At 35.0% G+C, this 103,960-nt stretch overlaps 9 protein-coding genes, 1 long non-coding RNA gene and 2 pseudogenes across 13 annotated transcripts; 9 read left to right on the top strand and 3 right to left on the bottom strand.

Moving 5' to 3' along the window:
- Positions 1-1,874: 1,874 nt before the first annotated feature.
- Positions 1,875-5,809, top strand: LOC122282519 (annotated as a pseudogene).
- A 4,463-nt stretch (positions 5,810-10,272) lies between these two features.
- LOC122282511 (G-type lectin S-receptor-like serine/threonine-protein kinase CES101) lies at positions 10,273-13,990 on the top strand. The gene is made up of 7 exons (XM_043094458.1): positions 10,273-11,516; positions 11,698-11,808; positions 11,911-12,131; positions 12,220-12,430; positions 12,540-12,777; positions 12,864-13,014; positions 13,122-13,990. The coding sequence occupies exons 1-7, from the start codon at positions 10,337-10,339 to the stop codon at positions 13,416-13,418; spliced, it is 2,409 nt and encodes an 802-aa protein (XP_042950392.1). The 5' UTR covers positions 10,273-10,336; the 3' UTR covers positions 13,419-13,990.
- A 6,626-nt stretch (positions 13,991-20,616) lies between these two features.
- On the top strand, positions 20,617-23,954 carry LOC122282499 (mitochondrial arginine transporter BAC2). The gene is made up of 2 exons (XM_043094450.1): positions 20,617-21,387; positions 22,850-23,954. Exons 1-2 carry the CDS (start codon positions 21,154-21,156, stop codon positions 23,540-23,542), a joined length of 927 nt encoding a protein of 308 aa, XP_042950384.1. The 5' UTR covers positions 20,617-21,153; the 3' UTR covers positions 23,543-23,954.
- Positions 23,955-34,631: 10,677 nt separating this feature from the next.
- Positions 34,632-41,500, top strand: LOC122282491 (kinesin-like protein KIN-13B). The gene is made up of 12 exons (XM_043094442.1): positions 34,632-35,307; positions 35,539-35,766; positions 36,376-36,570; positions 36,837-36,938; positions 37,499-37,576; positions 37,717-37,798; positions 38,659-38,818; positions 38,901-39,203; positions 39,772-39,990; positions 40,096-40,447; positions 40,535-40,600; positions 40,961-41,500. The coding sequence occupies exons 1-12, from the start codon at positions 35,143-35,145 to the stop codon at positions 41,138-41,140; spliced, it is 2,130 nt and encodes a 709-aa protein (XP_042950376.1). The 5' UTR covers positions 34,632-35,142; the 3' UTR covers positions 41,141-41,500.
- A 1,054-nt stretch (positions 41,501-42,554) lies between these two features.
- LOC122282507 lies at positions 42,555-44,063 on the top strand. The gene is made up of 2 exons (XR_006230404.1): positions 42,555-43,235; positions 43,499-44,063. It is a non-coding gene; the product is annotated as an uncharacterized LOC122282507 (long non-coding RNA).
- A 389-nt stretch (positions 44,064-44,452) lies between these two features.
- LOC122282478 lies at positions 44,453-45,916 on the bottom strand. The gene has a single exon (XM_043094429.1). The coding sequence runs from the start codon at positions 45,260-45,262 to the stop codon at positions 44,642-44,644; it is 621 nt and encodes a 206-aa protein (XP_042950363.1). The 5' UTR covers positions 45,263-45,916; the 3' UTR covers positions 44,453-44,641.
- Positions 45,917-46,838: 922 nt separating this feature from the next.
- Positions 46,839-52,492, bottom strand: LOC122282461 (ATP-dependent DNA helicase DDX11). Of its 4 annotated transcripts, none has more exons than XM_043094412.1 (9): positions 52,111-52,492; positions 51,141-51,779; positions 50,966-51,054; positions 50,184-50,537; positions 49,406-49,702; positions 49,072-49,311; positions 48,769-48,990; positions 47,896-48,466; positions 46,839-47,321 (listed from the first exon to the last, which is right to left on the bottom strand). In XM_043094412.1, exons 1-9 carry the CDS (start codon positions 52,241-52,243, stop codon positions 47,104-47,106), a joined length of 2,763 nt encoding a protein of 920 aa, XP_042950346.1. In that variant the 5' UTR covers positions 52,244-52,492; the 3' UTR covers positions 46,839-47,103. The 4 variants fall into 4 exon arrangements, with proteins under 4 accessions (XP_042950346.1, XP_042950351.1, XP_042950357.1 ...); XM_043094417.1 differs by having other exon boundaries at positions 51,141-51,773; XM_043094423.1 differs by having other exon boundaries at positions 51,141-51,748; positions 52,111-52,248.
- A 148-nt stretch (positions 52,493-52,640) lies between these two features.
- On the top strand, positions 52,641-53,929 carry LOC122282485 (60S ribosomal protein L37-3-like). Its single transcript, XM_043094436.1, has 4 exons — positions 52,641-52,792; positions 52,893-53,028; positions 53,440-53,541; positions 53,628-53,929. Exons 1-4 carry the CDS (start codon positions 52,790-52,792, stop codon positions 53,672-53,674), a joined length of 288 nt encoding a protein of 95 aa, XP_042950370.1. The 5' UTR covers positions 52,641-52,789; the 3' UTR covers positions 53,675-53,929.
- Positions 53,930-54,809: 880 nt separating this feature from the next.
- On the bottom strand, positions 54,810-65,669 carry LOC122282454. Its single transcript, XM_043094405.1, has 16 exons — positions 65,257-65,669; positions 63,602-63,995; positions 63,303-63,480; positions 63,017-63,156; positions 60,912-62,145; positions 60,704-60,804; positions 60,427-60,571; positions 59,741-59,809; positions 59,579-59,624; positions 59,310-59,480; positions 59,101-59,234; positions 58,897-58,976; positions 58,570-58,705; positions 56,570-56,753; positions 56,356-56,438; positions 54,810-55,150 (listed from the first exon to the last, which is right to left on the bottom strand). The coding sequence occupies exons 1-16, from the start codon at positions 65,363-65,365 to the stop codon at positions 55,016-55,018; spliced, it is 3,339 nt and encodes a 1,112-aa protein (XP_042950339.1). The 5' UTR covers positions 65,366-65,669; the 3' UTR covers positions 54,810-55,015.
- A 12,019-nt stretch (positions 65,670-77,688) lies between these two features.
- LOC122282445 lies at positions 77,689-87,058 on the top strand (annotated as a pseudogene).
- Positions 87,059-88,020: 962 nt separating this feature from the next.
- Positions 88,021-91,740, top strand: LOC122282436 (ras-related protein Rab7-like). Its single transcript, XM_043094392.1, has 7 exons — positions 88,021-88,256; positions 88,578-88,604; positions 88,732-88,831; positions 89,877-90,023; positions 90,107-90,187; positions 90,333-90,478; positions 91,389-91,740. The coding sequence occupies exons 1-7, from the start codon at positions 88,204-88,206 to the stop codon at positions 91,453-91,455; spliced, it is 621 nt and encodes a 206-aa protein (XP_042950326.1). The 5' UTR covers positions 88,021-88,203; the 3' UTR covers positions 91,456-91,740.
- A 4,162-nt stretch (positions 91,741-95,902) lies between these two features.
- Positions 95,903-100,707, top strand: LOC122282429 (sulfite exporter TauE/SafE family protein 3-like). Its single transcript, XM_043094383.1, has 12 exons — positions 95,903-96,724; positions 97,020-97,179; positions 97,738-97,938; positions 98,040-98,104; positions 98,213-98,240; positions 98,370-98,467; positions 98,555-98,641; positions 98,770-98,820; positions 98,932-99,153; positions 99,942-100,035; positions 100,136-100,276; positions 100,445-100,707. The coding sequence occupies exons 1-12, from the start codon at positions 96,515-96,517 to the stop codon at positions 100,522-100,524; spliced, it is 1,437 nt and encodes a 478-aa protein (XP_042950317.1). The 5' UTR covers positions 95,903-96,514; the 3' UTR covers positions 100,525-100,707.
- Positions 100,708-103,960: the final 3,253 nt, after the last annotated feature.

Below are 103,960 nucleotides of genomic sequence, written 5' to 3'. Positions count from 1 at the left end.
TATCTCATAAAACTGGTTCAATAAAAAGGAATTATTCATTATTTATAAATATGTTTAAAATCTTGTCTACAGATGATATAAAATTTATTTTTCAATACACTCCCTTACGTGCAGGTCGGTATTTTTCTTGGTCCTTATTACGTGATAAGTATTGTGAACTCTCATTCGTCATGTGACAAACTCTAATATCATGAAGAAGTTCATAAGCCTAATTCATTTTATAAAATCAGTTCAACGAATGTTACTCATTATTTATAACACATGTCTAATATTTTATCTATAAATAATGTGAAATTTATTCCTCAACAATATCCTCATCAATACTTGGCAAGGAAAATATCTTTTTATTTTTTTCAATACAGGTATACCGTATATATAGGGGTTGAACTTTATTTAACAACTCACAATAATCGTAAAAGCAACGCGGTTTAGCGAGCTGCAATTCGGCTACAAGAAAACCCACTTGGGACGTTGTGTTGTAACTAAACTTTGTGGCAGGAAGGAGGACACCTCTTTCAAACTTCATCAGGCCTCCAAAAAGAACAAGAAATAGAAGAAAGCCCACTTTATAGGATTGGGGTTACCCACCCATTCATCGATTCTAATGCCAGGCCCATTAACTGAATAATTATGTTTGAAAAGTTTTATTTGTAAGCTAGCGTCTCAAAACACAGTATGCGTCTTGTTGATATGAAAAAATTAGATTTGTAAAAGAAGTTTATAATTCAAATATCTTACAAACTAAATCATATCATATCAATGGTTTAAAAGTATGTGTAATGCTAGATATAGTAATGAGTTATCTAAGCATAATATATAACTCTAAATATTATTTATCTTTCCGTTCCACACCTGCTTATAAATAAAAGCCCTCGTTATGTTTTAGATACCATGCCACGTCGTTATATGGTTTACGAATATGTTATCTTATAATCATTTTCTTTGAAGGATGTTGAAGATGTCAGAATTGATCAACTAATACGTATCTGGTCAAAAAAACATTCACCGATTTCCTTGGCAAATAATGTTATAAAAGGTCAGTACCGTGTATGAGCTTGCTCTGTTCTCAAATTTCCTTCAAACCGACTATATTATACCCATCACATAAAAAAGGTTTAGGTCCAATCTGAAACAGATAGGCAGACATATGCTTACTAGTCTTCCTATTTTTTCCAGGAAGAGGATAAGTAGATGCAGGAACAAGCCACAAGGACAGGTCATAATATTAATATATGTTCACTGATGCCTTGTCAAATTTTATTTTCTTTGGACGCCAACAATCTTTGTCTACATTGTTACCAGACGTGTATGTGTATGTGTATATTAATATATATATATATATATTTATATTTCTCGTTGACTTATCTACCTGTTAAGAAAAACGAAATATAGAGTAATCTAAACGGGCCAGAGAGGCCTCTGTTCCTTGATTTTTTTATTGACAGCTGAATTGTCTTCCATTTTTTTAAATAAAATTTCAATAATGATCCGTAGACAACTGGAGAGGGACTCTTTTTACTCGGAATCTCGGATTATGTTATGAGTAATAGATCATAACTGAGATGGTCCGCATCCTTTTCGGCCTACAGCTAGCGTGATTGGGAAAAAACTACAAATTCAGTAACATCTACAACGGATGGCTAGACGGAAGTTAAAATAATTCAGTGACCTTCACCTTCAAAATTTGCGTGTTTGAGCTGCAACATGATGCTTTGACCCGAAGAGAGGAAGAAAAAAAAACAGCTCTATTTTTCAATTTTGGCTGCGAGCTTGATGCCTAGCTTTGTGGATCCGCTGGGTCGTCCAGTCCTCATCATCTATCGTCAAATTATCTTCAAGAGAAAAAAAAAAAAAAAAGAAAAAAAAAAAAAAAAAAGAAAGAAAAAACCAACAGCATTCATGACACTGGTTTTGCCACATTTGGAGAAATGCATGTCTTCAGGTTTTTCTCGGTTTAGCAGTCTAACTGGTACCTGCTTGTCATTTCTTGCACGTATCCAAGGTGCTCGTAAAGTAACACTCATCCCTCCTCGCTAGCAAGGTCTTGCTACTTCAATATGAAACAACTCGTTCTGTACCATAATTGCTGCCCCTTAATGAATTGCAAAGCAAGAATCCTTTTCTTTCCTTGGCTTTTATGTTTCTTTCTCCTCATGATCAGCCCTTCTCGTTCCGACACGGACACATTAGCACAAGGCCAAGAGCTCAAAGACGGGGATAATTTATTTTCAGCTTCCGGTCTTTTCAAGCTAGGATTCTTCAAGCCTGGCCATGCTAATACTTCTTATTTGGGAATATGGTACAACGCAAACAACGAGAAGGCTGTCTGGGTTGCCAACCGAGACACTCCAATCTTCGGCAACTCAGGAACTCTTCGAGTTGATGATCATGGTAACTTGAAACTCTCCTACAGCCAGGGAGATTCTATTGTCCTATATTCAGTTCAAGCAGCAAGTAACACTAGTGCCGTACTGCTAGATACCGGGAATTTTGTGCTACGTGAATTGAACCCAGATGGATCCATAAAGCAGGAACTGTGGCAAAGCTTTGATTCTCCTAGCGACACACTTCTGCCAAAAATGAAGCTGGGAATCAACAAAAAATCTGGGTTGAGTTGGTCTCTAACATCATGGATAAGCGATGAGGTGCCTGCCTTGGGGTCCTTTACCCTTGGCATGGACCCCAACGGCAGGAATCAAATGGCAATCTGGTGGAGAGGGAACATTTACTGGAATAGCGGGCCTTGGGAAAACAGTCTTGTCAAGATGTTCGACAAGTTCTCCGACTACAGATTTAGCTACATTTCCAACGAGAATGAAACGTATTTCACTTATGCTGTTAGTAAAGACATCACCATTTTCCCGAGGCTGACTTTAAATGAAAAAGGTGAGATGTTGGTTTTCCTGCCGGATTCCACGTTTCCACAAGTGTCGTGCAGTACTTCTGCCCCTACCTTGAGAGCTGGTTGTGTTGAACAAAAGCTTCCCAAGTGCAGGAGCCCTCGGGACAAGTTTGTGTCCAAAATGGGTTTGATGTCTGCATATGGATTCACTTTCGGCAAAAGTGACAACCTGAGTCTTTCTGATTGCCGGGTACTGTGCTTGAAGAATTGTTCTTGTGTCGCCTATGCTTCGACAAATGATGATGGTACTGGCTGTGAGATATGGAGCAAAGATTCAAGTTTTACAGAGCAAAACAGGAAGGAACTAAGAAGCATTTTCATCATTGACACCAAAAGTGAGTGTTTATGGTAATTTTCTTTCTCGGCATGTATGGTACGGTACAATGGTCTGTCTTGAAATAACTTTAAAACGGCGTTGATTGATTATTAGGTACCCAATTAAAACTTCTTTATATAATCTATCCCATATTTGAATATCTAATTATTTAAATCTTTCCCATAATAATATTCTACATCGGGTCCGGGAAATGGCTTTACACCTTCTTGAAGGGGCAACTGCAAGTCAATGAATTCATTTTGTGCCGTGGAATATTTAATTAAATAAGATAAAATATAAAATTAGGATTCAATTCAGGACTTTTGATATAATATGAAATTACCACTTATTTTAAAATTTTAAACCGATAGAAAGAAATATATTTTATTATTTATTTTATATATTAACACTTCTTCTCGCGTGTGTGTTAACATGTACAATATTTAATTAAATATGATAAAGTGTAGAGTCAGTATTCAAAGTCAAGACCTCTACTTTAATATCATATGAAATTATCATTTATTCTAAAAGTTTAAGTTAATTGAAAGAGATCAATTTTATTATTTATTTTATATAGTAATAATGCATAATTAGAAGCTTCTTTTATCACGCGGTTCATTTTGCAATTCCAGAATTTTCTACCCCTACCAAACTTGGGGAAAACAAATATGTTTTCAGAACTTAATTTCAATACTAACACAATCTCGTCGTAACTTCTCAATGAATCGCAATTTATCTTATATTATATTTTAATACTTAACAATGATTTTTTCAAAAAAAGAAAAAAAAAAAAAAGAGTGAAGATGAAACATAGAATTTGTTTGCTCTCATGACAGATAAAATTGTTTCTGAATGCAGTAAAAATCTGGTGGATATGGTTGATAATTGTGTGTGGAGGGGCTAGCACTTGTCCCCTGGTGTTCTCTGTGTGCTATGTAATCTGGAGGAAGAAGAAAGAAGAAGCAAACCGCTCAGAAAAGATGAAGTAAGCAATGCTGTTACGTGAACTTGGAGGTAATGCAATGTCTTACACTTTAACTGGCAAATTAAAGAAACGCTGGAGATCAGATCAGAAGGCGGGTCCGGAGTTGCAGATATTCAGCTTTGAGAACATTTCTGATGCAACAGACAATTTCTCCACAGCAAACAAGCTAGGAGAGGGCGGCTTCGGACCAGTTTATAAGGTAAATTCTTGAGAATTAAATTGATGATTGTGTAATTGATTTACTGAAAAACAAATCGTATACGATCTCAGGGAAAACTGCTTGATGGGCAAGAAATAGCAATTAAGAGACTTTCAAGAAGTTCAGGACAAGGGCTGGTGGAATTCAAGAACGAGGCTATACTCATTGCCAAACTCCAGCACACTAATCTTGTGAGGATTTTAGGATTCTGCATTCAAGGAGGAGAAAAAATACTAATCTACGAGTACATGCCTAACAAAAGCTTAGATTTCTTCCTTTTTGGTAGGCTATATTTAAATCTTTTCTCGTTTGCATATGAAGTAGTTATGTCTGCTTTTGTAGTCTTTTGCTTATGCTTCCTGCGTGTTACTTTTTACTCTGCGACAGATTCCTCCAGAAAGAATTTAGTAAACTGGAAGAAACGCTTCAGCATCATTGAAGGGATTGCTCAAGGACTTGTTTATCTCCATAAATATTCCAGATTGAAAGTAATTCACCGAGATCTAAAAGCAAGCAACATTTTACTCGATAAAGAGATGAATCCAAAAATATCTGATTTTGGTATGGCTAGAATATTTGGATTGAATGGATCTGAAGAAAAGACAAATCGAGTTGTTGGAACTCTGTAAGTATAAATTACACCTCTAACCAAGTAAAATCTCAAATTTTTTTTTTTTTTTGGTTAATGTTTTTGTGTGTAAACATGAGAAAGCATTCCATTCTTAAGTACTGAAACCCTCTATTCAATTATCACTTCAGTGGTTATATGTCTCCAGAATATGCCATGAAAGGCATTGTGTCATTCAAAACTGATGTGTTTAGCTTCGGAGTCATCCTACTAGAGATTGTGAGTGGGAAGAAGAATATCAACCGAAGTGTTTCTGAGCACTCACTCCTTATAGAATATGTAAGTTTTATTAGTTTTTTTAATAAATAATTCTGGGTTTTTCCCTAGACGGTCAAAAATTCTGTTGATATATGCAACTGGAGAATGTTATAGGCATGGCAGCTGTGGAATGAAGGCAGAGCTTTGGAGATAGTCGACTCGACAATGGACGAACCATGCCATCCTGATGAAGCACTAAGATGCATTCATGCTGGTCTATTGTGTGTACAAGAACATGCAGCCGATAGGCCAACCATGTCAGACGTTGTTTCCATGCTTTCAAAGGAAAATGTCCGACTACCTGCGCCTAAGCAACCGGCGTTTATTAATGCCGGTGAGGAAGTGCCAAAGTGTACCGACGACAAACTAAATAATTGTTCCATAAATGATGTAACGATTTCTGTGATAGATGCCAGATAAATACACCAATATTGACAGTGTCGGAGCCAGAAATTTATTTTATGGGGTCAAATAAAACTAAAATAATATATGTAAAATATTTTTTGTTTTACTTTTATATAATTTTTTTTACGATATATAATAACCTAATATAAAGATTTGCAATAAAAAAAATATGTTTAATACAACTTATATATTAAAAAAATATTTGATATGTCAAGAACAATATATTATTGAAATAATATAAAGACATTCATACAAATATATTAAACAAAAAAATACAAAGTATCTAAAATTGTAACTTGCATTCTTTTAAACAAACAAAATCAACAAATATTGAATCTAAATCAAAATTCTTAACTATTTCTTTTTCAATATAGAGAATGGAAATATGTTAGAAATACTACTAGTTATAGTTAGAATTTTTTTTATTTATAATAAAAATTATGTATTTTATTTTATATGAGATGTGTTTTATTTATTTTATTTTTATATCAGATGAAATTTTATAGAAGGGCCAAAATAATCTTTAGCAGAGGGGTTAATAAATGATAAATTAATATTATTTTATTAAATCAAAAAAATTAACACATATTTTTTTTTTTCAAATTTGTAGGAGGCCATTGACCCCCCGCCCCAACTCCGCCATTGAATATTGGTATATGTTATTGTATAGTTGGGTGGTTGATTTATTTGAATTACTCATTCTCAGTTTGAAAATGTTGTCAGTGTTGTACATCTAGTCTGTCTAAAAATTATACAAGACGATAGAAAGACAATACTTAAGTGGTTCGACAACTTGCCTACGTCCACTGAAGCAGAAATTCAGTATTTTCAATATATTTGTACAAAATTACAAACACTCATAAGTAAGTTCTCTATATCTCAAAAGCCCTTCTATTTTGGGTTTTTCCAGAACCTATATTTCGCCCTCAACCCTCTGCTTTGATCGCTCACCTTAGTGAAGATTGTTTACACCATTACAAATGATCTCCTTTTATAGAAAAAGTCTACTTAACGTAGCCACCATAGTTGACAAACAAGAAATTTTCAGCAACTATCCTTAACTGTTGAGGGGTTGCTGTAACCATTTAGGACTAATGGGAAGCTTCTTTTGAACGGTGGGAGACTGCATGTTCACATGCACATTTCATACTTGGAGGGTTTCCAACCGTCAATACTTTTTTCTTTTTGGTGTTTATACATTACAATGGGAGATTCAAATATGAGCTTTTTGTCCATAACTATTTCATCCCAATCATTCGATTTATTCTTGAAGAGTTTTGCTACATACAAGCACAGTCATGCACTAATCTGTGTACCAATACTGATTTATTTATACTTAAAATTTAAATTAACACTGTTTTCAATAAAATCTACTTTTTAACCAATCACATTACATTGGTGCACAGATTAATGCACAATTGTGCTTGCAATTATATTTTTCCATTCTTGAAACCATTCTAAATGTGTATAACATTTTGGAATTAATTCAAGCTTGCATTGAAGTTGTCAGAGACGCTAGAGGTTCATTGCTCATGCAGAACAGGGCGATTTTTTTTTTTTAATCATATTGAGCCTGTAAAGGCAGAGATCGATGAATGCAACCCGGATGTTCATTCAAATTATCCGTCGCAGAGAAAGAAGCAAGCTGGTCAGACCATATTTCTTTGATCAATAATGTTGTTAGATCAAGGGAAGGGTCGAGACACCATAAGACCATATTTAAAAAGAATTAATTAATGATATAGTTTTTTTTGAAAATAGATCATTGAATTCATCAATAAACCGAAGTTACAAGTGTGACTTATCAATACAGGAAAACTAGACTATAAGTCAACCTACGCATCTGCTCTGAAGCATCCCCGCACATATAGTAGCGGATATTGTCTTAACTTCTGAATCTCTCTTAAGCGAGAGAAGATAGCGCTCTGTATTAACAAAGAGGAAAGACCCCCTCCATCCTCCCAGGGAGATGGAGTACAGCACGCTGTTACTATGGACACCAAGTCCAATAGCCCAATACCACGATACTAATAACTAAAAAGAAAACTACAATGTAAAGCAACACATAAAACAAAACCCTAAGCACCGGCCTGAACCCCGACAGGACACCTACCACAGGCATCAGCTACACGAGCCCAGAACGGCACGAGCACCCAGCTCACGCATGGACAAACAGCCGCTACTATAGAGACCGATCATACGATCACCAGCCATAACATCGCCCGCCACTCTCGATCAACTCTTACCCCGGATTATGTCCGATCAAGCAGCTCATTACCTCACTCGGGTAAAAACACTAATGGCCCCCACAACAGCAAGCACCCACCACGTGCTGTACGGCACGTAAGTACGACTACAGCATACTCTGAGCAATTTTCAATATCCTTCCACTACACTGTACGTACGACTACGGCACTAACAGCACATGACACCCGTATGCCCCGACAGCGCACCTTCGCATACTCTGAGCAAAACACGTTTTGCCCCACTGTCAACCATTTGCGCAGCTACATACAGCAGCTACTCACAACAAACTTCTGAGCAACTACGTACAGCAAGCATCGAATCGCAAGCTACTGAGCAGCTCTACTTTGAGCAGCTACTAACAGCAAGCATCTGAGCAACACCCACCACGTTTTCATCTCCCGCTGAAAACACTGCTACAGCAGGCTAGGCCATCCTGAACGCCGCGGTGGGTGGCACTCTTCCCTCCTACCCACTGCTGTCGAGGGCCTTATTTTCCATACTATGAAATAAAAGCAAATACAGTACTAACTAATACAAAGAAACAAATACAAAAGAAACACTGGAAACAGCAAAACGAAAACTAAACAGAAATGAACTCAGAAACAGAAAACTAAATAAAGAAACACTGAAAACAGCAAAACGAAACCAGCTGCGTCACCCCCCATTCCGACCACCTTCCACGAGGATCTCCTCCATGCGTACCGCCTGGCTTTACCTCAGAAAGCTCCTTGAAAACTCCCATGCAATCCAGCGAGCCTCCCGAAAACCATCTCTGTTTTTCATGGATAAAACAGAGCCACTAAACCCCGCGGGAAATACCCTAAATCTACATGCATACCGTAGCTGCTGAGCACATAAAACCTTGGCTCTACTCGCATTGAGACCCTTCCCTTCACCACCACGCCCAGCTACGTGGATTTCCATGATGGTCCCTCTTTGAAAACAAAACGCATTCACAGCCAAACAACAACGTCCAAGCCCTCCACTCCATCGTATAAAGACATCTTCATCACGTCCAAGTGAGGTAACAATGATAGAAGGCTCCAGTATCCCTACAACGTCAAAGCCCAGGAGCTTCATCGTATAAACTGCCTTCATCACGTCCGAATGAGAAAAAAGGTAGACGGCTCCAGCATCCTTGACCATGTATTGAGAACTTTCAGGCCACCATGATCACCGCCAACCGACGCTTATTGATGAACGGAAACTAGCAGAAAAAAGCAGAAAAAACTAACAAAGGGATTGGAGGGATTGGAGGGAGGGGGAAGCTTCGGCTCCCCCCCCTCCCCGGACAGTTTACTCCTTTTTTCTTCTAGAGAGAAGGAGGAGCTTCTCTTGTCAAACCTCTCCGGACGGTTTACTCCTTTAATGATATAGTTGGAGTATCATTCAAACCATTATAAAGAATAAAAATTTCTTATTTTCGAGCACGTAAAATCCTATACACACCTACACTTGTCAATCATTATGGGGTATTACAATTAATGCTGTCAAAAATGTATAGGGAATACAAGGTTCAAGTTTGGAGCTAATTGATTAGGAAAAAAATTTAGAGTTGTTTCCAAAATATGCTTTTTCCAAGTTTTTCTCTCATGAAGAGAAGAAAAAAAGTCTAGGTGCGGTTTAGATAGTGAGATAAGATAAAATAATTTTAAATAAAAGTTAAAAGTTGAATAAAATATTATTAAAATATTATTTTTTAATATTATTATTATTTTGCAATTTAAAAAAGATGAATTATTTAATATATTTTTTTATTATATTTTATGTGAAAATTTAAAAAATTATAATAATAAAATGTGACAGAGATAAAATAGTTTAATTATCCAAACGGGTCAACGTTACTCTTTCAATTTGTGAGAAAGTTCAACTATCCAGGTGGGGGCAAAGAAGCATATCTGACCTTTGAATCTACAACGCAACGTCTCCATGTTTTTCTCCCATGCAGACGAGAAAGTCCAAAAGATAAAATTTACGGGATCGTTACTCGTCGAATTTGTTAGAAAGTCCAATTTTCCAAGATAAATTTATAGGGTTAATGGGGACAAAGAAGAATATCTGGTCTTTGAATTTATGAATTAATATTGCAAGGATGAATCCAAGTAGTCTAGTAGACCAGAGCAACCCAAGGAATTTTAGAAAAAAAAAATATTTAAAAAAGATTTATAATATAATTTTTTCTTAGATTTTTCAGTTTCCGGGTTTGACCCTCCTTTCACATACGTAACTGAATTGGCAATCTCAGCTTCTAGTGATTGGCAATTAATATACAAAAAATATTAATTTCATACCTCAACAGCGACGTTAATAAATAAAGCCAGCGGGTTAGCTGTAAACGATTGGCAATCAATTACAATTTTCAACAACTCATTTATCGTCTGAAAAATTCTCCACTGATGCCCACCAAAGGAAGAGACTTTATCATCTTTTTGAGCCTGTTTTATTTCTTCCTAATTAGACACGGTCATTCCGACACAGATGTATTGGCACAAGGCCAGAAGCTTAGAGATGGGGAGCACCTGGTCTCAGCTGATGAGACATTCAGGTTGGAATTTTTCAGTCCAGGCACTTCAAGAAACCGGTATGTGGGAATTCTGTACAACATAGCCGATGACACTGACAGAGTCGAGTTTGTTGCCAACAAAAAGGTGGTGTGGGTTGCTAACCGAGACAACCCAGTTGCTGACAACTCTGGTGTTCTTATGGTTGATGAATCTGGCAGGTTGATCATTTCACACAGTGGAGGCAGTAACATTCTTGTGTCAAATTTTGTTGAAGCAGCAAAGAATGCTAGTGCCATGCTGCTGGATTCAGGCAACTTTGTATTGAGAGAGCTATATTCAGATGGATCATTGAGTGAGCAGATTTTGTGGCAAAGTTTTGATTATCCTACAGATACGATTTTGCCAGGCATGAAACTAGGAGTGAAGATGAAAACTATGGAAATTTGGGCACTAACTTCATGGATAAGCGAAAACAGCCCTGCCAAAGGTTCTTTCACCCTCACTACTGGTTACAACATGGATAATGCAAGTCAGTTGATCATTTGGCGTGAAGGGAACCTCTACTGGACTAGCGGGAATTGGCAAAACGGCCATTTTGAGTTTTTGAGATTCAACAGCAGTATCTACAATTTTAGCTGCATCTCCAATGAAGATGAAAGATATTTCGTATATTCATCCTATAACAATCGTAGTATATCAGGATTTATGATAGATCCCATAGGTGAAATACAGGAGATATCAGGGCAGGCACCTTTTGGTGACGGTGCCGGTGCTTGTTCCTATAAATACAGTCTCGGCTGTATAAAACAACAATTCCCCGACTGCAGGAAGCCTAATAATCGGTTCGAGCGAAGAAAAGGTGCCATGTCTGGTGAAGGATTCCATTTTAATGGAAATTACAACTTGAGTCTCTTCGATTGTCAGGTAGAGTGCTTGAATAATTGTTCTTGCATTGCTTATGCTTACACGGATTACAACCAAACCAGCTGTACAATTTGGATCAAGGGAGTAAATTTCAAAGAAAGCAATTATTCTTATAGCAGGGAGATCTATGTTCTAACACCAGAAAAAGGTAAGTTTACCTCATCTGTGACAATCGTTCAGGATTCACTGTAAACATAGACAAGAAATATGGAAGCCTTCCCTAATAACTTAATTATTATCTAGAAAACAACCCTACTCAAAACGCACACAAGCACACAGATGTATTCTGCATATAGAATAATGGTGGCAACTATTGTTTGTTACTGCAGCAAAGAGGTGGATATGGCTTGTGGGCCTTGTGTCATCCGGGACTGGATTTGTAATTTTAATGGTTCTGTACTTACTATACAATTTCATCCAAAGAAAAAGCAGAGAAAAAGGTAATCTTAAAGAACTAATTACAACTACGTCTGGAGGCGGTTGGTTAGTAATTAGTATATTACTAACCACTTTCTGTTTGAATTTTCCAATTTGATTGATAGGGGAGGGTGAAGCAGAGCAAGAAATCTTGCTATATGAGCTAGAAGCTAGTAGTAGTAGCACAACACAAGCTATCGATCCTAGGAAGAGAAAGAAACTCGCAGTAGGCAGGAAGAAGGGCGGAATGCTACAATTTTTCAGCTTTGAAAGCATATCAACAGCCACAAGCAATTTCGCGACTTCAAGTAAGCTTGGAGAAGGTGGTTATGGACCCGTTTATAAGGTATCCTGCAGAGACCCTTTAGAATAAAATGATTCGAGAACTACTGATAAGTTGTTGTATTATACGTAATTTGTTAGTTGTTTTTCAGGGAATATTACCTGATGGTCAAGAAGTTGCAATAAAGAGGCTCTCTAGAAATTCTAGACAAGGAGTAGAGGAATTCAAGAATGAACTTATGCTAATTGCCAAGCTGCAACACACTAATCTCGTTAGACTTGTTGGGTGCTGCATTCAAAGAGAAGAGAAGATGCTGATATATGAGTACATGTGCAACAAAAGCTTGGATTTCTTTCTCTTCGGTTGACAAATTTTAGTGCTTATATTATTTCACTGATTTTTTTTTTTCACTGAAAAAGGAAAAAAAAAAGGCAATATTCGTCCTAACATTCACAAATTGCTTCTACACAGATCCTATGAAAAAGAATTTATTAGATTGGACAAAACGCTTCAACATCATTCAAGGAATTGCTCAAGGACTTCTTTACCTTCATCAATTTTCAAGATTGAAAATAGTGCATAGAGATCTGAAAGCTAGTAACATCTTGCTTGATGCTGAGATGAACCCAAAGATATCTGATTTTGGCATGGCTAGAATATTTGGAAAAGATGAATCTGAAGCAATGACAAAGAGAGTTGTTGGAACACAGTAAGTACATAATTAAGTATGCTTGTGTATTCATGCATGCATATATCAGTCCCTAAAGACAAAGTTTTTGCTGAACTGTTATACAGTGGCTATATGTCTCCCGAGTATGTATTGAGAGGAACGTTTTCAGCAAAATCTGATGTATTCAGCTTAGGAGTATTACTGCTAGAAATTGTCAGTGGCAAGAGGAATAACAGTTTTTGTCATCCTGAAAAAGGCTCAAGCCTTGTAGGATATGTAAGTTCCAATGTTATGCGATCCTTTTACCTAGCTTTCTATCTATGAGACAACTTCATATGTGCTCAAAATGAAACCTTGACATTTCTTCTTCCTTTTTTTTTCAGGTATTGGAATTGTGGAACGAAGGAAGATGCTTGGAGATTGCAGATCCAGCAATATTGGGCAATTCCCGTGATGCGAAGGAAGTTTTGAGGTGCATTCACGTAGGTCTTCTCTGCGTACAAGACAGTCCAACAGATAGGCCATCCATGTCGGATGTTGCCTCCATGCTCACTAATTATTCTGTTTCTCTACCTCCACCAAAACAATCAGCATTTTACATCAACATGAGTTTGCCAGAGAGCAAGTTGGAGAATTTTAATTCAAATAACGCATCAATTTCAGAGATGGAAGCCAGATGAAATGGCACTGATTCTTCATCAACGCAGCCACAACAAAAGTCTTAAGAAATTTTAGAACCTGATATATAAGTTATGTGGATTTGTGTACGTTGGCAAAGCTTATTTCAAATCATTCTGGGCTTTTGTTATTTTGGATTCAAATGCACGGATGTAAGCTGATGATACATTCAGTCAGGTTGGAATATTTTACTATTTTAGTACAGGCAAAGTTGTAATTAGCAAAATGCAGATGGATGTAAGCTGATGAAACCAGGAGTACTGAACGTGAAAGCTCTGCATGTTTGACCGCTAACTTGGTGGATAAGCGCGAAAGCATCCCGGCCAAAGGTTCTTTTACCTTCATGACCACTGCTTACAGCATGGATGGTACTTCTACACTACTTGCCTGTGATCATTTGGTGGAAAGGGATACGCCTACTGGACTACCAGGAATTGGAAAAATGGAAAATCACGAATTTCTTTTGTGTTCTTCTGTTCTTGCTTGGCTTTTGCTTACACTGATTACAACCAAAATTAGTTGTGAAATTTAGATCGAGGGGTGAATTTTGAAGAAAGTAGTTATTTTTAGACAACGTTCCTTCTAAATTTACGACATTATCACCCGCCCAAAAGCACTAATTTGCCAACATTTCCCTGTCCACAAGGAAATAAATTGCATACAGAGAAAGGACAGAGGAGGTTGTAATAGTCATTCACATTTCAAGAATTTTGCTACGTACAACCACAATCTCGTACTAATCTGTATAATAATACTAATTTATTTATACTTAAAATTTAAATTAATACTATTTTTAATAAAATTTACATTTTTACCAATCACATTATATTAATACACAGATTAATACACAATTATACTTACAACTATATTTTTTCATTCCAAATTCTTACAATAATAAAGGCAAGCGATCACGAACGTAGCACGTGCAAGTCCCACCCGTTCTGTTTATATAATCCTATTCTCTCTTTCTTGATCCGTGGAGTCGTAAATTTTTGCGTCAAAAGTTCAGGGCTCTCTCTTCCCGGCTCCGATTTAGCTGACGCATCCAGAGTCCGGACCAGACCGCAGTCCTTGATCGCAGTCATGTCGTCTAAGCAAGGTGGGGTCCCTCTCTTTGAAACCCTAGATTCGTTAGATTTTGATTCTCAATTTATTTAAGGTCTCCGTGTTTTTCTGTTAGTTAGGAGGAAAAAGCCCTAGATTTTGTTCGGTTCTTTAACTGCTTCGTGTGAAAAATAAATTAGTGGTTTTTTGGGTTTTGTAGGTGGAAAGGCAAAGCCTTTGAAGCAACCCAAGTCCGACAAGAAAGAATACGACGAGGTACTATTTTAAATTTATTGAAATTTCACAGAATTATTTTTCAAAGCTTGTAGCTTTAATCGATAAGTCATCTATCTAGCATGGCAATAATCCAACTTCGCTGAGATAGAGGGGTTTTATTGCTTGAGCCTTGGACCGATGCTGATATTTCGTTTGTTTCGGAGATTTTCTTCTGAAATCCCGGCTGTCTGTTTGGTTACTTAGGAACATATAGAATATAGAAAAGGTGATTTTTCTTAAAAAATTTAAGTGGCGGCAATTAATTTATAATTCTTGAAGTATCTAAATGTCGTATATATTTATGCATACAAACAAAAAATTATAATTTTACAACTAAGAAAAAAGTTAAGCAGAAAAAGAGCCCATAAAGTTTCAAATTTTGTACTAATCATAGGAATTAGGAAAGGGAAATTTTGAATTTGCAAACGTTTTTAAACTGTAAGGGCTTCTAATTTTGAGCTAGAAACTTCACTTTTGCATGAAATAGTACGTATCTATCCACTCCTCTGTTATAACAAACCTCTGCTTATCAAGTGCTTTGATTATTTGATTTCTTTTCTTGATTTGTGCATGTTCGGTGTTTAGCTCATATATTGCAAACCGATAATAGTGTCGCATGTCTATAATTTTTTACACTGGAAAACAGGCCCTTTTTTGGATCTTCTGAATTCCTGCCCTTGATTGTGCTGTTTCTTCATTTGTTTGGTTTATTCGTAGTCTGGATTAATTCTGTCTGTTGGAATTGGAGTTGGATATGTTTTTATAAAATTACTCAGAGTTCCCTAGTGACTTGATGAAGTTAGACTTTATCCAACTTTATATCTGAACTTAGTTATACGTTTCTTTGGAATTTTTATGGTCATGCACTGTACCTTAATAATACCCCGTGTTTCCGTTTACCGGTCCTCTGTGTGCTCTTTGTGTTCCAAGTGTAACCTCACCCAACTTTGGTTTCTTTTGCTGTTGTTACTGAATATTATGAGAATGAGTACATTGTTCCATTTGAAAAGAACACCATATCAACCAGGTTTCTAGTTGTCGGTACACTATCCAAAGTCTATTTTAGAAGGAAAATGGAGCTTATAGAGTTCTTTGCCAGCGATTGTTTCTTAAGCATGTATTAAAACTCTTTTCAATTGCATCTAGGCTGCCTCTATGTTAAGCATGCCTGATTATATGGTTTGGACCTCACTGTTAATTGATTAATTAGACTTTCATTTACTTGGGGGCATTTAGGAACATTTTGTGTTGTTCGATTTTTCTGTGTGATATCATTATCACAATCTGGTTTCTTCTGCTCGCTGCAGGTTGACTTGGCCAATCTTCAGAAGAAGAAGGAAGAGGAAAAGGTAATTTGTTGGTTATATGGCTCAGTATTACCTTCCGTTTTAAGTGTTCTTCGAGTGATTCTTAATTTGATTCAACTTGTATGATGAGTAGGCACTCAAGGAGCTTAGAGCCAAGGCACAGAAGGGACCCGTCGGAGGTGCTGGACTCAAGAAAAGCGGGAAGAAATAAGGGTTTTGAGACCCAAATTATGGATTGTATCAATGCTTCTGCTTGTGACAAAACATTATTATGATGATGTTATGATGCGATGATCTTGCTTCTTTCCAAGTGTGTTGCTAAGCTTATGGAGTCCTTTTTATGTAAGATTATATATTTCCAGGCTGCATGTTTGTGCTATTTGCATGTTTCTAAAATGTCATTGTCTGTGATCCAAATGGTAAAACACATTTCACGAGTCTGCTGATTCCGATGGTTAACTATTGTTAAAATGAATTGAGTTGGCGAACCCTTCCCACTGGGTCGATATCTTCTTCCAAACTGCAATTGTCACAACTCATAAGAGGTAGCTGGCAATTGTCACCAAACTCCTTTAACGAAGCCTTCCTTCATGAGGATCTGCCAGCAATGACGATGGTAGAGGTGTTTTGGTGGAGTTAAAGTTCAGGTATAAATCCGACATTCCCATTCTCATTCCTGCCATGTTTTAGCGAAATACACTGTAATAAAATAAAAAATTATAATGAAATGAAAAATACAAACAAAATCAGATTGGATTGAGATACAGAAATATCGTTCTCTTTAAAGAGATTTAAGCTATTTGCGATGTGTATAGTTTCGATTAAATCGGTGCAGCAGACTCTCTATTGACTTGTCTCTTTTAAGATACAACAGCTTTAATCGTCGTATAATTTAAATAAGCTCTTTCCGAGTTATCGAGCTCAAACTTCTTCAAAAAATAAAACCTCTCTTTTGTCTGGAAATTCTCAATATTTCAAAACACTATCTTGTTTTCACTACACTTCTACTCGAATGAATTTCTTCTACATCTTGCTACGTACAACTCCAGCCACCTATTTATAGAGTTTTAAAAACCAGAAAACTGAACGTCGGTGACTTGGTCTTCTAAAACCATATCTCACATTTGCCTCCTAAAATATAGAAAGCAACCCAACAACCAACGGATTTCAAGAAGTCTGATTCTAGTTTTTATAAAAACCGAAAAGGAATAAGAGAGAGAAAAGACAGACAGTTTCACATAGCCGTTAAAAGCAAATAAAACAAGATTTTATTAGATTAATCAGTTGTTGACTAGGAAATAATGAATGCCGAAAACAACCAAATAAATCTTAAAGGGAATAGAAAAGATTTTGTGGAAACGTTCCTCAACAGATTTTGAAGAGTTCAACGTCAAAACTATATAATTTTTTACTCAAATATAATCTATTAAAAAAACTACCAACACCTTGTATTTCAAATGCACGCATAAACCAACATGGTCATGAGTAAAGAGTAACTGTTTATAAGAAGAGAAATTATATTTATAATTATGAAGTATACAAGAGTGCTTAATTTAGAAAAAAAAAAAAAAGTAAATATGAGATTTATATTAAAAAGAACTAATTTTTAATAATAGGTTTTTTTTTTTTTTTTTTTTTAAAAAAATGTGTAATTGAACACGTATCTAATATTACTCGAATAGCTACCGTCCAATTGAAACAAATCAATAACCCCCTCTCCCCCCTTTCTCTCTCCTCTCTCCTCTCTTGTCATTATGAAGTGCAAGGAATCTACGTTGTTTTAAACGTGACTCACTTTGATTGCCGACAGTATAGAAAGAAGCTGAGCATAATTGACTTCTTAATCATGTGAATAGTGTTTATAGGCATCCATTTTCTTAAGAAAATCGTACTCAAACAGGAAATCATCCCTTCAATTGGATCTGATCTACTGCAATCATGCCATCACATTCTGCCAAAGAATACCACACTCAAATCAAAACACTTTTGTGCTCTTATAGAAGAAAGAAATACCCAGGACAACTCGGAACGAGACTAGAATCGGCGCTTGCGAAGAGGTAGTCTCTGAGAGAGAAATATGATGACAGTCCAAGACTTCAAGAGTAAGAAGAAGATGACGATGAAGAAAGAGTAAGCACAGTCCCGGTGCCAAGTAACAGACGTCAAGACTTTGCAACGCCATAACAGACATTAGATTCCAGTTCAGACCAGTGGCCCATGCCTTTATGGGTAATCGCTAATTAATCTTGGAATTTGGGTCCGTGGAATCTGTAATGATAAGCACGAATAGAAATGCTGATAGACTGGCCCATTATCGTCTTTTCCCCTTTGCTTCTCTTAAGTCGGCCACCTACCTGTAGGCCCGGGTGCTGCACAGATCTTCATCTGTATTTTCTCACAACTGGCAAATTTTCGTACCAAGATTTTTTTTCCAGATTTGAGAGGTTGAAATTATAATAATTTGAGCTTTAATACTTATAACTGTTTAAATAAGTTTTTAAATAGAAAAATTATATTCATCGTCTTTATATATATATTTTTTTATTTTTTTCTCTGATTAAATATGTGCTATATAAAGGATGAATAGAATAATTTAATTAATTTAAAAAGAATAAAATAAATAAATAAATGTGACATATAATGTATATAGATGATAAATAATATATCTGAATTGAGTAAAGATTGGTTCTTTTTCCTTCCTAGCAACTAGCAAGAAAATGACGAGGAGTTGCTCTTATCAGTTATCACTTTCTAATGGTTGTCATGGCCACTATTTAAATACTTTTTAATATTTAAAAGTGGAAAAGAAGAGTGAATCAGCTTTTGGATACACGGGAGGGGAGGTTTGGATATAAAAGATCCCATATCAATTCCATAACCCTATTCTCGATCAGTCTCGAGTCCCGACTTAATGCATTGTAAAACATAATGGAATCCTAATGAGATAGAGGATGTGACACTGACTTTGCTTAACCTAACACCCAATAAAGGAGAAAATAAAATACTCAACAAAATCATTATCCTTCAAACTCCTATTTAAATTATAAGTAACAAAACTCATTTAGTAATTGGCCTTCTCCTTAGAAAAGCAATTTTACAGAGCCAGCAAGGAAGTCACGTTGTGCCGTGTTGTCAAACACTAGTTTCACATTTCTTTATAAAATATTAAAATCTGAAAGGGGTAGGAAGCAATAACCAATGGTTTGATTTGGCGAGTCAATTATTGGAGTTTACACCTAAAGCTTTTTGTTCACGTGGTGTTGCTAACGTGGGGGCTACCTTAGATTGCTGAATGAACACAAACTCTTCTCAGGTGATGTCATTCCTGTACGAGAACAAACGTTTCCAACGCAACCTTTTCTTGGTGTCTTTTTTTAAATCACCAACAAACCCCACTCAACCAGCATGCGCATCAAGACATAGATCTGTGCCCACCACTTTTGTCCCAACTGCTTGTCTCGAATCTCTACAGAGAGCTATCTTTGCCATGAGCTCTCTCATAACCCAAAAAAGCTCGTAAGGCACCCCCATTTCACCATTTTTGCTAGTCTGCAGAAAGAGTATTCCTGCAAAGACAACCCCAAATTTTAGGAAGAAGCACAGAGAAGTCTATTGATTATTATAGGGAAAGTTGGTGTATTTTGTTCTTTATCAGTCACTCAAAGCCACAAAGTGGCAGATCAATACCACTGTTGAAATTTGTCTGCATCTACTCCAAAACTTTCAATAATGAACCTCACCATATGTCTCACACCTTATCAACACAATAGCACATGAGCTTGTCTTAATGACAGCTCACCCTTCCATGATAACAACTCTATTATTCTTAACTCTCTATATTGGATTCGCCATTTGCCATAACTTTTTTTTGCTGCCACATACTGACATACAGAATCTCTAAATCTTATTAATTAGATCTGTTTGATCATATTGATACAATTTCTTACTAAAAATGTATCGATAGAGAATGACATTTTTAACAGTAAAAATGGGAACACTAAAAACTTATATCATTCAATTATTATAATGACAGCAGAGAAATCTAAAATCAAAAAAGGATTTCTAATTGAGAAAACATATGTTCTACTTACCCAATTTTTTTAACAACAATGTGCTTTAACAGAAGTGACAATGACAATGCTCGATATGATCTGTAAAAGTTAACTGAGTTTGGGTTTCATGCCATCATTTCGGGTAGATTAATAAATGGATAAGATTCAGGAGATTCGTATCAAATCCTCCTGTCATATATGTGTTGTTTATGAATTGTGTCTTAAATTTATGCGAAAAAACTGACTAAAAATGAGAAAACTTGTCGAAGGAGCATGAGTCTGCGGTCCGCATCGGAGAGTTTTCCTCAAAACAAATGGCTAACGTGATGTTTTTTCACAACTGAAAATAGATTGGATGAATCATATTTCAGGAAAAAAATGAAAAAAGAAAAGAAAAAGAAACTAGGCTCAAAGCACCACAGACAGAGGAGCGACGTGTGGTGCATCTATTGGTAACGTGGCAGCCTGCTACGTTTACTCTGGAAAATATAATATGGCCCGTCCGTTTTTTTTCCAGGGTATTTCCACCATAATAGTGACCGGTGGCTTTTGTTTCGTCATCTGTCCAAAACTTAATAGAAATAAAACCTCGGAGCCCTGTAAATTCTAGGACTTGGGTTGTTCGTTTGCTCTGTTCTCTTTCTCTCTATTAGCTATAAATGGCGAGATAGATATCGAGAAGGAAACAAGAAAAAAATCAGATTGAATTTTTGGATTTGGCAGGTTTTGAGAAGAATAGAGCGAGGAAATATTTGTTATTTTTACAAGAAATGAAATAAAGGTTTGGTAGGTAGAGAGAGAGAGAGTGAGAGGGAGATAGACGGAAGTGTATTACCGTATCGGCAATCCTTGTAAGCAAAATAATATTGCTGGTACACACACAGAGACAGAGACAAGCGCACCCACACAAACTCAGATCAATAATTTCATCCGTGTAAGCAAAAGGAGCACGAGATTTGATTTCCTTGGCTTGTAGAAAACACAAAAACAGGCAAAAGGAGAACTGGGGTTTCATCGGAAGTGAAAAAAAATTCGCAGTATCTGTCTGTAAGAATATAATGGAGTTGGAGCCAGAGTTTCTTGCAAGCAGTTGGGGTAGAGAATTTGTGGCTGGAGGCTTTGGAGGCATTGCAGGTATAGTCTCCGGTTTTCCGCTCGATACGCTCCGTATCCGGCAACAGCAATCGAATGCCGGCTCTGCCTTTAGCATCCTTCGCAATGTCATGGCCACAGAAGGGCCTGCAGCTCTCTACAGAGGCATGGGTGCACCGTTGGCTTCTGTCACCCTTCAGGTCTTTCCTTTCCTTGTTGATTTGCTCGTTTGATTTATCATATCGATTTTTTTTTGTTTGTTGTTTTTTTTTCGGTTTTGTTTATATATATCTCAAGTCTGGCACGATCTTCCATGCCTTGGCTTTAGATTTCATGGTAACTTGAAGGTAATAGATCACATGGAGGATTGGCTGTAGTCCGCTTAACGTGAGTGTGAGGTATTCGAACCTTACCGAGATTGGCTACCCGTTTTCCCAACCATGTTTAGCTTATCAACCTCGTCTGGTTCTAAAGACTTGTTGGCTTTTAATTTTGGTTGCGGGTGTTTTTTTTTTTTTTTTTTTTTTTTTTTTGCTGATTATAGCATACGAAAAATATTACTGATGTGCAGTCAGAATTTAGTCTTTTTAGATTATGGTTTTTGGTATATACTGTAAATAATAACACTCTCCTTCTAGTCGAGTCCCTATCAGGCTGCCTGGGTAAACCAACCTTCATCATCTCTTATGCGTCACCAGAGGTGTTTTATGTGTCTTTCTTTTCTCTAAATTTGGTTCTTTCGTGAACCAAAGGAGTAAAGGACAAAGGAAGACTACTTTGGTCCCCGGCTCGATTATGTAGTGGTATCCGAGTCTGATTCTGTGGTGGTTCCTCTTTTGGGACCCTATGGCATACAAATCCTGGCCTAGAGTTTTATACCCATGAAGAGAGGCTTCTGGTACCTTTATCGAAAGCTTTTTTGCATATTGGTCTCTGATGCCTAGACTGGGGGCCCAGGTGGGCGTCCATGGACATGGCAATATCAAAGTTACATGATAGGAGCTCTGCTCCCATTAGAAAGTTTAAGTTCAGAAATGAGAGAAGATGGTTTTAGATAAAATATAAAAGTTGAATAAAGTATTATTATTACTATTGTTTTATGATTTGAAAAGGTTGAAATGAGATTTGAAAAAGTTAAATTTTTTATTATATTTTGTGTGGTAATTTGGAAAAGTAATAATGATGAGATAAGATGAGACGCCTTCGGAATCCAAACGAGGCCATTTGCAATGGTTTACACACAATTTCCAACGCTCATAAACAGATATCCAAGTTTTAGTTCAGATGAATTGCTTCAAAAAATGGCTTGTCTTTCAGTAGAAAGATGCTGTCATCTGTATTGTTCAATGAATACAACGCAAATACTAGATGCTTGCACTATAAATATTGGTAAATTAAGTGCATTGACCCAAAAACATTAACCTTCTAAACTTAATACAATTTATGTCCCCCATTTTTGGTCCAGCAAATAGGAAAAAGTAAAATGGAAAAGGCTTCCTTTCCCTGTTCTTAAACGACCATAAGTGAGCTTCATATATGTATACTTTCCAAGCATATATATCTGCAATGTGATGTCACGTTCCTGGTGATGGTTTTTGGTTGATATTACAGTTCTTTCCACAACCGGAGCCATGCTGACTATTATTCTTTTCTACATTGCAGAATGCAATGGTTTTTCAAATCTATGCTGTCCTCTCTAGAGCATTTGACTCATCTCTTTCCGCTAAAGATCCTCCTTCCTACAAAGGTGTTGCTCTAGGAGGATTTTTTACTGGCGCTCTTCAGAGCCTACTGCTCACTCCTGTAGAACTAGTGAAAATCAGACTTCAACTGCAGAATAATGTGTATGCAAAACTCCATCAGGCAGATTCTCATGAAGGTCCTATGAGCGTTATCAAAAGCATATTCAAAACAGAAGGTTTAAGGGGAATGTACCGAGGTCTAACTATAACTGTAATGAGGGATGCACCAGCTCATTGTCTATACTTCTGGACATACGAGTATATGAGAGAGCAGCTTCACCCAGGCTGCAGAAAGAGCAGCCAAGAAAGCCTACAAACAATGATGGTAGCGGGAGGGCTAGCAGGAGTTGCCAGCTGGGTTTGCTGCTACCCCCTGGATGTTGTAAAGACCAGACTTCAAGCTCAATCGCAATCTTCTTTACCAAAATATACTGGCATTGTCGATTGCTTCCGCAAGAGTGTCAAAGAAGAGGGTCACAGGGTGCTCTGGCGAGGATTAGGAACTGCGGTTGCTAGGGCATTTATGGTGAATGGGGCTGTGTTTTCTGCTTATGAGATATCTCTGAGGTGCCTATTTAACAGTGGAAGCATCCAAACAGAGAATGCAATTTAGAAATGCTTCTCTTTCTGGTAAAGATGGTTAACTCAAATGTTGATCACCCTCTTATGTTTATCCACAAAAGCTACAGGAACAATTGCAGAAGTTCGTATAATGTCATTATTGTTGCAGCACTGCTTGACGCATTTTTCAAAGATGTTACATTCGAGTAAAAAAAAATGCTGGCACTGAAGAGTGAAGATTATGGCTCTGTTGTGCTTACTAGGTCTCTGTTTCCTCTGCAGCATTTCAATTGATTGGCAACTTATGGGCCTCCGAAAAATGGCCACCTGGTTTCTATATAGCTATTTTACTTTTCTAACCTTGTAGACCAAAAGCTTCAAAAGTGATTTTGCAGTTCTGCATAATATCCATGTAGAAATATCACCAGTATGATTTGGGCAATTTGATTGACCAGTTTTTCTTATCACAAGTCTCTGAATTCTCATGCAAGCGGCAGTATAAGATTCATCGTTTAGGTAAAACAGTAATATAAAAGCAAACGTACATGCTGCATAATGGATAAGAAAGATTCATTCTTAGATATGCTCACGTTCAAACTACAGATTCCTTCTTACGTATGTTCAGGTTCAAAGTATTCACTACTGCCTTTGTGTTGGCATCACTTAACCCATCCGAGGGTCTCTGCCAACACGGATCAGTACGCAGTGCCTAACAGCCCAATCAATCGCAGAAGCCACATACACGAAACCAAAAGACTTGACAACATGGTCCAATCCGCAAACAAGCCAACTACATCAGGAGGACCGCCTCTGCAGCAGTCACAAACACACCACCACAACTTAACAATTTGCCTGGTTGGAGCAGGCTGCAGCTCCTTCAGTAATCTTCGCTTGTTTTGCACAGTTGACTATTATACTCGTCTCCCTTGAATCATCAAGTCTAGTTCCTTTTCAATGCCAGAATCATTGCCAATCAGTTACAACCCAAAAATGTGACTCCACTTCCACAAATCGAACGCAGACTTAAGCCAGGCCTTTGTGTTAGACCCCCAACCGTAGTATGACTACTAGACCGTCACCACGCTGTCCACACAGGTCTTAAATTACCCAAAGAAATACCATCTATATTGAACTTCACATAACTAGATTTATCCACATCTTAAAACAAGAATATTTGGCTGCGTACAGAGAAATAAGGACACCCGATGGCTGCAACAAAACAGGATCCACACAGTGGTTCTTAACCACTGTGAGTTGAGTAGACTCCTCTCCCAGAAGGACTTAATCCTCCATTTTAAACTAGCCATACTCCAAAATTAATTCTCCGTTATTGCTGCACATCTTCTCAACCAAATACACCAAGAAATGAGAGATGGTAAGAGACCAGCACAAGAGCGAACTGTGAGCTCCCCTTAGCTTTGTGAAGCCTAAGATTCATCCTCTGCATCCAGAGTTGAGCTTTCATGCATCTAATGCCCAGCATACCAGCAAAATACCCCACATCTGGTTTGTCAATGGACTTGCCATTAGGTAGATCACAACACTCACACTTTGAAGCCAAAATCCTACCACATCTTCTTTTTCTTCTCAATTGTGATTGCATTATCAATGTTAGTTCACTTTATTATGATGAAGAATTGACTAGATACAATAACAGATGTTGAAAGCGATTCTAGAAAAAAGAACTTCTCAGGATTTTCCCTTTCTGCATGTCAACATAATCTTTCTGCATGCTAAAAGTTATAACAGGTGACAGAATTTCAAAAAAAGAAACAAATGGACAAGGGAATGTAAGTATTATTATTATTATTATTTTATTGTTTTTTCTGTGACATGCTACAATGAATGGTAGGCTGGTTTTCTAAAATGACTCTTAGGGGTGGAGCTTAACCCATCATTAATAACAAAATTTAAACTTTTTTTTTTTTTTTTTTACCAAATGTTTGATATATGAATAATTAGTAGAATAATTTAATTAGTTTAAGAAAAATAAACTCAAAAAACATTTAAAAAATAGAAAAAAGTATGGTGTGTGGTGTGTGGATTTATGTATAGCAAAGCTCATCATTAATATATATGTGTGTGCGCACCTACGTATCTACCACATTAAATAACATAGTTTTCCTTATATTTTTTTAGCTTGTGTGAAGATAATTCCTCTCTTCAAAATCATAACAATAAAATACGAGGATGGATGATTTTGGGTTCCTCGCGGATCGATTTACTAATGATATCGCAATAAATAAAAAACTGAGGTAATCCTTAAATACGAATGCACGACATATCTTCTCACGCAATGATGTATTCTTAAAAATCAGTATTTATATAAGTATTAAAATGACATTTTATGATAAAATGCGAAGACAACCTTATTGATATTTTTGAAATATTTCAATGCAATGTTAATTTATCAAAGACAAAAGAGCTCAAAATATACTTCTAAAATTATTTTATATTAATTACTCTTTTGATATCCCAATGGAAGTTTTAGGAGAAGTTTAGATAGTGAAGCGAGATAAGATAAAAGTTGAAAAAAATATATTATTAAAATATTATTTTTAGTTTAAAAATTTTATTTTTAAATTGTTTAATATATTTTATATTAAAATTTAAAAAAATTATAATAATTAGATAATATTATATGAGTGGAGAGGTTTCTTGTATCCAAAGTCCAAACAACCTGTGCTTAGGAACAGAACAAGTTAAAAGAAGTTTAAAATTTGAAATTCAAATGGTAGGGGTCCTACTAACGAATAGAAAACGGACAGATCTGTAATAATAGTAATATGTGTTGCTTGGTCACCTTTTCCCCGAAAAATAATATATGCTTTTTTTTTAATTGATGCTAAAATTTCTACCCGAAAGTAGGAACAAAAAAGTTGCAAATGTGAACTTGTGATTTTGGGTGTCTTTGGCATCTTTTGCACTTTGATTTGATTTGATTTAATTTTTAATTTTTTGTCTCGATGCCCTTTGAGATTTATTTTTTTCCTTTAAAGTAAAAATAATTATGAGAATAAATGTCATGTACTCTCATTTCTTGATTTTCTTCTAAATAAACGAAAATATAATTTTTTTTATTCAATTTCCTTTTCAACTATGGGGTGCTACCTACCCATGAAGGGTTGGCATGCGTGGGGTAGAGGTTTTAGCCCCGCACCCTGCCCCCGGGAGGCGAGGGTGGAGCCCTCATCAGCCCCTCTCACTCCAATAGTGCCAAACTGCCAATGACATTGGGCCATAAACTATGAAAAATGCTATATACAACCGCCTCGCGTCCTCGCATCCGACGTGGCAAAAAAATGAAACGGAGTCGTTTTCATTTCAAACCCCACATCCTCACGTCCCACTCATTCTCTTCTCCAAAACGCTTTTCGTCTTCTTCTTTTTCTTCTCCATCCCTAGAAATCGTTTTCTCCATCATCTTCTTCTTCTCCATTCCTAGAAATCGTCGTCTTCTCCATCCAAAGGTCGTACCCAGAAAAAATAGTTGGGTATTCAGACAAGTTCTGGACTTTTTCTCTATTGTCGCCTTCTCCATCGTCTTCTCCATTACTCTACGCAAGTAAAGCTTTTGTACTTAGGGTTAGAGTTCATGCAACAGGCCTATATTCGTGGGTATTCGGGGAAAAAAAAAAAAACTTATTTCTTAAGGTTGATCTAGGGCTTTGGCTGTTGTGGGCTTCCGGGATATTAATCCTAATTTCTAGGTATTCGGCCAAGTTCTGGACTTTTTCTTCACTTCTTAGATGGTTGTACATTTCAGATTTATCTCAGAGGGTATTGATCGAGGAACATGACATTGGGACCATGACCAAAGTATAAGGGTGAACATGACAACTCTACCTTGATCTATTAAGTATTTGTTTTTGTAAATTCATTGATGTTAATATTTTTCCTTTTTTGTTTTATTTAGGATAATTAGCCGTCAAGACCTGTTTTCCATCTTACCTGTTATGTTGGGAATTATAGCGTCTTGCATCAAGGGTTTAAAGATTGTTTAAAATGTATTTATATGAGTGGTTTAAGAAATAATTTTTTCAAGCAGTACCCATGAAGATTCTGTATGTGTGGACTGAGCATGGATAGGATTAGTTGCCAATGAAAAATTCAATCTGTGGCAAGGATTGCCAAATATATGATGCCGATAACTGATTATAGGGATGTTATTTGTGACGCCCCCAAATTCTGTTTGGGATCGGACGGACATTTGAAGCGTCGAGACATGCAACACAAGGTTACCTGCCCCCGTTCATGACATATAAGATGCAATATTCCTAACATGCATCTAACAATATGCAATATTCGCAGCGGATAAATTTTTTCTTTAGCAATACTATGCACCAAATTGAAAATATCCCAAATGCTTAAAACATATTTCATACCTAAAAATCCATTGAACAACTAAGATCACAACACTAGTCCAAAATGGTTATGATCCAAAAAGTACTTAGAGATGCAACTCAATCGTACAAGTAGTAATTTACGTTAATTACTATATTAACATTTATGTCGCACCGTCGCTTAGTCAACTGTGTCTAGTTGATCAGCTCCTGATTCTCCTTCAGGTCCTGTAACAAGATCTACCATTTGGGGGGAATGGTAGTTGGGACTACCAAAGTGAGATTTGATTACAAATCTCAGTAAGTTAACAAAAAAACTTCCACACAAGCTAATAATACATGGATAACAGTAAAAGCATAAATGCATAATCAAATTCATAAGTAATTAAAGCATAACTTGGCGTACAACATAGCATAATTGACATAACTTAAATTGAAACATGAACTGAACTTGACTTGACATGAACTTGATCTGAAACTTGACTTAGCATGAACTTGCTTTGAAACTTGAATTAACATGAAAAATACATACTCCACAGTTGTTGTGGCCCCATGTATTCTACACAAACTTGACTTAACATGAAAAATACATACTCCACAGTTGTTGTGGCCTCATTTATTCTACGTGTAAATACATATTCCACAGTTGTTGTAGCCTCATGTATTCTACACATCACAATGCAGTTAAATACATACTCCACAGTTGTTGTGATCCCATGTATTCTACACAAACTGAATGTATTCAAGATGAAACGTGACTGGAATACGAAAGGACTGGAGTCCTGACGTAACATAACGTGATTTGAACATAACTTGAAATACACGACCAACTTGAGATAGAAACATTTCGTAACATGGCATAACATATAATAGACAACATATTTAACATGACATACTTGTAATGTACAGTAATACATGACAGAATATATTATGTAACAGATAAAAATTGATGACAGAATAAATTCTGTATAATAGACAATTACGTGATAACTTGGCATGGCATGACATATATGATAACATACATACATACACTGTAGTTCCTTTACTTAGCACACATACACAGTAGACTGCTAGTAAGTTAAAAGCTAACTTACCTCGATCTCCGCGTTTCTTATAAAACTTCAAGTGCGATCACGAGGAACTGTAATTAGTGATTCTAAAAGTTAGAACTAAATTACTAATAATTTGAAATATGGAAAATACTAACTTAAAAAGTAAAATTTTCATTTTACTCTCTACATGTGGGAAAATGACCGTTTTACCCATAACTTAAGGATTTTGCATACTAACTCCAAAAGTTTCCAAAATTTACATTCCTCATGTAAATTTTGTCCTAAACTTAAATATCAACTCAGAAAAATTTAAAACAAAACACAACTATGAAGAACACACTATGGCCGAAACATCCATAGGCCATTTACCTTGATTTTTATTGCAATTCCTTCTAACTTCAAAACTCATGCTTAAACCAAAATTTTACAACAAATATCTTCCAATCCTAAGTTCAAAACCATACTTAAAACATCCATTTAGAAAAAACTAATAATTAACACCAAACTTTTTTTTGTAAAAAGATCCAAGCACTTGAATCACAAGTTTTGACCTTAAATCAAAACATCTCCAAGAATTTCAAAAAATCAAATCTTACTTCTAACATATTCATAATATCATCCTAACATCAACCATGCTTTAAATCATCAAACTAAAGTTACCAAAATCACAAAATAACATTTGGAGTTTTTGGTTTTACACTTAGTCCAAAAACAGAAACTTTTTCCTCAACTAGTTTTGATAAATCTCTTGATCTATGACTTATAAATATATGATCTTCAAACCAAACCATCACATGGTTTAAAAAGATGTCCTAAAACATATATAAGCTTCTAATTCAAGATCACATGGTTATAAATTAACCAAAACATAAATTTAGCCAAGAATATCCACACTTTGGCTTATTTGAATATCTCTTTGCATAAAATTTCATATCTTTGAAACTAACACCAAATATTTTCAAAATAATAATATAACATGTATAAAATATGCTTAGGATCCTCCAATAAAATTATCAAAGTCATTGGAATAGGTTTAGACCACTAAAGAGTTAAATTTTCTCAAAACAAAAACTGTTTTTCTTCTTCCAGTTTCTAAGTTTCTAAATTTAAGAAAATCTTTCATCAAAACCTTTAATCATGCAAAAATCATCAACCAATAGTCACATATACATGTTAACAATACTCCATAAAAATTTCAGACCAATATCTATCCATTAGCTTGGTCAAAAACTTCAAATTATAACATATTCTCCAGTTTATCTCCTAGAATGACCTTTCTATAGTTTACACAATATTTTACTGACCAAATGATCTTCAAATGGGGCAAATAAGATATCCATGTAAATTAGACTAAAAAATGAACAACTTATATGAAGGAGATTTTATGATAAAACACTTACAAAAGCTTCGAAATGGGTGTGCAAAAAACCTCCTAAAAACTGTCCGAGAGAGAGTGTTTGATATTCTTTTAAGGGAAAGTGTAAATGAAGATAATTTCGTGGGGAGAGGTGGCTGGAGATACTTATGGATGAGATATGGAAGAGATGAGGCTGGAGTTGAGAGTTGAGTGTAGTTTTCTCCCACCCAAAATATCTATAAAAGATTATCTCATAATATTCTATCCAATAGTATTTACAAAAAATCAACTTAAGATATTTTTATCTAATAATATCTATAAAAATCAACTCAAAATATTTTTACCCAATAATATTCATGAAAATTACCTCAAGATATTTCTTTTTATCTAATAATATCTACAGTTTTGAACAGGCGTTTTGTCCGAAAATATGAAAAAATGTTATTGCGCCATAAGACTTTAAATAACCCTCCGAGTCTAATGGCACAAACCATAATACATTTTGACACTTCTAACTATCTCCAATAATCAAAAACACACTTCTGATACCATAATAAATAATAACACTAACTATGTAGTTAGACAAAAACCTATACGATTAATGGATTCGTGAAAACTTATGGGGTTTTCACGAGGTTCCTAAAATTAATAGAAATTTCACAATTGAATTTATAGCGGGCTGTTACATTATCAGTGTTTTATGCCTACATGAACACCTGGAACATACTTGATATAATATATTCTCCATCGTATGCACTTGTGATATAATATATTTGTTATCAGTGTTTTACTCCTATTTGGTATTTGATATTTGGATTAAACTGTCTTTAATGCAAACGATATTGATCCCAGCCTCCATAACTCAACGAAGGAAACGGTCGACATAGTGAATCGATAAATAATATAAGTGCAACAAACAGACATTTGGTGAAAAAAGAAGCAGATTTTAATGCACATCTCAATAGTAGCGACAACAAATACAAACGATATTGGTATTGGCGAGATTGCAGCTTCCAATTTTGAGCTCCTGCGCGAGTTTCCCTCCTCAGTTCTGCGCGAGTTTTGAGCTTCTGTACTGAAATCAATTTTCCCCCCTCCCGTTTACCTTTCTCCGTTACTTTCCCCTTTTTTTTAAATAATTATTAATTTTTTATTAATATTTTAATTTCCACGTCAGCCCCGGGACCGCGGCGGGGTTATTCCCCGGGGGTACGTAGCAGAACTGATAAACTATTTATGGGTATAAAAGTGACCAAAAACATATTTTTTAACCTAAATTGTAAATTTAATTTTGTAAATATGACCATAATTTAAAAATTAATAACATGGTTTTAAAATTTGTTAGTTTAAAGTATGTGTAAATTAATGTAGCCAAATGTGGCATTTATATAGAAAGCCAAAGCTATACAAGAATCTCATATATGCTTATATGAGATTCTTGTATAGCTTTGGCTTTCTATATAAATGCCACATTTGGCTACATTGTAACTTGCCCAATATATTAAATAAAAGCTATACTTGATACATATTATTATATTTATATATACAATTAATATATATTTATAAGTATGTATAAATATATATATCCCTCACCCCCGCACGGGCGAGCGGGGTTGCCCGCGGGACACCCTATTTCCAGTCTTTTCTCTCAATAATGTCCAATCTCTCTCATAATTCATCTCAAGAGGACATCACCCCCAAATCATGATTCCTACACCGTGGAGCTCTTTCCATAAAATTCAATGAAGTGAACTTTGTCCTAAGACTACTGATTCATTTACGTTGAAGTTTTAGCCAAAACTTTTCATGACAGTATACATTTTGTATTGTTTATATAAGCAATACAATCAACAGTTAAAAATTTGTACTGTTTGTCTGTAGGGTTGTAAAAAAATCCGGGTGTTGATGAACCAGGCATGACCGGTGGGTTTGATTCGGTTATGAACTGATTCGATTTAGTATCGGTTCCTATTCAGTAAAACCGGTTGAAAACCAATCCAATTATGATTTTTCCAGACCAATACACACACATATATATATTATTTTTAATTTTTTATATTATATATCAAATATTTTTATATGGTTTTTTTTATATACTTTTTTATAATATTATATATATTATATGCTAAAATGCTAATTAATATAACATGAAATTTTAATATAACACTTAATATAACATAAAATTAATATAACATTTGATATAACATAAGATTAATCTTATAAATCTTAATATAACATTTTATTATGATATAACATAAATTACACCAGACAAATTATGTCCTTAAAAATATTTAAAACCGGACTAATTACATCCCAATAATACATAAATATAGGCTTTTTTGCAATTGTTTTATTGAACTAGACAATTTAATTATGAAGAGAGATAAATATATTATATTTATAAGAGAAATACTTTAGTCACAAAAAAGTTTAATAAAAATAAACTCACAAACTGACATTATTTGATATGGTACATTAGATTATAATATTACTTTTATTATAAAGTATATTTAATGCATCATATGAATTCAAAGTTATTTTGTATATTTACTTTTACACAACATATTTTTATTATAAATTAACGCAACAAGTTAAATTGTAATATTATCTTTATTATAAAATATATGTAATGCATCATAAAAATGCAACATTAGTGTATATTTATTTTATGAAATGTTGAACGGGTTGTATCACTTCTTGACAAATAATAGAGAAAATTTGATGAAAGTTGTTAAAATAAATTTTGAATTCACCCAAAAGCTCTCTTTTTTTCTCTAGAGTCTCGCCTCTAGTAAAAACTAGGCTAGAGGGGAATGAAGTTTTGGCTCCTCCATTCCTCATCCTATATGTTTAGACCAGATAATATGTAGTGGTCTTTATTTTAGTTTTTTGTTGTGTTTTTCATCTAAAATGTGGCGAAATACTTATCTGCTGTTATATAGAATCCAACAACCATCACACGCCTAACTGCAAGATTCCTAATCCGCCGATCCTTCATATGAGTAACAAATTTCATCGAACAAAACGGAGCATGAGTCATATGCGCGGGTCAAAGTGTGCATGAGTTCCACACGTCGCTACATGGAGAGCTCCTATTATCGTCACACAAGGCATTTTTGGGACTAGGGTCCTCAGGTTTTTCAAACTCGACCATCCACTACATTTTTAGGGTGGCGCGTGTTCCTCACACGCCACCACAGTCTATTTGTTTTTGTATTTTTCCCTACAAGGCTGCAAATGTGAATTTACAGTTTTTTAAGTTGTAGCCATTTTCACCCCTATCTTTTTTTTTTTTATATTATTATTTGCTTTGGTTTAGATAAAATATATATATGTATAGTCTCTTAGACATTTTGTTTATAGAGTGAAAGTTATCTCTTCTTGTGAAGAGTGGGGTTTGGAAGCCCTCTCCTCCTCTCAAGGGTATGTGATGAAATCTCTACCTTAAGTAGAGTGTTGTCTCTCAAACGATTTGTTTGTAAAGAATTATAAAAATTAAGATCATAGTAGTTATAAAATGAATGTATGTATTGTGAGAATTCTGATTATGAGTAATTAGCTTGTAATTATATCAAGTCATAATTGTAATTTTGCTTATATGAATAAATGAAGTCTATTTATCATAAATAAAATAAAAAACAGATAATAGAGTACGTTATTTTGAAACGTGATGACTATGTTTTGAAGACCTTACAATTGGATGGGATGATTAAAATGAGACTTGAATTGAAAGGATAAGAATAATAAGTACAGTTCCAAGAGCATGTGGTTCGATAACACAACACTTACATCTTCAAAACGAAGAATATGGATTTGACTCTCATTCTCAATATATAAAAAAATAAAATAAAATAAAAAAAACAGTGCTATTCTACTGCTTGCGGTTGACCGCTACAAGTTACCATTATGCTAAAATTATTCAATCATTTTTTTTAATTTTTTTATAATTTTAAATATTTTTAAAAAATATAAAAAAATAATGCACTAATAATCATTTACTTAATTATTAAATAAAAAATTTAAAATAACACAAAAAATTTTAAGATGAGGTGTTAAAATAAGATGTCAAAGTAGCATTTTTGAAAATAAAAAGATCAGTCACTATTCATCCATCCCAACACCAAGCGCGGCGCCATCATCCTTCGAACAAGAAAAGCGACTAAAAGTTTGAATTTGAGGGAAGTCCAAGCGCGCAACGTAACGCCATTTAACATTGAATTTTTCATAAACATTATAGTGGTCCCCACCCAACCATGTGGGACGGTGGGGATTGCCGTGCCGACCTCCCCAAAAAAAGTTTCAAATGCCGCAGGGACGGGTCCCAACAAAAACCTACACGTCGTTTTCCTCTGGCACGTGCTAACCTGTCCTCCCAACTCGGTGGTGACTCACTCACTCCAGCAGTTCAAAAATTGAAGCTCCTGTGTCTCTCTCCATCTTTCTATGATTCATCTATCTCATTGGCTCTAAGCCTATGACTCTTTATCACAAGCCAAACAGCACCACAGCTACCTCTTCTGTTTACGTTTTAGCTTCTAATTTTTTTCTTCACGATAATTAATTATTTGATTTCACTCAGTGAGGCTTCTTCTTTTTCCCCTTCCTTCTCTGTCTATCGGAGCTTTGCTTGCATGATTGCATCTTTGCGGTCTCTATTCTCTGATATAGTCTCTGGTAAAGGCTTTTTTTCAAAGAGAGAGAGAGTGTGCGTGTTTTAGACAGAGAATGTGAAGCTCTCGATTCAGTGCTTTAATCAGATTTGACGACGATATAGAGGAAAGTGAATTCTGAGAGGGAAAGCGATAGAGTGTGTTTTGCTGGGTTTAAGCTTAATCGGAAATCAAGAGAGAGGTTCCGAGCCGGCAGCATTTCGACCGAGTTTTGATCTGGTCTTTGAGAGATGAACGGGGCGGGGAGGCAGGGGCAGAGATCTGCTGCGGCCGGGGTGCATCACCAACGTCAGTACTCGGGAAACTTTCTGGATAATTCGTCCAATGATCGCTGGCTTCAATCCACTGGTCTTCAGCACCTCCATTCCTCCAGCTCTTCCATTCCTCATCTTCAGGTTCCCTTCTTTCTTTTTGGTTCCCAATTTGAATCTTCTGAAAACCCTTACAAATCAATACAAATATTCCTCAATCTCACGTTAGACGATAATGTTTATCTCTGTGTGTGTGTGTGTGTGTGTGTGTGTGTGTGTGTGTGTGTGTGTGTTTTTTTTGTGTGGATTTGGTGCTGTAGTCCTAGATCGCAGCCTTATGATTGTGTTCGATTTGTGCTGTTGTGCTAAAAGCAGGACCACGAGTTCTATGGTGGTGGTGGCGGTGTTGGTGGAGGAGGAGGAGGAGGGCGGGGGTCGATGATGTACAGGAATGGGCAAAGTGGATTAAGTGGAGGAAATGAGTTTTACTTGGAGCCATCAACGCCTCCCGGTAACTCTCGGTCGAGGAAGAATGGTGAAGATAATGAGTTCAGTCCGGGACTCTTGGATCTGCATTCTTTCAATACAGAGTTTCTAACCGAGGTGGGCCTCTTGGCATTTTCAACAATGACTTAATTAATTTTAGATGCCATTCCACAATTACAAAGGCCTCATCTTCAATGGCCCTTGCGTTTTATAGGGTGATGTGTATTTGGCATTAAGTGGCACCATTTGCTTTTAATGAACTCATGTTTCGATTCTTTGTATGGAGTCACTGTATGGACTTTTGTGGTAATCCGTTTTCATTTCCATAATTCTATTGGTTGTAACCTTGTTAATTTCTTACGTTGGGGCTCCTGTTATACGATTCATATGTCAATGCATTGATCAGATAGATGCTTTTCATGGTTTTTGTTTATGAAGAATAAGAAACATGTTTCATTCTTAGCCTGAGTAACTTAATTTATAACACAAACTTCAAACGCATCTGTGTTTGAGTCGGGCTTTTTTTTTTGTTTTTTTTGTTTTTTGTTTTTGTTTTTGTTTTTTTTCCTGTCTATCTGCCAGAGAGTAGTTTTTTCTTATTTTTTTTAGTTTAATTTTTTTAAGACAATAGTAACTGAAATAGCTCTGTATGCTTAGCTCTGCTTTTCACCATTATTTTGCTCATACGAAAAGCTCTAATGATGTTGTTATCTGTCTTGTGGGTAGATGCCGGTCTCTGGTCTGTATGATGGTGTTTCTATGTATCATCATATTCGTGGCAGAAGCTTTGATGATGCTGATCCCTACATTTTAAACAACAAACAAACTGGCAGAGCTCGTGGTCTGCCAGAAAACAACCTCATGAAGAGCTTCACAACAGAAAAAGAGAAATCCAGTTCTATAGCAAAGATTAAAGTTGTGGTATGTTCTTTGTTCTTTCTGATCCTTTCACTTCACCTCCAATGCTATTTTTTTTTTTAATTGCTGGGGTTGAATTCCGTTGTCTATCCTAGTGAAATGCAATGCCCAAACAATCAGACACTACGCTTTTGACTGTATCACATTATCGAGGTGACTTGCTTTGCACGAGGAATTATTCTTTCCTTTCAGGATCTGACCTTTTTGACTGACATGGATTCATTATCTTACTCTTATTCTAACAGTTTCTTCCAATGTTCTCAATACAGGTGCGCAAGAGACCACTTAATAAGAAAGAATTAGCAAAGAATGAGGAAGATATTATAGAGACACATTCTAATTCCCTTACAGTTTATGAGACGAAGCTTAAGGTAAGTCACTATGGGTCACATCCAATATATACCATCATTCCGATCTTTTGAGATTTTCTTGCCTCTAATGTGCCCACCTAGGTGGGGCATCAGGGTTGTAATTCAGGTGTTGCTATTCTTTGATCAATAAAATTGTTTATTTATAAATATATATATATATATACCACCATTCCGATCTAGTTTTTTTTTGATAAAAAATTACAGAATACTGAACAAAACACACAAGAACAGAGATTAAAAAAATGCTTCCCACATTCGGGCCTTCTTACGAAATTGTGCCATACATGTACACAATATAATTAACAAATTAGATTTGAAGTAAAAGAATATGCTTGGGTTTGTAAGTGGTAAATGCCAAGCTATTGATACATTTGATAGTAACTTCTTTTTTCGGCTGGGAGATTTTTTGTGAGCAATTTGTGTGGGGCATCAAATTTCTAACAAGAGACCCATCATCACTAGGAATGGGAGGAAAGTGCCATACAAGTTGAGGCTTGTTGGCCACTACAACTTTTTATTTTGATGTGGTATGTTCTTAGAATCATCTGAATGTTCTGTAGGTTGACCTCACAGAATATGTGGAGAAGCATGAATTTGTTTTTGATGCAGTGCTGAATGAGGAGGTCTCAAACGATGAGGTGAGTCTATTACAAACAAAATGAATAGAATGTAAAATAAGTATAGAACATGTACAAATTATGCAATTGAGTTTGCAGAAGAAATACATCCAAACTTGGCTTCAGATTATTTAATCTTCAATTTTCTTTTTCCTTTCTAGGTGTATCGTGAGACGGTAGAGCCCATAGTTCCCATAATTTTTCAACGCACAAAAGCTACTTGCTTTGCATATGGGCAAACAGGTGAATAACTGCCTCCCAAACCTCACTAGATCCTGTTACAGACCTTTTGGAAAACTCAGAGTCAGAATTGTTCCATGCTTATTTAATTACTAAATTTACTCTGATATAGTATGGTCACTTAATCCTGAATTTGTTTTGGAATTATTTTCACTTTGTTATTTAAGTTTTTCATGAGGATGTACATGGTTTGCTTGTATCTTCCATGATTCACCAACTTCTAATACAAGATCATCTTTGTAGCCTGGCAATTATCAACATCATTCAAAACATAGACCACTTATCTTTGTCACGTAATATATACTTCTGAATGTGTTTTGGTTTCAGTATACGGTGATTGGTGAGTCACTATCAGCTTGCTCATGCCAATAAAATGTTGATGTCTTGCCTTTGTGTTGGCTTGAACAGTTGAACCATAATAATCATGATGATCTTTAATAGTCAAAGCTGCTCTAAGGGCTTGTTTGGACACTTGGAATATCTCAAAATTCTATGAATAGTTGTGAAATGGTTTGACTTAAGGTATTTTATTGGGTTTTGGGAAAGGGGAGAGAAAAAATTGAATAAAAATATTATAAAGTTAAAAAAATGTTCGAATATAATTTTTTAATATAATGTTTGTTTTGAAGTTTGAAAAAGTTGTATTGATTTTGTGTTTTGTTTTGAAATTTATAAAAGTTGTATTGGTTTTTGTGTTTGTATAATGATTAGGTAATGATCAGATGAAAAAGTTGAAGATTTGAAATTGAAAAGTGTTTTGTGTTTGAGTGATAATTGGGAATGAAATTATGAGAATTTCATATCCCATCTCTGTGTCCAAAAGTCCCATAAATAAACTTCTACTTGTTTCTTTGCTTTTTCAGGGAGTGGAAAAACTTATACAATGAAGCCTTTACCCCTCAAAGCATCACGTGATATCTTGAGGTTGATGCATCATACTTACCGGAATCAAGGCTTTCAGTTGTTTGTGAGCTTCTTTGAGATATATGGAGGAAAACTATATGATCTCCTCAATGATAGGAAGTAAGTTTCTATAGCCTTCCTCATTGGGTTATTAGCTGCAATCTCAAAGGTTGCGACAAATATAAAAGCTTTCATTTTGTAGAAAACTTTGCATGAGAGAGGATGGGAAGCAGAAAGTTTGCATTGTTGGCTTGCAAGAGTACAAAGTATCAGATGTGGAAACAATTAAGGAGCTCATTGAGAAAGGAAGTTCCACAAGAATAACTGGAACAACCGGTGCAAATGAGGAATCCTCCCGTTCACATGCCATACTTCAGCTTGCTATCAAGAGGTCAGTTGATGGCAGTGAGTCAAAGCCACCTCGTGTTGTTGGAAAGCTCTCCTTTATAGATCTTGCTGGAAGTGAACGTGGTGCAGACACTACGGATAATGACAAACAGACAAGGTATGGTTTGCTTTCAATGCTAGAATAAAGCAAAGGTATGGTTTGATAATATTTCTTGATATGATTTGTACAGAGCTCATTGCGTCACTATTTGGTATGTAAAATGTAGGACACCTGCCACTTGCACCTTTTCATTATCCTAGTCATGGGATCGCTACACTTACAAGGATTTTATAAATAAATGGGTAGAACATTTGCATTGAAATGAAATAATTCAGTGCCAAAATATAATTTGACAAATCTAGTTTAAATTCTGTAATGCAGAAACTTCCAATTGTCTTAATGTTTATGCCATTCTACCATAGGCCATTATTTAGTGCATTCTGATTGTTTATATTGACATGGGGGAGTGCCAAAGGTGGTTTCAAAACTTGCCGATAAAAAAAGGGGTTTCAATACTTAAAAATTATAGTGGCTAAAGATCACATCCAATCCACGGCTTTTGCTTGAATTTATCTTATGTTTGCTCAATGATATGAATCCATTTAAGTGATGCGTGGTGGAATATGCTTGTTGTATCTATTCTTGATTTGTTTGTTAATGAGCCGTTTCAAAATATACAATGCAGATTGGAAGGTGCTGAGATCAATAAGAGCTTACTTGCATTAAAGGAATGCATTAGGGCTCTTGACAATGACCAGGGTCATATTCCTTTCAGAGGCAGCAAATTGACAGAAGTACTGAGGGATTCATTTGTTGGTGACTCACGCACCGTTATGATATCATGCATATCACCAAGCTCCGGGTCATGTGAACATACTCTAAATACATTAAGATATGCTGACAGGTGAAATTGCATATTTTGATCAGAGTAAATCTTAATACTCATTTCTAAGCAACCCCCACCCACTTCCGACAAGTATGCTAATATAAATCATATATTACATTCCAGAGTGAAGAGTCTTTCGAAGGGAACCAATCCTAAGAAGGATATATTATCATCAACATTCAACCTTAAGGAATCAACTACTGTGCCCTTGTCTTCAGTTCCTGCATCCAACTTTGAGGAGGATGCATTTGATTCATCACCTGAACAGACTGAAAGGGATGATTTTGATGCATCTGAAGAGCCCTATCAGGTAGGAAACCCATTTTGGAAGAAGAATTGGAAGATAGAGTCGTACAATCTCTCTACTTCAGAGGACAGAATAAGGAAACCGAATGGTCAGACTAAATGGAAGGACCTGCCAAAATTTGAATCCAAGAACTCTCATTCAGATGATTATCTGTCTGCCCTCTTACAGGTAAACACAGTAAAATTAACGTTTTTCATTGAATATTTAGATAAACCAACCTTACTGACAGCTAGAGCTTGTGCTGTTTGTCTTCAGGAGGAGGAAGATCTTGTAAATGCTCACCGAAAACAAGTAGAGGAGACTATGACTATTGTTAGAGAGGTATGTGATTTGGTTAATTCATTCTTCAAGACTTTTATTTGTACCATGATTGATCATTAAGCCAAAACTTTAGAATATCTGCACTAGGCCAGTATGAAAGAAAATTGTCACGCCCATGTTTAGCATGGCAGAGCCCACACCATCGGATAGAGTTCCTCAGGAACTCTCAAAACCAAATTATGGTATGCTTCTGTTTGTTTTGGTAGCCTGACAAGGTGATATCGATTTTTTCACAAGTTCGCATCCGTTGTCTTGGTTTTCTTGAGCACAGAGATACTGTTCCTTTGATTTGTTACTTGCATGCCTTGTGAGGATGCTATGGTCGATTCAACTTTTGTACATGTTTCCTTGCCTTTGCAGGAGATGGACCTGCTGGTTGAGGCTGACCAACCAGGGAATCATCTGGACGATTATATTTCCAGATTGAATGCTATTCTATCCCAGAAGGCTGCAGGCATCCTGCAACTACAAAATCGTTTGGCTCATTTCCAGAAGAGTTTGAAGGAGCATAACGTTTTCGAATCTACTTGTGGTTACTGATTTCATTTGGAGGGGGAATGCCAGTGAATCAATCGTACAGGGTCATTTTAAGAATAACGGGGTTATGCCCTTTTCGATTCTAATTGGAGCATTATGTGATGCGGCATCTCGTGGCAGCGTGCTGGATTATTCACTACTCAAGTCTGTGTCTTTGGTAATGTTTGCTGGATTTGAGGGTTGGAGTTTTTGCTTTGATTAAGGTTCACGTTCTCTTTCATGGTATATTATAGATATAATTCTTTTTTCCCCCATAAGCAAGCTATGGACAAGATGTTGGATTCATATGCCGAGTGGCATCCTTCTGTAAAGATTTACAGCATTGTAATTTGACAATAAATTGAATGGTTCTTGTTTGAACTACCTTCCTTGTTTTTCAGTGATCAACTCCTGTCTTCTGCTAGTTATAATTAATACGTTCACATGCCATTTGGCATTCCTCTATGGTATTTTGCAGCAGATGCCTCAATGATGACACGAGGAAAGCCCTTGTCGTCCCGTGGAATGATGTTTATTTAATAGAGAACAGCCAACCCACCCATAATCTGACAATATTATGTGAAAATTCATGAGCCTGCTAATATGACGGGACATTATGAATCTCACCCAACAGAGCTTGTCGGAAGTTCGTGAACAGGATTGATTGAAGGGTAATGTTAAAGGCAACTTTACTACTATTCTAGGATTATCTCACTTATTAATGTTTAATAATATCTTATGTTTGTAAACCTATTTATCTAATGATTATTAACTAATGATGAGATAGTAACGTAGTTTCTAACATTTTTATTGAGTGAATGTTTTTGTTAGGCAACGAATGTGGAATGCACTGAAACATGATGAATTATTAGGTATTCTTTTATGTCGTCAATTAAAATTAATGATTGCAATAATGGGCTGATGGGCTAGGCCCCTTGGCTCTTCTTACAACAATCGTAGTGGATTACGGCCCAATATCTTGATCAATCTGACTTCGAGGGCATTCTAATCACATCACAACCTTCCTTCAGCTTCTGTACGAAGTCCAGCCCGAAGTGGCTCCTGCTCACCTGGGTGTTGTCTTCCGCGACAGCTCCATCGAGGTGAATTTCGTTCTTTCTTGTTGGTTTTTTTATGGGTTTTGCCACCAACTTATCTTCATCTTCGTCTTCCTCCTCTCAATCCCTTTCTATCAATTCTAAATCGGCGGTACCAAGCTTTTTGTTCCGTCAGTCTTCACATCCTCGTAACCATCAAGCTTACCAAAGCTAACTATCTTCCTCGGAAAGCCCAAGTTGCCCCTTACGTGAGAGGTTAATAGCTTTACGGATTCGTTGACGAAACTATCACATGTCCTCAGAAGTTCCTTACCGCCACCTCTCCCCCCCCTCCCCCCGAAAATATAGTTACAAATACAATTATGTACTAATTTGTATATTAATATGATGTGATTGATAAAAAATAGATTTTATTAAAAATAGTGTTAATTTAAATTTTAAATATGAATAAATCAGTATTGGTACATAGATTAATATGCGACTGTACTTGTATGTAGTAAAACTCTTACTGCTTCTTAACAAATCCAAAATCCTGGCCATAATAAATGGAAAAAAAGCACAAATGCGCACGAATGTACGCACCAACCATTATGATTGGTCAAAAATTAATTTTTATTAAAAATTATGTTAATTTAAATTTCGAATATAAATGAATAAGTATTACTGCACAGTAGGCGATTTTGCCTTAAGGTAACAAAACCCTTTCTTCTTATAACTTACAGCAGAAATCCTAGTCCAAGAACGTGTCCAACTAGATTTTGGGGTCAGGCTTCTTGTGAAATGTTTTTGGAAGTCGCGTTTGAAAGTGATTGGTTTCTTTGGCATTTAATATGGATTTTGTTGGAAACTTTCATATCTTGATCCATTCGTTGTCATAAGTTTCCAGGTTTGTTGCAAGTGGTGCTCTTGTTCTTTCTTTCTGAAATTAATCTGTGTATTTTGAATTTGAAATTGATGCACGACTGTAAGTCTGTAATGCTTCTGTTCTTTTCGATGCTGCTGAAGGGATTGACTCCAAGAAAGTCTCCTCCCAATGGAACTTCAAAAGGTTGCGACGCGACGTATGTCACGGAGTTGTTTCTTGTGCTGATTTTGTTCTTTAGCTATTTACCACTGTATAATTCAAAATCTGAATGAAGCCAATATCCACATGTGCTGTTGTTGCTCTTCTAAAACGGTCTTTACAACTTCAGCGATACTGTTCAGCGATACTGATGAGCCTGACACACGTGGATATTGGATTCCGAAACTTCTTCATATCAAGATGCAATAGCGCACACACATCTTTGTATTCGTCCCCTTCAACAGCATAACCTTTTGGCAGCTCACTCTCAGCATCAGCAGCACTATCACCTTTCCTTGAAGGCTCACCATCGTCCTCAACTGAGGAGCCTGGAATGGCTACAAGTAATTGGAACCTGGATCACCATTTTGCACCATGTGTACCATAGTCTTTTGCAAGGAAGAGGAGTCCTTTACTCCGACCACAGCTATGGCAGGGGAAGAAACTAGGATTTGGGTCAGAGCATATGATTGGGACACCTCCTTGTTGGGCCAAGACTTTCACTTGCAGTGAAGAAGCTGTCAAACCTTCAAGTATTGACAGCCACAGTGGGACAGATCCTACTCAATTGTTCAAAAGTGGGGTACCGAAGAGGGTTCCACCGGTGGGAGAGGGGGTGGGGCCACCGGGGGCATGTGGCCTGTAGTACCTGTTCAGCCAACATCAATGTTTTATGTCCTATATGCTTTCTATTTTCACCTACTCGTTGAAGAATTGAACCCCCTGAACTCTGAAGCGACTTGACATATTCTGCTACTTGAATGCATCTCTGTTGTTGTATCATATTTTTAGCACCCAGAAAAAGGGTAATCCCTGTTGATTCTTACTCATCCGAACAAATAACTGTAGTGGTTTTTCCCAAAAATATATTAATTTTTCGTTTTCAGTTTTCATGAGTTTTTATGGACATTATATTGTTCCATTAATCACAGGAGTTTGAAGATGTAGAATTTATTTAAACAAACATGCTTTTGCACTGAAAGAGGCTAAACCGTGTGATAAGGGAACATCCTATGCACTCATGACGCTGGAGAGCAAGTTGTAGGAGAGAACTTTACTCTCAACCTACAGTGAACAATGCTGTATCCAAACATCCTCTTAAACAGATTCATGGTTTAAACTGAATGCATAACCTCCAAGCAATGGGATTGAAGAAGTGAAGAACTCTTTAACTTCATGATATATTTTGTCCAACGCCGAAAAAAAAATACAAGCTCAGGGAAATAGCAATTGTGTTTGAATTAAGAAATTTGAATTAAGAAAGGTCAACAAATCTTGAAACCAACTGCACAAAAACACGGATACATGCAGAGGAAAAGAAGAAAAGGAAACAAGTCGAGAGAAAAATAAAATAAAAAATACACAGATCCGAATGGACAATGAAAAACTCACTCGAAAGGTCATCTACAATCTAATGGAGCCAAGTCTCCTCTTTGAAGTGTTGATGCTGGAGGCCTGTGGAACAGAGTATTCTGTGTATATGTCCGTGAAAAACTTGTCAACAAGGTCTAGATAAACAGGGCTCGTAAGGCGAGAATAGTAGTGGAGAGCCTCTTCCACGTCCAGCACTTGTTCCACATCACCTGCCTCCATCATCTCTAAATCCTTCATCTTTTGTGCTAACCCATTTCCCTTTCCATTCCCCTTCTTTGAGCTTGCCTCTTCTCCTTTTCCTATTTGGGGACTTTCTTTGGTCTTTCTTTCTTTTGCAACCACTTCTTGTTTGCTCTTCGCAGGACTTTGCTTTGCATCTTCTTCCTTCCTGGGCTCTTCCGAAGCCACTATACTCGTATTGTAACTCTTCTTTGCCTTACCTAGATTGGCCTCCCATTCATCACAAAAATCGATGTAGAATTGATCTCTTTGCCGATCTCCTCGGTTACAACTGACACAACCACAACAGAAGGGATCGAAGGAAGGGAGTTTGGGAAACTTTTGATATCTATCAGAGAAGAAAAACTTGAGATTTTGTAGAGTTTCGCACAAGAGGATCTTGGTTTTTTCAATGGTGTCTCTAAGCATCATCTTGTAGCTCTAATTTATTGCTCAGTGTCTGCAAGAAAAAGATGCAGCTCCGATCTGTTTGACTGCTTGTTTTCTTCTCCTGAATTCCCTTCCAACATAAAGATAAAGGAAGATATACATACAGTTCAAGTTTTTAAAAGTAACCAAGAGACAAAGCCAATGGATTTCGGAGGGAACATTTTCGTGTGTTTTGGCTTCTACTACATCTTTTTTGTCCATTCCCTTCTATATTCTCTTTGTTCTCTCTCTCTCTCTCTCTCTCTCTGAGCTTGAAACCTGATTAACCGTTTGATTATAGGATCAAACATCCCAGGGCCCCAGAGCATTACAAGCTTTTCTGGCACATGGGTGTTTCTTGTTTGTCCACAGAACAGATGGAGCATAAATGAACAGACAAGAGGTACATTCTAACCCTCCCAAAAGACATTAAAATGAGATTATGAGACTCAGAACTTTAGAACCCGGTGATTATTAATGCTTTGCTTTGACTACTTGTTGTGTAAAGTGCAGTGGCATTCATTAAGATGCAAAGCTAAAGGCAGTGGGTTGGCAAAAGAACAATCCTTGCCTTTAACCCTCAAACATCTACGTAATTCTTACATTCTTTAGACCCTGGGACCGAAAACAAACGGTCCCACGGTACTAAAAAACGGTTGTTGAACCTATACTAGCTAGCACATCCTGGAGAGCAAAGATCAACCCCTTTTTTTTTAATTAACAAAAGTAACCCAAGATAATCACGCTTTCCGAGGGCCGATCAAGCTGGTGCATTGGATCTTTTATTGATTGTTTTGGGGTTGTAGGTGAGAATTATTCATTGCATTAAAGAAAAGAGCTCGGATGGTCCCAAACTGTAATGAGAAGGGTGAGCTCTTTGATAGAGGGATGAGGCATTAAAATTTAAGCCGCAGCTCATGTCCGGGGCAGTCAAGTCACTTTCTCACAGTTGCCACGTTAAACACCACCCACCAACCTCATCAAACATTTCCCTGAAAAATCTAATCTGTGTCATTTGAGCCATATAAATAAAAAATATGGCTTGTAATTCCCACTTTATAAAAGAGAACTAATCCACCGGATAGCGATTTTAGCCAGTAGAGTTTGCTAAAGCTCATTGAAAGCCTGACTTCTTCTAGGGTTGCGAGCCATGTACTTGTGATCAGCCCTGCAGAGATTTGCTTAGACTACCTCGCTTATGCACCGTCATTAGCTCCGGATGAAAAGCTGATGCAGGCATGTCACATGTAGTTCTCTCTCCTTTCTTCCTGTTAGTGTCATTACCATTTTCGTGTACCCAAAAAAATAAAAATAAAAAAGAAGAAAAGAATAATTACAGTTCATTCATTAATTATCGCCTTTTTTAACTTTCCACTCAAATAGTTTCGATTGGAACCCGAACTTTGGATGTGGTTCCCGGTAGCAGTCTAAGGTAAGCGATAGCATTCCATGTGTAATTTTCCTAAAGCCACATGTACAGATCCAAGTTGGGAGTAACACTTTCGAAATTGGTAGAATTATTCTGTATCAAATCAGTCATTAATTTTAAAAAAAAAAAAAAACCATAAGAACTTACATATTAGGGGCAAGAAATATAGAACTCACCGAAGTACACTTCATAAGTTCATAGAATACAAAATCAAGACATGCTTCTAATCAATGACAGAAATTTATAAACACAGTTTGGTCATGTATTAATATTCTAGATGCTTTGCCACTTTTGTTTCAGGCTTTCTTCCAAGAAGTTCTTAAGACTCACCAACAGAGAGAATATATAAAATTTGCCCACTCAAGTATAAATGCAACGTATTCTGGCCTTCAACCCAAGAAACTTGCGTACCATTCTACTGACACTCTCTTCTCTTCTTGTTGAATTTGAAGAACTGATGCAGCAGCCTGTGTACTTCACCATAGCTTTGAGTAGAGGAAACTAGACGCTCTTTTATCCACTGTGGAAGCTTGTTAGTTGTGTTAGAGAAGTTTCTGTTTGAGGGATCAGATCCATACCTAGCGTCAACCAATAAAATCGCTGCATAGTCATTTACATGCCGAATAGCTCTGCCTGAAACAAACAAAGATAATGCAAGCTTTTCAAGGACCAATTAATAATAAAACCTAGATACCCATTAATTGGTGACAAAAAAAATGGGGTATATTAGACTTTTCAGTCACAAATTACCACTGTTTTTTCAATTTACATCCTAAACTACAAAACATTTCAATTTGCACCCTAAACTACCAAATGTTAATGGAAGATGCAAAATGAAGCATATTGATAGTTTAATGTGTAAATTAAAACTTTTCATAGTTTAGGAGGCAAATGGATAAATAAATAATTTGTGGGTAAAAAGTGTAACTGCCCCAAATAAATAGTTAACAGTTTTAAAGCAGCAATATGCTCTGCTCAGAGTCATCCGGACATCCAGGCTGTCTCCAAAGGCCACAGATCATATATTGCTATGCAGAATCCTCTTGACAATCACATATGGAAGTTCTGGCAATTCAACTGCAGAAACTGGAGCCTGGTTCCAGGTTACTGCATTTAGAATGTCACGTAACATCCTAGTAAATCAACCATATGATTTACCAGGGTTGAATATGGACTTCTAAGAGTAAATATTGTAGTTAGTACGCACCAATAGATTGATTTACAGCCTTCATGCAAAGATTTTCATAGTATTCTTTTCCTCTGCGTCTACAACTTCTTAGGATGTCAAACCCAACCTCCACATCTCCATTGTAAGCTTCATTAGTAACTGAAAACTTGGGAGTAATGCTATTTGAATTTCCCAGACCTTCAATATGCTTCACCCTCTCAATCAACTCAATGTCAGATGGGTTAGGATAGGGCAGTCCAACCATGACTATACATCGACCCATCCCATCACTCAAGTTGATGCCTTCTGATATCTTTCCACCAACAACAGCAAGGAGAATTGCACCACTCTGAGAAGCTGGATTTCCTTTAGATTCCTCAACAGACAATGCATCAATTGTTTCCTTATATTCCTTGAGAACAGATTCCACATCAGTAGTTTTTCTAGGCTCCCTAAATACACATTTCTTCTTCATAATCCTATCCAAGATGCCTGAAGCCTTCCATGCATCATAGACCTGTCCTTCATAGTCAAACGAAGAGAAGAAGACAACAATTCCTTCAGGAACTACAGTAACCAAATTGCAAAGCATAAGCCCCAGCTCCTGAATCTGTAAAACCAAGCCCATAACAAAGCATAGTCAACCATCATACATAAAGGTTTATTGGGAAAATGAAATGCAAAAGTAAATAATATAATTTTTCTTTCAGTACACTTGAACCAAGTAGTTGATAAGACCAAAATAGGAAGTTAAATAGTTACAGATAAACTCTGTGTAGGAAATCTGTGTGCAGGAATACACGGTAAATTATTCCATGTTAGTAAGGAAATGATCGATTAGATTACTAAGAGTGCATAGAGACAGCAATTTCTACAAAGAGTTACAAAGATGGCTATATACTATATACTTACCATGATTAATGAGCTTCTGGAGCTGTAGCTAAAATCAAAAGACTGACCAGAAGGGCCACAGGAAACTGCAACTGGCAGAATACTCTCAGGAGGGACAATATGACTGCAAGAAAAGAACTGCAACTGATTTGTTGGTAGCCATGGGAAAAGTCGCTCCCTTGTTTCTTCTATTGGTTGGAGAGTTCCTCCAGCCAGTAGAACAGCATGTGCTTGGTTCACAATCTGTAGGGAGATCAAAATTAAATTATCGATATAGGGGAATAAAACGTCTAGCCAAAACAAAATAAGCAACTTAGGGAGAACCTCTGAAAAGATCTTTTCACCAGAAAGCATGACATATTTTATGTATCCTCCTTGCCTGGAGCATGTTGTTTGAGACCTTGAGAGGATTATCCTCCCATCACCATCATTGTTTGTCAGTGATTGCAATATGACCGATAATGCCCGAAAATCTGGCAGAATGCTTCCCTCATTACATTCCAAAGTGTCATGCTTTGTTGAACAATTTTGCAAGCTAGCCATTTTATCTCCATAACCACTGACCTGAAAGATCAAGTACATCTTACATCAAAAGTGGGGGAAAGAGGGAGAAAGAATCATCTGGCATCTTGTCGTACAAACTTGCAGAAGGACTCACCTTGTGCATGATGTTGCTTTCCTTTATATATTGAAGCAATTTAACCAAGTTGATGTTGTCGATATTGAGTGAAAATAGAAAATCATTAATGGCCAGTGAGGAATCAGAGGAACCATTTGCTCTGTAAGTCTTTTCAGTGTCTTGGGACAGATCTGCGTAACTGGGATTCTCATGTAAAATTTGGAGAAAAGCCCGGCTAACAACCATCAGGGTTTGGATATATCTCCGATTACCAGGTCCCAACAGATTGCGAAATCTCTCAAAGTACCTCCCTACGTGGAAATGTACATTCTCCAGCTGCAGGAAAGTCAGCACAACTGTTTCAATATCCCATGAAAACATTTACACCAAGCATCTAGAATATCCCCATAGAAGCTTAATTTTTTGGCAGAAAAAGTTTTAACCTCGAAGTATATTAATGGAAGACTTAGCAACTCTAACTCCAACATTGTCACAGGTCCTTTTTTTTTCTTTGATATCTAAGCATCACTTATGAAAGGCCATCAAAGAGCTCGTTACCAAACAGGCCAGCTAAGGAATCGTACACCAAAAGGGGCATGTAATCAAAGGGCTTCCAACCATTATAGGGTAGAACCTATGATCTCATTCTTCAATCAGTATTTGGGGGAGCAATGCTATTTGGTTCTATTCAAAAGAGGGCTCAGAACATTGCTCAAAGAGCAGCCAAACCACACTCACAAATCCAAATACCATTTGTGAACTAGATTTTGGAAGTCACTTAACAGTAATGAGAAACAAATGAAGTTAACTTGTTTACCTGCATCAAAGTAACTTTTGAGTCATACATGCTGATAAGTGAGTCAGCTAGATTGTGAGCCTCATCTATTATGACAATATTATTCTTCAACTTTAGGCCTAGTGATTCACGAGATGATTTTGATAGAAGAGATTGATAGGGTAGAACCACAAGATCAGCTGCAGGGAGCATGCTTCTGGAGCCATAATATGGACAAGTTCCCATCTTTCTTCCAATGCTAACAAGATCTTCAATATCCAAGGCCCCTTGTTGAGATACCTCACTTCTGAATTGTCTTTGTAGTTTGGATTTTCTAAGCATTGGGCATCCAGAAGAGGCCTTGGTCCTGCGTATTCTCCCTCCTGTATCTAAATTCTGAAAATCAATTCTTCCCTCAGTCAAGAGCAACACTCTTTGATAACCAACAGAGATTAGCATCTAGTCATTTCAAGTTTCAACAAAATGAGGTAAAAATGCCTGAATATGGTACACAGATTAATAGTGATAGGACTTGGGTTTGGCAAAGATAGACATCTAGGATTTTTTTTTTTTTTTTTTAATATAAGCCATATTATATATGCACAGTTATTTTCACTAGGTTATCCTTTGGAATTTCTATGCTGCGGCATCTGATAATTCTCCTGTCTATGAAAGTAAGGAGTCTGGATACTAAAATTATTTATGGAGAAAATGAGCCCCCCACATACGAATTTATAATATTTCTTCTGACAAGCTGGACAAGTTTCTGGGAAACCAAACCCAAAAGCATGCATCAAATTTGAGTAATACGAGTATTGTTGTACCTTAATTTTTGAGACCTCATTTTTCTTGTTTTTTTGAAGCTCCAAGCACCGATCATTAATTCGAGTGGAGTTTCCAAGTTTCAATACCCCTGAAATACATATCCCATGAACAAATTATCATGTTTAACACAATTCCAAAGCAAAAAAAACATAATGCAATAACAATTTACCAAACCTTCATTGATGCAGAAATTTTTCCTAGAGCCTAAACACACAATCTTCACCTCATTAGCAAAAACTGTCTTTCTTAATTCCTTTATGAACTGTGAAAGCTGCGAATGTGTCCGACTACAAAAATAAACCTTCAGCTTCTCCTCATCGTCTTCCTCATCAGACTGATCTTCTTCCTCTTCCTCGTCACTTGATGGAATATGAGGACCCTTACCAGCCTTCCTCTTTGACGTCCCACCAGCTCCTTCCTCGTCACTTTCATAATCTTCCAACAAGAACTCCTCGTCACTCATCTGCACTGCATCATTTTTCTTTTGCAAATTCTCTCGCTCTTTCTTTGTAACAAAATCTTCCTCCTTCGAGCCCGACGAAAACAAATCCTTGCAATTTCCTTGATTACTTCTCTTATCAGGTTTCCCAAAACCAACACCAAATTTCTTCATCTTAATCTTCTTCTCCTCGACTTGGTTGTCTTTGTTCATAACAAAGTCTCTCATCCAATCAGGCTCATCTTCTGAACCAAGCTGACCGTCATTTGCTGGATTCTTGTCGAACTCGCCTCCTTTTGCAGAATTTTGTTGTTTCCTCCGGTCAACTACCCATTGCAAAGCACTACAAATGATACTCAGAGTTTTACCTGTCCCTATTGCAACGAAAATATTTCTCACGTAACAAAAGCCACTTTAAAAATTTACAAAAAGAAAAAGAGGAAAGGTTTCCTTAGATATTTGATTTACAAATTTAGGACTGTTTACGCATTTAAACATCACTGGATTAACTAAAGTGCCATAAAAACAAAATACTTCACATGTCAATTTCATGGACATAAAAGAAAGCGAGAACAGGAAAACAGAAAATACTGATTGAGTATATGTAGATGAGTGCATATGTAAACATAATGTACACAGAGAGAGAGAGAGAGAGAGAGAGAGAGAGAGAGAGAGAGAGAGAGAGAGAGAGAGAGAGAGAGAGACCGGTGGGGCTTTCGAGCATGGAGACGCCGCCTTGGTTGAGAGAGTGATAGAGGGCGTTCATGAAGTCGATCTGAATGGAATACGGGTCGTAAGGAAATGCCGGGAATTTTGAGTACCAGCTGCCTTCTCCCATTTTTCTCTCTGGCTTTCTGATTGATCACTGTGTGTTTTCCCGGTAATTGTCTGCGAGGCTCTGTTTGTTTATTGGAACCAAAAGAAAGGATCTCCCGCGCGCTTTGGCTTTGGCTTCGTCATAGAAAGTAGAAACTAGAAAGAGAGGGCGGGAGCGAGAGCAATGGCATGAGACTTGAGAGACAAGACTGGTTCGGCACTCTTGGGGAGCGTCAAATGACTCATACACCCACGGCCCATCTTTGGTTGGTCCTACAATCGAAATAACACATCCTAGCCCACGGCCCAGTTAACTTTTCCCTTGGGGAACCAGGACGAAAGCCGAACTGACCAATCAGACGTAGCCACGACAAGCTGTTCGAGGCTAACGATTCATTTTCCCAAATTGCCCTAACGAAACCTAGACTCAAAAGAACCCCTTGCTCTCGGTCTTAAATCTCTCTTACAAACCCCTATATATATAAACAATCCCCTCTCCGCCGCACCTTCATTGCTTACCCTAAACAGCACCTCCTCTCACTCGGCCAGGGTTACTGCATCTGTCCCAATGGTAAGCCCTCTCCCTAGGTATTTTAGTATCAACCTATTGTCACCATGGAAGTCTGTATCTTTTTTTCTGATCCGTGTTTGAGAAATTGTATCATATGTAGGGGAAGGGAACGGGGAGCTTCGGAAAGAGGAGAAATAAGACTCACACCCTCTGCGTGAGGTGTGGCCGCCGCAGCTTCCATCTCCAGAAGAGTCGCTGCGCTGCCTGTGCCTACCCCGCCGCTCGTAAGAGGACATGTAAGCCCCTCTCTTTATGCAAACGTAAATATTTGTATCTTTATATATGCTTGCGTTATATGGATTTTTGAAGTTTTACTGGTAAACTGTGTTTGTGGATTTGTTTGATACTGGGTGGTGGTTGTCTTTTCGCTTTGGTTTTCATTTCTGTTGGTGTGGCTTAAGTTAAGCAATGGTCATTTTTCTTTCAACATTGTGTGTGTCTTGTTACTGAATTAATTGTGTTTGGGGGTGGCGTTCTTCTTATTCTTTCGTTCGCAAGTGTTCGGTGTGTGTGAATTTAAGGTTCTGGGTGGCTGTCGTTTTCTTTTTATTTTTAAAGAAGAAAATGAGATTTTTGGTGTTAAAGGTATTTGTTGTTGTGGTTTGGAGCAACGATTTATGTTGTTCTGCTTGTCTTTTGGAATTTAGATAACTGGAGTGTGAAGGCGATCCGACGGAAGACTACCGGAACTGGAAGAATGAGGTACCTCCGCCATGTTCCTCGAAGATTCAAGAGCGGCTTCAGAGAGGGTATGACTTTATCTTTCCTTTTCTTGCGCGATATTTTATTTCCTTTTTATTTCCCGTTGTTGATTTGTTTTTTGTGATATTTTTAGGTACTCAAGCAGCACCAAGGAAGAAGGGAGCGGCTGCTACTGCTTAAGCCATTACCAGAGAGTGTCTTGGTCGTAATTTGGATGCCAAATTACAGTTTGATTAGATGCATATTTTTGTGTTGGGACTGGTTTGATAAAAGCAATATTTGATGGGTGTTATAACCTGTTTAATGATGATTGAGCTGTTCTGATTTTGATTAGTTTGTAGCTTTCATTTTGGACAAAGATGTGCGAGCCCACTGTTGTTTTCCCTTCAATTACTTACTATTTCAGTGAAGTCCGAATTTTGATTTTGTTTAAAATGTCTTGAGGTTGAAGGTTGATAGTCCTGATCAACTCCCCAAGTTCTAGGATTAGAATGGGGATTTAAAATCACAGTATCAACCATCTGTCTTGCAAGTTAGATACTCAATATGTTCGAGTTGTATTCAAAACCAATTAGCTGCTGCTTGGGTATAATTCCATTATAGTTGCTGCAATTAGTCACCGGTTTAGGCCCAATGTGATTGTTTCTGTCCAAGGAATGGCACGAACAGTTAACTTCATTTTTTGTTATGAAATTAGATTGGATGTTACATTTACCAGTTGACACCATTAAAGTAAAACAGTTAAACTTCATGTTTGTGCTGTTTAATAAGTGGCTCTGGGCTTCTAGGTGACAGTTGAGGATTTGAGGGTTGCGAATTATCCGCAGTTGAAAGATTGTCGTAGTCCGTGTTTATACTTTTTGTAGTTGTGTTCCTTTACGTGGGCTGATGAGAAAAGATATTTCTTTGGTAGCATCAGCCGCGGTGGTTAAGAATTCAAGCTTTGACTATTTCTGCCTCGAATCTAGCTTTACATCAACCTGAACCAATTTTACTTTGAAACTTGAGGGTTCTTTGCTTTTGCGCATATACCTCAGGTCATGAAACGACTCGGATTTCTCAGTGCTGGCATTTGGAGGAGTCCATCCTAATTCCCGGCCGAAGCATCTGGTTTTATTTGATTGGGTTGAAGGTTTTTACCTAAAACCAAAACAGGGTTGGTTCAAACTAAAGACAAATGGCAAGGGCTTGCAGCTTCAGTGCTTCACTCTTTTCAAACCTGGTTGACTTGTTGAGTAGCAATGTAACAACTGTAGCATTTCTTAAAAACGTGTAAAATATCATATCAAAAGCCAATTTCTCCTGCAATTTGTGATAGGAGGAAAGCTTTATAAAAGATATATTTGCACTAATCTCATCGTTGTTTACATACAATTTCGGAATTTTCTCAGATGCCAAACCAAAATGCTAATTACAGGATTCGGACATATGAATGAATCGATGATTAGCCAACAATAGATGCCATCAAATTTGGGAAAAAAATGCACCAGTTATCAAGCAATATCTGTAGTTTAATTTCCATTAATTTTCCTTAAATTCACCAAACTTATGCTTTTCTTCTTGCAACTGTTTGAAAACATAATCTAGCTCTGGAAACGCAGACAACAGCAGCAACTCGAGAAGGTCAAAAGCAAGCTGCTTCAAACAAACGGATGACTGCACAAGAAAAAAGTGATTATGACTCAACTAAGAATATCCTGATCCCAGATCAATACAACTATCTTCTAACCAAAGAGCAAAACCAGACTATTTTTGTGTTGGTGGCTGGGGGAGAAGGGGAGGATTTTAGGAAGCCATTCCCCATCCCAATGATACTAAATTTTTTATGACTGAAACTAAAACACAACAGGTAGGGAAACCCAAGATTTATTGCAATTAGATTCAAATGTTGCCCTCTGAAAACAGAAGGATGGTGAATCAGTGATTCTATTTTTGTATTATTCATAACGACCCAAGTAGTTTATACTGAGGCCCCCACCCACCCTTGTTTTGGCAAGACTTCATCTGCTGATCACATTTTCTGAATGGGGGGTGTGTTAATCATAAAGAAGCAGCAATGTGAAAAGAACATCGACAAATTGTGAGACATACAACAGAAACTTGCATTTTCTGACCTTTTTTTTCCTGTATCGTGAAAACTTAGGGGATGTTTGAGGAATAAAATGAAATTAAATGAAAAATAGTAGTGAAATGATTTGTAAATAATAGTGAAATAGTTTGAGTTAAGATGTTTTATTTGATTTTGGAAAAGGAGAGAGAAAAGGTTGATTAAAAATATTATAACGTTAAAATATTGCCAGAATATAATTTTTTTTAATATGTTTTGGAATTTGAAAAAGTTGTATGGCTTTTTGTGTTTTCTTTGGAAGTTTGATAAAGTTGTAATGATTCATTGATTAGGTATGATTAGATGAAAAAGTTAAAAATTTGAAATTCAAAAGTGTGTATTTGAGTGATGTTTGAAAATGAAATTATGAGAAATGTTGAGATGGGATGAGATGATTTGTGTTCCCAACCAAGCCCTTAAAATATCTAATGCGTCTTTTTCTTTTGTGGAGGTAGGTATTACACTGCATGGCAATGCAATTATTTTTCGTAACAGGCTCTACAGTCTTTAATCAATTAAGAAACACCAACAATCCAAAGTAGTGGCAACAATCCCATCTATTTGCTCGACAAAATCTTCTAACCGAAGATGAATCAGAGCTTAATCCTTGGCATAAAAGATTAAAGAAATTTGAGGATGTAGAAAAAGGTTGTTCAAAACCAAAATTCAAGTGATAAAGTTCAAACAAAACTATCCCATTGACATTGGCCAGGAAACAAAAAGTTAGCTTATTCGATAACGGAATCAAAATTACCTGAATAAAGAAATAGAGATCCTTTGCACACTGTTCATACTCCTTACGACCAACAAGACCTACGATAGCAGCTGGCGCGTTATCTACATTCAAAAAAAAAAAAAAAGATGAAGGGAAAAAGAAGATAGAGCCGTTGAATTTCCAAGATAAGAGTCAGCAATTTGTAGTGTCAGCATGGATAACAATAGGGACCATGCTGTACAGAAGATATTACCAATCATTAGCTCATATACAAACTTTGCACGTCGAACTGCCTCCTGTTGTTGCTCATAAGTAAGTTTAGGTGAAGATATTCCTGTCGGTTGTTGGCCATGAGGTGAATTCTGGGATTGATTAGTAGATGGTGGTGGTCGTCGCTTTGGATGCTTAGTTATGAATATCCCATCAGGCCAGAGTATCTAATTAATAATATTGGAGCCCAAATCAGTAATATATCTTCTCTTAAAAGTCTACAAAACAAGCTTCTTGTACAGCTACTATTTGAAAGCAGGGTGTAAAAAGACTTGCCATTGTCATAAAAAAATTCAGCCCCCCGCCCCCCGGTTTCCCAAAAGTCGAGAATTCATTCAAAACTTTTCCCCTTTTCTTGGGGAAAAAACTACATCCAACCCATTTTCTTCTGCGTTGGAAGAATTATTAAATGTACTTTTCCAAAGGGGAAATTCCCAGCAAAACATATTTTCTATTTAATTTTCGAAATCTATTCACTGAAACTCAGAGTAGATGCAGTATTTGCCCTTTTCCTACATGTCATTAATAGAGCACAAGAATGTAAACCAGAGCACATGCCTACTGTTGAAGTTGCCCAACTCATCAGTGATTAATGCTAATTAAAATATCAGGAATAGGGTGGGGAATCCCATACATTAAATTCTAAAGTCCATTGTATACAGCCATGGGCTGTGCAAGTGCTGGGCACACCATTGACATGGACGCCACGTCAACATTTTTTAAATAGAGTAGGCTCGTAAAACTCATAATAAAGTTTCATTTTGCCATTGCATCAAAGAGTTTCTGTGCAATTTGATTGTTTTGTCCCATACAATTCATTCATGTTTCTACTACCCCGTCCTATAAAACATGGCAGATTCACAATTTGTGCAGAATTCAAGCATTTTGTCCCATGCTAGTTTCAGCCTGGAGGAATAAAAAAAGCCCTGGGCAGCAACATGGATCTCAGCAAACTAATACCATTGGATATTATAAGTAATAAAGCGGCAGTATCACCAACAATTAAATAATAGTAGAACCAGAAATCACAACAAAAGCAGGAACGAGTCGATCATCTCAAGCAGCAACAGTACCGAATACAACATGACAACAACCAATGACAGCAATCTGTCTCTTTTAAATAAAGATGCAGCACAACAATGATAGCAGCAGCAAACAGCAACACTTTTAAGTGAAAGGCATCTCAGGCAGCAACCAAACAGCACCAACTAATAGGCAGCATGGATCTCAGGATGAAAGATGGGGATAGAACTCGGAAGGAAAATATTGGGATAATAAGAAGATGGGAGAAATAAGCCATAGTTTGCTTCTATTTGCCCGCCAGTATGCCATAATTGTCCCACCCATTTATTTTTTAATTTTTTTAGAAACCACAGACTTGGCTTCCACCACATCAATGGTGTGCCCCGATGCTTGTGCACTGGGGCTTTTATACAGAATGTTTCTAAATTCTTTCAGTTGATTTTCCACATCATTTTAAAGAAGCAGGAAAATAACATGAAGAGCTTGCAGATCATCAAATACAACCTTGATATGCCTTTTCATTTTCAGGAACTTCTGAAATGGCTCGATCAAATGAAAAACAGAACACATTATCAGAACTATTCAAACTTATTACTCGTTAAAATTCCATGTTGCTCTGTAAAGACTGAAGCCCCTCCTATGATACTCATATATGAAACACAATTTCACCATGGCTGTAGTGTTATGAACATCATCAAGATTGATCCTCAACGAACCCTGGGTGGAAAAATATGCCATATCCACTCCTCTTAGTCAACACAGAGTCATATTTACAAACTTATATCCAGTTAATCACCAACAGATTAATTTAGGATGGTAAAAATAAACTTCACAGTATCTTAAGCCTAATATCCAATCTAAAGACTTCAAAAAGAAAAAAGAAATAACAATATACAAAATTTCAAAAAACTACGAAAAAACTTTGAAAAACTCTAGAGAGCAAATGGCATCAAAGTTTACCTGCTCAACCCGCCTGATCCCTAAAGCAATAACTGATCCCTTACGCAAAAGCTGGATTTTTTCAATTAACCAATCATCAAAGGCATCACCCATTCCTAGTTGTAGTATCTGTTTGGCCACCCAAAAAGCCTTCCGCCTGTAATGCACACAAGATAAGTGTTCAGCAAAAGTTGTTCAACCAATCAGATCAAGATGTGATTTTGTTACCCTTGCGATACCATATGATGACAAAATATAAGGAGAGAGGATAACAATTGCTATCTATATTTACGTACGTATGTATGTATAATACCTACTTCTAAAAGAATATATATATATGTATAATACCTGATCCATCCGCCATCTTGAAGCTGGAAGATGACATCTACCAAATCTAATATGGGGACACTTAAATTTGGCGGCACCCACTGTACAAGAAATGCATGTTATAACATAATAACCCCAGAAACTACAAATTTTGTTAAAGAAAGCATCATCTAGCACATAACAGAATAGGTTCCAATCGTTCCAAAGGCAACAATTAGCGATTACCTCTGTAGGAAGGGTTGGGTCAGTAGCAGCATCAAGAAGCGACTCGGATGCCTCTTCCAAAGCATTGTCATCTCTTCCTGTTACCGGGTTCCCCAAGTAAGTGGGTGAAGCTGCATAGTTTTGCAGCCTAGCATCTGAATCACCACCAGAATTATTAAATGAATTTCTGAATTCTTTGCCAAGATGTTTTACAGGAAAATGAGACATGCCTTTTCCATTTGATCGTAGCCCATCTGCCATAACATTACTCTTCGCATGGAATGCAGGCTCCTTACTTTCGGAGCCTAAATGTTCTCTCCTTGAAGATACGTTGTTGGTAACAGGTCCAAGTAAATTTGGAAGCTTTTTACTCTTTTCTGATGGCTTATCCTCTAGATCAACTAGAAAGTTCCCAACAAATATGGAAAGATAGGATGAGTCAAAGGAAAGGAAAAAGACATAACCTAAGTTCAGCATTGTGCATTAAAACATGATATACCTGACAAAGTTTCAATGATAGAAAAGGAATTCGAGAACAGATAAGTCTGCAATAGTAAAAAAAATAACAATAAAACTTCTCCTCAGAAGCAGAGATCCAACGTCACCACTCTTCTAGCTGAAGGAAAAAATTCAGCCAAAAGAGAAGAAGAAAATACAGAACCTGAGAGTCAACACTGAGAAAGTCCCAAACTTCAATTGATCTTGAAATTGTTGGAAGCTGCATGAGTTTCTGAAGAACAACAACACATAATGTTATTGAACGATAGGAAACAACAGACAGTAGTATTACCCAGCATAAGGAGATAAAATTAGCTAGTAAAGCATAAAGTGGAGTTGTTTCTCATAGGTAAGCTGCACTCAAATTCCAAATTTAGTGGTTATTATAATCCCATGGGTAGAAAAGTTGGTCATAGACCATGCCTTAAGAAGTCAAGATCCTAGGACACATGTTTGCTTCCCCTGTAGGGGAATTTCCCGAGGCATTTTCTTGAGTTTACCAATCACTTGTCAGTGGGCCCATTTGTAAGTGCCCAGGAGATTAGTCTAACTTGTGGGTGAGAGGGGCTCTTCCCCCCCCCCCCCACAAAAAAAACAACAAAAAAAGAAAAAAACTTTGAATAAGCATAAGCATCTTTAGATTTTGGAAGAACTATCAGTAAGAAATGAAGCAAAGACGTAAGAAAAAATATCACAAAATACATACATCTCAACAAGAAAGAGCAAGCCAGCAAGAATAGCGATCAGAATTTAGTTTGAAATTCCAACACATCTCAGACACAGATATTTCTTCTAAATAGTTGAATTTTATACTCCAAATGATCAGAAAAGTGAGATTCAGTGGTTGACCTTTAAATATTTGTCAAGCAATTTACACCTTTCTTGAATGACAGGTACATCTAAACCTGTCGATAGAAAATGCTTTGGTGGCAAATGAAGATTATATTCCTGAAACTCTTTTAGACGCCGATGGAGCTCCTCAAAGTGACGAAACCTGTTATTGGAAAAAAACAAGAGATTTGACTTACAGTTATATAAAATGTTACAGTCATTATTGTTTGAATCTCACAATCACATAGCCCATTAATGGACAAAACCAGAACATTTACAGCATAATCCTTGGCACCTTCTTTTGATCGACCAACTGTTATTATCTACATCTGCAACAGATATAGAATAAACAGCAAATGTTTTTGAGCCACTTCTCACAATATTCGCACCCAATACCTGTCACAGAAAATGAGCTTATGTTCTTTGCATGTTTTAGGATTATTAGAAAACCAAAAACTAAGCATGCCAAAACAAGAGAAAGTACAGAGCTTTATGGTAAGTACCTCACATCTCAACTTAAAAAATGAAGCCCCTGACAGTGTGTTGTGCAGGGAATTAACAGTCAAACTATGACTTTCTGGTACAGAAAAAGAAGGTGCGGATGAAGAAGCAGCTGCTCCACTTTGAACTCTACCTGAATTTTCAATCTCATAATCATCACTAGAGTCCTCGCCATTGGCATATCCTTTTGCGGAACTAAGTATATCCAGCCCATCGCCAGACAAGAAACTTGTTCTCTCAACCTCCTGCCAAACATGGGTCTTCTGACTGCTTCGTCTAGACCTTTTACAGCCAGCCTGGGTTCTAGCTAATCTTTGATAGTGAATATGCCCTTTACCAGTCTTCTTTCCTACAAGGCCTTCTGAATTTTCAAGTGGGTGATGAATGTGAGAAATAGCCAGATTTCTGATACTTCTACCATCCCATACTTTAGTTCCAGGAGAATCAAGGCCTGTCACATTGCCAGTTTCTTCATCTTCAGATGTATAAGAAGTACTGCTCCCTGAGTCAACCTCCTCCAAACGCATAAGGTTGTTTTGTTCATCATCTTCATATGAAATAAATGAAGTGCGACTTGATATGTTCCGATCTGTAGGGAGGAATGAGTTTACTATGGGAAGCCGATCAGTATATCCAGAGTGAACAGTGCTACTCTCAGAGTGATTACCCTTGGCTACAGTGTTCTTTTCTTTGGTCTTGGATATTTCCTTTGAGTGATCCACTTTAACGGACTTCCCTGCTGAAGAACCCTGTGGTACTTGTCCAATTACCCGATTTTCACCTACCTTCTTTCTATAATCCCTACCTTTTGTCCACATGTTCTCAAAATGTTCAGGAGCAAGGGCTTGAGTCTTTCTGCGGGAAATCTGATCTAACATGTCACCCCATTCCCCTCCTGAGACATTTCGTTGAATACCTTTTTCATCACTTGTTTGGAAGTTGAAAGGCAATGAGTTCAATGAACGGATTGATCGAGGATCAAGGGAAAGCAGTGGATCTTTATTTCCATTTGCATTATCTGTTGCAGAAGTATTTGCAGCAGTTCTAGACTGATCATTTTTTAACTGCACTAGTTCAACACCAGTAGCAGTAGGATCCAAGAACTTAGAAAAATGATCCGATGAAATCCTTGAAGACTCGTCTGATCTGGACTGAGATGCCCCTTCTACTGTCAAGGCCCCTTTTTTCGCTTTGGTCATGTTAAGGACTAAGACTTCAATTCTTTCATTAACAAACCTGCCATAAAAAAAAATGAAGAACAAGTGAAAACCAAAACACGTGACAAAAAAATCAGGTAAAGTAACAATTGGTCATTATATTTTCAGTATGGACAGGTTGGTCTCTGAGATTCAAATTTGAATTTTTTTAATTTTTACTCCCTGGACTTTTAAAATTGATATCAGTCCCTCCGCCACTTTCCCATTAGTGTCATCAACAAAACCTTTTGATACCTGTCTCTTATGTCCCATTGGTGCCAATAGGATTTCAACATGAGTTCAAAATAATAAAAACTGTATATATAATTATAAAAACAAGATTTTAAATTGATTAAAAGTTTTTTAAAGCCAATGGAGGTGGCCATCCACCCCTCTCCCAACAGAAGGGGGTCGATCAGCCACCTTTCCACTCAAGAGGAAAGGTGGAAAGGTGGTCTGTTCTTAGGAAGGGGTGGCACCGCACAACCATCTCCTACCACAGACGAGGGGTGGATACATAGCCAACTCCTGCCAGAACAGAGGGTGACCACGTGACCATCCCTTCTGTCAGGGAAGGGTGCAGCCACCCCCTCTATTGGGGGAGGGATATCCTCCCCCAATTGTTTTTTAGAAAAAAGACCTTCTAGGAAATATATTGTTTTGTTTTTTAATTTTAAATATGTGTTCATTATTTGGACACATCAAAAGCCCATAGGCACTAATGTTATGTAAGAGACCCAGGGTTCTATCGATGATACTAATGGTAAAGTGATGGAGAGACTGATTTGATCATCCATGGAGTAAATGGTTCTGATTTAAAACCCAGAGACTAATCTTACCACAAACAAAAACATAGAGACTAATTTAGTACTTTATCCATAAATATAAGCAAATAGGGAAGTAACGCATGCCTCGGACTAGCTAGATTTAGCACTGGTCGCATTACTGCACCAGCTAGAAGCTCCCTAGCCATGTAACGGAAGAAAAGGCACTGCACATCTTCAGGCTTGAATGTGAAAGAAATAAGACCATCCATCAGATGCTGCAAAACCTGGGAACAAAAAGGTACAGAAAGCACTGTAACCACATTTGGAAAGCAAGACAAGGTCAAGAAACAATACATTTATCTTTCCTGGTATGACCCACAAATTCACCGACTTTATGATAATTTGAAGAGCACAGAAGAAAATAAACAACCTTGTGCTCAGCTTCAGGCGAAAATAGAGCAGGGTGCAATTTGTTCTCGTTAGCAAGGATGCGTCTTAGTTCCATATCTCGATGTTCATTTGTCAGTGAACCTGAATGTTGCTTTTCAATCTTTGCTTGATTTGCACGAAAAAGCTCCAAGTGAATGCAAACAAGATTAATAAGATCCCTGCACCATCCTAGGTAAATTAGTTCCCCAGTTAATCAACTTCTTTTTTAAAACCAAAAAAAAGAGAAAAAAAGGATGAAAACTAGGAAGAAATGGTATGTGACATCTTCGGAAATAAAACCTTGTCAGTAGATCAATTAAATTTATATTCTTCATGCGCATAGAAATTTCCCCAATAACGCCATTCATGATGTTCAACAGTTCTTCCGGGCCTTCTCTATCAGGTGTTAACTTAGAGTACCAGAGATCTGTAACCCACTCAGAAACCAGATGCCTCGTAAAGTCCATTATTGCATCCTCAACAACAGGAGAATTCACTTTGCTTCTCCAGTCTGACTTATGAACAATTTTAGGTTGTTCAATGGGTATCTTTTGAGATAAAGTATTTGCTGAGGATGTGTTGCTGTTGTATGCTGCAGCTTTTCTCCGCATGTCAAAATCTAAAGATATATAACGCAGGCCGATAATTAAGGAGGCAGCAGCAGGCAAGTTGACCCAAACTGAGGAGCTTGTCACTGATATACAATCAAGAAAAACAAGTTGCATGTTGAGACAAGTGAAAACATGAAGATCACACTCAACAAATAACACAAGAAAGCTTAATCTCCCCAATGATGGAGATGCTTGACAAGCATTTTAGCATAAACATCCCTCTTCTAGTCTATTTCCTCCGCTGGAACTCAAGAAATAAACACCCCCCCCCCCTTCCCCGGGGGGGGAACCCACATTGTTGCCACCGAAAACTACTAGTATAAGTTTCAAAATAGAGAAAATAACTTTTCAATGCAAAAAAAGACTTTCAGCCCATGTCTAAAATAAGTTCCTTTTAAACCTATCTCTAATCTGTAATAGATACTAAGTCTGTGTACAGAAAGACAAAAATGAGGAAAATATTAAACAAAAGCATGAAACCGTGATCCCCAAGCAACCTGCAAGCACATTCATGAGTGTGAGCACTTCGATATAGTGTTATCCTACAAACATAAGAACTTTTTTGGGCAAATGTGTCCAATTAAGCAAGATGAAATCTAGATAACCTAAGCAACTCTATGGATTACCTAGTTAGTTTTAGGCATTGTGATTAGATGGTTATACTATTATTATAGTTAGGCAGGCATGTACAGACATCATGTATAGTTGGCATTTAGGTTTTCGAAGCTTGGTTTTGGAGATTTTTTTTTTGTAACCCCAAACTTTGTATGTAATATAGTATTCCTCCGCCATAAATGAGGGTAATCAATCAAATTAGGGTACCGTCCCTCTTATAAAAAAAAATCAATATGAAATCTAGCCAACCTTCACGGTGAAGCGGCTATCGAGATTTGTGGAGCCTCTATGCAAAAAAATTATCACTTCCAACAATGTACGTCAAGCATAAACCGACGCTAGCATTGAGTTCTTCAAAACTTAAAAATACCTTTCAGGTAATTAGGCATGTGAAATACACATGACGCTGACATTTTTAAGGGAAGATAGATTACGAACCCCTAAACAAATATGCTAACACAAGAAGAGGGATAATTGCCCATCCCTTATTCCAATGTTCATCGCCAGACTCATAAAGACAGTTGAAAACACAATATGTGCTAATATCCAAGTCCCCGAAGCAACGAGTTGTAAAGGACGCGTAGAATCAAACCACAAACTTGATGTGAAATTTTGACAAGAACCAAAACATGATATTACTATAATTGACTTAAACACATAAAACAAGAAAAACAAAACATAATCATAATTTTTGTGCAAATTGAAGTGGAGCAAAATCGAAATACTTACAGGACATGAGGTACGACAATCCAACGACGCATATGACCAGAACCACAATCCGCTTCTTCGCTTCGTCGACGAGTTCCCGAACCGACACCTGCTGCCTCAGCGTGCTCATTTCGCTGCGCCACCAATCTCATTCACACTAAACCCCCAAGAAGAAAGCAAATCAAAATCTCATCAACCAAAAATCGAACACCAAAAATAAACCAATCGATCAATCATTCAATGCGAACTAAACTTCCCCTCGTCCCCCAATACCGACTTCCGCGAGAATTGTGCCAAGTCGAGCACTTGAAGGACGAGATCAACGAAAAGGGTAGAAAGCGTAAATGGGAATTGATTGGGTTCAACGCGAGGACCGTTAGGTTTTGGGTGTTGTGGCAGTGGTATAAGCTTGCGTGTAAGTTTCTCACGTATCGGTCACTATCTTCTCTATTTTCTTTCTTTATGTTTAGATTTTGGTTGGAAGTGCAATTTCTTCTCCATGCAGATCCAATCCTTTTTTTTTTTTTTCCCTCTTTTTCCAGTTCTATTCTCATTTTTTATTAAAAAATTCTATATATCATATTTACATATTATTAAGCAAAATATAATATATTTATCATCATTAAATAATCATTTATTATATATTTTTTATCATTAAATTATGATAAATACACTACATCATATATGATAAGATATAAGTGAGATAGTGGTATAGTGTATAATTTTACTCAATTTTTTACTTTTAATGTACTATATTATATATTATATAATATAATATATTATAGTGTATAATACTTTAGTAATTATAAGATTTTAAAATTTAATATTATATTAATTAGTAATTTATCATATAATATAAAATTATTTTATATATAATTATATATAATATAAAAAATTAAAATACATATAAACTGGTCCGGTTTGATCTGGTCCAATTTTAAAAAAAAAATATAACCGACTCGATTTTGATAAAAAAAAAATCGGTATCAGAACGAACCAAACTCATGACTGCACCAATCCCACCAATTTAGTCCAGTTTATTGATTTTTTTTTTACACCCCTACCTATTATAATTGGACTTTTGGCTTGAAAATCACAGTTTAGGATTTCCTTATGACTTATTAAGAAAACAAAACAAATTAGTACAGCAAAAAAATAAATAAATTGAAATCTTCAAAGCTACCTGAACACTAATACATGGTACAAGACATGGATGATCATATAAAATAGATTACATAATATTTATTATTACATGCATAAATACTTTAGACAATATAAATAAAAGTTATTCTATTATCAAATCGGTATATAGAACTACAGGTGTAATCGGTTCTGTTTAATCGAATTTATAATATTTTTTAAAAGTTAACGGGTATAAACTGATTTTAGAAATTTAAGAACATATTTCAGACCAGTTAACCATCGAAATCGAAACTTATAATTTTATAGGTAAACAAAATCTTACTATAAGGAAACTTTAGCAAATGATTAGCCCTTACCCTTCCTTTTATAAATTTTGGCTAAAAAATTATAAAATTAAATTTTATATATTATATCAAAATCCAAATATTATATTAAAAATTCTAAGACTAATTTATGTTATATCATAATTAAATGTTATATTAAAAATTGTAAGCTTAATTTAATGTTTTAAGATTAATAGACATGAATAATAAAATCAAAGTTTATTTTATATTAATTAGAAATTAGCATATAATATATATAACATAATATAAAAAATCATATAAAAATATTTTCTATAATATTAAAAATTAAAAATATATATCTACCAACCTGTTTCAGTTCGAACTAGTGTTTTAAATAACAAAATCAAAATCGGACCAATTTCTAACCGCTTTTGATTATTAGGAGTCGGACCAAACCGATTTTGAACCAAGTTAAACACACTTGTTCAGTCGGTCTTACTAGTTCACTGGTTTTGTTTATAGCCTTATGTAGAGCACATCATCAACGTCACTTAAAAATTATAAAATTCGATTTATAAGATTATAATTTTTAAAATTATCTTTTAAATTAAATTACATCATATGGGCACTTTACTTAATTGTTATAAAATACATTTTATTGCTCCTCCAATACAAATAGAAGTTTAGATTCTAGAGCGTAATAAATAGCTCCAATTGTGAAATTACTAGTGAAATTGATCCTATTAATAGGTATATTTAATTAAGAAAACTGTTACAAACACAACAAAATTATACAAATTAAACTCACAAACTGATGTGGATTCATGGAATCTGTTATATCTATTTTATAATAAAAATAATTTTACAATCTGACGCACCACATCGAGCCACATCAGTTTGTAAGTTTAATTCTATATAATATTTTTATAGCTAAAATTTGTCCTTTAATTAGTTATATTATATTTTTAATACTTTCATTTACGTGTCGTCTAGACTTCATTTTAATTAGTGGGTCCAACATGTGAATTGTTAATTAGATGAAGTGGAGGGTAGAGCCAAGATTTGAACTCGTAACCCCGTCATAATTTCATATGAAAATAAGTAGATTTAATTAGGTGCATTATATTCTTAACACCTCTAAATCTTGAACCAATGAATTATGTTTACTTTCAAGAGTTTGTAAATTTAAGTTATACATTAGTTGATAAAAGCTGGAGACTTAATAAGTGATCGAACATTGTTCACACTCATATTTGGGTTGACATAAAGTATTGTAAATTGTAATCTTTTGACGGCACTCTCCTAGAAAAGAAAAGAAAAGATAAGCATTCAATAATCATTTTTTATATTATTTTAATTCGATATTAAATAAATAATAAATATCTTTTAATTATTTAATATCTTGTAAAATAAAATAAAATAATAATAAATAGCATTATCCGTACTCGTACATTTCGCTAAATAAAGTTATTGATGATAGCGTTGGTTTATGAGATTTATTTTTCCACACATAATATTGGAGGGTCACTTGCCTACATAATTAGATGTTAAGGTGGGTCTGCGTGTCGACACAAGAAATGATGTTTCCTTCGTGGGTATCATATTTACGCACCTTATAATTATATATTTGTTTTGTAATAAATTAGACATAAATGAATTGTAACAGCCCGCTAGAAATTCAATTATAAAATTTCTATTAACTTTAGGAACCTCGTAAAAATCCCATAAGTTTTCACGAATCCATTAATCGTATAGGTTTTTGTCTAACTACATAGTTAGTATTATTATTCACTATGGTATCAGAAGTGTGTTTTTGATTATTGGAGATAGTTAGAAGTGTCAAAATGTATTATGGTTTGTGCCATTAGACTCGGAGGGTTATTTAAAGTCTTATGGCGTAGTAACATTTTTTCATATTTTCGGACAAAACGTCTGTTCAAAACTGTAGATATTATTGGATAAAAAGAAATATCTTGAGGTAATTTTCATGAATATTATTGGGTAAAAATATTTTGAGTTGATTTTTATAGATATTATTAGATAAAAATATCTTAAGTTGATTTTTTGTAAATACTATTGGATAGAATATTATGAGATAATCTTTTATAGATATTTTGGGTAGGAGAAAACTACACTCAACTCTCAACTCCAGCCTCATCTCTTCCATATCTCACCCATAAGTATCTCCAGCCACCTCTCCCCATGAAATTATCTTCATTTACACTTTCCATTGAAAGAATATCAAACACTCTCTCTCGGACAGCTTTTAGGAGGTCTTTTGCACATCCATTTCGAAGTTTTTGTAAGTGTTTTATCATAAAATCTCATTCATATAAGTTGTTCTTTTTTGAGTCTAATTTACATGGATATCCTATTTGTCCTATTCGAAGATCATTTGGTCAGTCAAATATTGTGTAAACTATAGTAAGGTCATTCTGGAAGATAAACTGGAGAATATGTTATAGTTTGGAGTTTTTGACCAAGCTAATGGATAGATATTGGTCCGAAATTTTTATGGAGTATTGTTAACATGTATATGTGACTATTGGTTGAGGATTTTTGCATGATTAAAGGTTTTGATGAAATATTTTCTTAGATTTAGAAACTTAGAAACTGGAAGAAGAAAAACAGTTTATGTTTTGAGAAAGTTTAACTCTTTGGTGGTCTAAACCTATTCTAATGACTTCAATAATTTTATTAGAGGATCCTAAGTATCTTATATACATGTTATATTATTATTTTGAAGATATTTGATGTTAGTTTCAAATATATGAAATTTTATGCAAAGAGATATTCAAATAAGCCAAAGTGTGGATATTCTTGGCTAAATTTATGTTTTGGTTAATTTCTAACCATGTGATCTTGAATTAGAAGCTTATATATGTTTTAGGACATATTTTTAAACCATGTGATGGTTTGGTTTGAAGATCATATATTTATAAGTCATAGATCAAGAGATTTATCAAAACTAGTTGAGGAAAAAGTTTCTGTTTTTGGACTAAGTGTAAAACCAAAAACTCTAAATGTTATTTTGTGATTTTGGTGACTTTAGTTTGATGATTTAAAGCATGGTTGATGTTAGGATGATATTATAAATATGTTAGAAGTAAGATTTGATTTTTGAAATTCTTGGAGATGTTTTGATTTAAGGTCAAAACTTGTGATTCAAGTGCTTGGATCTTTTTACAAAAAAGTTTGGTGTTAATTATTAGCTTTTTCTAAATGGATGTTTTAAGTATGGTTTTGAACTTAGGATTGGAAGATGTTTGTTGCAAAATTTTGGTTTAAGCATGAGTTTTGAAATTGGAATGAATTGCAACAAAAATCAAGGGAAATGGCCTATGGATGTTTCGGCCATAGTGTGTTCTTCATAGTTGTATTTTGTTTTAAATTTTTCTGAGTTGATATTTAAGTTTAGGATAAAATTTACATGAAGAATGTAAATTTTAGAAACTTTTGGATTTAGTATGCAAAATCCTTAAGTTATGGGTAAAACGGTCATTTTTCCACATGTAGAGAGTAAAATGAAAATTTTACTCTTTAAGTTAGTATTTTCCATATTTCAAATTATTAGTGATTTAGTTCTAACTTTTAGAATCACTAATTACAGTTCCTCGTGGTCGCACTTGAAGTTTTATAAGAAACGCGGAGATCGAGGTAAGTTAGTTTTTAACTTACTAGCAGTCTACTGTGTATGTGTGCTAAGTAAATGAACTACAGTGTATGTATGTGTGTTATCATATATGTCATGCCATGCCAAGTTATCACGTAATTGTCTATTATACAGAATTTATTCTGTCGTCAATTTTTATTTGTTACATAATATATTCTGTCATGTATTACTGTACCTTACAAGTACGTCATGCTAAGTATGCCATCTGTTACATGTATGTCAAGTCATGTAATATTCACTGTTGCAAGTATGTCATGTTAAATATGTTGTCTATTATATGTTATGCAATATTACGAAATATTTCTATCTCAAGTTGGTCATGTATTTCAAGTTATATTCAAGTCACGTTATGTTATGTCAGAGCTTCAGTCATTTCGTATTCCAGTCACGTTTCATCTTGATTACTTATGTATGGGGTCACAGCAATTGTGACGCATACACTACGTGAGACACAGTAATTGTGACACGTAGAATACATAGGGCCACAACAACTGTGGAGTATGTATTTAAGCATTTAAATAATAAGTTTCCGTAGAATACATTGGGCCACAACAATTGTAGAGTATGTATTTACACGTAGAATACATGGGGCCACAATAACTGTGGAGTATGTATTTTTCATGTTAAGTCAAATTTGTGTAGAATACATGGGGCCATAACAACTGTGGAGTATGTATTTACACGTAGAATACATGGGGCCACAACAACTGTGGAGTATGTATTTTTCATGTTAAGTCAAGTTTCAGATCAAGTTCATGTCAAGTCAAGTTCAGTTCATGTTTCAATTTAAGTTATGTCAATTATGCTATGTTGTACGCCAAGTTATACTTTAATTACTTATGAATTTGATTATGCATTTATGCTTTTACTGTCATCCATGCATCATTAGCTTGTGTGGAAGTTTTTTGTTAACTTACTGAGATTTGTAATCAAATCTCACTTTGGTAGTCTCAACTACCATTCTCCCCGAATGGTAGATCTTGTTACAGGACCTGAAGGAGAATCAGGAGCTGATCAACTATACATAGTTGACTAAGCGACGGTGCGACGTCAATGTTAATATAGTAGTTAATGTAAATTATTACTTGTACAATGGAGTTATATCTTTAATACTTTTTGGATCATAACTATTTTGGACTAGTGTTGTGATCTATTCAATGGGTCTTTATGTGTGAAGTATGTTTTAAGCATTTAGGATATTTTCAATTTGGTGCATAGTATTGCTAAAGAAAAAAATTATCCGCTGCGAATATTGCATAATGTTAGATGCATGTTAGGAACATTGCATCTTATATGTCATGAACGGGGACAGATAACCTTGTGTTGCATGTCTCGACGCTTCAAATGTCCGTCCGATCCCAAACAGAATTTGGAGGCGTCACATGAATTATATACATAAGTTTAGAATGAAGCTTTCAAGAATTTTATAATTTATAAATCGGTGCATGTATATACCATTCCATTCTTTATTAAAAGACTACCTAAATTTATAAAAGAAAATTTAAATTTAAATTATTTTTTTATATTAGTTTATATGAAATGGTCATCCTATTAATAAATAAAATGGACTGCTATATCTATCGAGAATTCTTACCAGTTAGGTAAAAAAAAATTTTTTGGGTCTTTTGAAAACATTTTTTTAAACATCTTAAACCTTTTTTAAAAACTGAAGAAATTCATTGAGTCATTAAAAACACTTCTCTAATCACCAAGTCAGAAAAAAAAAATACAATCGATACACTCTCGGTAGGTATTCTCAATAAGAGTAGGATTTTTGATAAATAAATTTATAAATAATATTTTGTTAAAATCTAACACCGAAGTTGGACTCAAGGGATGACAAATTATATTTTTAGGTTGTGTTCGTGTCGTGTCAAGTCATGAACATTTAACTATATAAGTCAACTCAAATCCCATTCATTAAGCTAAACGTGTCAAACCCTAATCAAACTTATTTAGATAACGAGTTGTGTTGTGTTATCCATTTTATGATTAATTAGAAATAAATTAACACAACATGACATATTTAAATCCGTTTAATGTTAAATGGATTGAACTACCACGTATAATTCATTTGACCTAATTAGTAAAATTTTACATTAAAGTTAAAATCTATATTTATTAATAATCACAATATCTTAAAAAATATATATCAATAATTTTCAAATTTTAACATATAATAAAACCTATTACAAACCATACAATAACAAATACGAGCATAAATTTAAAATTACAATCTTAACAATAAAAATATAGACATATTGAGAAATACTAATATTACAATATAATAATAATAAAATTTTAATTTTTAAATAAAATAAAAATAAATCAAAATAGATTAATTTCGTGTTAAATAGATTTTTCTATTAACAAATCGTATCTAAATAAATTAATATATTTTAATTCAAATCTATTAACATAAAATTTAAATCTATTAATTTTATATCGTGTTAGATTCAAAAGGGATATCACGTATTACCAGCATTAAGGAGAGGAGCCGAGCAGGGCGGGAAGGACCCGCAGTGGGCAATTCCATGCCTCCCATTCAGTCTCTTTCAAACTCGACACGGAGCAATGATGGAAGCACATGAGCGAATATTGACAGACGCGCTTGGCTGTAGAAACTGATATTGTACAATAATAATACCCACATGCCTCGATTGGACCTCTCCTCTTCATGGATATGACTTGGACCCATAATGTAAAGGAGAGAGAGGTCCACGGGCCACGTCGCCGCAACACACTTGCATTATTTATCTCTTACCTTTTGTCATTTTTTGGAGTTAATATTTTAAATACGATACTGACTATTATATCAATTAATATATTATAACAAAATATTTTAATATCAGTACCATCTTAAAATAATCGATATATAAATTATATTTTAAAATAATAATCTATATATAAATAAATTATACATAAATCTATATATATAAATTATAAATAGTCTGATATGAATTATAGGTCAAAAAATAATATTATAGCTTAAAAAAATAAATAAAAAAGATTAAATCTAAAATACCGGTCGGTACATGCTGATACGTAGGTCAGTACATACCGAAATATAGGCTAGTACGACCGGTATTTCAGTCGGTACGAAACATGTATCATACTTGTACCAACCTAGTCACCAGCACGGAATGTACCGACCGTACCAGCCGGTACGATACCGTACCAAAAACAATTCTTCGAGTTGTTTATGTAATAAGAACATTAGTAGTGAACTCAACAAAGTTAAATTTTAATCAAAGAATAACCAAAATATAAAATAAAATGCTACAATACGTTCAACAAATAAAGAGTGAATTTAACATTTGGCTATATGACTAGCCAAATTTATTGAGTGAAAGAGACTAGCCAAAGTTCAAAATCAATATTTTAATAGAATAATGAAAAATTTGTTGAGCCTATTATTTAGTGTTGTAAAAAGTGATTAGCTAAAATTTATAAAAGTGAATTTTTTAGTTAAATTTTAGCTAAAGTTTGTTGAGGTCACTACTAATGCTCTAAGTTATTTTTAAATATTATTTATATATAAAATATTTTTTAATTTTTAACTTTTTTATCTAAATATTATTTAATTATTAATTTTTAAACAAAATATAAAAAACAATAAAAATTTTTAAATTTTAAATAAAAATAATATTAAAATTTTATATTCAAACATTTTTTAATTTTATAATTTCAATTTTGTATAAATCGTTTTCTAAAATCCAATAAGATATTTTTAATTCAAATAATTTCCAGAACGTGAGTGATTGTCCATATAAATATCTTATATTATATAAACATATCGAAATAAGTTTTTTATAAATTTTTATTTCAAAGTACATTTAGCATAGTTTTAATATATAACCAACTGGTGCCCCTGTGCATTCCTGTCATCCTGTGTGCTTGTACACTGACGAGTGCCCCTTAGGATGCCATTAAGGTCCATAACATTTCTACCGAAAAGGTAGGTCTGCACGTAATGTAGGACCATATGTAACATATTACAAGTTAGTGATAAAGTCGACAGTCAACTTCTGATCAAAAGCCGAAATCATTAGATATTTAATTTTCTTTTTGGCAGGTTTCTTCCTCTCATTAAGGTCGAAGTTGTGTTGCGTTTCGTTAGCTGCAATAAAGTCAGTCATGCGATCGTAGCAAGTGATAGGACTGGTTTGGGAATAAATTTCATTTTAAAATATTTATATTATCTCATTTTATTTCATTCAATTTTTGTTTTTAAATATAATTTAAACACAAAAATAATCTTTACAAATTTTTTAAAATTTTAAATAAAAAATAAAAAAATAATTAAATATTTTTAAACTTCAAAACAAAAATAATATTATAAAACTATATTCTAACAATATTTAAACTTTATAATATTTTTTATTTAATTTATTCTCTCTCATTTTTTAAATTTTAAAAAATATTCAATTCAAACTATCTTATTTTTTTATTTTTTATTATAAATATATACTATATAGTGTATATATATAACAATTAGTGAGCTGGTGAAATAGAAATATTATTTATACTTTGATGTGTTGGAATTATTGTGTTTCTTTCAATTTGTTTTTGCCTGATGATGGATATTTTTGAAGATTTTAGAATTTTTCAAGAAAAATGGTTTTTTTTTTTCCTTCCCAGAGCTTCGTGAATTTTTAATGGCTGTTTTATTTCAAAGCTTAACACGTATTTTATCTGTTAGACTCTGGAAAGTAAGACTCTGGAAAGTAGGTCGTACCCCTTGAGACTTTGGACGACCTTGCTGTCAATAATTCATTTAAAATATACGAGCTTTGGACGACCTTGCTGTCAATAATTCATTTAAAATATACTAGCTTTGCGATTACGGCTGTAATTAAATCAGTCTTTCTCGATAATTTGTTCGATATTCACTTAGTTAAACTCAAATCAAACTTGACTCATGAAAAAAAAAAAGCTCATTCGTTAAAACAGATACTTGCTCAATTTGTAAATAACACGTATTCGACAAAACTCGACTCGACTCGACTAAGGTTCGTTTATGCTCGAGTTAATTCGTTAGCTCGACTCGATTAAAATTCATTCATATATTGATAAATATATACATACACCTATGCATGTATATATGTATTAGCTAATAATATAAGCATACCACTTTTATAATTAAATATATAATATCTATTCTAATTACTTATGTCTATATAGTAAATATACTTCATAGGTATATTTTTTAATTTGTATAATAATTAGTTGATAAAATTTAATAATTTCATATAATAGTATGTAGGAACCATATATGAAATAGATATATTCTATTATATTAAGTGTATGGATTAATAATATATGTAGATATATAATATATTGTTATTTTAGATAAATATCAACTAGTTAGATATAAATTATTTATAAATTTTTAAAAATTTTATAATTTAATAGAGGTTGGACTAGTTAGTTGTATAAATTCAATTCAATATTAGTTCTTATTTATTTATTTTATTAATTATTAAATCTTATTCAAAAATAAAAAAACAATTCAAGCTCCAACTCGGCCCGACTTGAACTCGTTTGTGAGACGAACTCGAGTTCGAGCTTGAGTTAAGATTTTAGCTTATCGAGTCGAGCTCGAACAAATAATTAAAAAAAATTTCGAGTTCCGGTTCGAGCTCAAGCTCGAATATTTTGAGTCGAGCTAAGCTCGGCAAATCAAAACTCGGCTCGACTCGATTACAGCCCTATTTGTGATGTTGTAAGTGAAAAGAAATTGTTCCGATATTTGGTAATAACAATATGTTTTGATCCTTTTTAATAAACTAAACATGTGATACCTATTATGAGTTATAAGTTGATAAAGATAGATTGTGCATGAGATTCTATATTATTTAAAAATAAAAATTTATTATTATTTTTATAATAATTTTAATAAAATTATAATTAGATCACTGATTAATTAAGATTTTGCTTGATAAGTGAGATAAAAATTTTGAATTTAAGATAAAATATTAAAATTTTAATATAATAATTATTTTGAAATTTAAAAAAATCGAATTATTTATTATATTTTATATGAGGATTTGATAAAATTATAATGATGAGATGATAATTTTAAATTTAAAATAAAAAAATTTTGTTACCAAATCGAACTTTAAAGAATAGGTTGATATATAGAATGGACTTCCTATTCCAACCATAAATATATTTCTCAACCATCATTGACTAGATACCCCTTACCGACTATATTTCTCTCAATATCAAGGAGGAGCGATCATCGAATAATCATTGGTGTTTTTCTTGAATACAAAAATGATAATATTACTGAAAGGATACGAATCAGAGACAAGATTTTTACTAATTCATTATACATTGTAACGAACAATAAAAACCTTGTGTTCCGTTCGGCTACTTTCGACATATAAATGGTATCAGTCTCTGTTAAGTATGCTCCATTTTGAGCATGGATCTCAATAGCGTGGAACTCAAGAAACTCATGCAGAATTAATGGTTTCTTTAACAAGGTAGTCTAATATATCACATCTAATCTCTCTTTATCTCTCTCTCTATTTTTTTTTAAAATTTCTTTAATAAATAAATTATATTTTACTCCCTTATATTACTTTTATTTGTAGAGCATGATTTTTTTTTTTTAAAATATATAATAGGGTGGGAGTTTTAAATTCAGATTTTTTATTTTATTTGAAGAGCCAGACTATATGCTATCAGGCCATCAAATTATTAGTAATGATCACATATAAACAATCAAAAAAGAAAAATGTTTTAACTATAAAATAACTTTACAAAATAAATTTAAAAACTGACATACTTCATATAATACGTTAAATTTTGAAATTAATTTTATTATAAAGTAGATATAACATATCACATGAAGTTATTTTATTTTAAGAATTTGCTTTTGTGAAATATTTTTATAACAGTAGCACTTATCATAAAAAGAATTACCACCGATAATTAATTAATTTATGCCTTGATCATAGCAAAATAATTATTTCAAGATCATTGGATTGCTAATTAATTATATATCCATAAAATAAGACTTAGTTAACCTTAATCAATTACCGTATCAGATCAATCCAAGTAATTAACTAAAGTCGTGTTAAGACTCAGCTGCAATTTTTAACCAATTTACGTAAGCTTTACATGGTTAGTAAACAGTGTTTACACGTGGCAGAAGCGAATTTGCAACATAGTCATGGGAGCGTTCAGGAAATGTTTCACGTGGACGGACAGACAGAGGGCAGTAAAATGGCGACGTCAAAGCGCGAAAGCAATGGACCAAAAAGAGGCCGATTAGCTCATCAAAACGACAACGTAGATGTGATCCTCTAAAATAAAAGTCGGCCCCACCCACACGTTCTTCCTCTTTCTTCACCCAACCATGTGAACGCCAATTAACACGCCTTTTCTTTCTTTTCACTCATCAGCGCTTTTCAGACACACACCCGTTGGGCGGTTCACTCTACTTTTGGAACGAGCACAAAAATCCTCGGCGTAGTCGACAACAACCTATCTGTCGCTGGCGATGTCTTCGCTGGCTCCATCGCCCTCTACTTCGTCAGAAACGACCAACGTTAGCTCTCCGCCTGTTTCCGCCTCTCCGGATGTTCCTTCAAGCTCTCCGCCTCCGGCCCCAACTACCGGATTATCTCCGCCGCCGCCGCCTTCTCCTCGGGAAGGGGGATTGCCTAAGGGGGAGCTGGTAGGGCTGGTAGTGGGGATAGTGATAGGAGGGCTGATTGTGCTTGTGGCTGTGGGATTTTTCGTCATTTGCCGTAGGAGGAGGGGTAGGAAGAGACGAGGTGATGATAAGGAGTCTGATGGTCCTCCACAGGGCGCTAAAAGTGAGGTTCTTATTTTTTTTGAAGTTATTTGTTCTTTTTTGTAAATTTTTAGTTTAATTGATTTGTTTTTATTTATAGTTCCAAAGTTTTGGCTTATTTGATATTTTTGATTATTAGATTTTCTGTAGAGGCTATTAAAAATTGGTTTTTCTAAGTACAGTTTGTTTTTCCGGGAAGTTCAATCGATGGACTATTATAATTTATAATCCCATCCTCATAGAGATTTTCTAACTTGGCCTTGAAACGCCATGTAAAAGATCTTTTCCTGATTTGCATGTAATAGATTTATCTTTTTGTGTTTTGGATGTCAATCTTGGATTAGTTCTCAAACTGAAATAGAGTTTTGGACCTGGGCATTGTCACGGGAATAACCTAATCATGGAACTCGCTTTTGCGTTCTTAATGGAACAGGGATTATGGTTGGGGAATGAATCTGACTTGATAAAGTGCTTGCGACATGCAAGTGCCATTGCCTAACCACAGGGGTTGACAACATCAATCCAAAACATTGCCAATTCAGTTTAAATTGATGCATAGCTTTATGAAACTTACGGTTTACCTCATAGTTCTACTTTTGATCGTAGCCTTTTGGCAACTTCTTTGTACCGATTTACCTCTCATCTGTACAGCTCCTACCCATCAGTGGACTTCAACATGCACATAACGGGTTCATACATGCATATAGTAATTTGTTGTTCCATTGGGCTTTTGGAGTCAATCACTCCATTTGGTCTCAAAGTTTACTTCATCGTCTCTCTTATTTAGCATAATGGTGTTATCGATATATAGGTAATGACTCACATCAGGGAACTATCATTTCTTGTGTATATATATATAAAATTAAATGTGTACACAAAGCAAGGGTCAGATACAGACTTGGATAGATCAGATAAGTAATTCAGGCATTTTCTCCTTGATTTTCTGAGTCCACCGTAGCAAGAATTCTATCCCAACTTTTATTAGCCAATCTGCATGAATCTATGGCAACTGTCACTGAAAGCTAAGTGGGGACTTCAAATCTCGGGGGATGAGTGTATAATGCAACCAAAAAATGCAAGAAATTGCAGTCTACAAAATTGTGGTTTCTGCGCCCGGTGTAGTGTTCGACATATGTGTACCTCAACTTTGAAGTGAAGATGATCATAAAAAGAGATTATTTTCAGCCAGAACTAGATCAGACTCTAATTTATCAATTAAAGCTTTATTAATTTAAAAAAAAAAGGTGATGTGAATGAATATTTTTTTAATTTTTTTTTTTGTTTTTTTTTGTTTTCTGAATTGTGGAAACCATTAAAATGGGCCAACTAATAAAACTATCGTACAGTAGAGAGAAGTTTTGGGAGGATGATGTCTACAAATTTGCCAATTGAACATTTACAAATTTTTATTATGGGTCAGAGTTCTTTGTGTTTGAAACCAGTAATTATGGTTGATAAATTTGTAGGGGTGTTAGGAGTTGAGTGTCAAATTATGATCTGCAGTAAATTTGGCAGCTTGATCTAAGGAGGGTTTTGCAAATCCAACAAAAACAAGGTTGGTGACTCCTTTGTGAAATGAAGGAATGACTAGATGGGGCTATTTAAACTGGCTTTTGATTTGTAGTACAAGACCGATGATGGAAGGTTTAATTACTGCAAAGATCCTGCTATGGTGTCTAGCATGCCTAATAAACATTTGCATTCCAAGGGAAGTCTTGTGTACTCGGGCTTTGCCTATTTACGTGGATCAATAAACTTTTTTCGTATTAAAAAAAAAAAAAAACATTTGCATTTTTTGTTCATGTTCTTTCTCCCCTGTTCATCAATAGATTTTGGTAGGATGATGTGTCTCACTGAACTGAATAGATTATTCTTTCAATTTTCTAGATGATTTTCATTTAATTTAAAATGTTATAATCTTGATGATGTCTTTTGTAAAACTTCCACTTTTCCTACACCAGTCCCATGTCTCCTAATTCAATTTCTTGGTGCTCTTGGTTTCTCCAGATGAGACTTTTGGTGGCCCAGCTCAGCACTGGCAACAAAATGCTCCACCACCGAATGATGATTTAGAGACATTCCTTCCCAAGCCAACTCCTCCCCCTGGAATCACATCAAATCCTCAATTGTCACAAGTACCCCCTCCCCCTTCAAATTCTTCAGTAAGTAGCAGTTTGGACTCTGAGAAACCTATCCCCACACCACCATCTCCTGGATATGCCTTACGTCTCTCTCAAACTACATTTTCATATGAAGAATTAGCCACGGCAACAAATGTTTTCTCCAATGCCAACCTCCTTGGTGAAGGTGGTTTTGGTTATGTACATAAAGGAGTCCTTCCTAATGGAAAAGTGGTTGCAATTAAGCAGCTGAAATCTGGCAGCGCACAGGGGGAGCGCGAGTTTAGGGCAGAGGTTGAGGTCATTAGTCGTGTCCATCACAAACACCTTGTTTCACTGGTTGGATATTGCATTGCTGGGGCACAGAGAATGCTTGTTTATGAGTTTGTCCCAAATTACACCATGGATTTTCATTTACATGGTAAGTCCTTTTGGTGATTATTTTTCGTTTTTCATTCTATATCTCGGATATTTGTTTTGTTAATTTCCATTTCTTGATATAGCTTATGACTCATGTCCTCTATATGATTAGAATGAACGCATATACAGATTAAAGGGAATTCATTTTGGTAATTCGTGGGGGTTGAATAGATATGCTTCTTATATTGTTTCAAACAGAGTTTTTACCCACCCCTGGGTAGCCCAAAGTGGTAAGGGTAAACTTGTGTGCATGAGCCCCATGACGCAGGTTCGATTCCCCCTGAGATCAAACTGTGGTTTGAGTGGGAGGCCATGACGGTGGGTTGCTGTGCTAGTCTCCCTAGGGGTTTAGGTTCCATGGGTGAGTCCTAAGGGCTTTGCCGTGAGGTGGTTCCCCCATCATAAAAAAAAATTGTTTCAAATAGAGTTGTTCCGTTATTACTTAAAGAATAGAGCAAACATTTATCCTTTCCTCGAAATAATCCCTATAGAAGGGGAGCTGATAAAAAAGAATCTCTATAGAATGGGAGGTTCATACGCATAGTTTTGGCACATCAATGGTTGGTTCTAATATTTACAATTGTTTTGATTGGGGGGAGCGTGATATTTGTGGATTCAAGGAGAAAAGTTATCATTATTCATTTTTGGGCCAACCAAGAATTATGAGATTGTAAAGAGAATGGTTGAATTGTTTTTTTTTTTTTTATTAATTAAAAAGCATTTTATTGATGAATGAAATAGGCAACCTATAAAAAAAAAAAAAAAAAAAAAAGTGAAAGAAACATGCATAGCCCTTGTACATGGGACATATACAGAAGCAACACCTATGCATGATTGTCAAGAGATACAAGAAAGTCTCATGTGTCCAGGCCATTAAAATATATTACAATTGACCAATGGAATAAAGTGTTGATGAAAGAATGGCTGAATTGCTGAGGAACTAAATAACAAAAATATTTTGCAATATCATATATCATTAGTTAAACTATATAACAAAAATATATATATATCATAAGTTAATTTATTTTCTAAAGAGTTCTTTAGTGATAGACCTCAAAGTGAATATTGACTTAAATGCGATTTGACTCAAACTATCACTAAGGTGGTGTTGACCTATTTTAATAACCCCTATACGAAAAAGGAAAACTGAAAATAGCCAGATTTGTGATTCAACTTGACAAGTCGTATCCAGTCGTATATTTTTAGTAGGCACGTTTGGAGTTTACAAGTATTGAGGCGTGCGTTGGGGAATTGGTGGTGGGATAGGCTTGAGGGCAAATTCTGGTTTGGTGGGATAGGCTTGGTGCACTGGTGGTGGTTTGGGGCAGGCACGTCTTTGGGCGTGGGCGTGGGCGAGGGCTTTGTTAGGTTCATTCTCCTAGATGGGCTTACCTTTTTTTTCCTTTTGTATCCCAACTAAGGTGCTGTTTGGATAGTGAGTTGAGATAAGATGAGTTAAGATGAAAGTTGAAATTTGAATAAAATATTATTAGAATGCTATTTTTTAATATTATTATTGTTTTGAGATTTGAAAAAAGTTGAATTGTTTATTATATTTTGTGTGAGAATTTAGAAAAGTTGTAATAATGAGATGAGATGAGATGAAATACTTTCATTATCCAAATGGGGCTTAAGTGTTTTCTCTCGTATACATCTAGTGTCCTTTCAGTGGCAAAACCAGCAATTTTTTTTAAAGGGGGCCAATTTTTCTATCGCACGAAATGTTTATGTAAAATGAAAAATATTATAAAACCATAAATCATATATAAAATTAAATCTTGATAGTTTGTCAAATAATGTAGAAATAAAATTTTAAAAACACAACTTAATATCTATTTCAGATTATTTACGACAATATTTTATAGAATCATATTCATCCATTATTATTTTTGTAAATATGAAATGTGTAGAAATTTATTTCTTTGTAGAAACTGGCAAGTGATCTTTTAGAATGTCATCTTTCATTCTAATATCTATGCTAGTTTATCAAATTTTATGTAAAATCTATCTATTTTGGTGTACATTAAGTATAGAATACTACAATTGAGACCTTAAATAAACTTTTCTTTGCTCAATGAAGCTTACAGGATAAATCATTTCTACTATTTTTTATATAAATCATCAATCTTAAATAGTTTTTATGGTATTTTCACCTTGGATTCTATATTAAGAAACTTAAAATTGTATAATAAAAAACTTTGGGGTCAATATTAATAATTTATTATTTCTCCTAACCTTAGTTTTAATTTAATTTTAGTGTGGTCACATACTTGAAAATAGATAATATATAGAAATTATACAATATCTAGGGGTTATAGGAAGAAAATTAGATAGAGACATTTCTATGTATATTAAAATTTTACAAAATTTTAGAAAGCATATGGGAATATGGAAATTATAAATTTTTTGGAGGACCAATTTATAGATATATGGAATTATGAATAAAACTTAGAGACTATTTTAAATTTTGAAAAACTTTTGGGGGGGCCATGGCCCCCCTCAAGCTATACATAGATCCGCCACTGTGTACTTGGCTACGCCTATTGACATTAATAATTTTTTACTTATCAAAAAATAATTTCAAACAGTGTTCAGATAGGGTTTGATCACCATAAGAGTTTGATGGCAAATTAAGTTGGATTACAATGTGTTGTAACGATTGAGATCAGATCTGATAACAATTGAGATCAGATCTGATTTGGGAGTCCAAAAAATTTCTCTGTATTGGGATCTAGTAACTTTATCTGTACTTCCAAACTACTATTCGATGTTTCATTTGAGAAAAATTACAGGAAAGGAGAGACCGACTATGGAGTGGCCAACCAGAATGAAAATAGCTCTAGGGTCTGCAAAAGGATTGGCATATCTGCATGAGGACTGTGAGTTTGCTTTTTCTACAATGTATACATTGTGAACCTTAAGAATTTTCTCTGGATTCTGGTCCACTCTCCTTTTGATATAAATTTATCTTCAGGTCAGCCCAAGATCATACACCGTGACATCAAGGCAACTAATATTCTTATTGATTATAACTTTGACGCAAAGGTAGGGTTTATTGGTGCTTTCATATGATTCTTGGTTGATTTCAAGTATGTATATATATCTATATGGTTGTATATGCACGTGTCCTTATGATATTTTGCTACTCTGTTTGCATCTGCAATTGAATTTCTGAAGTTCTAGACTCAAAGGATTAGCTTCTTTCAAAATGAGTTGGGGAGAAGCTGCCATGATAAAAAAAAGTTCTTGATTCCTTTTGCCTCTTCCTTTGAACACTACAAATAAAAAGGGTTTGCGTCTCCCATAATTGCATAGGCTCTGTCTGCATGATCCAAATATATGGAAAAAGTTCTGTTTTATTGGGTACTTGAGTACTTCTGTAATGTGAACTCCGATGATGCAATTTCATAGCTGGATCTTGTATTCAGGTTGCAGATTTCGGACTTGCTAAGTTTTCAGCAGATACTGATACTCATGTCTCCACTCGGGTAATGGGATCTTTCGGGTAAGATCCATTTCTATGTCTTCTGTAGACAATGCTATGGTGCTGCCATGGAGTTTTGAAGCATTTCAAATGCTAAAAGGCAGTGATGAATTGACCACTACGTTTTATTTTAACCTTTTAGATTTTTTTTTCCTGAATACCTTGAAAGAATCTAGTACTCACCAAATGCAGTTACTTGGCCCCCGAGTATGCTGCTAGCGGAAAGCTCACCGACAAGTCAGATGTCTTCTCCTTTGGGGTTGTACTTCTGGAGTTGATTACAGGACGCCAACCTCTCGATAAAACTCAATCCTTCACTGATGATAGCATGGTTGAGTGGGTGTGTATGCTATTTAATAATTAACATAATTGTTCAATTTTATACCTGCGTTTGTTGTTTGTTGATTAGCCTTGTTCAAGTAAAAGGCGTCCGTCCACTTTTGCGGAACTCAATACTCAAATTCCCAAAGTTGAAAAACAAAAGTGGGTTTCATCATAAATTCCTTAAAAGTGAAGTCCTTCTCTTCCTTTTTCTTTTGATAGAAATGGTAAGGACCAAACCACTTTGTTGAGGACTTTAAAATACTGTGTTGGCTGGGGGTTTCTATTCTTTCATATATGCATCAGAGGTGGTATCTAACTTGTGCCATTGCTTCTTCATTATTTTAAAAGGTGTCCTAAAGTCATATACTCATTAGGCCCTCCAGCACATGCAGATATATGGATTATTCTTGGGGATGTTTGGAAACAATTTCCATCTCATCCCATCTCGTTTCATTCTCAAACATAATTCAAACAGAAGTAATTCAAACAGAAGTACTTTCAAAATAATCATTACAACTTTTACGAACTTTCAAACAATTCAATTTTTTCAAATTAAAAAAACAAAAAATATTAAAAAATCATATTATAACAATACTTCAACTTTATAATATTTTTTATATTCAACTTTTTCTTTCTCATTTCCCAAAATTCAATAAATACTTCACTCAAACTATCTCACTAGTAGTCACAAACCATCTTATCAGTTACTAATATTTACAAATATCTCATTTCATTTCAGTCTCCAAGCATCCCCTTCTTGGTTTGTGAAAACAAACCATCTCATCTTATCTAATCATTACAACTTTCTTAAATTTTCACACAGAATATAATAAATAATTAAAAAATTTCAAATTTCAAAACAAAAATTATATTAAAAAATTTTATTTTAACAATATTTTATTCAACTTTCAATTTTTATCTCATGTCATCTCATCTGTGTAATCAAACGAGGCTCAAGTATGTCTTCATGTCTTTTAGGCTGTTCCAATTGCAATAGTGCGGTGTTCTTAATAGAAAAGCTTATGTTGCATGGGAAAATTAAAATTTGCTGATGTGGAATTTAGGCAAGGCCTTTGCTCATGCATGCTTTGGAAATTGGCAACTTTGATGCTGTTGTTGATCCAAGGTTGCAGAATGATTACAACTCTAGTGAAATGGCCCAAATGGTTGCCTGTGCTGCTGCTTGTGTACGCCATTCAGCACGGTATCGGCCAAGAATGAGCCAGGTAAATCCACCAATGTCTAATATTGAAATAATTGATTCTCCTCGTCTTATTAACAAAGTTCAAAATTGCAGATGAACCTCCTGGGTCCTTTCTGTCTTTGAACAGTATAGCCCATCTACTTGTATTACTAAATGAGAAATGATATTTGCAGTCGTGGTTGTGCAAGCGGCGTGCAGTCGCTTTGAAAAAAATGAATTAATATGGGACCCACATGAAAAAAAAACTAACTTTTTAATTGTGGACCCCACTCTTTTTCAAAGCGATTGCGCGGCATTTGCAATTCTACGACTGTATGTAATATTGCTCTTACTAAATTTTTACCTGTCATTGACTTGGTAAAATATATTAAATATAGGTTTGGTTTCAATATAGTACAAACTTGTGGCTATTTATTGACCTTTTTATGTTCAAAATCACCAAAACATTTATGGAACCAGTATGAAATCTTTTTTCTCCCATGATGGTGTAACCCTAATACCATTATTGATATAAAAGCAGATAGTTCGAGCTTTGGAAGGAAACCTTTCTCTGGATGATCTAAATGATGGCATCAAACCTGGGCACAGCAGAGCTTTTGGTTCTTATGAAAGCACCGATTATGACAGTAGCCAATATAAGCAGGACATGGAGAAATTCAGAAAGATGGCACTAGAAAGCCAACAGCATGGCACTAGTGAGAGCAGCGTACCTAGCAGCGAATCTACGCTGCATCAATCTGTCTCAAGCAGTGAATGCCAACAAGCTGCCCAAGAGACACGACTTGGGAAAATAATCAAGAATGATCCCAAAGACTCTGGTTAAATATCTTGCTGGATGATTCCAATCTTCTTGTAAGGTTCCGGATGTCCTGCCCCATTATTATTTCACGTAATTTGCAAAAATCAGAGAGATTATCACGCTGGCATGAGAAACAAGAGTAGGACCCCAACCATTTGAGGGTAGTTTTATAGTTGATTTTGGATGTACAAAAGGGGATAAAAAAAAAAAAGAAGAAGGAAACTGCTTGATTTGTGATAGTGGCCCAGTGGCATACTTATTCTTCAAAACATCATCAAGGTTTCTGACGCCGTTTTGTTTATTATTGTGAGACTGAACCTTGCTCGATCAGCTGTATGATCCTCGAAAGGGATCAAGCTTAATCGTGAGTGCCCAAACTTGTTAAGCTAAGCGGATTTGGAGTTGGGGAGATGTTGGGACGAGGGACCGATCCTGTAATTAATTAGGTACAGTTTCTTTTTTTTTATTTTTTATTTTTATTTTTATAAATGGAGTTACATAAACTGTAAGATTCGTTATATTGGTGTGTTAATGTTAATAGCAGAATTTGATTTTTTTTTTTTTTTTCTTCTTAGAATCAATCGATAAAGAGTGTGTTTATTATTGTCATATTGCTCTATTGATGGTAAAAACTAAGCTCTTGTTTGGATATAGAGATTTTTATCTCATCCTATTTTATCTCGATATTATAAATATAACTGTTTTTTAATTTTAAATATTTAACTTTTTTTTACTTAATTATTATAAATTTTTTAAATTTTTAAATAAAGTATAAAAAATAATTTAATTTTTTTAAATTTTTAAATAAAAATAATATTAAAATTTTATATTTGAATAATATTTTAATTTTATAATATTTTTATTTAAATTTTTTTTTTTCATTTCTCAAGACATAATCTTGGTTAGATATTGAGTTGAGGTGAGGTGAAATGAGTTAGAATGATTTGTGAATTATAGGGACATAATTTAAGTTAAAATATTTTATGAAAAATGCTAAATGAACCAATGAGTTTGCCCCCTTAATTTTATTACTCATGTATTTTATTTTATTTTTTTACTTAATAATTAAAGAAGTACTTATTAGTAAAATTGTATACTTTTTTAAAATTTTTTTCTTAATAATTAAAGACGTTAAAAAAAATAAAAAAACAAAAAATTTTTTAACAAGCCGTACACTAAGCACTAAATGCTGGGCTACCAACTAGCAGCGTTTATGTTTTATTATGTTTTGAAAAAAAAAAAAGTTAAATAAAAATATTTTAAAATTAAAATATTATTAGAATATAATATTTATTTTAAGATTTAAAAAAATTAAATAATTTTTTATATTTTATTCGTAAGTTTGAATAATCGTAGAGGTTGGGTAATTATTAAATAAAAAAATTTTAAATTATTTATATTTAAATGATAGTTAAAAAGAAATTCGCTTATTCCCAAACAAGCCCGACCCCTTTCTTGCTGCCTAGCACGAACTTCTCATTGGACCGAGGTTTAACTGTGAATTCAACCCCAAATCCAAGGGTATATTAGGGATCTACTGCATCTCTGAAACCGCATCCTGGCTGGCGTTCCACTATTCAACGATAACAACCCCTCGAAAACGGACCTCTCTCAAATTGAATTCCAATCAAATATCAAGAAGTTTCATAATTTCCTCAGATTGTTTTTTTTAACCTCTAAATTATTCAAAATTCTTAGCTCTGATCCATGGCTTCGCGTCGGCGTATGCTCTTAAAGGTCATTATCCTCGGCGACAGCGGGTAAACCTTAAAAAAAAAAAAAAATCTTAATTTCCAGATTTTTAAAAAATGTAATTCCGTTTGTTTGCTGCGAAAGTAGAAGATTCTGTATTATGTTGGTTTTGTTGTTGCGTTAAAGGAAATTCACAGCTCAATATGTGTGAATTAGTCTGTATGAGGTCTAGCTGAGTGTATGTTTTGTTGCAAATGGAACAATATGGTTTGTGGAGAATGAAATTGGAGTAAAGATACTTAATAATTTTCGAATTTTATTGTTGCTTAAGATTTTGGACTAATGTTATTGAATTTGGAGTAACATGCAATTCGCTTATCATATGGCAGGGTGGGGAAGACGTCGCTGATGAATCAGTACCCTCTAAAACCTAAATCTTGAATTTGTGTTCACTGAAATATTAACTCGAATTCCTTTATTCAATTTTGTTGGGTAGTTCGATGGATGTATTGGTATTTGATTATTGCTCATTGTTGCGGTTAGATATGTGAATCGTAAATTTAGCAATCAGTACAAGGCGACCATAGGAGCGGATTTCCTGACCAAGGAAGTTCAGTTCGAAGATAGGTTATTCACATTGCAGGTGAGAATGATGAGCACACATTTTTTTTCTTGAGTTTAATGTTCTTTTTTGGTACATGTTTCCATTATCTTGAATTGCTTGTTAATAAACATCTTAGGCCCCTTGTATGGCGTATTGTTTTCTGCGCAACTTTGTCTCAAAGTATTTTTCTTTGCTTTAGTTAATTGGGATGTAATATGAAGATGGCTCAGATACCTTTGATGTTCTTTGCAGAAGATAATACTTCTTCTACTTTTAAATTCACAGTAAGGTGGTTACAGTGAGATTGAGGCTGTGTTTATCCAGTCTCAAGGTTTCAGGGATGGATGGTCCTTTTTTTTTGGGGGGGGGGGTATACAAAAATTGGAGTTCTGGATTGTAAAAACTGCGAAAAATGGCTTAAACTAGCCTTGAAGTTGCAATATGGATGCTGTTCAGTAACTTAAAATCAGAAGAGATGATTTTAAAGCAAGATTAATGAAGGAGATATCTTTTGATAGAAATTATTGTTTGCATGAGCTACAACAGTTGCATAAAGGTTTGCATGTCATATTTTGTGTAATATCTTTATGCAACTTCTTATACCATAGTTGGAAATTGAAAGGTTGACATGCGGACTTAACAGCAGAGTCTATCAAGGGTTAAAGAATACAAGTCTGTAAAATTGGAAGGATAAGTGAAAGGGATATGCAAAGCCAGCTGTTTACTGCTTGTTTTGAGTTTACTTGAAGCCAGACTTTGGCAATTATGATAAGACTTTGAGCATTTGAATTTATCATGAGTCGTCTAATACATGGCATAATATGTATGACATTGACTCATTTCCTGTTTTTTATTTTTATTTTTAACATTTGCATATCAAATGCATTAATTCCTCTCCAATTGTTGCTTGTATCCATGAGGATTATTTTATCAACCAATAGATTATCTTGTCTAGATGTTTCGAGGAGCTTTAATTACTCATTTGGTGGAGAAGATGTTTCTAGCTTATTTTGCCAATCAAAAAATAAAATAAAAAACTCTAGCTTATTTCTTTTAGCTTGACATCTCTTGCTCACATATACAGATCTGGGACACTGCTGGGCAAGAAAGGTTTCAAAGTCTTGGTGTGGCTTTCTACCGCGGCGCAGATTGCTGTGTTCTTGTGTATGATGTGAACGTAATGAAATCATTTGATGATCTTAACAACTGGCGGGAAGAGTTTCTGATTCAGGTAGTGCTAACCTATTGGCCACCCTATAATAAACAACTTTAAAGGAGCGACTTAAAGTTATCGTTTGTGTATTTGATGTTCAGGCAAGTCCCTCTGATCCTGAAAACTTCCCTTTTGTTGTGCTGGGGAACAAGATAGATGTTGACGGTGGGAATAGTCGGGTGGTGAGTTTTTTTTTCTTGTCATTGGTGATTCTAACATTCTCAGTATTTAGCAATCTATAACAATAGGGTTCTCTCTTGGTGCTTGGGAAATTTATTTGCAGTTCTTGCTTTTAGGGTATGCATATGGTTGCTTCCTTGATTGCAGGTTTCTGAGAAGAAAGCCAAGGCATGGTGTGCTTCAAAGGGAAACATACCTTACTTTGAGACCTCGGCAAAAGAAGGATTCAATGTAGAAGCTGCTTTTGAGTGTATAGCCAAAAATGCACTCAAGAATGAGCCTGAAGAAGAAATGTGAGTGTTTTACTCCTCTTGAAATACTGAATTCTATCAGTGGTATTGCATATGCTGATTTTAGACAATAACTCAAATCGTCCTGATTCCCATATTAATTAAGAGGTCCTTGGAAACTAAGTTTGCCCTTGACCATTTTGATAGAAATCAAAATGGTGTATGGTCGTCTAAAGTAAAATTAAAAAACAAGAAACTAAAAGATAAATGAGAAAGAAAATGGTGCTAAATCTTTGGCCTTCTTATGCTGCCATAGTAGGCAGCATCTATTTGGGTGACTGGGTTTTTGCCAATAGAAATGAAGATGAAATATGCTTGTCAGTTTGTTGTTATCAGTTTTTCTTCTCTTCAAGACAAAAACAGACGTTGACATATGTATAGCTGAGTAAATTGAAACAGCAAATCTGACTCATGCTTCCGGTTCTTCTAAAACAGCTGTAGTTTATGCTTTTAAATCCAGACGTCTAAATTTTCATGAATTTATGAAGCCGAAACTTTATAGAGCTAATGATCTGCAAATTGGAAGTGTTTTCCAAGCCCTTCTAGCCACTTCCACCGTCCTTAATAGAACAACAGGTGGATCATAGCCATAGGACATGTTTGACTTGAAAGAGTGGGGTTTGATCCGAACACCTATACAGTAAATTAGAAATGAAAACTCCTATACTGCCAGCATGGGTGCCACAAGAGAATTGCATAGCATTTGATAGCAGCTCTTTATAAAACTCCCATCCGTTTTGTTGTATGTCGAGTGAATTAAGATGATCATAGATGTGATGTTCCATACAGATTTGCATTCTTGTATTTTAGTTTTTCAAACTTCATGTTAAACATCAAGTCATGGTAGATACCTAACTTTGTAATCAGTGTACTAATCGATTGCCTTGATCCTTTTGTTTGGGGATGATGAAAGATATTTGCCTGACACAATTGATGTTGCGGGTGGACGGCAGCAAAGATCTACAGGTTGCGAGTGTTAGAAGATTCTTGAGATCAGCCCTGTTGTTCCGGATATCAAGATACAGCTGTCACAGATATTCGGAGATTTATATATTTGTCATTTTAACAATGAGTGTTCTAGGGAAGAAGATTGCTAAATTTTTACTTTGTATGAGTGAGAAAAGGCATATTGATCTTCTATGTATTGTTTATGTTTATATCTAATGTCTGTATTTCATCTTTCATTTGTGTTTATCTGGAAATGTAATGTACCTGGATGCCAAGTTGTGATCATTCATGATAGATAATCTTCAGATTAGCTTTAATAGAGGCAGGTTGCTAGAAAAAGGAAAACGAAATTAACGGGCATAGGAAAGGACCTGAATTTCTCAGGTGGTGAGTTTTGCCAGTTTAGGTTACCGAGACGTCCCAAGACAGTCCGTCTTGGATTCTAGGTCGTGTCGGGATCTGAGTCAAGTTTGAAGAAATGGTATAGGGTCAAAATATGCATTTAATTTTTATGTGAACGTGAGTCGAATTCAAGCTTATTATCAAATGTTCACAAATAGTGTTTTTTTTTTTTTTAAATAAATGAGTTCAAATTGCTTCATCCTCAAGGAAGGCTGCCACAAATATGACGTCTAGCAGGTCCTTAGGCCTCGTTTGAGAACCTTCATCATCTATCTACTTCTCAAATAATATTCAAATATAAATAGTTTAATTTTAAATTATTAACTTTTTCATCTAATTATTATACTTTTTTGAAATATTTAAACAAAGCACAAAAAATAATTAAATTATTTTAAATTTTAAAATAAAAATAATATTAAAAAATTATACTATAACGATATTTTAATTTTATAATATTTTTACTCAATTTTTTTCATCCCATTTTTCATAATTCAATAAAATATTTTAAATTAAATTATTTTATTACTATTTATAAATTATTTTATTATTAATAAATTTTTCATCTAATCTCATTTTTCCAACGAGCCGTTAATTTTACCTCAAATAACAAAGAGATGGAGCCCTCCTTCAAAGGGAACTGTGCCAAGGATTCGTGGCCCAATTCCACCAAGGGCACGGGTCGGTTTAAGTCGTGCCGGGACGTTGAGCCATCAAGAAGATGAGCACAATGCCAATGGTTATAGATGATGATGAGCTGGTCCATGGGAAATAAGATGATGGTCTGTAAGATTCGTTGTACTTCTATTTGCTTTACAAATCTCGCTGTTTTCTTTTCTTTTTTCAGGTTCAAGATTTTCAAAATGGGAAAAATTTAATTGTAAGTATAATTATATATTAATATGTGTATTAATTTAATATGATTGGTTACAAAATAAATTTTATTAAAAATAATGTTAATTTAAATTTTAAATATAAAAAAATTAATATTAATATACAAATTAATACACAGCGTTAATTATATATAGCAAAACTCCTCGTAATCACATCCTAATTCAGGATCACACAGGAGATTTTATTGCAGGCGGCTTCTCCCAGTGGATTACACGTCTCCCTAGATTTTGGGCCTTTGTGGCTCCTAACACAGGACATGGCGAGATAGAAATGAGTCTTCTTGGTCACATATTTACATTTAAATCTTGAGTAGATGAGTCGATTTCTTCATTGATTGGGTGATGGGCTTCCTGTACGAATGATCTATCCCCATCAAAATTACTTGTGGGAGGTTTAGGTTAAAACGAAACACTAACCAGAATTATGTCTGGCATCTTCATCTACCCACATCTAGATCTCTTGCAAAGAAAGTCTGACTGTTTCCTTACTTTTTTGGTATTTTTAAGAGCGCTTAATAATCAAAACACAATCAACCATTTGCTGACTTTTTTTGGGTGTAATAATGTACAAACGATCCATCATCTGGGGAACCGTTCGTCTTTAGTCCAAGGACGGTGCTAGAGGCTCTCGCTCCTGCGGAGTCACCGCTAGGTTAAAAAAAAAAAAAATTATGTATTTTTTAAAATGATTTTTTAATACTTTTAAATATTTTAAAAATATATAAAAAAATTTATAATAATATTAAACAATTTTTTCTTAATCGTTAAAAAGAAAAAAAAAAAGTCAGCGGTGGCGGCAAAAGCATTTTCCAGGGCCAACTCAGGGGAGTTGTGCCAAAACTTCAACCGATCGGGACGTAACATTTATGTGATCCACAATGCAGGAAGCGGGATTGGGATTTGGGAGTAGATCCCTTCATTTTGGTCGCCGACAGAGAGTGTGACAGCATTAATTTAGAGATGGTGGATGAGCGCGATGTTTTAGGAGTGAGAACCAAAAGGCAAAAACATCTTATTCCAATATGCAAGTAGGTTTCTATCACAAGGAGGACCAGAATGTTGAAGTCACAAAACCATATACAAAAAACAATGGTCCTTCTTACCAACGGTACTTTGGGGTTTAGGGTGGGGGTGTCGTGTGGGGGAGGTAGATGGCAGATGATTCTAAAAAAATGGAACAAGACGACAGGTTTCGTTTTGGAATTATTAGACTTCTTCGTACAAGACTCTGAATTTGTTCACCCTTCGCAGTCCACACAGGCTTTGAGAATCTGAACTAAATTAGTTTGTGGATCCGTAAAATCTGCACCCAATTACATGGCATAAATGCTGCTACGTAATGGGCACAGCCTCCAACTCTTTGATCGGCTAAAAATTTATATAATAATAAACAGTTGTCACATGATTTGTTAGATAGGAATGTAATTTTTATTATAAAATAAATTTAATAAATTATATAAAAATACGTCAATTTATAAATTTTTTTTAAAATAATTTAAACAGTCTGAACCGGGTGCCTAAAATATTAAAAGAAGTTGAACCATATTGCTGGCTAGTTGCTCAAAATAAATATTTTATTTAAGCCCAGTACTTAAAAAGATTCAATTTTTTAAAACTGAAACCGAAGAGATATCCTATATATAATTTTAAAAGGAAAAAAATATGATAGAATGATTGAACAAAGAGCATACGCTAGCTATATATAAGAATCTTTTACTAGTTCACAAAGAAAATAGAGTCCATGTATGACTTACTGCGTGCATGCATGGATGACTGTATATCTCATTTAAAAAGAGGAAAGCATGGTCTCCGAACGACTTCGAAGGTGTACTTGTCGGTACTACAAGAGTCATAGCTCATGCTCCTTTTTTCTTTCATGAAAAGCCGAGTTTGACTTGTTTGTTATTGCCATTTACCCTTGCCACCCCATCTATGACCTATACAAGCCAAGCTGAAATTAAAATTGAAATTGAAGGATGCCTTAAGGTCTTTTGTCTTTTTATTTTGTTTTATTATTATTGTTATAAAGTTGATCGAGAGATACACCATTCACATAGACGTTGAAATGACAATCTTTATATAAAGAAATTAAAATGAGAATTTTATCGTTCATCAAAATATGTCATGTTAATAGATATATTATTTACACAAATTTATAAATATATATATATATTTTTAACATGCATCTACCAACTCTTTGGCATTTTTTGTAGTATATATAGCAAATTGTCTGTCTTTCGCACTTGTGTTGATTACCGCGTGGATTTGAAAGGAGATCATTTTAAGTCAAGAACAGAAACCAAGAGATGTATTGAAAGAAAACAACCAATGAATAATAGACAAAGTTTGGTTGTTGAAATACGTTGATATCAATTCAATTCAATCTAATTTTAAATTGGGTCTAATATTTAAATGCATAATTTTTAAATTATTAAATTTATTTCAATTGAAAATCTCTTTATACGTGAAACTCACAACTTTTTTCAACTCAATACATCTTTTTGCGTGAGACCCATAATTTTTTTTAACTTCTCATAAATAATACTAAACTCATCTTAGATAAGTTCCACATGATTCATTCTACCATCTCTACTTACTACTATTAATAAAGAATTAAGTTTAACTCAACTCAGTTTAACATCCAAACATAACCTTAGTTCATTCAATTCATTCAAGATAGATCTGAAAATTGTTGGCATACGTACAAATTTTTTTTATATAGATAATTAACAAATATAATGATAATATAAATAGGACTTTTAAATTCCAAAACAAATAAACTTATTATAATCTAATTTTTTAACATAAACTTAAATGATGTAAACATAAATTAAAGCAAGGTTGGAGACACAGAATCTTAGCTCAATCAATCATGTTTGTGATCTTTCACCTTCTTTAATTAATACAAGTTAAAAATAGTGAGTAGGAAGTTAAAGGAATTTGGGGTACCTGGGGAAGGTTCTGTCCACCCAAAAAAAAAAAAATATATATCAGGTATAGACAGTAGTGATCACCTTGATACTTGAAACTTGAAAGGGAAGATACGGCATGTTTCGACTTTTTTTATTCCTTTTTTTGGTTGATATGAGGCTTCGTCAACCGGGGTGGGGTCTCCACGTTAGGATTAGACTCAAACACGTCGAATCATGTGTATATATATTCTTCAGCTCCGAAAAGAAAAGCCAGAATGGTTAACATCATTGGCATGGATGAATTTGTAAATTATTATTTATATGCTATAGGTGTTATTCTTGCTTGACTTACTACCGGAGTTACCGTGAAAGCTCCAGAACATATGTAAACACAAAAGTACATTCACATGCGCCAGCTTCTCGAATAACAGCAGCATAACAATGGTATGTTTTCTTTCGAGCTTTTCCCTAACCACTAACAATTCTGTTCAGATTTTTCAACGGCGGGTAAGCAAACAGTTTGAGCAACATGAAAGTACATGATAAAGAGATAGATGCGACTGAATGAGAGAGCTCGCACCGACTGCTCCGATCGAGCCTCTTTATCTGTAATGCAGTCATGCATAGCGTACGTTGCGTTCCCAATATATGTATAGATATGTACTTATAAATTCCTACCAAGAGAGCGATAAATTGGAAGCTTTCAGTGGAATATTGCGTACGTTATGATATATAGTCGCTCGATCTATTTCAACTACCGAAGAGTCGGACAGGCTAGCTCTTTATAAGCCGGTACTTCCTTGTTTCCTTTTGAGTTCTGGTTTTGAGGTAAAATCTGCGAATCTTTAGAGGGAGTGGGAGTAGTTAGGTATTGAAAAGCAGATATAATGGCTGGAACTGCAGCAGAAAGTTGGGGATCCAGACTGACTGGAATGGTTGTGATTATTGCTTTTCTGGTTATGGCCGCTTCGGTTTATGCTTTGGAAAAAGAAAATTTGGATCAGAAAGTGACCGAAGGAGATGAAACTCATTACGTAATGAGATTATCAAACTCTCAAGGGCAGCCTGGTCGAGTGGGCCATTATCATGTCTGGCCTGTAAGTACTCTATCTAATTCATAACTTCAGTTCTTCAAGTGTTTCTTATTTGATTAGTTTACCCTACTCTGCTATTTTTTTCTCTCTTTTTAATTTTTGTTGGATATGTACCCTATTCTTCTTGCTTGCAAGGGAAACCTAGTTTTTTGTTTTGTTTTGAAGTTATTATTATATGGTCTAGATAGTACTTTTCCAAAGTAAAATACTCTTAATTTTCTGTCGACTGTAAACATGGAAATTGTTTTCGGAAAGTGTTCGAAGATTTTACTTGTAATAGCTTGAGAAATTCGGACAGGATATGAAATTAGGCTGGAAGATCGTAGTGGGTGCAATAATTGGATTCTTTGGGGCCGCATTTGGGAGCGTTGGAGGAGTTGGAGGGGGTGGAATTTTTGTTCCGATGCTTACGCTGATTATTGGGTTTGACCAGAAATCATCGACGGCTCTATCAAAATGTAAGTATATTATGATCGCTGGGTTTTTATGCTCTTTTGATTACTGCAGCCCCTGGAAAGTTATTCAGAAAGAGAAATTTTTAACATCTTTGCTGAGTTCTAACATATACGTTAGAGCATTAGATCAAGAAGTGAAACCTGAGACGTTAGTCACCCCAGACAGTCCAAAGCCACCCGAGTTCATTCAAAGATTTGCTAGGAATTTCTTATTTCTATGCCTCTAGGAATTCTCTATTGTCTGAATATCAATACCATGGAAATCCACAGAGTCCTCCACCAGTAATATTTATCTGCATATAAATCTTTCTGACGTGATCCAGCAGCTTCTACCTCTGTTTTTGCATATCCCAGCTTCATTTTTTGTTAACATCAATCAGATTCTTAAAGCTGGGTGTGATTATAATCTGAGAGCGGCTTTCATTTGGTGTAAATTATATATGTTAATCTTTAATCATCGCGGAATTCATTTACATAATGTTGTTTTTCTCACTATTCGATCGCCAATATTATATTTAAGAACCTGTCAACACTTTTCCATGCTTTGGTTTGTTTTGTCAGTTATGATCATGGGTGGAGCAGCAGCGACTGTTTTCTACAATTTAAGGCAAAGGCATCCTACTCTTGAGCTGCCCATCATTGACTATGACCTAGCACTTCTATTTCAACCAATGTTGGTGCTTGGGATCAGTATTGGAGTTTCTTTCAATGTGATTTTTGCTGACTGGATGATCACAATCTTGTTAATTCTTATCTTCATGGGTAACAGTTTTTAAATTGCAATCCTCTCTCTCTCTCTCTCACTCTCTCTCCCCCTCCCTCCTGGGACAACTTAATTATAATTTGGATCTGGAGACCTGCAGTTATGTCAACTAAGGCATTCCTCAAAGGTGTTGAAACATGGAAAAAGGAAACCATAACTAAAAAGGTAGCTTGAAACTTTGTTCATAGTCAATTTTATATGTGCTCTTGTTTTAAATGTTTATTTAGTCCGTCCATCATCCAGTTTCATTTATTAATTGATTTTGGTTTTCAGGAGGCTGCTCTACGCTTGGAATCAAATGGTGAGCTGGTCTTAATTCATTTATATATTTTTTTTGTTTCCTCTGATCATCTGGTGCTTGAAGTCTATCTCGAATATCTTAAAGACCAATTTTTCCGGCTATAATATTCCCCTTTGAATCTTTGATCAGGTGTTAGTAATGATCAAGAGGTCGAAGTCAAACCATTACCCGAAGGGCCAAGTGGTGGCACTCGTACAGAAGAAACAAAGGACTCTAAAAGACCAGAGGTAAGAATCCACAGCAACTACTTACATGATTTATGATTTCAGGTACTGACTTCTGTGATCAGGGACTCACTTCTGTAACTTTCCTAGGTCTCTATTCTTGAGAATATTTACTGGAAAGAACTAGGAATTCTTGTCGCCGTCTGGGTCATAATCCTTGCATTGCAGATTGGCAAGGTTTTCAGCTGCTTTGTGCTATCTACTTACTTTTCTTTTCATCATAGAAGAGCCTATATATATGAATTTTCTTCTTCATTAACCACTATCAGCTGACTAATGCATGTATATTTATTTGTTGGAGACAGAATTACACAAAAACTTGTTCAGCGTTATATTGGGTATTAAACCTTTTACAGGTAGCATCGACCTATGACTTGGATAAGAGAAACAAACTTCTTATTTCATCATTCCCCTCCTTTAGGTGGCTACCAGACTCATTATTTCTTAATTTCTTTCTTGTCATGAAGATTCCCGTCGCAGCTGGAGTGTCTTTATATGAGGCTGTAAGTCTGTACAAAGGGCGGAGGGTGATTGCATCCAAGGGAGGAGCAGACAAAAAGTGGAGGGTGCACCAGCTGGTTCTTTATTGTGCAGGTGGGATTGTGGCTGGCATTGTTGGTGGGTTGCTTGGTCTTGGTGGAGGATTCATTCTCGGTCCACTTTTTCTGGAGATGGGAATCCCTCCTCAGGTAAATTCTCATCTACGTGTACTCAAATTATTATCAAATGACCGGCCAGTTAACATATCTTGAACTATTACATAAAATAACACATGCTCTAAACCTTATAAGATAACGTATCTTACACTATAAAACTTTTAAAAGACCAATAATTTAGCACATAATTGACCTCCAAAACTCGATAGCGCATCAGTCTTTTCTGCCAGCTTTATTCTTTATATTTGCACGACCAGAAACTTTACAAACTTTACTTGAGTGGGTAAAGTGATTAAGAATCTTTATATAGTGTGCAAAAAGTAATTAAATCTACCCGTCAAGAGTAATAGTATATATAATCTTTTTAACTTTCTCTTGAATTCAATTCCCTATGATCAATGATCTATAGCTTACAAAACTAAAATCAATGCATCATGAGTTGAGAAAATCCAAAGACATGCATTAAGAGAAATAAAAGACACTACATTAATCATGAGCATCTATTAATGGAAAATTCTATAGACTATACTACTATCCTATTTTCACTCTACTAAGTATGATGTGATATATTTATCACCATTACATGATCATTTATTGCATGTTTCTTTATTATCCAATAGTGATAAATGAGTCATATCTTACAATAGGATGAAAATAAGATGAGAGTATGGTGTATAACATTACTCTTTATTAATTAGTATGTGATCAGTGATGATAGGATGCTATATATATGCATGCATGTTACAATATCATATTACAAGTTGGAGTTAATTTTATCGATGGTTTCATGGACTGACTTGTTTAGGATTTTGATCATGAAGGTGTCTAGTGCCACGGCCACATTCGCCATGACATTTTCCTCATCCATGTCTGTCGTAGAATACTATCTTCTAAAACGCTTTCCAGTTCCTTATGGTAAGAAGACCGCATGCAGCATGTGTACTTGAGCATGCAGCAGTACGTACGACATTGATCATCGATCGTAGCTAGCTAATCAAAGATTAATAATGTGCAGCTCTCTACTTCTGTGCCGTGGCGATCATTGCCGCTTTTGTAGGACAACATGTGGTAACGAAGGTGATCGCCATATTAGGGAGAGCGTCGTTGATCATCTTCGTTCTTGCGGGCACTATTTTTGTGAGTGCAATATCACTGGGTATGTCACTAGCAAACTGGCCGGCCAAATATATTTGCATACATGCATGCATATATATATATATATACATTCACACTTGCTGCATGCAGTTCTCTTCGTCGATTTCAATATATATATATAGTGATCAATGAATACTTCCATCTATGTGAATTATTTCTTCTAAAACAGGTGGGGTTGGCGTCGCACGCATGGTTGAAAAGATCGAACACAAGCAACGGTTGGGATTTGAAAATCTGTGTAGGTATTAAACTATGTATTTTTGAAGTCTTCAAGGATTTGTCATTAATGGCTAGCTGCATCTATTCAAACTAGGACGTGCATGGGTTTATAAAAATAATACTATAAATAAAGGCTGCATGGATGTATTACTCTGACGTACGTACGTGGTAGTGGTTTGGCATGCTAGCTAATTCAAGCGTATTGTGGATGCATGATTCAAGTATATACGTACTGCATGTAGGACGTGTCGTGTGAAACAAGAATTTATATATACGTACGTACGGCTTAATTAATTTGTTATATATTCTTCCAGCTTATAATAGAAAGTTGTTTGTCCGAATCATATATATATATATATATATAATTAAAAGATGAGTAGTACTTCAAGTAACAGCTTGCACTCATTGGAAGGCGAAGCTAATTATTTTGCTATCAATGAACTACGTACGTACTCATGCTATCACATGATGATCATATCATAAGTCCTCCGAAAATAACGTTTAAGGTCTCTGAAAGTTGGATATATAAGGATCATGCATGCATGTAGAGTTCTCTGCCTGAACTTCAAGCTATTATATATATATATATATATATAAGATATAGATTTAACGTGTAGAACTTCCTAACAATATTAATATTGTATGTGTCACGTGTGTATCTTTTGGAAACAATAGAAAGTTGTACTCTCTCTCTCTCTCTCTACATATATATATATATATATATATGGAAAATCCTAGTCCTACCGAGAATATCATCCGAGAGTGGGTATTACTGATTGTACTTTTTTTTATTTATATATTAATGGTTAAGGAATTACTTTCTAATGATTTTATGAGTTTTTTATTTTTAAATGTTTATGGTGTTTAAAAAAAGGTAAAAAAATACATGATCGGTGAGGATTCTCGATACTCGATTGGTGTAGTAGTATCACTCTATATATATTGTTGAATAAAGTTGTATAGATACATTAAACTGAAAAAATAAATACGATTTTGAAGCATGTAGAATATTATTTTTAAGGTGATAATTGCCCGTACTCGAAAAAAGTAATTCACTTCTAAAATACAACAATTCTGGAGATAGCAAGTCACCAACTACAGATAACAATTATGAAATCTTTCTTTTAGAGTTTCTCTACTAAATTGTGTAAGTGACTGAAAAAATTAGTTAATAGAATGAATAAATTCGTGGGTCTCATCCTTTATTTATAGAGGGTGAAGTGATACCATGTGAAAATCATAATTCTTAACTTGTGATTTTTCAAGTAGTAGTTATAGTTTAAAGGTCATGTTGTTTCATTTAGAGATAAAAAAATATGCTTGGTCAAGTGGTTGGACATCTCTCTCCCTAAAGGGAGGTCACTGGTTGTACCACAAATATTCAACATTTATGTTGAAATTCTTTTGAAGCATTGCACCAATCCAAGTGGGTTTTTACACAAGCTGGTTCGGCTCATATATGGTGCTCTTTCGGCCCAATCATCATGTATTTTTGGTCCAACCAGTTCAGCCAATACATAATGCCTCTTTGGCCCAAACATCATGTCTTTTTGGCCCAAGTGCCTATCAAAGTGCATTTGTGGAGTTTCAAGCTCCTACCTTTTATTTGAAATAACACATGATCACTACCACTAAACTAATATATTTCCTTGAGATAATAATTCATTAAAATATATAATAACTCACATTCAATAAGTTCACATATTTAATATTACAATCTAGAATAAATATAACATATATTATTTCGATCTCTCTCATGAATTAATCCATCGTGAAAATGGGTGAAATGGGAGAATCTCATCCCGGAAACTTTGATTTCTTTCAGTGGAAATGGAAAGTGGCATGACCATTTATATTTTAAATAATTAAAGTCAGAATATATTCTTGTTTGGCAAGGGGTACGTTCTGATATATTTTTGAAGTTACAACAAAAGCATATATATATAATATATGAACTATACGTAAACCTCCATCTTACAATTATAAGTTCTTTCCTAATTTACTTTATCTGTAATTAATTATAATTAATGTCTCTACTTATATATATATATATATATAATGAACCAATATTGCAAGAAATAATTATCAGCCTACTTTGTATCCTTGGAAAACCTAACCATATTGCATGTTTTAAACGACAATTCGATGATTTGATCAGAAATAGAAAGTACTGGCGCTGGTAAGACGACAGTAAAAGTACATATAATTCGTAAATCGGAATGTTGCCAACTGATCCACGTAATAGTAAGGAAGTTTGATGTGATATATCGTATTGTAATTTATTTTTAGAGCAATGATATATTTATAACTATTTTTACAACTAGTTTTCATATAATTATGTATTAAAATGAGTATATTTATATAAAATAATATTATTTTTTAAATTATTTTATAAAAATAACCCTAATTTAAAAACATGTATAAAAAGTTGTAAAAAATGTTATATGCGTATTATTTTCCTATTTTGCACATATCATAAAGAGGCACCTTCTCTTATTTATTTCCCACTTGATTTTTCTCCCAATATCTCCCATCAGGATTATGTTTAAATAACGTGCATTTGAAAATTGAGCACTAACTCACAACATGCAATCACGTGGGAAAAGGATAAAAACTAAAAAGTATAGTTCATTGAAACGGCTTCAAGGTGTTTTAGCATTAATAATTGGTAAGTCTGCTCTATATATGCATATATGTGCTATCCCATATATATATATATATATATATAAGTATTATTGCCCCCGTCCACCCTGTCATCACATGACAGGACAGACCACCCCACCCCACCCCACATCTAGCCCCCTAGCAGGGGCAGGAAGGGTCCAACCCTGCATTGCATTTTCCCTGCCCTATCTCTTTATATATATATATATATATATATAAATATAAAAATATAATTTATATTTTACGAATTGTGTACATATAAATACGAATATTACAATTTGTTAAATTTATTCACAAAGTATGACAAATTTAAAAATTACAATTTACATAAAATATGCACTAATAAATTTAAAAATAATATAGTTTAAAAACTATTACATTACAACTTACACAAAATATACATTAGCAACTTAAAAAACTATATAATTTTTAAATTATAGGCATTTTACAAATTTAAATTTATAAATTGAATATAAAAATAGATTTTAAATAACTTTTGGACCTATAAATAATTTTTAAATCAAGTGAAATGCAGTCTACATTATAAGTGGACATGAGGTGGGGTGGGTACCCAGCCTCCGAGATGCGGGGGGAGGGGGTAGATGTGAAAACTCCACCCCCGTCCCATGCGGGATGGGGTGCTAACCCGCACCGTATAGTGCGGATAGCACCCTTAGTATTATTTCAATCCATGTACATTGCTCGAAACGGTTGGCCGACTCAGGTATTTCATTGTACTGTAATTGTGCATCCCCACGTAGGATTTAATTGTACATCCTTTTTAAATTTCACTACAACCTTT

This window comes from Carya illinoinensis, chromosome 1, assembly GCF_018687715.1.
Source record: "Carya illinoinensis cultivar Pawnee chromosome 1, C.illinoinensisPawnee_v1, whole genome shotgun sequence".
In the NCBI taxonomy this organism is placed as follows: Eukaryota; Viridiplantae; Streptophyta; class Magnoliopsida; order Fagales; family Juglandaceae; genus Carya; species Carya illinoinensis.
This window is presented reverse-complemented; position numbering and strand designations above follow the sequence as displayed.

Coding starts and splice junctions, on each gene's coding strand:
- LOC122282511 (XM_043094458.1), top strand. CDS start 10,337: ATGCCCACCAAAGGAAGAGACTTTATCATCTTTTTGAGCCTGTTTTAT. Junction 12,431..12,539: donor CTTGGATTTCTTTCTCTTCG/GTTGACAAATTT, acceptor GCTTCTACACAG/ATCCTATGAAAAAGAATTTA. Junction 12,778..12,863: donor AAGAGAGTTGTTGGAACACA/GTAAGTACATAA, acceptor ACTGTTATACAG/TGGCTATATGTCTCCCGAGT.
- LOC122282499 (XM_043094450.1), top strand. CDS start 21,154: ATGGAGTTGGAGCCAGAGTTTCTTGCAAGCAGTTGGGGTAGAGAATTT. Junction 21,388..22,849: donor TGGCTTCTGTCACCCTTCAG/GTCTTTCCTTTC, acceptor TCTACATTGCAG/AATGCAATGGTTTTTCAAAT.
- LOC122282491 (XM_043094442.1), top strand. CDS start 35,143: ATGAACGGGGCGGGGAGGCAGGGGCAGAGATCTGCTGCGGCCGGGGTG. Junction 35,308..35,538: donor CTTCCATTCCTCATCTTCAG/GTTCCCTTCTTT, acceptor TGCTAAAAGCAG/GACCACGAGTTCTATGGTGG. Junction 40,448..40,534: donor ATCTGTCTGCCCTCTTACAG/GTAAACACAGTA, acceptor GTTTGTCTTCAG/GAGGAGGAAGATCTTGTAAA.
- LOC122282478 (XM_043094429.1), bottom strand. CDS start 45,262: ATGATGCTTAGAGACACCATTGAAAAAACCAAGATCCTCTTGTGCGAA.
- LOC122282461 (XM_043094412.1), bottom strand. CDS start 52,243: ATGGGAGAAGGCAGCTGGTACTCAAAATTCCCGGCATTTCCTTACGAC. Junction 50,538..50,965: donor ATGAGGTCTCAAAAATTAAG/GTACAACAATAC, acceptor ATTGATTTTCAG/AATTTAGATACAGGAGGGAG. Junction 47,322..47,895: donor GGCTGTAAATCAATCTATTG/GTGCGTACTAAC, acceptor TGTTTGTTTCAG/GCAGAGCTATTCGGCATGTA.
- LOC122282485 (XM_043094436.1), top strand. Junction 53,029..53,439: donor CGCCGCTCGTAAGAGGACAT/GTAAGCCCCTCT, acceptor TTTGGAATTTAG/ATAACTGGAGTGTGAAGGCG. Junction 53,542..53,627: donor CAAGAGCGGCTTCAGAGAGG/GTATGACTTTAT, acceptor TGATATTTTTAG/GTACTCAAGCAGCACCAAGG.
- LOC122282454 (XM_043094405.1), bottom strand. CDS start 65,365: ATGAGCACGCTGAGGCAGCAGGTGTCGGTTCGGGAACTCGTCGACGAA. Junction 63,481..63,601: donor TTAATTGATCTACTGACAAG/GTTTTATTTCCG, acceptor AGGATGGTGCAG/GGATCTTATTAATCTTGTTT. Junction 58,977..59,100: donor ACCCAACCCTTCCTACAGAG/GTAATCGCTAAT, acceptor TTTCTTGTACAG/TGGGTGCCGCCAAATTTAAG.
- LOC122282436 (XM_043094392.1), top strand. CDS start 88,204: ATGGCTTCGCGTCGGCGTATGCTCTTAAAGGTCATTATCCTCGGCGAC. Junction 88,832..89,876: donor ATAGGTTATTCACATTGCAG/GTGAGAATGATG, acceptor TCACATATACAG/ATCTGGGACACTGCTGGGCA. Junction 90,188..90,332: donor ACGGTGGGAATAGTCGGGTG/GTGAGTTTTTTT, acceptor CCTTGATTGCAG/GTTTCTGAGAAGAAAGCCAA.
- LOC122282429 (XM_043094383.1), top strand. CDS start 96,515: ATGGCTGGAACTGCAGCAGAAAGTTGGGGATCCAGACTGACTGGAATG. Junction 97,180..97,737: donor ATCGACGGCTCTATCAAAAT/GTAAGTATATTA, acceptor TTGTTTTGTCAG/TTATGATCATGGGTGGAGCA. Junction 99,154..99,941: donor AGATGGGAATCCCTCCTCAG/GTAAATTCTCAT, acceptor TTGATCATGAAG/GTGTCTAGTGCCACGGCCAC.